Source organism: Zea mays, chromosome 5, assembly GCF_902167145.1.
Source record: "Zea mays cultivar B73 chromosome 5, Zm-B73-REFERENCE-NAM-5.0, whole genome shotgun sequence".
NCBI lineage: Eukaryota > Viridiplantae > Streptophyta > Magnoliopsida > Poales > Poaceae > Zea > Zea mays.
Genome location: NC_050100.1, coordinates 207,395,194 through 207,539,372, shown reverse-complemented (window position 1 = coordinate 207,539,372; position 144,179 = coordinate 207,395,194). Strand labels below are relative to the sequence as shown.

The following is a 144,179-nucleotide window of genomic DNA, read 5'->3' as shown; positions in this document are numbered from 1 at the left end:
AATGAAGCTATGCGAGAGCGAGTTTGAACACCCTTACTAATATCACCCACAATTTGATCAATCGGGTGATCCTTCACAATGGAATGATGAATTCTTGATACGGTTTGATAGTTGCTTGTTGAAGCATTGGGAGGAACCGTAGGTCTTGAAGTACCTTGATCATGAGTATCCAAGGTTTCATCGAGTTGTTGGCTTTGGTGATCTTCCTCATTTATAGTTGAGGATGAAGGAATAACAACTACACTATCTTCATCATCATCTTCCTTAGGTTTTATTTCACCAATGGCCATTGTTTTCATTGCATTTATCAATTGAGTTCCCCCAACATCATCGAGATTATCACTCTCATCTTGAGACCCATTTGTTTCATCAAATTCAACATCATATGCTTCCTCAATAATACCATGAGATTTGTTGAAGACTCTATAAGCCTTACTATTTGATGAATATCCAAGAAGAAAACCCTCATCACATTTCTTCTCAAATTTAGAAAGCCGGCTTCCCTTTCTCAAAATATAACATTTGCAACCAAATACCCTAAAATATGAGATATTTGGCTTTCTACCAATGAGCAATTCATATGGAGTTTTCTTCAAGAGTTTGTGACAATATAGTCTATTTGATGAATGACAAGCGGTATTTATTGCCTCGGCCCAATAAGAATTCGATATATTATATTCCGCTAACATAGACCTTGCCATATCAATAAGAGTTCTATTCTTTCTTTCAACAATACCGTTTTGTTCTGGGGTATATTTAGAAGAGAATTCATGTTTGATACCCTTGTCATCACAATATTGATCAATCCTTGCATTTTTGAATTCCGACCCATTATCACTTCTAACCTTTTTGATGTCGAAATCAAATTGATTTTGAGCCAATATAGCAAATGACTTGAATGTTTCAAACACATTGGATTTGTCTCGTAGAAAATAAACCCAAGTAAATCTTGAATAGTCATCCACAATCACAAGACAATAAGAATTACCACCAATACTTACAAAAGATGTGGGCCCAAATAAATCCATGTGAAGTAATTCCAAAGGTCGATGAGTGGACATTTGACTTTTATTTGGATGAGTATTTGCCACTTGCTTACCGGCTTGACAAGAGCTACACAATTTGTTCTTTTCAAACTTCACATCTTTCAAGCCTCGAACTAAGTCATGCTTGGTTAACCGATTGAGTTGCTTCATCCCAACATGACCAAGTCTTCTATGCCATAACCAACCTAGTGAAGCTTTTGAAAATAAGCAAGTTGTGAGCTTTGCCTCATTAGATGAGAAATCAACAAGATAAAGATTTTCATGTCTAAAACCTTTAAATTTAAGATTGCTACCGTCAACACTAGAGATAATAACATCTTCAACTGTGAAATTGCAACAAAATCCTAAATCACATAATTGAGCTACGGAAAGTAAATTAAAATTCAAAGACTCAACCAATAGCACATTTGATATAGAATGATCATTTGAAATAGCAATTTTACCCAAACCTTTAACCTTTCCTTTACGATTATCTCCAAATGTGATACTATCATAATTTGAGCAATCTTCCTCACTCATTTGGGTAAACATCTTCATATCCCCGGTCATGTGTTGAGTACATCCACTATCCAACACCCAATGATTCCCTCCCGCCTTGTAGTTTACCTACAAAAGGAAATCAATCTCTTTTAGGTACCCAAACTTGCTTGGGTCCTTGGATGTTAGTGACCAAGGTCTTTGGCACCCAAATAGCTTTCTTTTTGTTTCCAACAATTGAAGTACCAACAAATTTAGCATGAACACCTTTTGCATTATGAGAAAGAACATAACAATGCTCAAAACAAGTGGAGGATACATGTTTGAACTTGGGACAATTTTTCTTAACATGTCCCTTTTTGTGACACTTGTGACACACTTTGTCACATTCTTTCACAAACAATGTCTTTTGCTTTACAAAAGCATTCTTTCCTTTCTTGGGAACATATCCAAGACCTTCACGGTTAAGAGAACATCGTTGACTTCCCAATATGAAATCCAACTTCTTCTTACCACCATATGCCTTTTCTAGGTCATGAGTTAGAGTATTTATTTTATCCACTAACACTTCATTCTCAACAATAATTTTTGATTCATCAAGAGCAATATTATCATTGAGAGAAATTTTGCATTTATCACAAATAGAGTTAGTGGGTAGTGGTTCACTTGTAAGACTATCAAGTAAGTCACAAGTGACTCCAACATCCTTAGTGACCACCTCAACTTCATGCACAATAGAGGATTTTTGAGCATCCGCAAGCTTCTCACAATTTTCTTTGAGATCATTGTGAGAGATCTTGAGCTCCTCAAAAGACACTTGGAGGTTTTTATACAATTCCCTCAAGGCCTTAAATTTTTCTTTTTCTTTGTGCATGTAGTCATCGGCCTCACCTAACATTCTAACAAGATCATCATATGAATAGCCATCATCATCAACATCATCGATATCATCATCATCATTTATATCATTTAAATCGGTGATGATTTTTACCTTAGCATCTCCCTTTGCCATGAGGCAATGGGGGGATGAGAAGAGTGAGGGAGCTTCCTTGATGGCAATTCCGGCATTAAGCTTGGATGAGGTGTCATCATCATCGTCATCCGAGCTATCATCCGAGTCCCATTCAACTAAGTAGGCTTTGCCATCTTTCTTCTTGTTATAGTATTTCTTTTTCTTCTTGTCACTTTCATCTTTGCCCTTCTTCTTCTTGCTTGGACAATTCATGGCAATGTGACCGGGTTCCCCACACTCAAAACATTTTCTATCATTGAAAGCATTTCTTCTAGATGTTTGACCTCTTCTAGGTTGACCTCTTTTCATCTTCATGAATTTATTGAATTTCCTTACAAATAAAGCCATGTCACCATCACTCTCACTTTCATTTTCTTCATCATTGCTATCTTCCTTTTCAATTGCCTTTGAGGCCTTGGCTTTGAGAGCAATAGATTCATTTTTCACCTTCTTTGCCAAACTTAAAGCATCGGCTTGTGACTTCTTAAATATATCTTGAGTGAGAATTTCTCCCAATACTTCGGTTGGAGAGGTTGTAGATAGATCACTCCTTACTAGCATTGTCACAATAGTCTCATATTTCTCCGGAAGTGATCTAAGGAACTTGTGTGTGAAATCCACATCCGGAACATTAAAACCAAGTCCTTTGAGTTCATTTACAATCTCATTCAATCGATTGAACATATCGGATACACTCTCATCTTCTTTCATAATAAATTGCTCAAACTTCCCTTTGCACACATATAGTTTGGCACTCTTCACAATTGTAGTTCCTTCATGAATTTCCATTAGTTTTACCCAAATCTCATGAGCGGTTGTGAGATTCTTGATACGATTGAACTCATTTATATCAAGAGCATCATAAAAGACATTCATGGCTTGATCATTTGTGAGGATATTCTCATTATCACTAACGGATGGTTCATCTTCCTTCAATACAACAAATCCATCTCTGACAATTGGCCAAATTTTTCCACCCATTGCTCTAAGATGCATTGACATTCTTATTTTCCAATAATCATAATTGTTTCCATCAAAGTGCGGTGGCTTCCCTATGTGCACATTGTTGTTACTAGCCATTTTGTCCCACTCCGGGATGATTAGATCCACAAACAATGGAGTCCTCGGCTCCGATACCACTTGTAGGATCTAGGACACCGGCTAGAGGGGGGGTGAATAGACGGTTTTGACTAAAAACAACAATACTAAGTAAATTTAATCAATACAACAAGGGGAATAAATTTACTAGTGTCAATAAGTAAACAATGTATGAAAGACAACTACGGAGATTGAATACTTGAAGAACTATAAGCAAAACACTAATCAATTGCAAGGCAATAAGTAATGCTAGAAGAAATGGACACCGAAATTTATCCCGTGGTATCGGTGATTTGCCGATCACCCCTAATCCACGTTGAGGTGGACTTCAAGCTCTCACTTGCTCCTCTATCAAGACACGACTTGATCTTTGAGCCAAGTGGACAAGAAATCACTCAATACCTCGATTCCACTAATGTCACCTTTGCCGCTCCGGCGAGGTAGGCGCGAACCCCTCACAATCAACACCGCGGCTTCTCCACAATCTTCTTGGAGAGCTCGACGGAGACAATCACCCGAGCCGTCTAGGAGGCGGCAACCTCCAAGAGTAACAAGCCAACGACGCTTGCTCGGTGTACCACCTAGTGCCTCAAGAATCACCAAATGATGCAAATGCACTAGGAACCCTCAATCTCTCACTAGAATGCAACCTCAAGCAAAGAGTGTGAGAGAGTGAGTTGGAGGATCACAAATGAGCTCAATGTGTGCAAGGAATGGCCAAGACGGGACTCACACACGAGCTACCCTTCTATTTATAGGCCCCCATCTAAAACCAACCGTTATGCACAAAAGAGGGCAGTTCTACGCACGCGCGGACCGTCCGCGCCCTAGGGCCGGACGGTCCGCCGTACACCATAACGGCTATAATGACCGTTGGAACATGTCAGAGACGACTCAAAAGGTGGGTCCGGACAGTCCGCCCTTCAAGGTCGGACCGTCCGCGACCAGGCAATTTCAAACACCTGAGCCTCGGATCAAACGGAGTTAACACACGCGGACCGTCCGGCTATAAATCCCGGACCGTCCGCGACCTGAGACAGTACTGTCCGGACTGGTCTCCCGGACCGTCCGTAGTACAACTCAATAAAAACACACAGTCCCTGTCCAAAAACGAGATAGACACATGCGGACCGTCCGCCCCTCACAGGCGGACCGTCCGCCTATAATTCAGGGACTGACCCGAAGCCACCTTCCTCTGGTCAGGACTGCGGACGGTCCGGCCCTAAGGCCCGGACGGTCCGCAGTGCAATAGAACACAGTGCCAACACAAATGGTCAGACTTCGGACCCTCTGGAGGATCGCGGACGGTCCGCCCCCAAGGGCCGGACAGTCCGCGCGACCAAGACTTCTCAAATTTCAAACATGCTTTTGAATGAACTTTTAACTCACGAAATGAGAAGCGCTGTTAGTCCTCATGCAAATGCAACTACTTGATGCTCTATGAGGCACTAAGTTTTACACAGATCTAAGTCATTGACCCCTCTTAATAGTACGGCTATCTAGCCTACTAATCCGGTCAGGTATCTTCTCTAAACTCCTCAAGACCGGCAAAAGTAAAACCTATATTATACCTTTGCCTTCATCTGATCCACAACCAATGCGTATGACTCTTCAACATTTCCTGTTCTATGTGGTCCAACCCTGCATTCTTATTTCTCCAAGAATCGTTAGTCCACAAGTAGTTGTCATTAATTACCAAAACATTACTAAAGGGGCCTAGATGATTCACAACAAGCACTATGCACACATACATATAATTAGAAAGTCAACATAATTGGTATCATCCTGGTTCTTCTAAGGCCCTCGTGCAAATTATGAATATATGTATAAAGATTAATACTCCCTACGTTCTTTTTTATTTGTTGCATTTTAGTTCAAAAATAAACTAAACAACGATAAATATTCGAGAACGGAGGTAGTAATTCGAAAGAAACTATACATAAGATCCATAAAAGTATCGAACAACTCTAAAAATACATACCACTAGATAGATCTTGACTTTAGGAAAAACAATACAATTTGTTTCATATTTTTCTAAGTTAAGATGAATTTATTATAAATTTACAAATACCAGTTCAGATTTAATATTTTTCTAAAAAAATGCTGAATACATTATCGACGGTAAAATACCGAATAAATATGGTAATTTTTGGAAATGAACGGAAGAGACTCAAACTGTTTCCTTTTCGTTTCCTATTGTTTCTATCGATTTCATTTCCGTATTTTTGGCACCGTTCTTGTTTCCGTTTTAGCCCTAAATTTCGATAAAATTTCGAAAACAATTCCCGATAACCCAAAATATCATTTTTGGTTTCACCCCTACCAAACCAAAAGGGGACTTAAATGGTTTTGAGAGCTGCTAGGATAAGACATGCGATTTTGAAGTTCAAGGAGAAAAATGATATTTTAGAGGGATATAAAAGGGATTTCCCCCTAGACATTGAGTACAAATAGATGACCATAGTTTTTTAGATTACGCAGTACAGCACAAAAGTTCACAATATATGTACACTCACTTCAATAAACCCACGCTTGCAAATTCTACCCTTATGAGCACTTTCAAAGACTATCACCAAATTATAAAGACGGTATTAACAAACTCACCGTAGGCTAATTGGGACCCTCTCAATCCTGGCTTCTTGGGAATGGGCAAAACCAGTGAACCAAGTACTCTCAATCCTAGTTAGGAGTGGTAATAGATTGTGATCTAAATGCTTCTTCATAAAATGGTAGTGCCCTAAGTAAATTTTAGTTCAAAATGAATAGAAATAGGGCTCGATCCTTAAATCTTATAGTGTAAAATTTAGAGCCTCGTTGTCACCCCTAATCCTGGTTGGTGGTTGCTTGGGAATGGGCAATCAAACACTATGTACCTGCATTCACGTATATAGGCTAGGCTCAACCTGCATCTGGGCCTAGACCAGGCTCTCTGCCCATCCTAACAACCAATCACACAGATCATGATGGGTCTGTATGAATCGCTACGGATCCCATCATCGAAAAACCAATCAGTATCGATCATAATCGATCGGTAACGATCGTCCATTGACACATGACTTTTCTGATTGATTTGTACTATTTTAAATTTCAAAAATTTATTAAAATAATCCAAAAATAAAAAAACTAGAATCCTGGCTATAAATAGAAGAGGGTTTAAATTCATTCACATATTTCACACTTTAAATTTCTGTACCACCTCCTAGTCATCTCACCCTCGTTTCATTCGAGTACAATATTATTGAGATGTCTTTGTCGAGTTCTAACATTGAGATGACCGAATATAAGGTGATCGAGGTGCTACGACAAACTTTAATGGAGCAAGCGAGAGACCTTGCCTCCAAGTCTACCACAACGAGGAGTCGAAGGGCTCAGTGTCGGAGCTACATTGACCGAGGTTGTGAAGCAGGCGAAGGAGCCTATTCCTTCAAAACTTGGAGAGGTTAGGTACCCCTCTACTTCACTTTTAGAACTGATACACTCAAACATAACTATTTCTCCTCCCACCAGAAGTACACATTTTCCCTACGCATGCTTGTGTACGGCAGCATTGCTGACTCTATTGATGTATACATCAAAATAGGAAAAAGTTTTGTCTTAGATTTCCTCAAACTATTTTGAAGAGGTGGTTCAGTTGTCGTCCCATTATTGATAATCTCAAGTGGCTATTATCTAAGGGGGAGGAAAGGAGGTTTTCTTGTATGATATGGAGTATCGATTACTTGCATTGCAAGTGAAAGAACTGCTCCACTGGATGGAGAGAATAGTTTGTAAGGAGCGACATTGGATACCAGACCATCATGCTCGAGGCAGTTTCCTCATATGACTTGCGGATTTGGCATATCTTTTTTGGGTGGCATGGTCAAACAACGCCATCAACATGCTTAGTTAGTCATTGTTGTTCACTAACATGTTCAAAAGTGAAGCTTCAAATGTGAACTTCGCGGTGAATGGTCATGAGTGCAACTAAGAGTATTACCTTGTTGATGACATCTACCCTTGGTGACCGGTGTTTGTGAAGACCATTTCTCTCCCACATACTCTAAAGCAGCAGATATTTCTTGCATGCCAGATGGACACACAGAAGGATGTATAGGATGTTTGTGAAGACCATTCCTCGTACTGTAGCATGGCTGGCACGCTACAATACCTAAACATCACTACGCTAGATATTGCATATGTTGTGCAACAACTATGTCTGCACATGCACTCACCATGCGATTGCCACTCTTCCTTCCTCAAACGAGTTATGCACTACATCAAGGGCACAACCACATTCGGTGTTAAGCTCCATGCCCCAGCCTTACCGTCGATCACAACTTATAGCGACATCGATTGGGTCGGGTGCCCTAATACAAGGCACTCGACATCTGGCTTTTGTGTGTTCCTCAGGGATGCTCTCATGCCCCGGCCATTATTGAAGCGACAACCAACAGTCTCTAGGTCGAGTGCGAAGGTCGAGTATCGTGGGATCACCAATGTCTGACTACACAATTTTCTTAGTGAACTTCACTTCAATGTCCCTAAGGCGACCATCACATATTGTGATAATGTTTCTTCCATCTACTTGTCCTAAAACCATGTGCATCACCGAGGGGGCAAGCATATTGTATTGGACATCCATTTTGTTAGGGATAAAGATGCTCTAGAGGACATGCGTGCGCCGCACATTCCTAGTGCACGATGGTTTGCAGGCATCCTCATAAAAGGACTATCAATGATCCTATTCAATAACTTCCACAACAGTCTCGTTGTCATCTACTCAGTCGTCTAGACTAAGGGGTGTTAGCATGCACAACAATTTGGTTTCTTGAGACTAATTTTAGTTTCTAGATTTTATTTTATTGTAGTCTCTAAATTGACAAATACACAAACACCCCCTTAGCCACTCACCGCAACGGCCCGTTTAAGGCCCTATTTTAAACCTCTAGAGCTAAAAAATTGTTGGCTGGGTTGAAACAACTACCAACTAATAGCTATATGAGAAGTATAGCTAACAATAAACTGGTTCATTAGCTGATCCGTTTTAAACTTTTTAGCTAATTTTAGCTACTAACTATTAATTTTAGAGGTTTGGAAAAGGGCTAACACACTCCGCTCACGCTACGCCGCAGACTGCCAACGCTCGCCAGTATGCATAGCTCATCCTGTACATGTATAAATATTATACCATACGATTAATACAACGTGTGGTGATTCTTGATCTATCGAGTTCTCACTCTCTTCAAGAGGGATTTCAAGAAATTCCATTGCACGTTTTCCTGAGTTCTGCAATGACATTTCTATACCTCCTAGCTCGCCATATATCCCAACAGATGCGAAGGTTGTTACTCCCATTGAGTTCGGAGAGCTGTAGTTTTAGGACATCTGAATGCATAGATCGTTAAACTTTTGCTGCTTCCGCTGGTACACCAGCCCTCTCAGCAACAATCTGTTCATAGAGGTCTCTAATCTTCAGTCCAATGATGGTCTGGAAGAGACCTGTCCCGTTGTTGCTACCTGGGAAGTCTGCATGCTTTAGCATTTGTTGTGTCACCTCTCCGTAGAACTTGGTTGAAAGGTTGCTTAGATGGCTCTCCACGTAGATGAGCTCATCTAGTCTGTCGAATTGCCCATCCATCTCCAGAACAGATACCTGAAGACATCAAGCAAATGCTGACTCTGTAAAGCCTTTGGGTCAGGTAGAGACTGATCCAAACATATAGTTGGCCAGCCAAGCAAATTCTTCTTCACAAGTCTAAAAAGAGGTAACTGAGACTACTTGCTAGGACTTTTGCGCGAGGGATTGAAGTGGACAAATAGACAGATGGATTACCTCGTTTCCGAAGTAAGTGTCCGGGCCATAGGAAAATTTGATGCCAGGGTAAGAGCATGTGAGCTTTCTTCCACAAGGCACCCAGCTGATGGTCGATCCTTCGTCAAAGAGATAAACCGGGTTGAAGTTCTTCACCCCTTCTTTCATGATGAGCTTAACACGCAGCACCTTTCCTTCGTTGTCGTCGGGAATCAACTGGGTCGGCAGAACTTCAATCACAGCATCAGCATACTGCTTCTGCGGATCTGTCACACCAAGTAGCAAGTAGTAAGCTCTAACATGTCTCCATTTCTTGACTAGATATTTGATTGATTGATGTCGCATTTTGCTGTATATCCTAGGTTTATTGAGAAGCGGTTTTATACTGATTATAACATATATAGTTGGAAGAATGCCGTACCAATAAAGGCATCAAAATCTGGTTTCCTGGCCTCGATACTGGCCTTGATGCTTTCAAGGCTGTGCCCACGCTCTGCCATGTCCCGCTGCCAAAGCACCGGTAGTATTTTAGAGGATACTATACTAGAAAACAGCAGAAAGATCCCCTTCTTCACTGGCTCATGTGGAACAACAAACATAAAAGTGTTTCTGCTCAGCTGACCTGGATTTTCCATGCAAACTTAACTTCATCACTGATGTCCAAGTAGATACTGAAATCTAAGAGGTCCCTCACTCGCTCATCGAACCTGGTGTAAGAAAACAAAATCTTGTTACTTCCACTTGTTAGAGTTTATGCCGGGAAAGCTTATTGTCGCCATGTACCTGACAACTAATCAAATAGAGCCAAGTGTGGAAGAATTGACCGGGGTATATATGCAGTAGCGTAGTGAGTGGAACAAGGGCACACAGAGCGTGAGCTTACATTGGGTGCAGACCTTCAATGACGAAAATCTTTGGTGGCGCGATAAGCTCCGGAGGGTCGAGGAGGCCAGTGACATGGTTGTAGATGGGCTTCTCGACTGCCTGGCCTTCCTTGATCGCCTTCACCTGCTCATACATGAGATCAAAGTTGTTGGCCCTAGGGTCGAGGGCGGTCACACCTTTCTCCTTCCTGCCGTTCCTGTCCAGGGAATGGTAGTCGTCGAGGCATATCACTGTCGTGGTGTCACTGATGAGCGTGTTGGAGTCCGGGTTCCCGCCCTTGGGCGGCTCCGCGGCGCCACCGAAGACGCTGGTGAGCCGGCGCATGAAGGTGCTCTTGCCGCACCCTGAGTCTGCCGCCAGGCCAATCACCACCGGCTTGTCGACGGAGCACGAGACCTGGAAGCTCCTTGCCCCTCCGTGCCTCCTGCCGCCGCCGCTCCTCCTGTTGCTGGTGACGAAGATGACTTGCTTCTGCCTCAGACCTGCGTTCGAGACGGTCGTGCATGGGGAGCGCAGGGAGGTGGTAGTGTGCGCGCTGCAGATCGCCATCGTGTCTGCGTGCGCGTGCCGGCGTTTGTCTTCTTCCCACCAAGCCAAGCCTTGTGGTGGATGGGAGTGGCACTTGAAGAGAAGAAGAATAGGGAGAGTGGGATGGTGGATGTGGAGCTACAAGATAACAAGAACATGAGGACGAAATGCGGATGGCAATGATGTGGTGTCCCTATTTTTCACATTCTTTTTTTTCTTCTGATAATATCAAGGGCAGCTTGTAGTGAGCTGAAAATGAGTTCTCCATTCATTTGCAGCGAGTGTATTTTGTCAGTATTGAGTTTCTCCTTTCATTCATTCACCGCAACTCCGCGAATGTATTTTGTCAGTATTGAGTTCTTCCTTTCATTCATTAGCAGCGAGTGTATTTTGTCAGTATTGAGTTCTTCCTTTCATTCATTCGCATATAGATTGTATCTTGTCAGTATTGAATTCCTCCTTTCATTCATACGCAGCAAGCGTATTTTGTCAGTATTCCTCCAATCCTCCTCTGGACACTAAATTTTTCTTGTGAGAAAGCTTTAAGATTTTCACGACCATTCTTCCTGTTGATGCTTCTAACATGCCATGGCGAGGTTTCATATAGCGAGTTAAATGCGGCGTACAGTGGAAGTACGTATTTGAGATTTCCGTACTTGTCTGTATTTTTTGGCCTGGACCTCACTTGTGCTTTTTTTTATCCCATTGCTGATTAGCTGATGCCTGACTAGTGATGGCCAAGGACGCTCGAGGGAAAGCTTGGTTGAGGTTTCATGAATATAGATATGGTTTCACCACGTGGCGTCGCAAGGATGGCTGGCTGCAGATGAGGGAATGATGGGTAGGCTGGAGGCGCGAGACCTGGTAGGTCTTTGGGAGCATGGTGTTGATGATCGTGGTTCGTGGCCGTAACATGCAACGCTGCGCTGCGCACCATATGTATGTTCTTGGCCCCGGTTCCAATTCTAAAAGAGTTTTTTTAAAAAAACATTTCTAATTATTTAAAAATTATTTTTCAAAACTAACCAGGCGCTATACTATACCATACCGTATGGTGCGACTGACCTGTCATTGATTGCTAGGGTTTAAAGGGAAAATATATTTTGATAGAGATGTTAGGGATTTTAGGTAGGTCAAACACGATAAAAACTTTGGTTGAATGTAGTTGTATATGTGCTCTATATTTAGATTAGTTATTTAGTTGGAAAGTTGGCATATTTATGTTTAGGTTAATCTTGGTTAGTATCTTTGGTTTTTAGGTTTTAGTTTGTTAGTAATAATATTTAGTTTTAGATTTAGTTTTAGTTTTAGTTTGTTTGTTAATATAGGTTATATGTTCACATTAATTTAAAATGCTTAGTTTATTCTATAAGGCAAAGAGACTTGTTCTCTTAGAATTATCTATTTTGGTAGATGCAAGACATGTGGCACGAGTAGTAGTGAAAATAGGGTCATCATAAAGATTTATATTTAGACGTGTCTTGCAAGGATATATATATACCTATCTCTCGTGAGCTATCAATGACTAACTATGACTGTGTTGAGCTAGCCATGTGCCCCAATCGAGGCATTTAGTCACAAATGCTCATTGCTTCTATATATGCAAACATTTTAATGAGACAATTAGGTCTTAGCTGGTGGAATCCAAGGTTGATGTAACCTCTCTCCTCCCTTACACTATAAAAGGGATGAGCAGAGTAACATTTCAAAGGTTGAGCATGCTAAATCCAAATTCTAGTCGTGTAGACCAGGGGGTTCAGATGACACACGCTCTAGGGTAGAATCACTCTATGTTGGAGACTTGTTCTCAAATGCTATGAGTTAAGAACAAGACAACACAGAGAATGTTAAACGATAAAGTCCTTCGTCCTTTGAAGCATTATTTCCCTTAGGATATAACGATCTTCGGACGAAGGTTATGAAGGATGAACCTTCATCATCATAGCATACATGAAGGACGAAACATATGAAACATAAAAGATAGCATGAATAATCATATAACATCATCAATTTAACTTTATCATATCATCATAGAAAAATAGAAACAATATCGAATTACAAATGTACCTTCGGCTTGGAAGGAGATGAAAATACAAGTATGACGCAAAAGTAAATGCCAAGTCAGCGTGAACAGTACGGGAGTACTGTTCATCTATTTATAGACGTGGGACGCAGCCCATGTAAAATTACATTCATGTCCACTACATTTGCTAATGACTTATGGGGATCCGTCAAGGCCTAAGTAGTCTTTTCATCTTTAAGTCGGTTCCCCTTTCTGCCATCATGCCGAAGCTCCCCTGCGCATAGCTTCGGCTATACACCATCCTTCGTACAGCTTGGTGATCAGCCCGTCCTTCATCTCAATCCTCCTTCGTCTAACTTAAGCTTCGTCCTGATCGTACTTCATGTTCATAATCTGAGTACGAAGATACCTGTTCATACATTTCACTTGGAAAATATTGTCAAATCATGTTTTTGAGGACCTTCGGAGGACGAAGACCCCCAACAGTAGCCCCTCGCAATATTAATTTGTTAGTGATAAATTTAGATTGCGATATGGACGAAGGCCTTAAGCCGAAGGTCCGAAAAAACACCTTCCCTTTGCTAGAATAGCAACATTCACTGACAAGCGGGTCCTTCAATTTTCAACGCACTGGGCGTATAAATAAGATCATACCGCAAACTCATTTTGGTACGCACACTTGCCATCTGCCCCCGCTTACTCAATTTTAGCTCTTGCGCGCAAAAATTTACTGAGCTTTTAGTTTTGAAGCTTCGGCATTGAAAACAGTTGTTAGCATTTCCGAAGATGTCTGAAGACAAAAAGGCCGGTCCCGAGATGAAGCTGAGTCTCTCTGAAGAGAAGAACCTGGGGTTCCTTATAGCGATGGCGGAGACCAATACGGAAAAAATCACCAAGGAGATCCTGGAAGGCTTGTCTGAAGATACTGGTGACAGCGACAGTTACGATGTAGAAAGTGGTGGGGAAGAGTCCGAAGATCGGCCATGGCGGCCAAGTCACGCGGTTTTCGGAAAAACCACCATTAAGCAGAGTCATATTGATAATATGAGGGGGCGGTATTTTCGAGATATATCTATTGTGAGAGCTGATGCTGGAGAAAAAACTTCTCCTACCCCCGAAGAAGATGAAGTCGTAATCTTCCGAAGCTTTCTCAAGGCTGGGCTTCGATTCCCCCTAAGCAACTTTGTTGTTGAAGTTCTGAAAACATTTCAAATCTACCTTCATCAAATTACTCCCGAAGCTATCATAAGAATGGGGATGTTTGTCTGGGCTGCGAGAAGCCAAGGTTTAGAACCAAATGCCAAAAGCTTTTGCAACATTCATGAGTTGTTATATGAGACGAAACCCTGGGGGAAAGAACAATATCACAACAACTTTGGGTGCTACAGCTTCGTTGCCCGCTCCGGGTCAAGCTGCCCTGTGCCGACCTTTCGGAAGAGATGGCCCGGAGCCTGGATGACTGAATGGTTCTATGTAAAGAATGACCTAACAGCGCAAGAAGATGTCAAGAGTATCATTATGCGCCCCATCTGGCAACGCTTCGGACTTCGAAGGCCGAAGGTTAAAATGGATGAAGCATCCGAGGAATGCCAAAGAGCCTTCGGCGTAGTCTGCTCTTTTATTGGGACAAGGGACTTGATTCAAGAACATATTGCCTTCAGGGTGTGGCCACTTGCAGGAAAGTGGGAAATGCCGAAGGAGACCATCAAAGAGTCCGACGAAGGCGGACTGGTCAGACTAAAATACACATTCAAATACGGGGATAAATTTGTTGAACCTGATGACGACTGGTTGAAAAGCATTGAAACATTGAGTGACGAACTGCTTGGGGCATATTCGAAGGCCGAGAACACTGCATTATCAGCAGCCTTCGGAGGCCGAAAGAAGAAAAGACTCAACCGGGTTTTTGACGCAGTCGGGTTTGTCTACCCTGACTATCACTATCCGGTATTGGGTCGCAAAAGAAAGAATACTTCTCCTGCAACATAAACTACCATAAGTGCCACTAATGAGCCAGCGCCGCAAAGGAAAAAGATGAAGGTGCTCACCCACCGAGCACGCTTTATTGAGCCAGCCACAGTGCCAGAATTCATTGGTGAAGTTTCCTTGGCCTCTGAAGCTACGGAGCCAGCTCCAGTGCCGAAGATAGAAGAGAAATCTGAAGCGCCTTTAGCAGAGAAGGCGGAAAAACCGAGAATTGAAGGACAAAAAATATTGGAAATCTTAAGTCCTTCAGCAAATGTCGAAACAAGAAAAATCCAAAAGGGCCCATTGGTGACCCCAAAAAGAAAAAGAATGGTGAACGTACTAGATATCTTGGAGACAATTATGTCTTCAAGCACAACTCCAAAGAAGACTGTTGATCTTGCTGAAGCGTCTACTGAAGCTTCGAAGCAACAAGCTGAAGCTGAAGCTGAAGCTGAAGCTGAAGCTGAAGCTGGGCCATCAGAGCACACCAAGGAACAATCTTTGGAAACCGAAAAAACATCAGAACCAGTTTTGGTTGAGGAGATTGACACTGCCGCCCCCGAAGCTCCTGCCAGCACATGCGATTATATCATACGACATGCTTCGGGGAAAAAATTATCTGAAGAAGAGACTTATGAAGCCAATCACTATGCCAGAGAGTTAAAATATCCAAAGGGAGCAGTGGTGTTCAATGGGACAAATGAGGATGACTTCCTATATTGCCTCCCTGATAACAAAGAATTATCTGTCTGCCGGGAGATGGCTAGAAGTATGGGGTTCCCGAAGCTCGAAGCTGGATTATGTGCTATGACGAAGGAGGATCTCGCGGACAGTCTTGCGTATAACAGCCTAAAGGTATGGGAATTAGGCGTTTTGAAAAAATTTTACAATACGTAATTCATTCTTTTATTCTTATACCAAGTCTTTACATATAGGGTTTAATCTTAAGCAACACATTAAGAGCACAAAAGAGTGCCGAAGATGAGAGCTATGAAATTGCGTTCAACAACCTTCGGTCAGAAGTTATTAAACTGAGAAACGAAGCTCTGGAAAAGGATAAAATTCTGCTTACATTGGTAGACAAGGTAAAAAAGGACGAAGCTGCCTGAAAGATCCAGGCCGAAGCCCAAAAATGTGAGATTAAAGATCTTCAGAAACAGCTAGCTAGAGCTAAAGAGGAACGCGTGCTTGAAGAAACAAAACGAGAGCTTAGTGATCAGTTGGTTAATCATTTAGAGTTAAGTGCTCAGGAGCTTCGTGCATCCCAGAGGAAATGCTATGTTAAATCTATAGAATGCGTCAATAAGATAAAATCCAGTTTCGCCAGCGTTGGCGCATTTTCTAGTGAAGAAAATTTCTCCAGAGGCAAACCCGAAGGTCCATTGGAATGGATTAGTCATGAAGCAGAAGCTTTCGAGGAAATCCTGAGCAGCCACGGTGATATCTGCGCCTTCTCGGGCGCCAGAGGAGTTGCTACTGTTCTAGAGAAGAAAGGTTGTGATCATATTAAGCTGCTTGCGCAATCCGAAGCCACTTTATCCGCTGAAGATATTAAAGACCCGTCGACCGAAGCTAGCCAAGTTGGTGGAAAATTTTTCACCGACGTCTGGGACAATGGTGGCCGAGAAATGGCAGGAGAAATTATTCAAAGAAGTGAAAAGGGCATTCACGATGCTAAAGAAGTGGCTAAGGCTGCTGAAAAGAGGGCAGAGCCCGAAGGTCAGTTAGGTACTAATTAATAGTTTGTATCGTGTTGTAATTTTTATTTCAAACTTTGATCGTGGTTTGTGATAGTAATGCAAAAATATTCTCTTCCCTCAGAACCTGCTGGATCGTCTGCTGACCCTCACACAAAAGGGGATGACAAAATTAAACAAATGGCCGAAACTGTCGTGGATAAAGTTGTTGAACAGCTTCTAAATGAGGCTGCCGAAGTAGTATTAAGAGAAGACTAGGTGTTATTAGGAAAAACATTTGAAATGTGATCTATGTAATATTGTGTACATTTGAATGTAATATACAAGTCTCTTTTCATTATTCAATTCTTTACGATGCATGAAACTTTACATACGTACCGGTTTTAAGCCTTCGGCGAAAAAACACCTTCCCTTCTTTTCATGCTTCGTGAAGAAAAAATTTTATGCATCACAGCAATGTCCATAGTGCTCTGATGAAGAATGTCCAAGCTTCGTGAAAACATTCTCCGAAGCTATACTCCGAAGATGAAGATTGTGTCTCCTTGTGACTTAACACGATTTTCACTCTTTCAAAGCATACTTCCAAAGATCAATATTGTGTCCCCTTCTTGTGCCATATGCAACATGATGTATGATGCTTATGCTATGCAAAATGATGTGATGATGTCATGCTATGTAGATGACATTTGTTCCGAAAGATACATATCCCCACACAATATTTTTGTATCAGCGCTGACTTTTCGCTGTAAGCTCTGCATTCCCTTAGGAACGACTTTGGAGCTTCTTCACCTTTTACTTAGGCGGAATAAGCTCTGCATTCCCTTAGGAACGTCTTTGGAGCTTCTTCGCCTTTTACTTAGGCGGTATAAGCTCTGCATTCCCTTAGGAACGTCTTTGGAGCAAAAAACTTACACTGCGCTCCCTTTGGAACGGCTTTTTGTAACTTTAGCAACTTACTCTGCGTTCTTTAGAACGACTTTGTGTTACTTCGAAGGATTTTTAATAATTCGAAGGTCCTCCGCAAACTTTCAAGCTTCAGCAACTTAAGCCTTCGGAGAAAATAGATTTCCCTTATAACCAACCACAAAACTATTACATGAAAATCGAAATGTTCTTTATTATACAGAAAATAGAACTAAACGGAAAAAACTGCTATCAAGGTAGGATACTTGTCAATAAATGTGCTTTGACTCCGGCACGGTGCTGTTGACTGTACGAGCTTCAGACTGCTCTCTGAAGTCCCTTTGGTGTGGAGCATATTGGCTCCCTTCTGGCTGTTGGCCTTGTTGCAGCGGTGGTGGAGGCGGAGGTTGTTGCCAGGAAGCTTGAGGTTGACTTGCCAAAGCAACAGAAACTGCAGGGTGGTTACCTACGTATTCTGGGATGTAAGGCACATGGTACGAAGCAGTATGCATGACCTGCTTCGGCTGAGCTTGTTGTGCTGCAGCTTCGGCTATCTCCTTTTGCTTTTGGATGGTAACATGGCACATCCTGGTGGTATGGCCCTTGTTTTCACCGCAAAACAAGCAAAATATTCTCCTTGGTTGATCTCCAAATCTTCCGCCAAAGCCCCTGGCGCCTCTACCTCTTGGAGCTGGTGGCCGGAAGAAGCTTTGTTGTTGCCCCGAAGCCTGTGAGGAGGGCTGCGGCCTGTGCTGCTGACTCCCCTTATCATCACTTTGAGTAGAGTTATGGATGGACCTGACATGCCTCGGATAAAATCTTCCTCCGAAGCCCCTGGTCATCTCAGAAAATCTGAAAGCCTCCTCCCTTCTTTGGCGAAAATCATTGTTGGCACGAATGTACTCGTCCATCTTTTGGAGCAGCTTCTCCAGAGTCTGAGGAGGCTTCCTAGCAAAATATTGAGCTGCAGATCCAGGACGAAGCCCCTTGATCATGGCTTCGATGACAATTTCATTGGGCACCGTTGGTGCCTGCGCCCTCAAACGCAAGAACCTTCTGACATACGCCTGAAGGTATTCTTCATGATCCTGAGTGCACTGGAACAAAGCTTGAGCAGTGACCGGCTTCGTCTGAAAACCTTGGAAGCTGGTTAACAACATATCCTTCAGCTTCTGCCATGAAGTGATTGTTCCTGGTCGAAGGGAGGAATACCAGGTCTGAGCAACACTCCTGACAGCCATAACAAAAGATTTTGCCATGACTGCAGCATTGCCACCATACGAAGACACTGTTGCTTCGTAGCTCATCAAGAACTGCTTCGGGTCTGAATGACCGTCGAAGATGGGAAGTTGGGGTGGCTTATAGGACGGGGGCCAAGGTGTAGCCTGCAGTTCAGCGGACAAAGGAGAAGCATCATCAAAAACAAAATTTCCCTGATGGAAATTGTCATACCAGTCATCTTCGTTGACGAAGCCCTCCTGATGAAGGTCTTTCTGCTGAGGCCTTCGGTTCTGCTCATCGTGAGAAAGATGGCGAACTTCCTCAGAGGCTTCGTCTATCTGCCTTTGCAACTCAGCTAGTCGGGCCATCTTCTCCTTCTTCCTCTGCACCTGTTGATGTAGCATCTCCATATCCCTGATTTCTTGGTCTAGCTCATCCTCCTGAAGCGTCGGGCTGACGGCCTTCCTCTTCTGGCTTCGGGCCTCCCGAAGAGAGACAGTTTCCTGGTTAGGGTCCAGCGGTTGCAAAGCTGCAGCCCCAGTCGCTGAAGCTTTCTTCGGTGCCATAGCGAGGGTCTATGGCTTCCGAAGGTGTTCAAAAAACTCGAAGTGGAAGTGAGTTCACCGGAGGTGGGCGCCAATGTTGGAGACTTGTTCTCAAATGCTATGAGTTAAGAACAAGGCAACACAGAGAATGTTAAACGATAAAGTCCTTCGTCCTTTGAAGCATTATTTCCCTTAGGATATAACGATCTTCGGACGAAGGTTATGAAGGATGAACCTTCATCATCATAGCATACATGAAGGACGAAACATATGAAACATAAAAGATAGCATGAATAATCATATAACATCATCAATTTAACTTTATCATATCATCATAGAAAAATAGAAACAATATCGAATTACAAATGTACCTTCGGCTTGGAAGGAGATGAAAATACAAGTATGACGCAAAAGTAAATGCCAAGTCAGCGTGAACAGTACGGGAGTACTGTTCATCTATTTATAGACGTGGGACGCAGCCCATGTAAAATTACATTCATGTCCACTACATTTGCTAATGACTTATGGGGATCCGTCAAGGCCTAAGTAGTCTTTTCATCTTTAAGTCGGTTCCCCTTTCTGCCATCATGCCGAAGCTCCCCTGCGCATAGCTTCGGCTATACACCATCCTTCGTACAGCTTGGTGATCAGCCCGTCCTTCATCTCAATCCTCCTTCGTCTAACTTAAGCTTCGTCCTGATCGTACTTCATGTTCATAATCTGAGTACGAAGATACCTGTTCATACATTTCACTTGGAAAATATTGTCAAATCATGTTTTTGAGGACCTTCGGAGGACGAAGACCCCCAACACTCTATATAGAGGGCATGCATAAAGATGGATTAGGACCATTAAGCTAGAAATCCCCCATAACCAAAAGGAGAGAAAGTGAAAGTTGCCTAGAGGGGGGTGAATAGGCAAGATAAAACTTTTTCAACAAAAACTAGAAGCAAACTGGGTAAAACTGAATTGATCTCGAAATTCACCCAGTTAACTTTGGAAATGAGATGTTCTAAATGATCCACAGGGTTCAAAGTAGTAGATCTGAGAAGGGCACTTCTCAAAATCCACACACCAAAAGGTATAAACAAATCTTCCACGCAATGGTGAGAGAACGAAGAACACAAACAAACACAATGAGCAAGAACACAAGAGACACGAGATTTATCCCGAGGTTCGGTCACACCACTAAGGTGCCCTACTTCCTCGTTGAGGCGCCCACAAAGAGCCGGGTCTCTTTCAACCCTAATCCTCCCTTTGCCGACCACAAAGGTCAAGCCCACACAATAATCTTTGCTCAAACGAGCGGGTAATACAAACTTTCTTGTGGTCTTCCACAAGATTTGGAGACTCACAAGAGACACCTAGTCGTCTAGGAGCTAGAAGCTCCAAGAGTAATGAATCCACAAAGAACTCGATGTAGTACCAAAGCTCGAATCAAGAAGAGCAAGAGGGATTTAGAGATGAAGCACCAAAATCGCAGCTCTTCAATCTCACTCAAAGATTTCTCTCCAAAGATTTGAAATGGGAGAGGCAAGAGGTGTGTGAGAGAAAGTGGGAGGTGTTTCTCAGGTTAGGAATGGAGTCCAAGTCGTGCTCATCTATGGGAGAGAGGTAGGAGTGAGTATATATAGGTGGGGCTCCAAAACTAGCCATTTTTGACTTTTCTGCCCAAAAACCGGTTGAACCGGTTTTTCAAAAAGCTGCGCACAGCTTTTTGGCTGACACAGCAGAATGGCAGAAAAAAGTGAACAGTGCAAAAACCGGTTGAACCTGTTTTAAAACCGGTTGAACCTGTTTCCACCAGACAAAAACCGGTTGAGTGTTCGGCTGAACCAGTATTTTCAAAAAGGTGAACAGTGTAAAAAACCGGTTGAACCTGTTTTAAAACCGGTTGAACCTGTTTTTCCAAAAAGCAATTTTGGCCAAGATAGACTTAAAAAGGTTGTACTACATACTTTCACTAAGGATTAACAAGGGTAAAATGGAAGTTTTAGATCAAGGATTTTGAGCTTTAGTACCAACACCAACCTTCTTTTTGGATCCCCCTTGATAGTACGACGATTCCTATACTCAAGTTAAATAAAATATAATTAAGTAAACTCCTTGAGTCATTGGTGTCTCATGTGTGATTTCTCCATGGTGTTGCTTCATAAGGATCACTAACATCCTTGTCTCACCTTTTGAAGCAAACACAAATCGAGCCTGTGACTTGTGCCATTTCACCATACATGAGTTCAAATCATGGCTTCAAGTCACCTTACTGATGCATTAACATGTTGTAACTCTTTATAGCTGATTAGTACATCGACTTAGTGCAAGTACTATCTTCTTCACCTTAGCCATGGTACCTCGGTCTACAAGCCGTCGCTTGGCCTTCACCTTCGCTTAGTTCCTCGAAGCCCTTTCCTTGCTATCTTCACCCTATCAAGCCATTCTTGAGTCACATCCTATTGAGCATCCATTGAGAGAATCATTTCTTCAATATTGTGAACCTTGCTTGAATGTCATCTAGATATAACCGCTAAGATCAATCAAGCTCTAGTTTGATTCTCATATATTCATATATGGACTAATAGTAATATGGTCAAGCCAATTCACGATTCCTCATATCTTATTCACTTTGGCTTGACCAATCCTCTTAATCACTTCAACCTCTATTATGATCATATTTATGCATAGTGATTTCTCAGGACTTGTCCATATATTCAAACCAATATAGAGACCATATTATATCCATTTGCATTGTCTCACTGGTTATTTGACCTTGTGTTGAACCTTGTTCACTGATCAATATACACTATTCAAGTATGTTCATCATACTGAATTTCCTGTTCAACACTTAGCAAATTTGTTAGACCTTTAAATGTGTTGTTATCCAAATCACCAAAACTCACAAAAGGGATGAATGCACTTTCAATCTCCCCCTTTTTGGTGATTGATGACAACACATTTAAAGCTTACATAAGATTTGATAAATAAGATTTTGAATCCTATGATATAGTTTCCTCCCCCTAAATATGTGCATTTCAGAAAATACCAATTTTGTACTCAAATGCCAAAACCACATATTTGGGTCAAAGAGTGAAGACAACTTATATCATACTATTCATAGGGTGCTTTGTGTCATAAATAAACGTGATGCTCATGACATATTATGCACTCATCAATTTCCTTCATCTTATGTTTTACTTATGATTCAACCCCCCTTTTGTCAATTATTTCTCCCCCTTTTCAAAAGTCTTCTTACATTTAGTTACATAAGACTAAAGGTAAGCTTTAATGCACAATTTCTCCCCCTTTGTCATAAATCTCCAAAAAAATATAAAGAATATAAATGGTAGAAATTATGATTAATCAAGATTTGAACACACTATCATGAAAATGGTCCTTATATGGCACAAAGGTAATGGAGAAGTGTCATAAGTGATGTACCTTTGCGTTTTACCTTTTCAAAGGGGTGTTCCACACTTGTGTTGTATTTAGAGTTCATTTTGCAATCTCTTGTTGGCATAATTGTGACATAGGTCCAAGATATCAAATGAATATTGTCATACTAATTGAAAGATAAATCTTGATACCTGGAGTCTAGATGTCACCTAGCATTTTCTTATCATAACAAGAGGCAACATGAAAATTGCACATAATGAATTATACAACTAGTGATCATGTACGAAAAATATCAATTGAAAACCACCAATTGATACAATTTGATAGATAATCAGATCACTAATTGCATATTACACTAAGTTCTCCTCAAGTTTTAGTGCACACATATATATGAATTCAATTGATACCTGTTGAGAGTACTTATTTGCAACTTAAAGTACCATTGGCATAAAAGGAGTATCAATTGAACATAATCATGCAACATAAGAAACATGTGCACTATTTAATCAATTAAGTTCTAGACAGGAGAATCTATAAGCTATGCTACTTCAGATATTTGTAATCCAAAACGATGTGATACATATTTACCAATTTTAGATGATGTTGGAGTAGCATATACAAGAGAAACTCATTCTCTTATGAAATGTATAGAAGATACATTTATTGGAGCAAAGAATCTTTGATACCCATCAAAATTTGCAGTGGAAGCGATTGTCTTTGCCCGAAGATTCCTTTCTAATTTGAGACTACACACATAATAGACTTGAAAATGAAGTTAGTCTCAAAGATTCAAATTATAGACCATTCTCCCCCTAAATGTGTGCATACAAGTGATGAATACTTGTTTAGCTTATGCACTTGGACTTGTGAGGCCAGGGGATTAAGTTCTACAATTTGAACCTTGGTACAAATAAAGTATGAAAATGTGAAATTGTACCAATTGAAGAAATTACTCATAATCAAAAGGTATACTAATAGACATGATATGCAATATTTTAAGCCAAGATTCTTGAGAAGTTAGCATGTTTGACTCATATCTCACAAAGATGACTTAAGACTAACTTATGACATCACCACAAGGGGTATTAATCAAATATCTAGAGATTCTTTAATCGTCACCACAAGTACAACCTCATGGTGTGACTTAAGATATTGCATATACATGCACACACTAGCATGTAAGAGCCTAGATGCATAAATGTTATACAATAGTTCATGGAGTGACACACCTTTGTTCTACGCCACATGGTCTCCATTATAATCATGATTTTTCATCTTAGCTTTTGATAGGCTTGATTCTTTACAAAGCAAGATAGTTTTCATTGATGTCCATCAGTCTTCATCATGACTTGGATTGAGTCAATTTAGCATGCCAAAGAGAAACTTATCCTCTTCAAAAATCAACAGAAACTCATTCTCTTCAAAGAACTACACAAATTCACTAAAAGAAAATGTTAGTCTTTTAAGGACACAAGATATAGAATGAGCTCCCCTAAATGTATGCATCAAGTACTCGAATTACTTGTAACATGCACTTGATTCAATTAAGATTCTTAGAGGAGTTCATCATATATCTTGGTCAAGGCATAATATATTTGAAACAATTGAAATTATGCTAGAGAACACATATCGTTCCCCAATAGAACTAATCCATGGGGTGACATGTGGTAAATATTTGATCATTTCCTTGGAACCACTCATCCTCATTTGATGTTCTCCAAGGTGTGAGACTCATAATGAAGGATATCATATAAATATGTCACTACATCTTCATTATTTGGTTGACAAAAAGTGTAACTCCCTTCTTGAATCACTGTGATTTCTTTTCTCTTTATGATTTCATCCAACCAGGCGATCTTGAACTTCATTCATCTTGGCTTGGTTCAATCATACTTGATATGAGACCCATTGAAACTCAATGATTGAAACAACCAAGACTCTTATATCCGTAGATTTTGAATCCATCTTGAAAGCACTTGGAAGGACCTTATTGAAACACTTAGAAAAGAGAGCATTAGAAACACAAGGGAGGGTTTCACAAATGATGATCCTTATATACGGATGGCAAATGAATCATCATTATTGAAACCCAAACAGATAGACTAAATTCCTTTAAATAAGTGCACACATATAGTTGATGTCAAAGTTATATGCACTATTGAACATTTTATATTGCGAGAAATTTAACCTATTCTATGGTGCATCCCACTAAGGATAGAATATTACAACAACTGAAGGAGAGGAAGTTTTCATACCTTGGCCTCTTATAAACTCCATCTTACTTTAGTTGAATAGTATCCTTTAAGCTTGTGATTTATCCAATTTAATAATAAGCACCATCTCTCAACATAGATTTTCTATGGATAAACTCAACACAAGAGATGGCATTAGTAGCACAAGCACTAGTTTCTTATTTTGCAACCCTTTATATGTGGAAGGCAAGCGAGTTGCTAAAATAGAGAAACCTCATAATATGAACTAAATTTCCCTTGAGCCCTCATGCACAATATATTTTGAATGACATGGATAATATGCATGGTTATTCAATGAAGTCTAAAGGGTTGACTTAATCCATATTATGGTGAGTGTCTAATAAAGAAGAATCAAATCCAAATTAACTAGATAGAGAATACGTCACATATTTTTGGATTGTTCACCATATGATAATATTCATTCATCTTCCAATTGGACTTTTATTTCATAATCAACAACTGATGTATATCCTCAAGTGCTTCTTTTCCCTTAGTGGCTACACAAGTCACAAAAGAGATAAGATTTGAAAATAATATGCACTTAAGATTCAGTTGTTACCACCTTGCTACTATCTCCAAAGATGATTTATACATTCATTATCGAGCACCCAACTTGATCCATTGAAGGAGTGATCCTGCAAAACAAGTTTAAGCTACATATCTTGGTACCCAATTTGAATTGGGTCCTTTTGAGATTAGTAGTAAGAGCCTTGAGTACCCACACAATCCTTATTGTGGCCTTTCTCTTTGTGTAGGCACCCACATATACTTGACAACCATCTTACATGGTTTCAAGTCAGTATTTAATCACATAGATAAAAACTAGAGTTAAGAATAGGAGCCTTTTCTCCTTTTATTAATACATCATTGTGTTGCCTTCTTGATGATGAACCTACCTTGACTTTGGGTGCACCTAGCTTATCAAGGTTAGTCGCACAAGCATTCATATCATAAATACAAGTTATGCATGGAATTTACAACTTAGTGATCCAATTCAATGTGAAGCATATGGATATCAATTGAAGTAGATTTCTAACATATCAAAATATGGGTTTCCAAAATTTAGAGAGTATGGATCACTAATTGTACCTTTTACAGTTTAAAAATCATATCCATGTTAGTGCATATGTATGTCATGAATATCAACAAAAAGATTCTTATGCACTTTTAGATTTAACGATAAGGGAATTTTAAACTGCATCAAGAGTAGCTATTTAGAAAACAAAGATTACAATCCATATGAATGAGATACAAATTTACCATTTTGGATTGTCTTAGTATAGCTTACTCAAGGGAAACTTATTCTCTACGACACAAGATATATATAATGTGCTCCCACTAGATATGTGCATCAAGTATTTGAATGACTTATCAAATGCACTTTCAATTCAATGAAGATTCTCAAGAGGAGTACATTACATATATTGGTCAAGGCATGAAAAATTTGCAATGAATTAACTTATGCCTAAGAATACTTACCATCATATAGAATGTACCATTTGTTATACCAATTGAAAGGTCTTGCTATATGAGATGGTGTCATCTAAGTATTCTTCTTGTCTTCATTCGTGGAGACTTCCTTCTTTAGCTTGTTATCTCTTTTCCTTTTAAAACTAGTCAAAAAGCACTTTGAAAAGAGGTATTAGTAGTACAAGGAAGTATTTAATGAATGATGATATTTATATATGAATGGCAAATAAATCATCATTTATGAGGCATAAAGGCATAAATTAAATTCCTTCTAAGTTAATGCACATGGAGCAGTGAATTCACAATATGCACTAATTTACAAATTTAAGCCAAAAGGAATTTAACCTTCATATTGACATTCCTTTCCATAGAATATATTATTGCCAATTGAAAGAATGCCACTTGGAAGGAACTAGTATTGATCAACTACCAATTGAAGCAATTTGTTCCATACCTTTGCCTTGAGCATTCCTAATCTTTCTTTTAGGTGAAGATTAACCTTTAAAGCTTGTGATTTTACCAATTGAAAGAGCACAATCTCTACTTATGAATTTCCATGAAATATCTTAAAAGAGATTGTATTAGTAACACAAGCAATAGTTTCCTATTTAGCAACCTCTAGTATATGAATGACAAGAAGGTTACTAAAACAAGGAAACCTCATGATATGAACTAAATTACCCTTACAAGCATCATGCATAACATCAAATGTAAAAAAAGATGAAAGTAGCATGATTATTTAATTAAGTTTACATGGCAAGTTTAATTCATAACATGGTGAGTGATTAATGTAGAAGACTCAAAACCAATTTAAACAAGAATGAATACTTCACATAGTATTGGTTCAATCTTCTTTAAATGTTGAATGGCACACTCCATTTGGGAAACACATTCTCATGTTGTGAAACTACATAAATCACTTAGATAAAAACATTAGTCTCACAACTCTAGTCATATAGAGAATTTCCCTTTTGGTAAGTGCTTTAAGAATTTGAATTTCTTACTTAGCACTCTATTCATTTAAGAACATGGGATAATCCTCTTTATGTCTAGGTCATGGCAATAACACGATAATTAGTTTGAAATATGCCACAAGATACATATAATCAATTTAAAGCATGTAGATTGTCACAATATAAAAATATGAACTTGCAATCTACCATATAATTAGATCCTTTCCAAAGTAAGGTAAAATCTCTTAAGTTCATTCTCAAGTGCTTCATTTTTCCTATGTGGCTACAAAAGACACAAAAGAATATACCAATTAAAAGCAATGTGCACTTAAGAATTAATTGTTACCATCCTTTGGATATCACTTGGTTGTAGGCCTTTTGCTTGATTCCCACAAAGGTTAATCCTTATTCCCTACAACACAAGTTCTTGCTAGAGATGAATATGAAGTTAGTGATATAACAACTCAATTCATCTTTGGGTCAATCTTAAAGGATAGACAATGTAAGATTGATAGCTTGAGATAAGAATTGAGTTAAACCGCTCAAGCACCCCCAAAGCTTCATATCATCTCTGGGTACCTGCAAAACTTATTAAGTACATTTTGGTACCCATTTTTGGATGGGTCCACCAAGGTTAGATAATAAATACTTAGGCACCCAAATGGCCTTTGTGCTAGTTTTAGGTGAACTACTTACCTTTCTAGCACAAGTGTCATTTTTGGGTCTCCTAAGTGAATATGAATGAATTGACATGGTAGGCTTAGGATACTCACTCATGGGACAATCCTTGCATAGGTGTCCCTTTCTTCGGCAAGTGTAGCAAATCTGATTTTTAATTTTGCAAGACTCCTTCTTGCCTTGCTTCTTGTTTGCTACATGGTTAGTGGGCCTCTTTCTTTCTAAAGTTAAGCCACTATCCTTTGTGTAGGGACATGACTTAATCTCATGTCCCTTCACATGACATTGATAACACTTTCTAGCGCATCTTCTCTTATTTGGAAGAGTGACTTGTTTGTTACCTTGTGTGGAGCATGTGGAGGCGTGGTTGAGGCACTTGTCATGAGCTTTGGCTTTCTTCTCTTGATGTTTGCTCATGTCCTTCTTGGAAAGCTTGATATTCTTTTGAAGGGGTTTTGTGCATGCTACTATTGTCCCCTTCTCAAGCTTTTTCACCATACTATCACAGTTATCTTGAGAAGGTTGAGCATGACACTTTCCCTTCAATTGAATCAAGCTCCTTTTTAGCCTCTCATTTTCTTCCTTGAGCTCATTGTTTTCTTTTGCATAGGAAACATTACTTGTTCCTGAAAGTTTTAGCTCAATGGAAGATTGGCTTTCTTGAGAGCAACATTTGTTAGCACATGATAATATAGTTTCTGTTTGAGTACATGTGCATAAGTGAGGTTGGTATAATTTCAAATTAGTTAACACAACCTCATGAGCCATTTCTAACATGATATGTGAATCCATAAATTTATTATGAGAGCACACAAGCATATCATGTTTTTCTTGCAAAGCTAGATTTTCAATATTTAGCCTTTCTATCGTGTTTCTGAACATAACATTTTTATTTTCTAATTGAGCAATATATGATGAATGATTAACAACTTTAATTTGCTCAATTGAAATGTCTTCATACCTTTGGACCAAATCATCATGAGAGCACTTTAGCTTCTCATGCTCTTTGGTCAACTTCTCTAAGTCTTCGATTTTTCTAATGAGGAAGTCTTCTTGCTTATGAAGCATTTCTTTTTGTTCTTCCGCTCTTTTCATGAGTTTGAGCAAGCTCATCCGATGTTTCTTGCTTAGCTGAGCGAAGAATTGTTGAAGATCATCCTCATCTTCACTATCACTTTCTTGCTCCTCCTCATCCTCACTTTCGTTTTCACTGTCACTCCCATTAGCAATAAAGCACATATAAGAAGTGGATTTGAAAGCCGAACCTTGTGAAGAGGTGGATTCGTCGTTTGGTCTCCATCGATCATTTTCTTCTTCAATTTTGTTCTTCGCCTCATTTTCCTTCATTTTGAGGAACATCCTTTCGGTGATTCTCATGGCAAGATCTATTGCCCTAGGATCAACATCTGCAACAAAAGATGAAGTCGAGGCAACCTCAACTTTTTCAAGCTTAGAAGCACTTTCGTTTCTTAGTCCCCCCGACATGATCTTTCCTCACGCGGTTAAGCGTTAGAACGTGGATTAGGCTTTGATACCAATTGAAAGTTGCCTAGAGGGGGGGTGAATAGGCAAGATAAAACTTTTTCAACAAAAACTAGAAGCAAACTGGGTAAAACTGAATTGATCTCGAAATTCACCCAGTTAACTTTGGAAATGAGATGTTCTAAATGATCCACAGGGTTCAAAGTAGTAGATCTGAGAAGGGCACTTCTCAAAATCCACACACCAAAAGGTATAAACAAATCTTCCACGCAATGGTGAGAGAACGAAGAACACAAACAAACACAATGAGCAAGAACACAAGAGACACGAGATTTATCCCGAGGTTCGGTCACACCACTAAGGTGCCCTACTTCCTCGTTGAGGCGCCCACAAAGAGCCGGGTCTCTTTCAACCCTAATCCTCCCTTTGCTGACCACAAAGGTCAAGCCCACACAATAATCTATGCTCAAACGAGCGGGTAATACAAACTTTCTTGTGGTCTTCCACAAGATTTGGAGACTCACAAGAGACACCTAGTCGTCTAGGAGCTAGAAGCTCCAAGAGTAATGAATCCACAAAGAACTCGATGTAGTACCAAAGCTCGAATCAAGAAGAGCAAGAGGGATTTAGAGATGAAGCACCAAAATCGTAGCTCTTCAATCTCACTCAAAGATTTCTCTCCAAAGATTTGAAATGGGAGAGGCAAGAGGTGTGTGAGAGAAAGTGGGAGGTGTTTCTCAGGTTAGGAATGGAGTCCAAGTCGTGCTCATCTATGGGAGAGAGGTAGGAGTGAGTATATATAGGTGGGGCTCCAAAACTAGCCGTTTTTGACTTTTCTGCCCAAAAACCGGTTGAACCGGTCCCAAAACCGGTTGAACCGGTTTTTCAAAAAGCTGCGCACAGCTTTTTGGCTGACACAGCAGAATGGCAGAAAAAAGTGAACAATGCAAAAATCGGCTAAACCTGTTTTAAAACCGGTTGAACCTGTTTCCACCAGACAAAAACCGGTTGAGTGTCCGGCTGAACCAGTATTTTCAAAAAGGTGAACAGTGTAAAAAACCGGTTGAACCTGTTTTAAAACCGGTTGAACCTGTTTTTCCAAAAAGCAATTTTGGCCAAGATAGACTTAAAAAGGTTGTACTACATACTTTCACTAAGGATTAACAAGGGTAAAATGGAAGTTTTAGATCAAGGATTTTGAGCTTTAGTACCAACACCAACCTTCTTTTTGGATCCCCCTTGATAGTACGACGATTCCTATACTCAAGTTAAATAAAATATAATTAAGTAAACTCCTTGAGTCATTGGTGTCTCATGTGTGATTTCTCCATGGTGTTGCTTCATAAGGATCACTAACATCCTTGTCTCACCTTTTGAAGCAAACACAAATCGAGCCTGTGACTTGTGCCATTTCACCATATATGAGTTCAAATCATGGCTTCAAGTCACCTTACTGATGCATTAACATGTTGTAACTCTTTATAGCTGATTAGTACATCGACTTAATGCAAGTACTCTCTTCTTCACCTTAGCCATGGTACCTCGGTCTACAAGCCGTCGCTTGGCCTTCACCTTCGCTTAGTTCCTCGAAGCCCTTTCCTTGCTATCTTCACCCTATCAAGCCATTCTTGAGTCACATCCTATTGAGCATCCATTGAGAGAATCATTTCTTCAATATTGTGAACCTTGCTTGAATGTCATCTAGATATAACCGCTAAGATCAATCAAGCTCTAGTTTGATTCTCATATATTCATATATGGACTAATAGTAATATGGTCAAGCCAATTCACGATTCCTCATATCTTATTCACTTTGGCTTGACCAATCCTCTTAATCACTTCAACCTCTATTATGATCATATTTATGCATAGTGATTTCTCAGGACTTGTCCATATATTCAAACCAATATAGAGACCATATTATATCCATTTGCATTGTCTCACTGGTTATTTGACCTTGTGTTGAACCTTGTTCACTGATCAATATACACTATTCAAGTATGTTCATCATACTGAATTTCCTGTTCAACACTTAGCAAATTTGTTAGACCTTTAAATGTGTTGTTATCCAAATCACCAAAACTCACAAAAGGGATGAATGCACTTTTAGAAAGTGCTAGGAGGTCTTGATGCTCAACTATGTATGTGCTTGTAATCTACTTCACATTTGTGTTCATCAATCGATAAGTAGCAAGAGGATGTAGGGTATTACACACTACAGTCCAAACCTCTCCAACTACGCAGGTCTGGGCTTAGAGTTGTGCCTAGGTTTAGCATTACCACAGACTTGCACCCTACTCCCTCTTAAACTCTCTCTTTTTGTACTCTTTGTACATTGGTGCTGTTGTAAAATGACAACTACACATAGCTCTTTTTATATACTATCTTTAATTGGTATGTTTTCAATTGTTATCATTTGACTATCTAATATATGCTTAAATCCAAATTATAGATGGCTTACTCCTAATATCACCTATAAGTAATGCTCACATTCATGTGATATTATCTTTCAAAATGGTGTTTTGACCTTAAAAGCCTAAGTGCATGTCTTCTACAAGTATTCCAAACTTGTATGCATACTTTTAGGCGAGGTGGCTCCATAAGTTAGTATTTTTTAGACTAACACTCTATTTAAGCTTATATGTCTGTAGTAGTCTTATTGCAATGAAAATAGTCCTAGAGATAAGCACCATGCTTTAATTTTCAATTGGTATCATTTTTCAAAATGATATCATACAAACTGGTATCCAGACCAATTGGATCTATACATATTTTCTCTTTGAACTAGTTTCATTATGTTGTGTCTCAGTTGGCATATTTTTACATGCTTTCTCCATACATTATATAGTTTGAACTTTCTTATGCCTTACTTTTCTCGTTATGCATATGGTTTTGCCATCCATAATATGTATGCATACATGAAGCCCTCTAGAATGCATGTTGGATGATGGTCGTAGATTGAAGAGGTCTCTTGTGGCATCTATGGGAGGTAAACAAGGTACTCTGCCTTGGTGTCATCAAGGACATTAAATAGTGTAGGCTCCATCGGTTGAGTGTAGAATTGTTTCTTTTCCTTGTGGGACCCAAAAGTGGGTCCCAGGACAGTGTAGTTCTCGACCATAATTTGTCTAGCCACCTTTACGATAACTTTCTCCATGAAGTTGACCAACACCTCAGTTTGTTGTGCCAGAGCATGGTGTATGATGTAGTTCATCTCTTGGCGCAAGGTGGCAATGCGTTTGGTCGACAATGTCAATAGATTGATCTCCTCCAGTAGCAACTCCTAGTGTCTAGTGAGCCTAACGTTCCCGGAGCATGTCCAGGTGAAGCAAGCGAGCAACTTTTTAGTTGTAACAGTATCACATCTTTGGGGCTGAAGTCACCGAGCTATGGAGGTGCATCCTTGCCTGGTGGGTACTATTCTTCGTCCTAGATGATGACCTTCTCTTTTCCCAAGCGTGTCATGGTGGTGGTGTAGAGTTTATGAAGGTCGGAGATGTGTCGACATCGATCACTGATCTAGGGCCAATGTGGAGGTTGGCATAGTGGTCCCATTGGGCGTGCCAGAAATGTGTCATTGCAGGAACCTACTAGGGGTCACCTTGGTAGCCGACACACTAGGACCTAAGAGGTGCGCTTACTATCGTGGTCGTCCCTCCTAGCTGTGGCTCCATGTACGGGGGGTTCAAGGTGTGCCACATGGCGTAACCAGGAAGGGGGTGTTGGGTTAAGTGTACTGCTCTTTGAGTTTTAAATTTGCAAAAGATGAGAATTCTAAAACAAGGTCGATTTACAAAATCAAAAGCAAGGGGCGGCTTATATGGTCCAAACATGTTAAAATTGCTAATCACTTACATCCAACTTAGTTCTGAATTCAATTTGCATCTTATGAACTCATGTTGAATAACAAACTAGTGAGTTAGATTATTCATACTTGCTTTGGTTGTGTTGGCATCAATCACCAAAAAGGGGGAGATTGAAATGGAAATGTGTTATATGCCATTTTTATAGTGGTTTTGGGGTTTTATGACCAACACAACATTGTGATCTAACTAGTTTGCTAAGCGTATGAGTGTAGGTTCATAAGAATCAAATTGAAGGATTTAAAGCAATAGTTTGCTTAAACTTAGGCTAGAAAGGGAAAAACATGGATAAGATGGACTATGAGCAATCCAAGAGTTTGGATAAGTTATAAATGCCCTTAGGAACCTAATTAAGAACCTTAGAGAGTTTAGAAGTTCAGATTTTAGAAAAGGTGCATTTGGAGCCTAGTTTGAACAAAAACAAGATTCTAAGTTCACTACAACACATGTGACCTTCTATGATGAATATGCGATGACACTAGTGGGAATCGTCATTAGATCGCTCTGTTTATGACGATTTCAATGAGACATTTAAGTTTAATGACAAAAAATTAACCATCGTCATTAAACGGTCATAACTCATTCTAACATACTTTTGGTGACGATGATCCATGACAATATGGGTTTGTCATGAGAATAAATCGTCATATTTTGCTCTACATCAGACTTGTGACAATTGTATGACAAGCTCATTAATCATTGATATATGTGATAGAATATTTAAAATGAAATATTATATAATCGATGTAATGAGAGGTCCACCATCAAGGTTAAATGGGTTCTGCATGAGGTGCTTATTGATGTAACACATTAAATTACTTTTAAATTTTTTATCTATTTATATTAAAGTGCCTCTAGTATATAGCTAATCTATAGGATTTTGCCTCATATCACCTTGTTTTTTACCCCATAATATATTAACTTACCCACGATGAAAAATCTGTAGCACCTACCCATATGTTCAAGCCACTGTTTTATAGACGTGGAGAGGCAATGCCAACTTATTTACGTATCTTTTAATTCTTGACCCATCTAGCGTCTTTGACTAAGAGCCCACTTCAATTGAAGAGTATTCAATTGAGTCCTATTGTTTTTTTCGACAATAGTTGCATATATATATTGCATAATTTATGTCTATCAAGATTTTTATGATTTTCGATTCATCTCAAAAATAAATATAATGATGAAGAATAAATATAATATATAATATAAACGATGAAGAATAAATATAATAAATAATATAATGTCTAGATCCATATATGTCTAGACCCATACATGTCACGTTGAAATATATTTTGCCCAAAAAATCCCACATCGACCAGATCCATACACACGTGAGTTACAAATCAGTTTTGCCCAAATAAGTCCACGAGTCTCACAGCAGCCCGCCGGCTACGAGTCTACAGCAGCCCACCGACTACAACTCTCAGAACATCCATTTAGGTCCTAGGTATCCCGTCGGCTGAGTCCAGCAGGGTACAGACGCAACAACCAAACGCCGGAAACACACGTAGGAGCTTGAAGCCGTCGACGGCTGTTCTGGCGCTACCACTGTGGAAAGGTGTTTCCTGCCATACAAGAGAGAAGAAACATCAAAAGGTTTATAGATCATAAGTACCATCTGCCACCATGAAAAATGTCCTAGGTGTTACTCCTAATGGTTGTTACGATCCGTGATCCATCCATCTAGGTATAGGAACATAACTTGGCCTAATGTTTGGGCTGAAACCATTAACCTTACCATCCTTTTGATTGTTCTTCCAAGATTCTCCATCTTCGAAGTCTCCAAGATAGAGCACTCACCATCTTTTAGGATTAACCGTCAAGTTTTCTTCCCTTGCTGTTGATAGAGACAACCACATATTTAGTTTGAAATTTGTCCAGCCAAGGGGAACCAGTGTCTGCACAAGTTGACAGGTTAGTGACTAATATAGTACATGTTTTAGATTTCACATTAGTTTACAGGTTACACATAAAAACTTAACATGTTTCACAGACAGAACAATAGTTCAAAGGTTTCAGATTTCACACAGGACTCACATATTCACACCCAAGTTCACAGGTACACAGATTCATAGAATTTACACATAAGTTCACAGGTTTCTCTGATGTTCACTGGTACACACACAAAAGTTAACAGGTTTGACAGACTGAAAATTGGTTCAGTTCACACACAAGTTCAGAAAAGAAGCTTCAGTTCACACAAGTTCATAGGTTTCTGTGATGCTCACATGAGTAGCCCCTCACCAATACAGGTTTCACAGATTTAACACTGGTTTAGTTCACACACAATTTCACAAAACAAGCTTCAATTCACACAAGTTCATAGGTTTCCCTGATGGTCACAGTGAGCAGCCCCTCACCAATACAGGTTTCACAGACAGAACACTGGTTCAGTTCACACACAAGTTCACAAAACAAGCTTCAGTTCACACACCTATTTTGAAGAGCGGCTCTAGAGTGACCCATTTTGCCAATTTTGTCACTTGCAAATAAATCAAACGTGAGTCATAATTAAGTATTCATTCTGTTTTTGAGTACCATTTTAGTTATGTAAAAGGAGAAGAGAACATTGACCTACCATTCTAACAATGAACTATATGTATTTGTTTAACTAGAGCTACATATATCAAGTTTGCTAGTGTTGGTCATATTGTAGTGTCAAGTAATGGTTTTTAGGATTTTTTATTTGTTTCACCTGTAGTGTTTTATTATTTCAATGTACGATAGATGGACAGATCTTGGATCAATTCTAGGCTTTTCAGCAACAAGTATCTAGCCAGGGTGGATGAGTTCATGAAGTTTGTTGAAGAGCGGTTTCCTGATGTCACAGAGATCTTATGCCCATGTCGACAGTGCTTGAATCAAATTTCTAAACATAAATCACAAGTAGAGGATGACTTATATATTAATGGGATGGCGAGCACATACACAACATGGATACATCATGGAGAGCTACTATTGACAGGTAGATTACATGAAAATGTTGACCATCTAAATGAACCACCTAGTTTGAATGAGGATGCTAGTATGAATGAGTATGAACAAGATAACCCTGATGATAGATTACCAGAAATGGTGCATGAGTTATTCACATCTGAAGAAGGTATAGGGAAGTCCATGTTTGCAGTTGTGTTAGATGAGATGAAGCAGACACTTCACCCAGGTTCACCATTCATGAAATTTTCTTTTGTGGTTTGGTTACTGCATATCAAGTCATTTTATCGGATCAGCAATGTGGCATTCAATGCAATTTTGAAGTTATTATCATTGTCATTCCCACAATGTTGCCTTCCAACATCTTATAATGAAGCAAAAAAAACTTATTCGTGTATTAGGACTCAGATATGAGTTAATCCATGTGTGCCGAAATAATTGTGTTTTGTTTCGGAAGGATTATGCAAAAAAAGATGAATGCCCAATGTGTGGAGAATCTAGATGGAAAGATGGTGAAGGTATAAATAAGAGTCCTCAAAAGGTACTTCGGTATTTTCCTTTGATTCCTAGGTTGAAAAGGATGTTTTCCTCAAAAAAATATCTGAGGAGGCACAATGGCTTATTGAAGAGGAAGGTTATGGAAAATGAGCTCAACCATCTAGCGAATGGTAAGGCATGGAAGGACTTTGATAAGCAACATGGTTGGTTTGCAGAAGATCCTAGGAATATCAGGCTTGGGCTTGCAACAGATGGTTTCGATCAATTTGGGAAAATGAGCTCCTCTTATAGTATGTGGCCTATTTTTGTTATCCCATACAACTTTCCTCCATGGGTATGTGTCGAGCAATCAAACTTCATGATGTGTCTACTTATCCCTGGCAAAGAATGCCCAGGAAACGATTTTGATGTATTTTTAGATCCACTAATTGACGAGTTGCAAGATCTTTGGTTGGGTGTCAATACTATTGATGCAAGAGCTGGAAAAGAGTTTATTCTACATGCTGCAGTGCTATGGTGCATACATGATTATCCAGCGCTAAGCACATTGTCTGGTAGAGTCACCAGAGGGTATTATGCTTGTTTGCATTGTGACAAAAATCCATGCTCTAGGAGAATACGGAATAAGATTTGCTATATTGGGCATCGATGATTCCTTGAAAAGGATCATCCATGGAGAAAAAAAAGACTTTGATGGGAAAGTTGAAAACCGTGACAAGCCAGAAGCATTTAGTGAGGTTGAATTGAAGCAACAATTGGACAATGTCAAGGATGTTAGACCAGGAAAACATACTCAAAACAAGAAGAGAAAGCGGGATGCAAATGATGGCCAATGTTGGAAGAAAAGATCGTGTTTGTGGGATTTGCCTTACTGGACAGGGTTGAAGCTACAACATAACCTTGATGTGATGCACATCGAAAAAAATATATGTGAGTCAATTCTTGGTACATTACTAGGTATCCTGGGAAGTCGAAGGATAGTACCAATGCTAGGCTTGATATGGAAGACATGGGCATACGAAAATCTTTGCACTTGAAGCATGATGGAGATTCATATAGCGCTCCACCTGCTCCATACACAATGGATAAAAAGCAGAAGCTTGCTTTATATGACTTTCTAAGAAGTGTAAAGTTTCCAGATGGATATGCTTCTAACCTAGAAACATGTATTACAGCTGATGGTTGCAACCTCCAAGGGTTAAAAACTCATGATTGTCATATAATACTGCAATGCATTTTACCTGCCGCTCTTTGAGGAATCATGGATAATGACATGTACATAGCAATTGCTGAACTAGGTAAATTTGTTTAGCAATTATGTGCTAGGACATTGAAGTTAAATGTTTTGCATAGAATGAAATATGAAATCCCAATTGTTCTATGCAAGCTTGAGAAAATATTTCCTCCTGTATTTTTCGATGTCATGGTTCACTTGACTGTCCATTTACCTGATGAAGCTATCCTGAGAGGCCCAGTGCAATATGGTTGGATGTACCCCGTCGAAAGACGGTTATATACTTTAAAGCATTCTGTGAGGAACATGGCACGTCCTGAAGGCTCAATTGCTGAAGCATATGTTGCTAATGAATGCTTGACTGCTTGTTCACGGTATTTTGATGATCTCGACACACGACATAATTGGGAGGGTAGGAATAGAGAGCGTGTTGATATGAGCACGGGTGATTTATCCATTTTCCAACATGGAGTCGATTTACTCGGAGGGCATAGGATTACATACCAAGAAAAAATATATGAAAAGATGGTTTGGTATGTGTTAAACAATTGTCCGGAGGTTGAACAATATATAGAGTATGTCTTCATATCCACAATTTTGCTTCATTTGAATACAAACCTACTAATTTGATGTGCTAATTGTTTATTTAAAAATGCTTTCCAGGTTATACAGAAAGGAGCTACATAATGAAGGAAATCAAGATATTGAAAAAACCATTGAGAAACAATTTGGTACCTGGTTTAAGAACCATGTGAGTTGTTCTTGTATATTTTCTTAAACCATTTTTAGTGGTTGAAGTTGTTTTAACCATCTTGGGGAATTCTGTGTACAGATTGCAACTCTACGATTTGTGAATGGTAAAGATGTAAGTGGTGACCTATACGCTTTGTCATGTCAGCCAGATCTGTGAGTAAGAATATTTTCAGCATGTATTGTTGGTGGTGTAAGGTTCCACACTATTGAGCGTGAGAAAAATAGAAGGACGCAGAATAGTGGAGTTATGGTTGATGGCTCACATAATGGAGAAGATATTGAATTTTATGGTTGCTTGAAAGAAATAATTCAGCTGCAGTACAATGCAGACTCTAGCGGATATCGGTCAGTGGTTCTATTTCGGTGTGATTGGATTGATACGTGTAGTAACAGGGCAAGGATGAAAGATGATGGATTCTTTAGAAGCATCAACCATGCATGTATTTGGTACAAGGATGATCCTTTTATTCTATCCACGCAGGCGGCAAAGGTGTTTTACTTGGAAGATACCAAATATCGTGGAGACTGGTGAGTTGTTCAAAAATTCTCACATAGGCATTTGTGGAATGTGGATGAAATTTCAAGTGATGAAATATCAAAGGGTGTGGAACTGTCATACCAAGATGATGACTGTGTTGATTTTCATATTCAAGATTATGATGTCAATATGGACAGTGATGTGTTGGTCGGTGAAAATTCTTTTACTGTTCATGCAAGTATAGTTGAAGACCTTCAGAGACAAAGGGAGGATGAACCTGAAGATTTATTTGAAGACGAAGAAGATGAAACATTTCTGCAATATGCTAGTGATAATGAAGAGAGAACAATCCATAACGGCGAAGATGATGATAGCGATGATGAGTAGCATGATGAATAATCAGCACAGATTCCAACAAAACAATCTGGTTGCTACTGCTACTAAGTGGTCACTAACATTATCTAAAATTGCTTTCAGATCAGCCCATTTATTTCTATATTTTTTACCATTACTTAAGAGACCAATATAAGCAAAGTTTTTATAAAGGCCTAATAAATATAGGGGAAAATCTCTTTAGATGCTTGTGGTGATAGAATTTGCTTAAAATAGGCCTGCAACCAGTGAATCTAGAGAGAGCATATGCAGTTGTGTATGTAAATACTCATAATTGGATTTATGATACATATATGTCATATATATAAATATTCAACACATTCGACACTATCCATGTTTGACTTTGAATCCTATAAACAAATTGGATTTCTTATAAATATATCCATAGATATATAACCAACGCATTCAACACTATCTATATTTGACTTTGAATCCCAGAAACAAACGACTAGTGTTTGTGTATTTTGCTGGCAGCTACAAGTTAATGTGGTTATGCAAATGGCAGGAATTGAGACTAACCTATCCATCAAGGGTACCACTTCCATCAATACCCCGCCGCCTCCTCCACGGACGCTCCACCTGCGAACGTAAGAAGAAGCGCCCCAGGAACAGGAACCCAACTCTGAACGGTGACTCACCAGATCCAGTAACCTACAGTGCACCAATAGAAGGGTGAGCGGAGGTCCTTCGCGATGGACACCAAGGACGGGGGAGAGATGTCGAGTACCTTGAGCAACGCGTTACTAGGAGGAGGCGGGATGGCAGAGCGTGCTCACGAGAAAAGTGCGTGGAGATGGAACATGGCATGGTCTCGCTTGCGGCACCTAGCTAGATCCGAGTGCTCACCTCCTCAAGCGACGTGAACGTGGATGCAGCGCCAACAGGGGGTTTTGAGGGGGCGGTGGGGGGGACAGAAGTGCTTCTTGGTGAATGTGAGCGGAGATTGAGCGGCAAGGGCGCGCGACAGTGGATTTGGGGAACAACTTGCATCGGTCCAGTGAAGAAGAAGGTTCCTGAATCCTATAGGGGGCGGTGGGGGGACAGAAGTGCTTCTCGTTGACGTGTGGGCCAGCCACGGACAGCGGCTGTTTACTGTGTCTACTCTCCGATAGGTGTCATCTCGCGCCACTTTTTTAGGAAGAAAAACTAATGTGCTCTAGTTATTTTGCTAACGTATGGGGCATCTACAAAATGCAGACTGTTTAGCGCCTCAAAATTAATTTGTATTGGTTTTGGGATACATTATGCACTTTTCTATAATCTTCAGATTTTTTATGGCAAACAACTAAGACCAGATTAAGGCTCCACGCAAAGTTTCACTATTTTTTACCACCTTTGGTGTTGGGGAGCTTCGGCATCCGAAGGTCCTCAAAAACAGGATTTAACAGTATTTCTGGAGTACAATGTGTGAACAGGTATCTTCGGACTAAAGTCGGCACTGCTGTAGACCGGAATAATACGAAGGTTGATACAGAGCCGAAGGTGCGAGCAGGAAAGCTTCGGCGTGACAGCAAAGAGTGGAACCGACTTAAAGATGAAAAGGCTATTCAGACCTCGATAGACTACTACAGAATTATTATCAAATGTAAAGGGCATGTATGTAATTTTGTAAGGGCTGTGTCCCGTGCCAATAAATAGGTGAACAGTATCCCCGTACTGTTCACGCTGACTGGGCATTCACTTTTTGCGTCACGCTTGTATTGTCATCCTCTCTCGATTGAAGGTACACTTATAATTCAATAATATTTCTATTTATGCCTGATAATAATATATAATCGTTCATATTGTCTTTTATATCCTTTACATTTTTACCTTCGCCATCGTTTAATGATTTTATGAAGGTACGTCCTTCATAACCTTCGTCCGTAAATCATTATATCCTAAGGGAAATAATGCTTCGGAGGACGAAGGACTATAACGATTAACATTTTCTGTGTTGCCTTGTTCTTAACTCTTAGTACTTGAGAACAAGTCCCCAACATTTGGTATTTATTTATTTTTCTCGGATTGGAAAGTCATTAAATCATAGAAATCAATAAATAATCCGAGAAGGGAGATCTTCAGTGGAAGTAAATTTGCAGCGGTTAGAAGAAACAAATGCTACACTTTTGAAGAAGAAACAAACAAGAGTACGAAATATGGCTCAAATCGTGAAATCCTACTCCAATGATATGAATCTTAATGAGAGAGATGACCATCTGTGAACAATCTACAAACTAACTTTTGTATAATCCTTTTATTTTTTTATTGCAATCAACTACAACCAAATTAAGCCTCCATGCCAAGTTTCACTATTTTTTGACCACCTTTGGTATTTATTTATTTTTCTTGGATTGGAAAGTCATTTAAATCATAGAAATCAATAAATTATCCGAGAAGGGAGATCTTCAGCGGAAGTAAGTTTACACCGGTTAGAAGAACAAATGGTACAATTTTTAAGCAAAAAAAAACAAAATAATGAAATATAGCTCAAATCGTGAAATCCTACTTCAATGTTATGAATCTTAATGAGACAGATGACCATCTGAGAACAATCTACAAACTAACTTTTGTATAATCCTTTGATTTTTTTATTGCAAACAACTACAACCAAATTAAGGCTCCATGGCAAGTTTCACTATTTTTTTACCACCTTTGGTATTTATTTATTTTTCTCGGATTGGAAAGTCATTTAAATCATAGAAATCAATAAATTATCCGTGAAGTGGGATCTTCAGCAGAAGTAAGTTTGTTGCAGTTAGAAGAGGAAATGGTACACCTTTGAAGCAAAAAACAAACAAAAGTATTTACACCTTTGAAGCAAAAAACAAACAAATGGCTCAATTAGTGCACTGGTATGTCGCATCTTCTCACAATGCATGAGCGCTTAGGTTTGAATCCTCGATGTAGTGGCAAAATTATTTTTTTGATTAATTACAGAACCTTTTTTGCATTTTGTAAACGCGGAATCCGCACCCCACGACCACGACCAACATCTTTCTTATCTCCTTGGCACAAGATTATCTCCTCAACTTCCCCATACTACGCACCGACCTCCCCATACCACGGCGGCGGCGGCACTTCACCAGTTCACCTGCTAGGGCGACGGGACTTCACCAGTTCATCTGCACAAGAGGCGGCAGGACTCCACCTGCACGGGCGGCGGCGAGACGACTTCACCAGTTCTTCTGCACAGGCGGCGGCGGGGCTCCACTTGCACGTGTGGCAGCGGCGGCGGGGCACATCCTTTAGCAGATCCGAAGAAAACATGGCTCCAGGGAGGAAGGGAATACGAAGCACAAGACCAGCAGGTAAATTTCAATCGCTCTTGTACCCTAGGAAAATATGCAACTGGGAACGCTTGGTTGTTGGTGGCCAAACATTTTGAACAAGAGTTAAATGCTTGCAGCGTGGTATGATCCATGATTGGTACCCAAACCTGAGGTCGATACACTAAAGCTAGCTGATTCATCACCGTTGAGCTGCCCTAACGATACCATAGGCCAAGCCATTATCAAACCAGCAGTTGGTTACAGTAAAGGCATGTAAATTAATCTAACTAAATAGGTACAAAAATAGATGAAAAGAGTGCCCAATATAAAAAAACACAGGTTTAACAGAAATTCAGCATTGTTTTAACCTTACACTAGCTTGAATCAAAATAATCTTGTGAATGCCCAATACCTAATGAGGGAGAATAAGTATTAACAGTAATCTACAACCTCAGTGCCAAGTCATTTGTTTAGGGCTTCATTCCACATGTTTGCAGCATAAACTGGCTGCAATCTAGTCCACATTGACATAACCGCCATTACCTGTAAACATTGTTTGACGAAACTAGGGTGACATATAAATCATGCATACTCAATTCAAGCTTTCCAAAGATAGATAAGAATTACCAGGTTAGTATCAAGAGGAGGTGGATAATTATTGAAAGGGAAATGTGCCCTTGGGCCATTTCTAGTATAGTTTTGGTGATTAAGTGCCCAACACGTATTGAGTGAGCAATCTTATGCCAAATGATTGAAGAAATGCAAATCAACAAGAAGGTATGATTCTAGACTTAGTACATTGGTTTGTGTGTACTAATATATTTGTCTAAGTGCTGGAATCAGAGAAAAGAGAAAAAGGAAAAGTCTTAGCTGGAGCAGCCAAGACTCAACGCAGTCTCGCACACCGGACTGTCCGGTGGTGCACCGGACAGTGTCCGGTGCGCCAGGCCAGCCTCCGGTGAACAGGCCACTCTCGGGAACTGACAGCGGTGTACGACTATAATTCACCAGACTGTCCGGTGAGCCGTCTATGACGAAGTCGTCGCTCTCGGGAATCATTCAACGGCGTATGGCTAAAATTCACCGGACGGTCCGGTGAGGCACCGGACTGTCTGGTGAGCCAACGGTCGACTGCGCCAACGGTCGGCCGCGCAATCTGTGCGTGACGCGTGGCCGCGCCAATGGTCGGCAGGGGGCACCGGACTGTCCGGTGTGCACCGAACTGTCTGGTGCGCCAACGGCTCCATTTTTGCAATGGTCGACTGTGCTATTTTTCGAAAGAGATCTGCACCGGACCATGAACAGTGCCTGTCCGGTGGTGCACCGGACTGTCCAGTGTGCCACTAGACAGAAGGCAAGAATTGCCTTCCCAGATTGCTTCCAACGGCTCCTAGCTGCCTTGGGGCTATAAAAGGGACTCCTAGGCGCATGGAGGAGCACACCAAGCATACTTTGAACATTCTAAGACTCTCACACTCTGTCTCCACGCACTCGATTGACTTTCTTAGTGATTTGAGCTCCGTTCTAGTGGTGAACTTGTTGCATTTCATTTTAGCTCAAGTCTTGGCCTGTGTGTGTGCGTATTGCTGCGGATTTGTGTGTGTTGCTTCCCTTCCTTACTCTAGTGCTTTCACATTGATATTTGTTGTAAGGGCGAGAGACTCCAACTTGTGGAGATTCCTCGCAAACGGGAAAAGTGATACGAAAAAGGAATATCGTGGTATTCAAGTTGATCGTTGGATCACTTGAAAGGGGTTGAGTGCAACCCTCGTCCATTGGGACGCCACAACGTGGAGTAGGCAAGTTTTGTACTTGGCCGAACCACGGGATAAACCATTGTGTCCACTGTGTTGTTTTTCTCTGTGGTTTCTGTGTTTCACAAGTACTCCTCTCCAGCTACTTGATCCTATTGCACTAACACCTAATCAAGTTTTGTGGCTTCAAGTATTTGATTTTTATAGGATCACCTATTCACCCCCCCTCTAGGTGCTCTCAATTGGTATCGGAGCCGTTCTCTTCACAAAAGGGACTAATCGCCCGAAGAGATGGATCCTAAGGGAAAGGGGATGATGGTCAATGATAAGGAGAAGGAGTCCATCTTCAACGAGCCAAGGGACGACAAACCTACTGACTCTGGCTCGAGTCATAAGAAGAAGGACGGGAAGAAGAAGAGGCGTATCAAGAAGATCGTCTACTACGACAGCGACGAGTCCTCTTCTTCCCAAAGAGACGACGACTACGACGAGAAAAAGAAACTGGTCAACTCAAACTTTTCTTTTGATTATTCTCGTATTCCGTATAATTCCAATGCTCATTTGCTTTCTATTCCTCTTGGTAAACCTCCTCACTTTGATGGAGAGGACTACACTTTCTGGAGTCACAAAATGCGTAGTCACCTATTCTCTCTCCATCCTAGCATTTGAGAGATAGTAGAGAATGGAAAGCAATTTGATAGTACGGATAACCCAGTATTCATTAACGAACAAATTCATAAAAATGCACAAGCTACCACTGTTTTGTTAGCATCGTTGTGCAGGGATGAATACAACAAGGTGAGTGGCTTGGATAATGCCAAGCAAATCTGGGACACCCTCAAGATCTCGCATGAGGGGAACGATGCCACCATAATCACCAAGATAGAGTTGGTGGAGGGCGAGCTGGGAAGGTTCGCGATGATCAGGGGAGAGGAGCCAACGCAAGCGTACAACAGGCTCAAGACCCTGGTCAACAAAATCAGTTTCTATGGGAGCACGAGATGAACAGACCATGACGTCGTCCGACTTATGCTCAGGTCTTTTACTGTCATTGACCCTCATCTTGTGAATTCAATTCGTGAAAATCCTAGGTACACAAAGATGACGCCTGAGGAGATACTCGGAAAATTTGTAAGCGGGCGGATGATGATTAAAGAAGCCCGCTATGTGGATGATGCTCTCAATGGCCCAATGCCCATCTACGAGCCTCAACCCATCGCTCTCAAGGCAACAAGTAGCAGGGAGACACTACCTAGCAAGGTGGCGCAAGTTGAGGCGGTCGGGCTTAACGAGGAAGAAATGGCCCTCATCATCAAGCGCTTCAAGACGGCGCTAAAGGGTCACAAGGAGAATCCCAACAAGAGCAAGACGAAGGGAAAGCACTCCTGCTTTAAGTGTGGTAAGACTGGTCACTTTATTGCTAACTGTCTCGATAATGATAGTGACCAGGGACAAGAAAAAGGCGGGAAGAGGGAGAAAAAGAAGTCTTACAAGAAGGCAAAGGGTGAGGCTCACCTCGGCAAGGAGTGGGATTTGGATTGCTCTTCGTCCGACTCCGACGACGAAGGACTCGCCGCCTCGGCCTTCAACAAGTCGTCTCTCTTCCCCAACGAGCGTCACACCTGCCTCATGGCAAAGGAGAAGAAGGTAAGTGCTCGAAATACCTCTACGTGTGCTTCTTCTAGCGATGAAGAGTCTAGTGATGATGAGGTAGACTATTCTAGCTTGTTTAAAGGTCTAGATAGAATCAAGATAGAAAAAATCAATGAATTGATTGATGCTTTAAACGAAAAGAATAGACTTTTAGAAAAGCAATAGGATCTCTTATATGAAGAGCATGATAAATTTGTAAGTGTGCAAAAGTCTCTTGCTTTAGAGGTTAAGAGAAATGAAACGCTTTCTTGTGAATTATCTACTTGTCATGAAACTGTGTCTAACTTAAAGAGTATTAATGATGATTTAAATGCTAAGCTAGAAGTAGTAAATAAATCTAGTTCTTGTGTAGAGCACGTTGTGATTTGTAATAGGTGTAAGGATTTCAATGTTGATGCTTGTGTTGAGCACCTTACTTCTATTACAAAATTTAATGATGAAGTAGCAAGTCTTAATGCCCAACTTAAGACTTGCAAAAATGACTTTGATAAATTAAAATTTGCTAGGGATGCCTACACCGTTGGTAGACATCCCTCAATTAAGGATGGGCTTGGCTTTCGAAGGGAAGCCAAGAACTTAATAAGTCAAAGGGTTCCCATTCCCAACAAAGAGAAAGGGAAGGCCCCTATGGCTAGTAGTAGTCAAAAGAACCATGCTTTCATGTACCATGATAGAAAATATTCTAGGGATGTTCATTATAATAGGAATTATAATGCTTTTGACTCACATGCCATGATTGCTTCGAGTTCCAATTTTAATGGTAGGCCTAGGAGAAATATTGTGTCTCATGCTCCTAGGAAAGTTTGTAATAAACCTACCACTATTTTTCATACTTGCAACACTACATTTGTTCTTTCATGCAAAAATAAAAAGGTGGTTGCTAAAAAGATGGGGGCCAAATGCAAGGGAGACAAGACTTGCATTTGGGTCCCTAAGGCTATTGTTACTAACCTTGTAGGACCCAACAAGAGTTGGGTACCTAAAACCCAAGCCTAATTTGCCTTGCAGGTTTATGCATCCGGGGGCTCAAGCTGGATTATCGACAGCGGATGCACAAACCACATGACGGGGGAGAAGAAGATGTTCACCTCCTACGTCAAGAACAAAGATTCCCAAGATTCGATCATCTTTAGAGACGGGAATCAAGGCAAGGTTAAAGGACTAGGAAAGATAGTTATTTCATCCGAGCATTCCATATCCAATGTGTTCCTAGTTGAATCGCTCGGGTATAACTTGTTATCCGTTAGTCAACTATGTAATATGGGTTACAATTGCTTATTTACCAATGTAGATGTGTCTGTCTTTAGAAGGAGTGATAGTTCATTAGCTTTTAAGGGTGTACTAGACGACAAACTCTACTTAGTGGATTTTTCGAAAGAGGAGGCCGGTCTAGATGCATGCTTAATTGCTAAGACTAGCATGGGCTGGCTGTGGCATCGCCGTCTAGCACATGTTGGGATGAAGAACCTTCACAAACTTCTAAAGGGAGAACATGTGTTAGGTCTAACAAATGTGTTTTTTGAAAAAGATAGACCTTGTGCAGCTTGTCAAGCAGGTAAACAGGTGGGAAGCGCTCATCACAACAAGAATGTGATGACCGCATCAAGACCTCTGGAGCTACTGCATATGGACCTCTTCGGACCCGTCGCCTACCTTAGCATCGGGGGAAGTAAGTATGGTCTTGTTGTTGTTGATGATTTTTCCCGCTTCACTTAGGTATTCTTTTTGCAGGATAAATCAGAAACCCAAGGGACCCTCAAGCGCTTTCTAAGGCGAGCTCAAAACGAATTTGAGCTCAAGGTGAAAAAGATTAGAAGCGACAACGGGTCTGAGTTCAAGAACCTTCAAGTGGAGGAGTTTCTTGAGGAGGAAGGAATCAAGCACGAGTTCTCCGCTCCCTACACACCACAGCAAAATGGTGTAGTAGAGAGGAAGAACAGAACGCTTATAGACATGGCGAGGACGACGCTTGGAGAATTCAAGACGCCCGAGCGGTTTTGGTCGGAAGCTGTGAACACAACCTGCCACGCCATAAACTGAGTCTACCTTCATCGCCTCCTCAAGAAGACGTCGTATGAACTTCTAACCGGTAACAAACCCAACGTGTCTTATTTTCATGTATTTGGCAGTAAATGTTATATTCTAGTGAAGAAAGGTAGGAATTCAAAATTTGCTCCCAAAGCTGTAGAAGGGTTTTTACTAGGTTATGACTCAAATACAAAGGCGTATAGGGTCTTCAACAAATCATCGGGTTTGGTTGAAGTCTCTAGCGATGTTGTATTTGATGAAACTAATGGCTCTCCAAGAGAGCAAGTTGATCTTGATGATATAGATGAAGACGATGTTCCAATGGACGCAATTCGTACCATGGCGATTGGAGATGTGCGACCACAGGAACACTAAGTGCAAGATCAACCTTCTTCTTCAACAATGGTGCACCCCCAACTCAAGATGATGAACAGGTTCCTCAAGAGGAGGCGTGTGATCAAGGGGGAGCACAAGAAGACCAAGTTGAGGAGGAAGAAGCACCACGGGCCCCTCCAACTCAAGTTCGAGCAACGATTCAAAGGAATCATCCCGTCGACCAGATTTTGGGTGACATAAGCAAGGGAGTAACCACTCACTCTAGATTAGCTAATTTTTGTGAGCATTACTCTTTTGTCTCTTCTATTGAGCCTTTCAGGGTAGAAGAGGCCTTGCTAGATCCGGACTAGGTGTTGGCCATGCAGGAAGAGCTCAACAACTTCAAGCGAAATGAAGTTTGGACACTGGTGCCATGTCCCAAGAAAAACGTTGTGGGAACCAAGTGGGTGTTCCGTAACAAACAGGACGAGCACGGGGTGGTGACAAGGAACAAGGCTCGACTTGTGGCAAAAGGTTATGCCTGTAAGGAAAATGGACCCCAGGCCTTTTGGCTAATTGAGTTTTGGTGTTTGATGATTAACACAACCTATGGACTAATATGTTTGCTAGTGTTTATAATTATAGTTCACAGGATGCGAAGAGAACGGGACCAAGGCAATGAGGATGCAACACCTCAAAAGAAATCATAAAAAGATGCATAGGAGTCCAATACTCAAGAACAAAAGAAGCCCGAAGAAATCAGCGAAGAAACCCAAGAAGCGGGCTGTCAGCCAGCGCCTGGTGGCGCACCGGACAGTGCTGTCCGGTGTGCACCGGACTGTCCGGTGTGGCACCGGACAGTCTGCGCAGAGAGGCCACAGACAGGCGCTCTCTGGCTGTAGCACTGGTCTGTCTGGTGGAGCACCGGACAGTCGGCACCGGACTGTCCGGTGTGCACCGGACAGACGGCAACGGTCGGATCCAACGGTCGACTGCTATAGGCGCCAACGGTCGGCTGACGTGGCGTGCACCGGACACTGCACGGTGGTTGTCCGGTGGTGCACCGGACTGTCTGGTGCACCCGACGACAGAAAGTTGCAGCTTTCTGTCCAACGGCTAGTTTGGGGTTTGGAGGCTATAAATACCACCCCAACCGGCCATTCTCAAGTGTGGGAGCCCAAGCAACATACCAAGGCATATAGTGCACATTTCCAAGAGCTCATACACCCAAGTGCTTAATAGAATCACTCGGTGATTAGCGTAGGTGCTTTGCAAAGTACTTAGGTTAGTTAGACCGCTTTAGCGCTTGCTCTAGGTGAACCCTAGTTAGTTGAGTGAGTTTTGTAAAACCACACAACCCCTCGGCTCTTGCGTGAGTCGTTGTAATTGTACCGAGTGGGGCGAGAGTCTTGCGAGACCGTGACAACCGCGTTTGTGTCACGGCCGCCACCGTGTACCGGAGGGAACGAGGCCCGCGGCGTTTCAGCCGGAAGCTCGATAGTGGAGGCGGTGGGGAGCGTCCGAGAGGAGCTGGAAGCGGAGCACCACTTGTGCGTGGAGAAGGCCCACGGCTCTCTACGGAGTTACTCGACCGTGGTGCTTGGCCCTCGCGTGGGCTTCCCTTTGCGTAGGGGCACCAACGAGGATTAGTCGGGACCTTGCGTGGTTCCGGATACCTCGGTAAAAATACCGGCGTCATCCACGAGAGTTTGCTTCTCTACTTTGCTCTTTAAGTTTCCGCATTTACATTAAGCATTTAAGTTTCAATCTTGCTTTACATACTTATTTAGTGTAGATTGAAACTTAGCCTTTACGGTAGAGATAGCAACTGAAAGGGAAATAGGCTTTAAACCTTTTTCCTAAATGATTTTGGTGGTTGAATGTCCAACACAAACAATTGGACTAATTAGTTTGCTCTGGATTACATGTTCTACAGGTGCCAAAGATTCAACTCAAAAGCAATAAAAAGAACAAGACAAGGTTCAAAAGAAAGGAGCAAAGAGAAACCGAAGTGCTCCCTGGTATGGGGCACCGGACTGTCCGGTGTGCCACCGGACAGTGTCCGGTGCACCACCGGACCGTGTCCGGTGCACCAGGGAGGATTGCCTTCAAACTCTTCACCTTCGGGTTTCTCAGGCGCAGCCCACTATAATTCACCGGACTGTCCGGTGCACCACCGGACAGTGTCCGGTGCTCCAGAGTGAAGCGGCTCCGAACTGGCCAGCTTCGGGAAAGTGGGAGGTCGCTCCGCTAAAATTCACCGGACTGTCCGGTGTACACCGGACTGTCCGGTGTGCCAGCGGAGCAACGGTCATCTGCGCGCAACGGTCGACTCTGCAAAGTGTACAGTTGAATTCAGAGTGTCAGAGCAGAAGTCAGAGGGGCACCGGACTGTCCGGTGCTGCACCGGACTGTCCGGTGCCACATGAGGACAAAGCCTGCAACGGTCGACCAGCTCCAATCTCAACGGATAGGATGACGTGGCTGGCGCACCGGACATGTCCGGTGTGCACCGGACTGTCCGGTGCGCCCGTCGCCAGCAGCTTCTCCAACGGCTACAAAATTGGATGGTGGCTATAAATACCACCCCAACCGGCCACTTCAAGGTGTGGGAGTCCAAGCAACATTCCAAGTCATCTAGTTGACATACTCAAGCCCTCCCAACCACCTATATTCATTGATACATCCTATACACAAGATCTAGTCTACTACAACCAACACAAGTGCCACAAAAGAGAGAGCGAGCAATTGAGAGCTACTCAATTGAGTTTAGCCCTAGTGCCTTGTGAGATACATTGAGAGATAGAGTGTGCTTCATCCTTGTGTTCATTTGCGCGTGGAGTTTTGACTCTCATTCAAACTTCCTCCAAAGTGTTGGAGGCTTGTAAAAGCTAGCAAGAGACACCAAAGAGTGTGGTGGTCCTTGCGGGATCGAGAGTGATCCTTGAGAAGAAGAAGAGCTCACCGATCCTTGTGTGATCGGTGGAGAGAGGGAAAGGGTTGAAAAAGACCCGTCCTTGAGTGGACTCCTCAATGGGGACTAGGCCTTCGAGGGCCGAACCTCGGTAAAACAAATCACCCGTGTTCATTGTGTTTCTTGCTTGTGATTTGTTTGCTTTCCCTTCTCTAAGTTTTCTTGCGCCATTCTCCGCTAACATCTTTTGGTGTTGCTTCAAGTTTAATTCTCATTTGGTGGAGCAACCCTTCGCAAGAAAGAACCTTACTTATTGCTCTTCTCATCTAAGCCTTCTTGCTTCACTATCCATATATCTAGTAGTTGTATTGTTTATCAATTTCACATTATTTCATAGCAACTTTGGTTACAAGCAAAGGACTTAGTTCTTATACTCCGATAATCATATTTCTTGTTCTAACCACTAATCAAAGGATCTAGTTGGGGATAAAGTTTTAATCTACAGGCTTCGCCTATTCACCCCCCCTCTAGGCGACTTTCAATTGGTATCAGAGCTAGGCACTTCATCTTGAGTCTAACAACTCGAAGTGATGGCTCGGAGAAGATCCCAAAAGAACAAGAGGACCCAGGAGAACACAACTCGGAAGGAGGTAACTCTTGAGATTTTACTTGATGATTGTTCCAATTATGACTCATGGTCTACTAGTGTGATAAATGCTTTTAGAACCATAGATCCACGATTAGAACAAATTATAGACAAGAGTATTTTTCCCTCTAGTTTCAATGGAGAAATTAATTCCGAGGAAGATCAAAGATGTTATCGCTTAAACTATCTAGCTTTTGACATCTTAACTAATTCTCTTAGCAAAGAAGATTATCATGCCTTCATATCAAACTATGACGAATCCATCCATGATGCGCATGATATTTGGACTAGAATTAGAAGCAAATTTGATGAGTCCAAACATGATAGTTCATTTTGTGCTCCTACTTCCTTTGGTATTTGTGATACTAACCCTTGCAAGGAAGAAGAAGAAAATGAACGATGGAGACCAAACGATGAATCCACCTCTCCAAAAGGTTTGTCTTCCCATTTCGATTCCCACATGTGTTGTGTGGCTAATGCAAATGATAGCGGAAGGACAAATGAGGATGAGGAGGAAGAAAGAAGCTTCTTGCATCTCTACGCTCGCCTAAGCCAAGAAGATAAGGCGGTCATGCTCAAACTTCTAGAAAGAGCAAGAGAGCAAAGCGAAGCTCGTCAAAGGCTAGAAGATGCTCTCTCCATGAAAATGCTACACTTTGACGAGTTGACTAAAGAACATGAGGAGCTAAAGTGCTCTCACGTTGATTTGGTCCAAAGGTATGAAATTGTTTCAATTGAGCATGATAACTCTTTACATTGTATCGCTCAATTAGTAAATAGGAATGCCTTGCTTAAGGATCAAGTAGAAAAGCTAAAAGTTGAAAATCTAGCTTTTCAAGAAAAATATGATATGCTTCTATGTTCTCATAAAAATCTTATGGATGATCATATCATATTAAACATTGCTCATGAGGTTGTGATAGAAAACTTAAAATCCCAACAACCTCACTCGTGCACATGGGTTCAAATTGATACTATATTACCATGTGCTAATGCTTGTTGTTTATCGACAAGCAAATCTTCCTTTGAGCTAGAATTTGCAGGAACAAATGAGGATTCATATCAAAAGCTCAAAGAAGAAAATGAGAGGCTAAAGAAGAACTTGACACAACTAAAAGGGAAATGCATTGCCCAACCTTCTCAAGATAACCGTGATCACATGGTGAAGAAGCTTGAGACGGGAACAACCGTGGCATGCAATACATCCCTTGAAGAAAACGTCAAGGATTTGAGGATTTCCAAGAGGAAGAAACAAAAGATGAAATTCAACACCTCCGCCAAAAGCCTCAACCACGCCTCCACAAAAGGTAACATTCAAGGTAATGATCAAGCCACACTTCACATTAAGAGGTGTAGTGAATGCTTTGAAGAGGGGCACTTGATTAAGTCATGTCCCTACATTAAAAATGGCTTGATTATTAACAAGGATGATAGACTTTGTTTTAAATGCTCCAAGAAGGGACACTTGCTTAGATCTTGTCCCCATTTGAAACAAAAAGGCATAGGGTTAGAAAAGAAAGTTTTTACTAACCATGTAGCAGGCAACAAACAAGCAAAGAAGAAAACTTCAAATCTTGAAAAACGCCTATGCTACACATGCCGGAAGAAGGGACATCAATGCAAAGATTGTCCCATTGGTAAAAATCCCACTCCTAACTTGTCATTTGATTCATATATAACTAGGCAACCCAAGATTGTAACTTATGCTAGAAAGGTAACGAGTTTACCAAGCGCTAGCACAAAGGACACTTGGGTTCCTAGATCTTTGTTTACTAACCTTAACAGACCCATCAAGCGATGGGTACCAAAATGTGCTTGACAAGCTTTGTAGGAGAAGGAGATGGTATGAAGCCTTGGGGTGCTTGAGGGAGTTAATTCAATTCTTATCAACTCAAGCTATCAATCTTCAAATGATCTACATATTCAAGATTGACCCAAGGTTACTTCAATTTATTGTATCCAAAACCCATATCATCTCGGGGAAGATATTGATGTTGTAGGAATTGAAGAATCATCATGTGCGGAAAATCAAGGCCTACAACATGGAGGACTGTCAAAGGATGGTAACACTTATGCTTTTAAGTGCAAGTATCTTAAATTATCATTTTTTTTGTGTCTTGTGTAGTCACATAGAAAAAGGAAGCACTTAAGATGTTTTTAAATTTATGTCACCATTCTTTGAAGAAATTCTTCCCATATGGTAGATTGCATGTTCCTCATTTCTATATTATGACAATCTACATGCTTTAAAATTGTTGCTATTTCCCATGGCAAGGTTTACACTAATTATTCTATTATTGCCTTGTTCTAGATATAGAGAGATATTTCATATTCTTAAAAGAATAAAGTGTCATGTAAGGAATTCAAATACTTAGGACACTTGTAAAAGGAAAATTCTTTCTATAGCTAGAAAAGTGAGACTAATGTTTTTATCTAAGTAATTTAAGTAGTCTCACTTATAGGAATAAATTTCTCTTTGGGGATGCGTAATTTATCATGTCAAGAAAAATCAATCCAATAATTTATGTTGTATATTGCTTAAATTGGATATGATTCTTCTTCATTTATCGCTCTCCATGTTATGGATTAGATTTATTCCCATAGTATCAAGAATTTAACCATGCTTGTTTTATGAGTTAAAACTTAGCATACTTATTGGAATAATCTAGTTCATATTATAAAGTTTCCATGCTTTAGTAATCCACTTTTCATTCCTTATCAAAATGATTACAAAAAGGGAAACTAGTGCTTGTGCTGCTTTTAACATTTCTCTTGAGTCTACTTATGAAAATCTACAAGAGAGTAAGTGCAAGGTTAAAGCCACAAGCCTCAAAGGGCACTCTTCACCAAAAAGGAAGAAAGGTAAAAGCAAAGGTATGGGAACTCATCTCTTTAATATAGTTCCCTTCAATGGTTATTCTCTCTAAATTATCATTCTTGAAGCATAGATTCTTTGGAGTACTAAATTTGTCTTGATGTGCATTCAATCACATTCTCATAAATGCACTTATCCATTAGAATCTATTTCATACCTTTGCTATAAATGTTCTCATATTGACTTGCTTTTAAGTAATAATTAATAAAATTCAATATGAAGAAGCAAAATCCTATGTTTGATCAAATAGTTAAATAGTGCATATTCCTTTTTAGTAATAAGCACAAATGTTAAGGATTTTACTTCTTGTCTGTGTGACTTGTGGATGATGAATCATGTATGTTAATTATCTAAATTAATCATCTTTCATCATATACTCCCTTGCGCTATTAACATCTTTCTTGAGTATTTTCAATAAAGCTTGGAAGGAAAAAGAGACAACTACAAAGGGAGGACACTCAAATGAAAAAGGAAGAACATCAAGGACAATAACACCTACTTGGACAATAAGGTCTTCACAACAATCGATGGTGTGGTTGTGAATGCATCAAAATCAATTCTTTCAATTTCTTGATGCATATCTTTAGGGGGAGTTCATTCTTATATTTTGATTATGTTGAGACTATTGCTTTATCTTAGTAATTTCATATAGTCTCTTGCATGAGAATAGTGTTTCTCATGAAGTTTGCTACTACACATCAATCCATCTTGTTAAAATAATGTTGCTTTTATCAAGGATTGTTGCTCTCATTACTAAAGTAGCATGCTTAATGGATTCTCCTATTTTAAGCTTAATTCCTATATGTTACTCTCTTGATCGCATCCATTGTTTGTTTGATCATAGAATAACATCAAATGACACTTAGTGCCTCATATTCTTTCCAATCGATACCTCTCTTGATATGCACTAAGTTAAAAGGAGAATTCATGATTCATTTATACAATTTGTGATCCACTTAATATATGTTAACCATGACTTAGAAAAGGATCACTAGTTGTAAGAACTCTCTCTTGTGCAAAATATTTTCACACATTGTCATTGAGCATAGGTCTTAAGCAAACAAGACTAAGGACAAAAGCACAATGAAGAGAGCGTCTACAAGTAAAGGTACAAAACGGGTAAAACTTATTCCTATCATTCACATATGTACCTAAAATCTTCCTCTTATATACACTCTTTGCATATCTTGTATAAAAGGAAGAGAAAGCATGTCCTTTGCATTTATCCCTGCTTCATACCTAGTTTAACCTCTTAAAATTTCACTCATGCATTATTGCATCTTTGCTAAAACTAGATGAAGTGGTTCTATTGTCAAAGAGCTTAAAGCTTAACCTTGTAACGAGGATAAGCTACCTTTGTTCCAAAGGTGGATGATCCTTAAGTCTCTTTGAAATCTTTAAAGGAAAATGCTTAAAATGTTTGCAACATGCTTTCATAAGTGCATAAACTGTCTTGAGCATCACACATATACTATGACACAATGCACTTCACTTTCTCTATGATATAGACTTGTTCTCATTAACCTAATTATGTGCACTTGGCATTTAAGGCCAAAATATGTATTCCTCTCAAGGCACATATTTAGGGGGAGAAATCTATATTATATAGAACTATGATCATGCTTAATTGACATATCTCTTGATCATATCTCTTTCATTTTGGTACAAATGCATATATCCTATTATTCACGTACCATGACTACGACTAATATGTTTCCAAGTATATTACTATGCTAAGTCGTAGATTGAAAGGGAAATGGAGTCTTCGGCGAAGACAAGGCTTCCACTCAACTCTATTGGTATTATCTACCCTTCGCCATCACTCCTTACTATCTCTCCACATTGGTATAATCTTTCACTCATATATTATTTACCAAAGGGGAAGACAACTTATAGGTTGGGCTCTGATGACTCCGTTTTTGGCGATTCATGCCAAAGGGGGAGAGAGTATTAGCCCAAAGCAAAAGGACCGCACCACCACCCTCCCTAATTTTAAAATGAGTTCAATTGAAAATTTCAAATTGGTATCTTATTGTGTTCAAAAGGGGGAGAAAGTAGTATTTCAAAAATCAATATCTTAAAACCCTCTTGAACTCTAAAGAGGAGGATTTAATCTAGGGGGAGTTTTGTTTAGTCAAAGGAAAAGCATTTGAAACAGGGGGAAAAATTTCCAAATCTTATGATTCATTTACCTTTGACTATTTACAAAAGACTTTGAAAAAGAATTTCCAAAACATTTGCAAAAACAAAACTTGAGGTGCAAGCATGGTCCAAAATGTCAAAAACAAAGAAAAGCATCCATGCATATTTTATGAAATAAATATTGGTTTAATTCCAAGCAATCTTTGCACCTATCCTATGCAAACTAGTTCAATTATTCTCTTATATATTTGCTTTGGTTTGTGTTGGCATCAATCACCAAAAAGGGGGAGATTGAAAGGGAAATAGGCTTTAAACCTTTTTCCTAAATGATTTTGGTGGTTGAATGTCCAACACAAACAATTGGACTAATTAGTTTGCTCTAGATTACATGTTCTACAGGTGCCAAAGATTCAACTCAAAACCAATAAAAAGAACAAGACAAGGTTCAAAAGAAAGGAGCAAAGAGAAACCGAAGTGCTCCCTGGTATGGGGCACCGGACTGTCCGGTGTGCCACCGGACAGTGTCCGGTGCACCACCGGACCGTGTCCGGTGCACCAGGGAGGATTGCCTTCAAACTCTTCACCTTCGGGTTTCTCAGGCGCAGCCCACTATAATTCACCGGACTGTCCGGTGCACCACCGGACAGTGTCCGGTGCTCCAGAGTGAAGCGGCTCCGAACTGGCTAGCTTCGGGAAAGTGGGAGGTCGCTCCGCTAAAATTCACCGGACTGTCCGGTGTACACCGGACTGTCCGGTGTGCCAGCGGAGCAACGGTCATCTGCGCGCAACGGTCGACTCTGCAAAGTGTACAGTTGAATTCAGAGTGTCAGAGCAGAAGTCAGAGGGGCACCGGACTGTCCGGTGCTGCACCGGACTGTCCGGTGCCACATGAGGACAAAGCCTGCAACGGTCGACCAGCTCCAATCTCAACGGATAGGATGACGTGGCTGGCGCACCGGACATGTCCGGTGTGCACCGGACTGTCCGGTGCGCCCGTCGCCAGCAGCTTCTCCAACGGCTACAAAATTGGATGGTGGCTATAAATACCACCCCAACCGGCCACTTCAAGGTGTGGGAGTCCAAGCAACATTCCAAGTCATCTAGTTGACATACTCAAGCCCTCCCAACCACCTATATTCATTGATACATCCTATACACAAGATCTAGTCTACTACAACCAACACAAGTGCCACAAAAGAGAGAGCGAGCAATTGAGAGCTACTCAATTGAGTTTAGCCCTAGTGCCTTGTGAGATACATTGAGAGATAGAGTGTGCTTCATCCTTGTGTTCATTTGCGCGTGGAGTTTTGACTCTCATTCAAACTTCCTCCAAAGTGTTGGAGGCTTGTAAAAGCTAGCAAGAGACACCAAAGAGTGTGGTGGTCCTTGCGGGATCGAGAGTGATCCTTGAGAAGAAGAAGAGCTCACCGATCCTTGTGTGATCGGTGGAGAGAGGGAAAGGGTTGAAAAAGACCCGTCCTTGAGTGGACTCCTCAACGGGGACTAGGCCTTCGAGGGCCGAACCTCGGTAAAACAAATCACCCGTGTTCATTGTGTTTCTTGCTTGTGATTTGTTTGCTTTCCCTTCTCTAAGTTTTCTTGCGCCATTCTCCGCTAACATCTTTTGGTGTTGCTTCAAGTTTAATTCTCATTTGGTGGAGCAACCCTTCGCAAGAAAGAACCTTACTTATTGCTCTTCTCATCTAAGCCTTCTTGCTTCACTATCCATATATCTAGTAGTTGTATTGTTTATCAATTTCGCATTATTTCATAGCAACTTTGGTTACAAGCAAAGGACTTAGTTCTTATACTCCGATAATCATATTTCTTGTTCTAACCACTAATCAAAGGATCTAGTTGGGGATAAAGTTTTAATCTACAGGCTTCGCCTATTCACCCCCCCCTCTAGGCGACTTTCAGCAACACTTAGACAAAACCTAGTTTGCACCTTCTAGTTTGATTACTTGCATAGGTTTTGCTCTAGGGATTTAATTGTGGCCTAGTTTATATAACACCCTGATTTTCGCCGCTAGGAAAATCTTGTTTTATTCCACAATCATCTTAATATATTAATTTTACACGTCTGATGTTAGTAAACACGTGACTAGGCAAACTATTTACAAGTATTTCACCTCCTTTCTCACTAGCCATAAATTAATCCATCTCAAGTACTAACGTCAACACTCCACTCCAATGCAACTTTTGCACAAGGATCCCATCTTCGTAACATTACACTTGCTAGCAAACTATCTCCTCTTCCCAGGAGCAACACACGCCTTGACACAGTGATTCCAGAAGATAAGCTAGCTATCTGTTTCTTGCCTCGGAAGCCTCTCGAGCCAGCCGTACCTCACAATAACTCACAGTCAACTGGTAGTAGCACCTACTCACCATTACTGACACCCCGACGACGAGGACACGCATCCATGGCAAGAAGCTTTCGTGTGGGAACTGCAAGCTGTCTTCTACCTCCCCTGACCAGAACCAATACACGCACACGCCATGATGCTGGTCTGGGAGTTGAGACCACGTTGTCGAGCTGAGAAGACCTGAAACGACGCATCAAGCAGTGAAAGCAGTAGCCCGGCAAGCCCCTGCGCGCTCAGCCTAATCGAAGACCAGCCACTCACCTCAATCACCACCGAAGTCGTGCCCAGCTCCGTGCAAGTTGCCGACCAGCCTCGGGAAGACACCACCACACTGTGCCGGGTCGCCGCGCACAGTCGTCGGCCGAGATTTTTCTCAGGCGAACCGCCTTTCCCCGTCTATAAAGCGAGCCCGACGCCGCACCGTGATGCCTCGCACCTCCTCAGCTCGCTGTCGTGCACCACAACCCGAGCTGAGCCCGTCTTCTTCTCCCTAGCCGAAGAACCAGCTACCTTCGATCTCCCCAACGAAGACCGTGACCGTCGATTCGAGTGGCAGGTGAGCACCTCCTCAATGCCAATCGCCTCCCTTCAGACTTGATTGAGCCCTTCTTCCACATTCTAGAGCCATCCGTGAGCTTCGGTCAACCATGGCCATGGCGCCGAGCAGCAGCCCCCCTGTGCTTCTCCCGAAATCTTTCACTCCAGAGAGATGCGCTGTGGTCTGAGGGTCATTTTCCCCCACTCCCTGCCCTCTCCATCGCCCTCCCGAGAAGCTGATTTGAGCCTTGAGCTCGGCCATGGTAGCTGCCAGGGAAAGGTTGTGAGCTCTTTGTGTCTGTGTTCCTAACAGAGACCACCTCTGGTGATTAAAGAAATAAATCCCAAGTCCCCTCACGACAAGACCCAATACCAAGCCACCCCATGCCAAAACGTCAGCAGCCCATGTGACCCAATCTGACATCAGTTACTAATTATTTTCGTAATTAATTTATTCACTAAACTTGTAAAATCAATAACTTACACATAGTAACTCCGCTTAACCCGATTCTTTTTCCTAAATTCATCTAAAAACAAACTCTATTTAATACAACTATATTTGTGTAATGTATTGATATGTGTTTGCTCGTATGATTATTTAAAATATAACCGATTCCAGAAGAGAACCCGGAGGAGCCGAGAGAACAGGAAGACGCCGCCGCCGACGTGTACCTGAGCGAAGGCAAGTCTCATCGACCTCTTACTTTGATCATGATTGCTCCTAAGTGAGGTTAAATTTAAAACTTGCTAGACATAGGAATGGCATGAGACGACACACTGAGAGACTGAGAGAAACCATTGGTTGAAGACATGTTACATATTGATGATTTGTCATACTGCATATTATCTTGATAATTGATGAAACTGGAATGAGACTGAGACTAGGGCAGTGTGGAATGCGTTGGTGCATGCGCTACCGTGGTGGTAGACATGCGGTCGAGCTCTGTCGTGGTGACATCTCGGGTTGGATGGTTTTGGTTGGTTACTGCCCTAGTGATGAACCGTGAACTGAGTATTGTGGTGCCATCTCACCTAACCTTTTTCTAGTATGACCACACGTGCTTGGATGGGGAAGCCTTAGCCTAATCCCACTGGCCAGCCTGGTAGTCGTGCCGAGGTGGATATGACTTGGGGTGACCTGTGTGGTCATGACCCGGGGGTTTGTGGGCGGCTAGGCGAGGTTGTGCCACGGCTGGGTGTCGGCTAATGTCGAATGATCCGTTCCCGGACGGTGACGTGCGTGTGGGTAAAGCGTACACCTCTGCAGAGTTTATATAATTCCATTCGAATGGTATAGACGGGTTACGGTGTGGACACCACCAGTGAATGAGCCACCTGGTTATATGAGACAACTGATGATGATGATAAGGACATTAGTTTACCTTCAGTAATGCATTTGTTAATTGCATTGTTGTCGTTTGATCATTGCATGATAAACTATAACTCCCTCCCTGTAAGGGCGAGGTGGGACTTGCTGAGTACTTTTGTACTCACCCCTTGTTGACTTGATGCAGAGGATCCAGATTTTGTGCCTGAGGACTGCGAGTAGTGTTCGTGCCCTACACCTGAGCTAGAAGTGGTACCGTTGCCCTAGAAGCCACCAGGACCGACGAGGAGATCACCCTAGCTTTTATATGTTGTACTATCGTGTTTCTGGTCTATATTGTAATATTAATCGAACGTTCTTAGTAAAGCTATGTATGACTATGGTACCACTGTTGTAGTGTATTTTCGCCAGAGACTGTTTTCTGGTGCTTAATACATGTTTAGCTCGGTCGGTTAGACCTGGGCGCTTCAAGTGGTATCAGAGGCATGCTTGGCTTTAGGACACGAACCGGTAGCCAAAGTTGACCGTAGGAGCCTAGGATGGTCTATCCTTGATAACCCATTACTCCTTGATAAACTGCATCCTTGTTATGCTAACTTTATCCTTATTAGTCAGATGGCGGATGACTGGACAACCACCTACTGCATCAATGAAGATGGATTCCCCCAAGGTGCTTTATGCCGCCACCTTGCTGAAAGCATCTAGGCTCCTGGTTGGTTTTAGTGATTAATGACAACGTAATATTATATGTGACTAACGTGTGTTTTGCAGAGACAAATGGTAAGTTAGGTCGCATGACAGGTAGAAATACTACAACCGTGAAAACAATCCCAGAGATAAGAACTCGAAGCGACGGCTAAAACAACGGAACAAAAGGTGAAGGTCTACGGAGTCCGAGTGTCAAGGAGATGTGGACACTCGCGATTTAGTTAGGTCTTTTATTCTCTTTTAGCCGTACTATAAAGAGGGGTTGTCGATGAGTAGTTTGACCAAGAGAGTTCTAGTGTAGTGTTGGTGCACAATCACACTCATATACAGTGCTAGGTGTCACTCTAGAACTCACACCCAAGTTAGAGCGAAAACCGATTTGAAAATCAGCTGAAAAACAAGACTTAGTGTTTCTGGCTTTGGGGCACCGGACTGTCCGGTGTGCACCGGACTGTCCGGTGCACCCACTGCCAGGTGGGGCCAGGCTGGTCCACGGCAGTGTTTTTACCTTCCCAGAAACCCGAGAGCGCAGAGTTTGAAGTTGAATTTTAGTGGCACACCGGACACCGCACCGGACTGTCCGGTGTGCACCGGACAGTGAACTGTTCACTGTCCGGTGCGCCATGAGTCCAACGGCTAGCTGTCAGAACTAGCCGTTGGAAGTGACCGTTGGCGCACCGGTGGCGCACCGTTGGCGCACCGGTGGTGCACCGGACTGTCCGGTGCGCCATCGCGCAGCACATTGCCTGTAACGGCTAGTTGGTGGGTGAGGGCTATTTATACCCCCTCCACCCACCATATTCAATGTCTTGCACTCCACATTTATTCCAGCACCTTGGTAGAGTATTGCAAGCACCAAAAGCCTAGTGAGGAGATTAGAAAATCATAATCCGCGCTTGTTCCTCATTAGCGCGAGTGAGAGCCACCTAGAGCACACACCACTTGCATTAGGCTTCTCTTGGTCAAGCGAAAGTCTATGGCTTGTTACTCTTGGTGATCGGCATCACCTAGACGGCTTGGTGGCGTTGGGAGCTCGGTGATCACCGTGAAGATCTTGTTGGTGACCCGACTCAAGTTTGTAAGCGGTCTCGAGGGATCCACCGCGCCGGAGTGGCAAAGGATCATCTCGTAGTGAGCACTTGGTTCTTGCGAGGACCAAGGGGGAGCGATACCCTTGCGCGGGTGCTCCAACGAGGACTAGTGGAGAGTGCCGACTCTTCGATACCTCGGGAAAAATTGGAGGAGTCTTCTAAACTTTGCTTTACATTCCGCACTTAATTCAAGCACTTTACATTGTGTATTTGTTTAGCAAGTATTTGAAGTATTATCTTAGCTTTGTTACATTTCTAGTATTATTTGCTTAGTGCTAGTTGTTGGGGTGAAGTTGGGCTCTTGTTTAGCTCTTGCTTAGGTTTTAATTAGTGTTGATTTTTAGAAAAGCCCAATTCACCCCCCCTCTTGGGCATCGTGATCCTTTCAATTGGTATCAGAGGCTTGTTGCTCATAGATTAGCTTAACCGCTAGAGTTACGATGTCCGGTGGGGATGGACCTCCTCCCGTTTTTGATGGTGACGATTTTCCTTATTGGAAAATTCGTATGGAAGCATACTTAGAGGCTATAGACATCGGTGTCTATAAAGCCGCCACACAAGGGTTCCCCGAACCTAGAGACGCCACAAATCTTGTAGGTGATGAGTTCAATTATGAGAAATGGAATGCTAAGGCCAAAAACACCCTTTTTAGAGGCCTTTGCAAAGATGTGTTCAATAGAGTAAGGAATCATAAAAATGCTCATGATTTGTGGATAGACATTTGTGCTCTACACGAAGGAACTAGAAGTGAACGTGAGGAAAGATATCACATAGCCATGCAAAAGTTAAATACTTTTGAAATGCTTACTAATGAAAATGCAAATGCTATGTACTCACGACTTAATATTCTTGTAGAGGAAGTCAATGGATTGGGGCTTACTCAAATCTCACAACCGGATGTTGTGAGGAAGATTCTCAGTGTCCTCCCAATAGACAAATATGGACACATTGTCACTGTGCTACATCAAATGGATCTTTCGGTTACCACACCTACACAAATTTTGGGAAAGATAAATGCCCATGAAATGTACATGCACATCAACGACAAAGAAGAATCATCTTCCAAAAGAAAGGATTTGGCTCTCAAAGCAAATCATGAAAGAAAAGGAAAAGCAAAAATACAAGTTGAGGAAGAATCCTCAAGTGATGATGACCTTGATGCAAACATTGCCTTGATGGTAAGGAAGACCACCAAGATGTTGAAGAAGCTAAATAGAGAAGGCATCAAATTTGATTCAAGGAAGAAGAAGTTCTTTTCCAACAAAAGAAAGCCCATTTCTGAGATGGACTGCTACAACTGTGGTGAGCTTGGTCATCTTGCTCATCAATGCAACAAGCCCAAGAAGAACAAGTTCAAGGGCAAGAAAGAAGATGACAGCGATGATGAAAAGAAGGAAAAGAAATTCTTCAAGAGGAAGGATGGAAAGCAAAAGAGGTTTCACAAAAAGAAGAATGGAAAGGCATATATTGTCGGCGACTGGCTCACCGACATCGAATCATCAAGTGGGTCTTCTTCAAGTGAAGAAGAAAATGATGAAAAGGTTGCTGCCATCGCCGGGGACTTCTCTTCACCACCACCATCGCCATCATCCACTTCTCACCTATGCCTCATGGCTAGGGGTGAACGGAAGGTACAAAATGATATTAATATTGATGATGATAGTGATAGTGATAGTGATGAAGAATTTGCTTCACCTTCATATGATGAGTTAGCTGACTTACTTAAAGAATATACTCAAATCATTAGAAAGTCAAAAGCTAAATGTGATAGGTTGAAAAATGAAAATGAATCTTTAAATGCCAAGTATGACATAGTTATAAAGGCTAGTGATGAAATAAAAGAAGAAAATAAAACTATGTCATCAACTGTAAATGAGCTCACAAACTCCCTAAAAGATGCTAAGGAAAAATATGACAAATTAAATGAAGCTAATAGGGAGTTGCAAAATAGACTAGTAAAGATCAAGGAAGACTATACTCAAATTAAATTTGATCATGACAATCTTCTTGTTGAAAATGAACTTTTATCTTGCAAAACACATGAGGCTATTAACCCTGTTGTTAAGCTTGATGTAGCAACCTCATGTGATGACTTGATTCAAGAAGAGCAAACTAGTCTACATGCTGAATTGACTGAAAAAGTTGAAGTCCTGACTTTAGACAACCAAAAATTGAAGAATTACTTGACTGATGCAACTACTAGAGGAAAAGTTGCTATTGAGAACAATGATTTCAACAATGAGTTGGCAGTGGATAATCAAAGGCTTAAGAATGAAGTCAAGAAACTAAAAAGTGAAAATGAACATCTTGCAACAAGTGTGCAAAAGTTCAACAAGGGTCAATACCTCCAAAATGAGCTGCTTATGAACACTGTTATGAAAAATAACAAGAGTGGTATTGGATACAATGCTTTTGTGCAAAAGAAAGCTATCACTCAATACAAGCCAAAGCAGACTCACAAGCCTATCAAATGCTTTGAGTGTGGAAATGAAGGCCATTTTGCCCACAACTGCAAAGCTAAACCACCAACTCCCTTGCCTAAGCACTCAAGACCATTTGCTTTCAATGCTCACTATGTTCTAAGAAAGGTTGCAAATGGAAAGATTAAGGTTACATTCCTAGGTCCACCAAATAAGAGTAGACCTAGACAAATCTAGGTGGCAAAGTCCTTAATTGAGAGAGTCACTAGTCCTATGCAATATAGGGCTCTCAAAACTCAAGCTTGAATTGTCTGTGAATGTAGGTGAACTACAAGACCGGTGGGAGCCATTGGGTTATTGACAGTGGATGCACACAACATATGACAGGCAACCCACGGATGTTCACCTCATTAGATGAGAATGTTGATGGTCAAGATAAAATCACATTTGGAGACAACTCAAAAGGAAAAGTGCAAGGACTTGGCAAGGTGGCAATCTCGAATGACTTATCAATATCAAATGTTCTCTTAGTTGCACCTTTGAGCTTCAATTTATTATCAGTGGGACAACTCTGTGATCTTGGACTTCAATGCTTATTCACTCCATCAGAGGTTATTGTAACAAAAATGGATGATGAATCAATGGTATTCAAGGGATTTAGATACAACAACCTCTACTTAGTGGATTTCACTTCAGAAGATGCAGACTTAAGAACTTGCCTCTTCACCAAAGCTTCTCTTGGTTGGCTTTGGCATAGGAGGCTTGCACATGTTGGGATGAGCACACTCAAGAAGGTATTAAAGAAAGATATGGTTAGAGGATTAAAGGATGTGGTATTTGAAAAAGACAAGCCATGCAGTGCATGTCAAGCTGGAAAGCAGGTTGCTAATACACATCCCACTAAAGCTTTCATGTCAACATCAAGGCCACTGGAACTTCTTCACATGGATTTATTTGGACCTACAAATTATGTCAGTGCCGGTGGCAACCTCTACTGTCTAGTGATTGTTGATGACTTCTCAAGATACACTTGGGTGTTCTTTCTCCATGACAAATCTGAAGTTGCATCTATATTCAAAAAGTTTGCCAAGAAAGCACAAAATGAATTTGACTGCAAGATTAAGAAGATTAGAAGTGACAATGGCAAAGAATTTGACAACACCAACATTCATGAGTACTGTGATGAAATTGGGATCAAGCATGAAGTATCTGCCACATATACACCTCAACAAAATGGAGTTGTTGAAAGGAAAAATAGGACCTTGATCACTCTTGCAAGAACAATGATTGATGAGTATAACACACCGGAGAGGTTTTGGGCCGAAGCTGTCAACACTGCTTGCTATGCATCAAACAGGCTATTTCCTCACCGGCTACTTGCGAAGACTCCTTATGAACTGCTAAATGGGAAAAAGCCAGACGTCTCTTTCTTCCGGGTGTTTGGGTGCAAATGCTACATCTACAAAAAACGCCATCATCTAGGGAAGTTTCAAAGACGTTGTGATATTGGTTTTCTTTTGGGTTATTCATTAAAGTCCAAAGCATATCGAGTATTCAACCATGCCACTGGCGTGGTAGAAGAAACATATGATGTGGAATTTGATGAGACTAATGGCTCCCAAGGAGCACTTGAAAATCTTGATGATGTAGGTGATGAGCCACTTAGGGAAGCAATGAAGAACATGCCTATTGGAGCTATCAAACCAAAAGAAGATGAAGAAGAAGTGCAAATCATTGACAGGCCTTCTTCATCAATTGTACCACAAGATGATGAAAAAGATGAGAGGCATGCAAATGAAGATACATTTGTCTCTCATGAACAAGCAAGGGTACAAGCCGAAGATGTTGATGCTCCAGGATCTTCTTCCCAAGTGGTTGAAAGGAGGAACTCATCACTACTTCAAGCTCATCCTCAAAACCAAATCATCGGGAGTCCTTCACAAGGGGTTATTACTCGATCACATAAACATGCTAATTTTATTGAACATCACTCTTTTGTTTCTTGTGTTGAGCCTACTTGTATAGATGAGGCGCTACAGGATCCGGACTGGGTGAATGCCATGCATGAAGAACTTAACAACTTCACCCGTAACGAAGTTTGGACCCTGGAGAAACCCCCACAAGATGCAAGAATCATTGGAACAAAGTGGGTGTTCAGAAACAAACAAGATGATCAAGGTGTGATTGTAAGAAACAAGGCAAGACTTGTCGCAAAGGGATTCTCTCAAGTTGAAGGCTTAGATTTTGGAGAGACCTTTGCACCGGTTGCTCGACTGGAAGCCATCCGTATCCTACTTGCATATGCATCATGCTATGATATAAAACTTTATCAAATGGATGTAAAAAGTGCATTTTTAAATGGCTTCATAAATGAACTTGTATATGTTGAGCAACCGCCTGGATTTGAAGACCCTAGATATCCTAACCATGCTTACAGGTTGTCCAAGGCGCTATATGGGCTAAAGCAAGCTCCAAGGGCTTGGTATGAGCGTCTTCGCGACTTCCTCATCGAAAAGGGCTTCAAAATCGGGACCGTCGACACAACTCTCTTCACAAAGAAACATAACGGTGATATTTTCATTTGTCAAGTATATGTTGATGATATAATCTTTGGCTCGACAAATGACTATCATTGCAAGGAATTTGGTGAGTTGATGTCGAAGGAGTTCGAGATGTCAATGATTGGTGAGCTAACATACTTCCTCGGCTTTCAAGTCAAGCAAATGAAAGATGGTAACTTTCTCTCTCAAGAGAAGTATACCAAAGACTTGTTGAAAAGATTCAACATGGAGAAGTGCAAACCAATCAAGACCCCCATGCCTACAAATGGACATCTCGACTTAGATGAGGGAGGTAACCCGGTTAATCAAACTCTCTACCGTTCTATGATTGGTAGTTTATTATACCTTACCGCATCTAGGCCCGATATTATGTTTAGTGTCTGCATGTGTGCTAGATTTCAATCTAATCCTAAGAAAGCTCATCTTCGCGCTGTTAAGAGAATTCTTAGGTATCTCAAGCACACCACAAGCGTTGGCCTGTGGTATCCCAAAGGAGCTACTTTTGATTTAATTGGCTATTCCGATTCGGATTATGCCGGTTGCAAGATTGATAGGAAAAGTACTTCTGGGGGATGCCATCTGCTTGGTAGATCACTAGTTTCATGGACATCCAAAAAGCAAAATAGTGTTGCCTTGTCAACTGCCGAAGCGGAATACATTGCCGCAGGTGCTTGTTGCACACAGATTTTATATATGAAGCAAACTCTTCTATACTATGGCGTAGTTCTAGAAAAAGTACCTTTGTTGTGTGATAATGAGAGTGCTGTTAAAATTGCTAATAATCCTGTACAACACTCTCGCACTAAGCACATTGATATCCGTCATCACTTCCTTAGAGATCATGTTGCTAAAGGAGATATCATTTTAGAAGGAGTGAGGTCGGAAGATCAATTAGCGGATATTTTCACTAAGCCACTTGATAAGACCCGCTTTTGCATGTTGAGGAATGAACTAAATATCCTTGATCTCAGAAATTTTATGTGAAATGTCAAATGGTGTTGTCACTTGCATTGCATATTTAAATTCCTTGTATTGCATCTAGGACTTGTCTAACCTAGTTGAGATAACCGCCAATAAAGCGAGTGAAAAAGCTTAACTCGGGTCAAACCTGACAAGTCTTAGTTTTTAAGCTTTTAGCACTTAAATTCTTACTTTTCATGCAATTATTGGTTCTTGAAATATGCATGAGGTACTGCACTTAGGGGGAGTATTCAAAACTCAAATCACTCTTGAAAACCCCTAGTGCAAGCACAAATGCAAATTTCACCATTTGCCTATTTTCTCTAAAAATTATCTAGCCTATGGCAAAATATTTTGAAAAGTATATGAGGGTGCCAATACCTATCCCAACAAGTGTTATTTTGTGTGATTATAAGTTGGGATTTGGTTTGGTTAGGAGTTAGATAGAAAAATTTAAAATTTTCCAAACTCCCCTCTGTCTGGGCTCACCGGACAGTCCGGTGTGCACCGGACACTGCACTGTGCAATGTCCGGTGCACCGGCAGCCGCGCGCAAAATTCCTTTTCCTGTGCGCTGTCCGGTGGATCACCGGACAGCTACTGTGCGCTGTCCGGTGTGCACCGGACAGGCACTGTAGACTGTCCGGTGTGCCCATCTCGCGTTTTAAAAAACGGCCCCCAGCCCGACCGGGCCAGAAGCCTTCTTTTTCCCAGCCAGCGCCCGCGAGCTCTCTGTCTCTGGCGATTTTCCAGCGCCCGCCGGCGACCTTCTCTCACCGGCGGTCACCATCTCCGGCCACCATCTCCGGCGACCTCGTCCCCCTCCTCGGTGAGCAGCTCTTGCTCACTCCCTCAGTTCTTCTCTGTTCTTTGTGGGCAGTGAAGCTCTTCCCTCTCTCCCTTTGTGATAAACTCAAATTTCTGTGAAATCCTTTGCATCCAGTTGGTGGATTGTGTTCCCCTGTCCCTATTTCATATCCCTGCAGGTCCTTGGCTCCTTCAAGAGGGTATTCCTACCTCAAATGGCTATATTCCTAAAACCCTAGCTCCCCGCACACCACGTGTTCGATGAAATGCCCAAACCAGCCAAACTTGCTCCAATTGAACCCAAATTTTTCAGGCACTTTCACCACACTTCCAGTAACCTACTTGCCAAATTTCACGCCAATCCGAGATCTCAGGCTTAAATTTCACCAAAATTCCCGTTTTGCGCGATCGTTTCCGAGCCGAGTGCCCAAAACCCTATTTCTTCGCCTAAATTCAAACCAAGCACACACTTCACTCATATTGACCTATATAAACTCATTCGTGAAGTATCGGCTCAATCCCATATCGTTTTGTGCCTCAATTCGAATTCCAATCATCCTATGTCACTATTTGTCTGTCAAACGCCGTTTTCACGTCGTTTGACTTCTTGATCGTCCCGTCTCGTGCCATATCTCTCTGTGTATGTATTAATTCACATTTCATATGCTTATGACTATGTGACTAATACGTGCTCACCTCTTCTGTCATTTCAGTGACCTTGTGTGACCGTGTGCCGTCTCCCGTCCTGCCTGGGTCGTCACCATTCGTGTGAGCTTTCCACGTAGACATCTCACTCTTTGCTAAATCTATCGATCACTTTTGCTCTGTGCTTAGTCTCTCTATCTCATTTGCAGACATTAGTTCAGGATGCCGCGCACGAAGAATGTGTCGGCGTCAGGGGGTGGCGATGACGAGGACCCTCGTCGCCCCTTCAGGCAGGTGAAGGGCAAGACTGTCTATTTGGAGCAGCAGGAAGGCCGCAAGAAGCGGCGTTCGGACAGAGAGGCTCGTGCAGCAGCAGCAGCTGCAGCAGCCGCTGCACAGGCAGCACTTGGAGATCAGCCGGATGTTCCATCAGATCAGATCGCTTTCCGTGCTCGTCGTCTCGCCTCCCGGTCTCGCTCCTCCACTCACACCTCCGCTTCCACTCCGCCACCCACTCTGCCTGCTCCAGTCACTCCTATTGCTCCATCCACCTCCACCGCCATACCCCCTACCAGCACTACGCCAGCTTCCACTGCTATCCCTGCTCCCGCTCCCGCTTCTGCTCCACCTGTCCCTCCACCTCGCTTCCGGGAGCGTGATGAGACTGAGGTCCGTCCACTGGTTTCGGATCCTCGTCTGTTTGACCTTCAGCGTGCTACTGCAGCCCGGGTACGTCGCTTCCGGTACGTACCCATGGAGTCTTGGCTGCCAGCTCAGAGAGACCCAGCAGCAGGAGTTCTTTTCAGCACACGGATTCAGGAGTCATTCTTCAGGGCTCAGATGTCTGCTCAGATTGCGCTACGAGTGCACCGCCTATTGGATCTTCCAGCCTTCTTGCTAGCAGCCGGTGCTGAGTCTGAGGCGCATCTCACCTATTTGCCAGGCCTTCTGTCCTTTCTGGCTATCAGCGGCAGATATGTTGAGGAGTGGGTCCGCGTCTTCTACGCCTCTGTTTGGATTGACCCGGATCATCATTGGATGAGGTTCCGCTTTGAGCGCGAGGATGTCACGATCACTGCCAGTCTGATCAGACAGCTATTTGGATTCCCTGAGTCGACGACTCGCCTTCACAGCCTCTGCTACGGCACTTCAGATCCTCCTCGTCGCCCTCACGGCGGTATAGCTCCAGGGACAGCTCACGTCGCGGCTCTGTTCCGCCCGCCTTTCACAGATGGGTCGTGACGTTCTCCAGCAGACTTTACTACTGCAGCGAAGTACTTATATGAGCTCGTCAGACGGACACTCCTGCCTAGGATGGGCTACAGGGAGGCTACCACTCATATTCAGCTTTGGCTCCTTGGTGCCCTGGTATCCCACTGATGTTGTGGACTTCCTGATCTGTGAGATTGAGGACACAGTTCTGGATGGGATTCATGCTCGTCGGCAGCTACCCTATGCTCACTACTTGTGCCACATCTTTGCACAGCTGATTCAGCCACCTCGATTTCAGAGCACCCTTGAGGCCTCACGCCTTGTGTTTGGATCTTATCATCCTGCTCCTGAGATTCCAGTGCCCGCTTATGCTCCTGTGTTTGACACTCAGGCCGAGGATGCAGCACTTCGACAGTTTGACACCCAGGGTACAGCAGCTGATGATGATGATGATGATGATGATGATTTTGGGATTCCTCCTCCGCCTCCGCCTCCTATGCCTCCACGCTCACATGATCATGAGGCTGGGAGCTCTGGTGCTGCCCCTGCTACTCCTCAGGCTATGGACCCTGCTCTTGCTTCGATTCTCCAGACTCTCACTCAGCAGCAGGCTCACCTGGCAGCCGAGCAGGCCCGTTTATCCGATAGGATGCTCTCAATGTTTCAGAACATGCAGGACAGGCAGGATGCACTTCAGCAGCAGCTTATTCAGGATAGGGCAGAGAATAGGGCATTCATGGCCCTCATGCTTCAGCATTCTGGTATCTCAGCACCTCCGGTTCAGTCTGCTCCGCCTTCTTCGCTTCACGCTCCTGTGGTGCCTTCGATCTTGTCTGCACCCCCTGCTGGTACCTCTCCGCTCCGGCCGGTCACCTTGGCGTTCACTTCTCCGGTTCTCAGCTCTGTCTGCCCGCAGCCGCCAGTGCCACCAGCATCTGCTGTTACCACTACCGCTGTGGCAGTATCTGTGACCGCTTCTATTCCGGTAGCTCCTGCAGCGCTGCCTGCGTCCGAGTCAGTACCAGCTCCAGCTTCTACCGCAGATCCTGGATCCGAGACTGACTCTGACCCTCCATCGGCGTTCGCTCTGCTACCTCGACCTCGACCAGATGCGCCCCCGCCGCCTCCTCCTGCTTCAGATGTTTAGGTTCGGGTCCCTTTTGGTGTTTGACGCCAAAGGGGGAGAGATATGAGTTGTGAGAGCTAGGGGGAGTTAGAGAGTTAGTAGAGAGTCAGTGTCCTTTTGATGTAATATTTGTGCCTGCTACTCTCTGTACTAGCTTGATGTTTTTGGCTCACAAACTCGTCATATACTCTCGTTGCTTATGGTTGACTGTGTGTATTACGTTTTCACCTTATATCATATCACCAGTCTTCTAGCTCTTGTTTCATTAATTTACTTTCTCTTTTATATGAACAAGAATCTTATGATGTGTATGCGCTCACTCTTATTATTATGGTACACATTCTTTCTGTCAAAGATTACTGAGTATAACTAATCATTCTTTCTATTGACAGAATCTTCAAAACAAACTACTCTCACAAAACTTGTAGGGTTGTCATCAATCACCAAAAAGGGGGAGATTGAAAGCATCTAGGCCCCTGGTTGGTTTTAGTGATTAATGACAACGTAATATTATATGTGACTAACGTGTGTTTTGCAGAGACAAATGGTAAGTTAGGTCGCATGACAGGTAGAAATACTACAACCGTGAAAACAATCCCAGAGATAAGAACTCGAAGCGACGGCTAAAACGACGGAACAAAAGGTGAAGGTCTACGGAGTCCGAGTGTCAAGGAGATGTGGACACTCGCGATTTAGTTAGGTCTTTTATTCTCTTTTAGCCGTACTATAAAGAGGGGTTGTCGATGAGTAGTTTGACCAAGAGAGTTCTAGTGTAGTGTTGGTGCACAATCACACTCATATACAGTGCTAGGTGTCACTCTAGAACTCACACCCAAGTTAGAGCGAAAACCGATTTGAAAATCAGCTGAAAAACAAGACTTAGTGTTTCTGGCTTTGGGGCACCGGACTGTCCGGTGTGCACCGGACTGTCCGGTGCACCCACTGCCAGGTGGGGCCAGGCTGGTCCACAGCAGTGTTCTTACCTTCCCAGAAACCCGAGAGCGCAGAGTTTGAAGTTGAATTTTAGTGGCACACCGGACACCGCACCGGACTGTCCGGTGTGCACCGGACAGTGAACTGTTCACTGTCCGGTGCGCCATGAGTCCAACGCTAGCTGTCAGAACTAGCCGTTGGAAGTGACCGGTGGCGCACCGGACTGTCCGGTGCGCCATCGCGCAGCACATTGCCTGTAACGGCTAGTTGGTGGGTGAGGGCTATTTATACCCCCTCCACCCACCATATTCAATGTCTTGCACTCCACATTTATTCCAGCACCTTGGTAGAGTATTGCAAGCACCAAAAGCCTAGTGAGGAGATTAGAAAATCATAATCCGCGCTTGTTCCTCATTAGCGCGAGTGAGAGCCACCTAGAGCACACACCACTTGCATTAGGCTTCTCTTGGTCAAGCGAAAGTCTATGGCTTGTTACTCTTGGTGATCGGCATCACCTAGACGGCTTGGTGGCGTTGGGAGCTCGGTGATCACCGTGAAGATCTTGTTGGTGACCCGACTCAAGTTTGTAAGCGGTCTCGAGGGATCCACCGCGCCGGAGTGGCAAAGGATCATCTCGTAGTGAGCACTTGGTTCTTGCGAGGACCAAGGGGGAGCGATACCCTTGCGCGGGTGCTCCAACGAGGACTAGTGGAGAGTGCCGACTCTTCGATACCTCGGGAAAAATTGGAGGAGTCTTCTAAACTTTGCTTTACATTCCGCACTTAATTCAAGCACTTTACATTGTGTATTTGTTTAGCAAGTATTTGAAGTATTATCTTAGCTTTGTTACATTTCTAGTATTATTTGCTTAGTGCTAGTTGTTGGGGTGAAGTTGGGCTCTTGTTTAGCTCTTGCTTAGGTTTTAATTAGTGTTGATTTTTAGAAAAGCCCAATTCACCCCCCCCCCTCTTGGGCATCGTGATCCTTTCACTTGCGACTGGGTATTCCGGAACGCCCAGAGTATGTCGGTCGCGAGTTCATGGAGCATGGCACCGAGAGCTGTGAAGTCACCGTGCATATTGACGCCAGTGACAAGTTCTTAGAGATGCAACCCTGGAGTGTCACTGCCACTGGAGCTCGTATGTCTGACACCATCCAGCTTGCAGCTCGTAAAGTGTTGCGGTACCTTTGCCATATGTTTGAATGGCACCTGGGTTCCACTCCCATGAAGTACTTTCCTCCGCTGGATCGTAACCGTCCTGCTTGGGCGGCAAGGATCCGCAACCTGGATAGCAACGCAGGAACTGAGAAGGACCCCACAATTGTCGCTATGTCTGGCTATTTGCTTAGCCTTGACGATTTGTGCGACCAACTGCATCAGCGTGTGAGAGACCTCATCCAGCGCGCCGAGAAAGCGGAGTCCCATTGGCGTAGGGCTAAGCTGGACTTAGCTCAAGCTGAAGCCCGAGCAGCGGAAGCTGAAAGCCGCTTTGCTGCAGCTGAAGAGAACCTTAGGGAGCAGGCAGACCGCCATAGTCAGCTCCTTAGGGGTGTCTACCTTGTGGACTGTGCCAAGCGCAAGGAACGCCATCCCAGGACTGGTACTGAGCCGCATATCCTAGAGGGAATCCCACTGTACTCCTTGTCCCAACCACGCAGAAGAATTGGTGAATCGGTACCACCCACACCTTCCGTGTCACCCCGTGAGGCTAAAGACAAAGATCCCGAAGACCGTGCCGTAGGAACCAGTAGTCAAGTTGTTTCGGCCGACCCTTAAAAGTTGAGCCACGTTATTGTAATCCGTTGTACCATGTATCCCTGTTCGAATGAATGCTTGTATGGTGCTTGAATGAATTGCTTGTGTGCATTGTGTGGTATTATATATTATAAAAATATACCCCAGTAGGCTACTAGGAGAATCACCTAATCTTGTCTTTTCGCATAGAGCGAAGATGTCTCGTCGTTCGAGCCGAGTCCATGGACTCAATGCTCTGGAAGATGGGGAAGATGTCAACCAGGGAAACCTAGGCGCTCAGAACGCAGCCGCCGAAGCACCAGCAATTGGACACCTACCGCCACTGCCTCCCCGTGCCCCAGCACCCATTGATCTGGCAGCCATGTTGCAGCAGCAGAACCAACTCCTTCAAGCCCTTGTCACAACCCTCACAGCTCAAGCTCAAGGAAACCTTGGCAACAATAGACTTGCAGTGCATCACAATGGCAATGGGAGCAAGATTGCAGATTTCAACCGCATGCAGCCACCCAAGTTTGGAGGATCAGACAATCCAATTGAGGCAGATGATTGGCTGCGTGAAATAGAGATGAAGTTTGAAGTAGTTCATGCGGTTGACAGAGACAAGGTCTTGCTTGCAGTGCAGCAACTAAGGGGACCAGCCCTTGCTTGGTGGCACAGCTATCGGGAGATCAATGGGAATGCCAATGAGATGGTATGGGCTGAATTTGTCAGGATCTTTAGAGAGCAGCACATCCCCAGCAGTGTGATGAAGTTGAAGAAGGATGAGTTCAGGAAGCTTCGTCAGGGTGGCATGACCGTAACTGAGTATCTGCATAAGTTCACGGAGTTGTCACGTTATGCACCTGAGGACATCAATGACGACGATAAGAATCAAGAAGCTTTTCTTGGGGGTCTTAACCCAGAAATCAGAACCCTGGTTGAAGCCACCACCCATAGTGACTTTAATACCATGGTTAACAGGGTTATCACCACTGAGAGAAATAGGAAGGCAGAACTTAGTGAGCGCAAACGTCGGTTTGAGAGCAAGAAGCCCCATCAGGCAGAAAAGTTTCAGAAGACTCAGTTTCCACCCCACCCTGGACAAAGGAGCCAGGGTGCCTTCTCATTTAAGGCGCACCCCGGTTCTTTTCAGAAGCCATCTCAGTCAGCTCCAGTTATGAAGACCCAGAGTAACTTCCGCACCTAGCAGTCTGGTGGAAGTCAGTTGACCAATGTGAGGACTTGTTTCCACTGCCGTGAAGCCGGACACTACAAGGCCAATTGTCCTTACCTCAGCCAGCCCGCTCCTTCTGTCTTCTCCAACTCTGTTCAAGGACCAAAGCAGCAGACTGGAGCCAACCGTGCAGCATCAGCTAAGAGTCAGCAACAGTCCTTTGGCAAGGCAAAAGTAAATCATGTGTATGCTGAAGAAGCGGAGGATGCACCAGGAGTGATTCTCGGTGAGTTCCTGGTCCAATCAACTCTAGCCTCAGTGCTTTTTGATTCTGGAGCATCACATTCCTTCATATCCTCACACTTTGTGGAAAAGCATGACATACCTACTATAGCCCTTAAGAGGCCATTATTGACCCATTCTCCTGGGGGTCATATTCCTTGTCACATAGGTGTCATAGAAATCCCCATAAACCTGAGTGGGGTAGTATTCCTCGCTAACCTAGTGGTCCTTGCTTCCAAAGGAATAGATGTCATACTTGGTATGGATTGGCTCACCAAGCACCTAGGAACCATAGCTTGTGCCGAGAAAGCAGTGACAATCACCAACCACCAAGGGATAACAGTCACCTGCCTAATCAAACCTAGCCTTCCAGACTCCATGGTAAACCACATCCAAGCCGAATCTCCTGAAGATGTGCCAGTAGTCTAAGAGTTTGTAGATGTGTTCCCAGATGAATTACCTGGCATGCCTCCAGAAAGAGATGTAGAGTTCACCATTGACCTAGTTCCTGGAACTAAGCCCATAGCAAAGAATGCATATCGGTTAGCAGCCCCAGAGCTTGCTGAGTTGAAGAAGCAGCTTGAAGAACTTCAGCAGAAGGGATTCATCAGACCTGCTGCTTCACCCTGGGGAGCCCCAGTGCTCTTCGTGAAAAAGAAGGATGGAAGTATGAGACTTTGTGTGGACTACCGAGACCTGAATGCAGTCACCATCAAGAACAAGTACCCTCTACCCCGGATTGATGACCTGTTTGATCAGCTGAAGGGAGCTAAGTTCTTCTCCAAGATTGATCTCAGGTCAGGTTATCATCAGCTCAGAGTTTGTCAAGAAGACATCCCGAAGACAGCTTTTAGAACCCGTTATGGTCAGTATGAGTTCACAGTGGTGCCTTTTGGACTAACTAATGCTCCTGCCTTTTTCATGACCCTCATGAATAAGGTGTTTATGGAAGAGTTGGATCGGTTTGTCGTCATCTTCATTGACGACATACTGGTCTACTCTAAGAGTGTCGAGGAGCATGGACAACACCTCAGAGTTGTGTTGGGGAAGCTTAGGAAGCACCAGTTGTACGCCAAGTTCAGCAAGTGTGAGTTCTGGTTGCAGAAAGTCAGTTTTCTGGGTCATGTCTTAACAGCTGAAGGTGTTGAAGTAGATCCTGAAAAGGTCAAAGCCGTGTCAGAGTGGAAGCAACCAACCTCAGCCTTGGAGATTAGGAGTTTCTTGGGATTAGCCGGCTATTACCGAAGATTCATCGAGGGATTCTCTAAGGTAGCCAGGCCTATGACCGAGTTACTCCGGAAGGACAAGAAGTTTGTGTGGTCAGAAGCTTGTGAAAGAAGTTTTCAAGAGCTGAAGAGAAGACTAACTTCTGCCCCAGTGCTAGTCTTGCCAGATAATCAGAAGAGTTTTATCATATACTATGACGCATCAAGACAAGGTTTGGGTTGTGTCCTCATGCAAGAAGGAAGAGTTGTAGCCTATGCTTCAAGGCAGTTAAGGACACATGAGCAGAATTACCCCACCCATGACTTGGAGTTAGCGGCAGTCGTGCATGCCCTCAAGATTTGGAGACATTATCTGATCAGGAACAAGTGTGAAATTTACACGGATCACAAGAGCCTTAAGTACATTTTTACTCAGTCAGACCTCAACCTTAGGCAAAGAAGATGGTTGGAACTGATCAAGGACTATGATCTGGAGATTCACTACCATCCAGGAAAGGCTAATGTGGTGGCTGATGCGCTCAGTCGTAAGGCGTATTGTCATCATTTAGTGACCCAAGCCCCAGAGCTAAGTGAGGAAATGAGGAACTTGAACCTAAGGGTTGTACGCCACTCTTGCAACTACAACCTTAATATTCGACCCGTCCTGGATGACCAGATCAAAGAAGCCAAGATGGAAGATAGAAGATTGGTAGAGCTTAAGAATCGCAGCAGTGAAGGCAAAGCCCCAGAATTCAGAGTAGATAAAGATGGAGTTATGTGGTTCAAGAAGAGGTTATGTGTGCCTAAGCAAGGTCATTTCCGAAAGACCATTCTAGATGAAGCACATAACTCAATTTATTCTATTCACCCAGGCACCACCAAGATGTACTTGGATCTCAAGGAGAAGTATTGGTGGATTGGTATGAAGGGTGATATCGCTCGCTTCGTTGCCTAGTGTGATGTATGCAAAAGGGTCAAAGCGGAGCACCAGAAGCCCAGTGGATTACTTCAGCCCTTGCCAATTCCCGTGTGGAAGTGGGATGAAGTCAGTATGGATTTCATCACCGGTCTACCAAGAACTAAGAATGGTCATGACTCAATTTGGGTGATTGTTGACAGACTCACTAAAGTGGCACACTTCATCCCAGTACATACCACCTATGGAGGTGATAAATATGCCAAGTTATACATTGATCGCATCGTGAGGTTGCATGGAGTCCCAAAGAGGATTGTGTCAGATCGAGGCACCCAATTCACTTCTAGGTTCTGGGAGAAGTTACATGAAGCCCTTGGCACCAAGTTGGATTTCAGTTCAGCCTATCATCCTCAGACAGATGGCCAGACTGAAAGAGTTAATCAGATCCTTGAAGACATGCTAAGAGCCTGTGTTCTTACTTATGGTAAAGATTGGGAAGAAAGTTTGCCTTATGCAGAGTTCTCGTATAACAACAACTACCAGTCAAGCCTGAAGATGACGCCGTTTGAAGCCCTCTACGGAAGGAAGTGTCGCACACCTCTGATGTGGTCTGAAGTTGGTGACCGAACTGTTGAAGGCCCAGACTTTATTAAGAAGGCAGAAGACAAGGTAGCAGAGATCAGAGATAATCTAAAGGTAGCTCAATCACGCCAAAAAAGTTATGCTGATAAGAGAAGGCGTGCCCTCAGCTTTGAAGTTGGAGACTATGTGTACCTTAAAGTTTCCCCAATTCGTGGCACACGCAGATTCCAGGTGCGTGGGAAGTTGGCCCCACGTTACATTGGACCTTTTCCGATAATCAAGAAAGTGGGAGTCGTAGCCTACAAGCTTCAATTGCCAGCAGACATGTCAGATGTGCATGATGTGTTCCACGTGTCCCAACTCAGGAAATGTCTGCGAATGCCAGAAGAACAAGTGACCCCAGAGACGATCGATCTGCAAGATGATCTTAGATATCAGGAGGTGCCAGTGAAGATTTTGGATACTCAGACTAGAAGGACCCGCAACTCAGAAGTCAGAATCTATCGAGTTCAGTGGAGCAGGCATTCTGAAGCAGAAGCAACGTGGGAGAGAGAAGACGTGTTACGAGCCGAGTTCCCAGGTCTCTTTAGTAATTAGCTGAATCTCGAGGACGAGATTTGACCTAAGTGGGGTAGGTTTGTAACACCCTGATTTTCGCCGCTAGGAAAATTTTGTTTTATTCCACAATCATCTTAATATATTAATTTTACACGTCTGATGTTAGTAAACACGTGACTAGGCAAACTATTTACAAGTATTTCACCTCCTTTCTCACTAGCCATAAATTAATCCATCTCAAGTACTAAGGTCAACACTCCACTCCAATGCAACTTTTGCACAAGGATCCCATCTTCGTAACATTACACTTGCTAGCAAACTATCTCCTCTTCCTAGGAGCAACACACGCCTTGACACAGTGATTCCAGAAGATAAGCTAGCTATCTGTTTCTTGCCTCGGAAGCCTCTCGAGCCAGTCGTACCTCACAATAACTCACAGTCAACTGGTAGTAGCACCTACTCACCATTACTGACACCCAGACGACGAGGACACGCATCAATGGCAAGAAGCTTTCGTGTGGGAACTGCAAGCTGTCTTCTACCTCCCCTGACCAGAACCAATACACGCACACGCCATGATGCTGGTCTGGGAGTTGAGACCACGTTGTCGAGCTGAGAAGACCTGAAACGACGCATCAAGCAGTGAAAGCAGTAGCCCGGCAAGCCCCTGCACGCTCAGCCTAATCGAAGACCAGCCACTCACCTCAATCACCACCGAAGTCGTGCCCAGCTCCGTGCAAGTTGCCGACCAGCCTCGGGAAGACACCACCACACTGTGTCGGGTCGCCGCGCACAGTCGTCGGCCGAGATTTTTCTCAGGCGAACCGCCTTTCCCCGTCTATAAAGCGAGCCCGACGCCGCACCGTGATGCCTCGCACCTCCTCAGCTCGCTGTCGTGCACCACAACCCGAGCTGAGCCGGTCTTCTTCTCCCTAGCCGAAGAACCAGCTACCTTCGATCTCCCCAACGAAGACCGTGACCGTCGATTCGAGTGGCAGGTGAGCACCTCCTCAACGCCAATCACCTCCCTTCAGACTTGATTGAGCCCTTCTTCCACCTTCTAGAGCCATCCGTGAGCTTCGGTCAACCATGGCCATGGCGCCGAGCAGCAGCCCCCCTGTGCTTCTCCCGAAATCTTCCACTCCAGAGAGATGCGATGTGGTCTGAGGGTCATTTTCCCCCACTCCCTGCCCTCTCCATCGCCCTCCCGAGAAGCTGATTTGAGCCTTGAGCTCAGCCATGGTAGCTGCCAGGGAAAGGTCGTGAGCTCTTTGTGTCTGTGTTCCTAACAGAGACCACCTCTGGTGATTAAAGAAATAAATCCCAAGTCCCCTCACGACAAGACCCAATACCAAGCCACCCCATGCCAAAACGTCAGCAGCCCATGTGACCCAATCTGACATCAGTTACTAATTATTTTCGTAATTAATTTATTCACTGAACTTGTAAAATCAATAACTTACACATAGTAACTCCGCTTAACCCGATTCTTTTTCCTAAATTCATCTAAAAACAAACTCTATTTAATACAACTATATTTGTGTAATGTATTGATATGTGTTTGCTCGTATGATTATTTAAAATAGAACCGATTCCAGAAGAGAACCCGGAGGAGCCGAGAGAACAGGAAGACGCCGCCGCCGACGCGTACCTGAGCGAAGGCAAGTCTCATCGACCTCTTACTTTGATCATGATTGCTCCTAAGTGAGGTTAAATTTAAAACTTGCTAGACATAGGAATGGCATGAGACGACACACTGAGAGACTGAGAGAAACCATTGGTTGAAGCCATGTTACATATTGATGATTTGTCATACTGCATATTATCTTGATAATTGATGAAACTGGAATGAGACTGAGACCAGGGCAGTGTGGAATGCGTTGGTGCATGCGCTACCGTGGTGGTAGACATGCGGTCGAGCTCTGTCGTGGTGACATCTCGGGTTGGATGGTTTTGGTTGGTTACTGCCCTAGTGATGAACCGTGAACCGAGTATTGTGGTGCCATCTCACCTAACCTTTTTCTAGTACGACCACACGTGCTTGGATGGGGAAGCCTTAGCCTAATCCCACTGGCCTGCCTGGTAGTCGCGCCGAGGTGGATATGACTTGGGGTGACCTGTGTGGTCATGACCCGGGGGTTTGTGGGCGGCTAGGCGAGGTTGTGCCACGGCTGGGTGTCGGCTAATGTCGAATGATCCGTTCCCGGACGGTGACGTGCGTGTGGGTAAAGCGTACACCTCTGCAGAGTTTATATAATTCCATTCGAATGGTATAGACGGGTTACGGTGTGGACACCACCAGTGAATGAGCTACCTGGTTATATGAGACAACTGATGATGATGATAAGGACATTAGTTTACCTTCAGTAATGCATTTGTTAATTGCATTGTTGTCGTTTGATCATTGCATGATAAACTGTAACTCCCTCCCTGTAAGGGCGAGGTGGGACTTGCTGAGTACTTTTGTACTCACCCCTTGTTGACTTGATGCAGAGGATCCAGATTTTGTGCCCGAGGACTGCGAGTAGTGTTCGTGCCCTACACCTGAGCTAGAAGTGGTACCGTTGCCCTAGAAGCCACCATGACCGACGAGGAGATCACCCTAGCTTTTATATGTTGTACTATCGCGTTTCTGGTCTATATTGTAATATTAATCGAACGTTCTTAGTAAAGCTATGTATGACTATGGTACCACTGTTGTAGTGTATTTTCGCCAGAGACTGTTTTCTGGTGCTTAATACATGTTTAGCTCGGTCGGTTAGACCTGGGCGCTTCAGTTTAGTAAAAGTTTTAGAAGTCCTAATTCACCCCCCCCCCTCTTAGGCGTCACCCGTTTCCTACAAGTGGTATCGGAGCCCGGTTTGGCTCATTTGAAACGCTTTAGCTTCACCGCTAAAAGAGCCGACGCTTTTTAGAGGAAGAGATGGATACCCATAGGCCACCACACTTCGACGGCACTAACTTCCCATATTATAGTGCTAGAATGGCTTGTTACCTAGAAGCCGTTGATCTAGGTGTTTGGAGAGTCACTCGTGACGGGATGAAACCCCTCAAGAATCCCGAGAAACCCACCACGAGTGAGGAAAAAGAAATTCATTTAAATGCTAGAGCCAAAAATTGCTTGTATAAATCTCTTAGCATGGATATTTTTAATCAAGTATTTACCTTGAAAACTGCTAATGAGATTTGGCTAAAATTGCATGAGCTCCATGACGGCACATCCAATGTCCGTGAGCAAAAACATTGCCTAGTCTTAAATAAGTATAATTCTTTTGCTATGAAAGATGATGAGCTTGTTAGAGACATGTATTCTCGTTTGAATCTAATTATCAATGAGCTCAATTCGATTGGCATTAATAAGCTAGGTGATGTGGACATTGTGAGGAAGATTATCTCCCTGCTACCACAACAAAGATATGGGAGCATCATCACCATCCTTCACAATATGGAGGACTTGAGCAACATGACCCCGACCATTGTGATTGGGAAAATCGCGGCCTTTGAGATGTCGCGAAAAATGAGTCGGGGAGAGGAGCCAACTCCCTCAAGGCCATATGCTTTTGCATGTGATGAAAGGAAGGGCAAAAAGAAGGCTCCCACTCCAAGTTCCTCAAGTGAAGAAGAGGAAGAAGAAGAAAGTGATGATGATGAAGATAATCAACCATGCACATCATCCTCCGAGGACGAAGAAACAATCCGACGCGTCGAAAAGGTAATGAGGATGATCCGCAAGATTAATCTAATGGGTGTGCCCCTGCAGGTCGAGGATCTTCTCTTTAACATTGACAGGAAAAAGCAAAGGAAGAGAGGATGCTTCGCATGTGAGGAGAAGGGCCACTTCAGGGACAACTGTCCAAATATGGCCAAACCCAAAAAGGAGAGGAGCAAAGGCAAGGCCTAACAAGTGTTAGAACTTGGGATGATTCTTCAAGTGAAGATGAACCTTCAAGGACGCGCAGCCACCGATCCTCATCACGCTCATCACGGTCATCACACAAATGCCTTATGGCAAGAGGTAACTCAAGCATTCCATCCTCTAGTGATGAAAGTAGTAGTGATGATGAAGGTGAGGGAAAGCCCTCTCTAGATGAGCTTGCGGAAGCCGTACAATTTTTCCAGGATGTTTGCACTAAGCAAAAAGCTCAACTTAAAACTTTGAAAAATAAGTTGGTTAGCTCTCAAAATGATTACAAAGGTTTGCTAGAAAAATTTGAAACTTTTGCAAACCTAAATAGTGAGCTATCAACTAAAATTGAGCTATTAGAATCTAGTGCTCCATCCACTGTTACCGATGATAGTCTTATTAAAAAGAATGAAAAACTTAAGGCTAAGCTAGCTAGCTCCCAAGAAGCTATTGAAAATTTGCTAGAGAAAATGGAAATTCTTAGCATACACAATAATGAGCTAACTGCTAAGCTAGAAAACATTGGTAGCATCCCAGCAGCATCTTTAATTGAAATACCTGAAATAATTAAGAAAGATGCATCTACTTCCTGCTTTGATTTAATTGATGATTCTAACCCCTACAACCAAGTCGTTGTTGAGAATATTGTTGTAGAGACATGTTCGGATGAGGTTGCAAAGGAAAATGAACAATTAAAGCAAGAAGTGGCTCGTCTTGGCAAGGCTTTGTATGACAAGAAAGGCAAAGCCAAACAAATCCGACCTCCACAGGATAACACCACTACGGGAGTGAACAAGCCTATGGAGGGAGAAATTGTGATTTGTAGGCTATGCCACAAGGAAGGCCACAAGTCTTTCCAATGCAAGGCGATGACCGGGGATAAACAAAGGCAAAAGCTCAAGCAAAAGGCATCAAGCAAAATCTTCAACACCTACATAAAAAAGGTAGACAAAAAGGTTGCTACACCATATTTAATCAAGAAGAAAAAGAATGGAAAGGTGATAGCAATCAAGGCCAACAAGCAAGCCAACAAAGGAAAGGGGGCCAAACGCATCTGGGTGCCAAAGGAAATAATTTCAACCATGAAAAGCACCAAGAAGGTTTGGATCCCGAAAGGGAAGTGAGTGGACCAAAGGTCAGCGGGAAATTTGGAGACTTGGCAAAGCTAGGATGTATATCATGGGATACATCATATTGGATCAAGTTTATTGCCAAGTGGGTTAGTGAAAATTTTGGACCCAAATTTCCCACCCATGACTAAGGTAACTAGTTTTATTGTATTTCTTGTTTTTAGATATGCGTATCTATTTACCTTTTGTCTAGTTTACCTTTCTTGCCTAGTATTACATTTGTTATTTACTCATGTTTAAAATCATGCATACTAGGTAAATCACATGGTAGGATTGCTTGCTTTCAATTCATATACTTAAGCAAACCTACATGGTTTAAAATGTTTAGTTAAAGCACGACACATAGCCTTTTATATCAATCCATAGTAAATGATGCATCAACTGAAAATTTTGATTTCTACAAGTTGTATCATTTAACTTATATGTGCTAAAGTTCGGATTATGGATAATTTTCCCTTCTTGATATCAAATCAAAGTGCAAGTCTCCTACAAGTATTCAAAACTTGTATGCACACCTTCAGGGGGAGGTTACTCTATAATCTAATACTTTAAGACTAACACCTTTTCAAGTCTATTTTATGTGATAGTCTCATTGTAAGGAAAATAAGGTCCCCGGAGAAAGACAAGAATCTTCCACTGCAAAATCTCCAAGAACTCTCATGTCTCTCAAGCTCGCCATTGACCTTCCATTGGTATCTTTTGAGACTACATCTAGTATCATTTACATGTCTTCTCCAAAATTTGATTAGACTATATTTCATATCATATGCTTCCTTGTTGCTAAAAATGCATAAGTTCTTAACTCATATTCTGTTACCTATGCATAAGGGAAGTTAGTCTTTTTAAATCATGTCTTGCACCTTTAATTTTCACATGCTTTTTCCTAAGTAGAGGATCTCTGTCAGGGGGAGTATTTCTTCATCTCTAAAAAGGGGGAGAAACTTCTTTCTAAAGAGAACACTCATTTAGGGGTTGTAATCCTTTCAACTGGTATCATTCATGTGGTTTAATTTAATATCCTTCTAGTGGTATCATTTGATAAAATTCTTGATGAGGGCAAGCGTTTATTTACTTCCTACATGCTTTTAGTGTCTTCCTTTTCGGTGGTTGATGCCAAAGGGAGAGAAGTTTAAGGACCAAAGCAATGAAAACTATATCAAACACCAAACACCACCAATTTAAAATTTATATCTACAAATAGTTTTTTAAGTGGTTTTGGTTTTTTGGTCCAAAAATAGGAAGTAAGTGAATTATGGAGTTAGGGGGAGGCTTAAGTCCATAATATCACATTGTGGGGACAATCATGCATCTTAGCAAGTAGATTGCATATTTTAATTCAAATACTTGTATTATTTGCTTGCTTTGGTTGTGTTGTCATCAATCACCAAAAAGGGGGAGATTGTAAGGAAAATGGACCCCAGGCCTTTTGGCTAATTGAGTTTTGGTGTTTGATGATTAACACAACCTGTGGACTAATATGTTTGCTAGTGTTTATAATTATAGTTCACAGGATGCGAAGAGAATTGGACCAAGGCAATGAGGATGCAACACCTCAAAAGAAGTCATAAAAAGATGCATAGGAGTCTAATACTCAAGAACAAAAGAAGCTTGAAGAAATCAGCGAAGAAACCCAAGAAGCGGGCTGTCAGCCAGCGCCTGGTGGCGCACCGGACAGTGCTGTCCGGTGTGCACCGGACAGTCTGCGCAGAGAGGCCACAGACAGGCGCTCTCTAGCTGTAGCACCGGTCTGCCCGGTGAAGCACCGGACAGTCGGCACCGGACTGTCCGGTGTGCACCGGACAGACGGCAACGGTCGGATCCAACGGTCGACTGCTGCAGGCGCCAACGGTCGGCTGACGTGGCGTGCACCGAACACTGCATGGTGGCTGTCCAGTGATGCACCGGACTGTCCGGTGCACCCGACAACAGAAAGTTGCAGCTTTCTGTCCAACGGCTAGTTTGGGGTTTGGAGGCTATAAATACCACCCCAACCGGCCATTCTCAAGTGTGGGAGCCCAAGCAACATACCAAGGCATATAGTGCACATTTCCAAGAGCTCATACACCCAAGTGATTAATAGAATCACTCGGTGATTAGCGTAGGTGCTTTGCGAAGTACTTAGGTTAGTTAGACCGCTTTAGCGCTTGCTCTAGGTGAACCCTAGTTAGTTGAGTGAGTTTTGTAAAACCACACAACCCCTCGGCTCTTGCGTGAGTCGTTGTAATTGTACCGAGTGGGGCGAGAGTCTTGCGAGACCGTGACAACCGCGTTTGTGTCACGGCCGCCACCGTGTACTGGAGGGAACGAGGCTCGCGGTGTTTCAGCCGGAAGCTCGATAGTGGAAGCGGCGGGGAGCGTCCGAGAGGAGCCGGAAGCGGAGCACCACTTGTGCGTGGAGAAGGCCCGCTGCTCTCTACGGAGTTACTCGACCGTGGTGCTTGGCCCTCGCGTGGGCTTCCCTTTGCGTAGGGGCACCAACGAGGATTAGTCGGGACCTTGCGTGGTTCCGGATACCTCGGTAAAAATACCGGCGTCATCCACGAGAGTTTGCTTCTCTACTTTGCTCTTTAAGTTTCCGCATTTACATTAAGCATTTAAGTTTCAATCTTGCTTTACATACTTATTTAGTGTAGATTGAAACTTAGCCTTTGCGGTAGAGATAGCAACACTTAGACAAAACCTAGTTTGCACCTTATAGTTTGATTACTTGCATAGGTTTTGCTCTAGGGATTTAATTGTGGCCTAGTTTAGTAAAAGTTTTAGAAGTCCTAATTCACCCCCCCCCCTCTTAGGCATCACCCGTTTCCTACAATGCCCAAGTCACAGGTTTGGACTTTGAGGAGACTTTTGCTCCTGTGGCTAGGCTAGAGTCGATTCGCATTTTGTTAGCCTATGTCGCTCACCATTCTTTCAGGTTGTTCCAAATGGACATGAAGAGCGCTTTCCTCAACGGGCCAATCAAGGAGGAGGTGTACGTGGAGCAACCCCCTGGCTTTGAGGATGAACGGTACCCCGACCACGTATTTAAGCTCTCTAAGGCGCTCTATGGACTTAAGCAAGCCCCAAGAGCATGGTATGAATGCCTTAGAGACTTTCTAATTGCTAATGCTTTCAAGGTTGGGAAAGCCGATCCAACTCTTTTCACTAAGACTTGTGATGGTGACCTATTTGTATGCCAAATTTATGTCGATGACATAATATTTGGTTCTACTAACCAAAAGTCTTGTGAAGAGTTTAGCAGGGTGATGACACAGAAATTCGAGATGTCGATGATGGGCGAGTTGAACTACTTCCTTGGGTTTCAAGTGAAGCAACTCAAGGACGACACCTTCATCTCTCAAACGAAGTACACGCAAGACTTGCTCAAGCGGTTTGGGATGAAGGACGCCAAGCCCGCAAAGACTCCAATGGGAACCGACAGACATGTCGACCTCAACAAAGGAGGTAAGTCCGTTGATCAAAAGGCATACCGGTCTATGATAGGGTCTTTACTTTATTTATGTGCTAGTAGACCGGATATTATGCTTAGCATATGCATGTGTGCTAGATTTCAATCCGACCCAAGGGAGTGTCACCTTGTGGCCGTTAAGCGAATTCTTAGATATTTAGTTGCTACGCCTTGCTTCGGGATCTGGTATCCAAAGGGGTCTACCTTTGACTTGATTGGATACTCAGATTCTGACTATGCTGGATGTAAGGTTGATAGGAAGAGTACATCAGGGACGTGCCAATTCCTAGGAAGGTCCCTGGTGTCTTGGAGTTCTAAGAAACAAACTTCTGTTGCCCTATCCACCGCTGAGGCCGAGTATGTTGCTGCAGGACAGTGTTGCGCGCAACTACTTTGGATGAGGCAAACCCTCCGGGACTTTGGCTACAATCTGAGCAAAGTCCCACTCCTATGTGACAATGAGAGTGCAATCCGTATGGCGGATAATCCTATTGAACACAGCCGCACAAAGCACATAGACATCCGTCATCACTTTTTGAGAGACCACCAGCAAAAGGGAGATATCGAAGTGTTTTATGTTAGCATCGAGAACCAGCTAGCCGATATCTTTACCAAGCCTTTAGATGAGAAGACCTTTTGCAGGCTGCGTAGTGAGCTAAATGTCTTAGATTCGCGTAACTTGGATTGATCTAGAGCATACATGTGTTTTATGCCTTTGATCATGTTCTTTTATGCATATTATTGTTTATCTATGGTGCTCAAGTTGTGCAAGGGATCCCCGGACCTCACAAGTCCATGTGTGAATGATGCACATATTTAGGGGGAGAAATGCTACAACTTGACCCTTTGAGACTAACCGTGTGCTTGAGTTTTCTTAATTTAGTCTCAAAGGTGGATTGAAAGGAAAAAGGTGAACTTGGACCATGCAAGACTTCCACTGCACTCCGATGAGAGGGTAATTTACTCCAAGTTCATCTCCATGTTCTTATTGCCTTTTTACTCTTAATTGAAGATTTTGGTGAGGCAATGGGGTTTAAGGGCCAATAATGATCCCGTTTTGGTGCTTAATGCCAAAGGGGGGGAAATTAAGGCCAAAGCAAATGGATCAGCTACCACTTGAGAATTTTGAAAATAGTAGAGGTAGAACTTTTGTTTTGACAAAATACTCTTATGTGCAAAATTTGGCCTCTTGTGGGGAGAATGTAGGATTATGGGAAAAAGGGGGAGTTTTTGGCTCTTGATCAATTGTTCTCATGGAATACCTCTCTTTATGCCTAAACAAGTGTGTTTGACTTAGAGATAGGAAATTGAGGTTGATTTCAAAAACAAACCAAGTGGTGGCAAAGAATGATCCAAATATGCCAAATTTGAATCAAAAACAATTCTTGTTCTCAATTGCTTTGATGTTGCACTTCTTCTAGTTGCTTTTTGATGTGTTGGCATGAATCACTAAAAAGGGGGAGATTGAAAGGGAAATGTGCCCTTGGGCCATTTCTAGTATAGTTTTGGTGATTAAGTGCCCAACTCGTATTGAGTGAGCAATCTTGTGCCAAATGATTGAAGAAATGCAAATCAACAAGAAGGTATGATTCTAGACTTAGTACATTGGTTTTTGTGTACTAATATATTTGTCTAAGTGCTGGAATCAGAGAAAAGAGAAAAAGGAAAAGTCTTAGCTGGAGCAGCCAAGACTCAGCGCAGTCTGGCACACCGGACTGTCCGGTGGTGCACCGGACAGTGTCTAGTGCGCCAGGCCAGCCTTCGGTGAACAGGCCACTCTCGGAAACTGACGGTGGTGTACGGCTATAATTCATCGGACTGTCCAGTGGTGCACCGGACTGTCCGGTGACCCGTCTGCGGCGAAGTCGTCGCTCTCGGGAATCGTTCAACGGCGTACGGCTAAAATTCACCGGACGGTCTGGTGAGGCACCAGACTGTCTGGTGAGCCAACGGTCGACTGCGCCAACGGTCGGCCGCGCAATCTGCACGCGACGCGTGGCCGCGCCAACAGTCGGCAGGGGGCACCGGACTGTCCGGTGCGCCAACGGCTCCATTTTTGCAATGGTCCACTGTGCTATTTTTGGAAGGAGATCTGCACCGGACCATGAACAGTGCATGTCCGGTGGTGCACCGGACTGTCCGGTGCGCCACCCGACAGAAGGCAAGAATTACCTTCCCAGATTGCTTCCAACGGCTCCTAGCTGCCTTGGGGCTATAAAAGGGACCCCTATGCGCATGGAGGAGCACACCAAGCATACTTTGAACATTCTAAGACTCTCACACTCCGTCTCCATGCACTCGATTGACTTTCTTAGTGATTTGAGCTTCGTTCTAGTGGTGAACTTGTTACATTCCATTTGAGCTCAAGTCTTGGCCTGTGTGTGTGTGTATTCCTGCAAATTTGTGTGTGTTGCTTCCCTCCCTTACTCTAGTGCTTTCACATTGATATTTGTTGTAAGGGCGAGAGACTCCAACTTGTGGAGATTCCTCGCAAACGGGAAAAGTGATACGAAAAAGGAATACCGTGGTATTCAAGTTGATCGTTGGATCACTTGAAAGGGGTTGAGTGCAACCCTCGTCCATTGGGACGCCACAACATGGAGTAGGCAAGTTTTGTACTTGGCCGAACCACGGGATAAACTATTGTGTCCACTGTGTTGTTTTTCTCTGTGGTTTCTGTGTTTCACAAGTACTCCTCTCCAGCTACTTGATCCTATTGCACTAACACCTAATCAAGTTTTGTGGCTTCAAGTATTTGATTTTTATAGGATCACCTATTCACCCCCCCCTCTAGGTGCTCTCAATTATCTCCTATTGTATCAATCTAGCTAAATATCATGTTATGGTGAGCTATCATTACTTCAAGCAGTCTATGGGAAGACCATCAATCAGCCTGCAAAACAGTAGATGTGCAGCCTATCTCTTCAAAACTAAGCATCTGATTGTTTGGTGTTATGTCAGTTTACCTATAGCTGTCTAAAATTTTTTCTGGACACCTCTCAGATTCTATCCTCTAAACTTTAGAGTTCAACGCTTTAGAATTGTCTACTGGCTCGAACCCTCAAATATGAGGTGCACTAAACTGTAGAAGTAATTTTAGACCACATATTAAACCACTTGCATTAAGCTTTAGCAGTTTAGCTATAAATTTTGGAGCTCGAAAGTTAAGAAAAAAGAGAGATCCAAATTACCTACTTTCAGCACACACACGAGTGGGAGGGGGATTAATCGATGGATTTCTAAGCAAGCCGGGGTGCGAGTGGAATGGATCTGATGCATTGCAACTGAGGATGCCTTCTCACTGTCCCTCACTCGCTCTTCATTCTCTCCTTATGGCCTCCTGTTATAGTAGTACCACACCATATTACATGCTTTCAGCACACGCACGCTAGTGTTAAACACTTAGCGATTTATGGTTGTAGCAGATTTCTGATTTATTGTTGTGTTGTAGCAGATTAATTTACAACTAAACTGAAGCCAAAAACATAAGTGTGTGGTCTCACTTTAGCCAACAAGAACAGATTATAACCACTGATTAAATCCTTATCATTTATTAGTGAGCACTATTACTTGATTAACATTAGCAAAACATTCAATTAACATTAGCAAAACATTCATCCGGTAGACAACATTGAGACTATTACTTGATTAAGAAAAGCATAAAGGTGTGTATCTAATCTTCAAGATTGTTTACCTAGTTCAAAGGTGGTTTCTTTGTACTAATACAATATCTAGTGATCATTCCATCCATTTTCAAATTGGGATTTCATCCCTTCTTTTCTAATGGTTTTTCAGTTTTCTTTTTTGCTATTGTGCTCTTGTGGGTCAGTACATGCATTTGACTTTGATTTTTCAGAGTTATTTATTATTTATGAAATCATGTCATTAATTTACAAAAATCACTCCTACTGACTATGAGAAACAGAGGGCAGAGAATGTGATGAGGAATAATCAGATGTTCCAATGACTTGGGATTAATCAGTTACGCACAATGATGACTGCCACAAGAGCAAGGAGCAAATATGATGGTCCTCAAGAATCAGGGTCTTTGTTTGACGGCGAGGACAGTGAAGGCTCTGAGCAAGAGGAAGTAAACAAGTTTCTAATTCATCTATTTGTTTCCTCATGTTATATATCATTACACATGCATTTGCAAATAAATTGATATGCATGATTAGTGTATTATACCTATAGGATTCCCATGTTGCAAAAGGTGTACATGGCCACAACTCCACTCATGTTGCTGACAAAACTACGCAAGGAACACGAGGATCTAAGAGGGTTGTGGCCCCTGATGTTCCTGGACAAGAAATTAGATTCACTAGGCAAAGGAGTGCTGCCATAAACCAACAATCCTCCTTAAGCCTAACTACTACTACACATGCTAGTTCACGAGCCACCAAAAACCAAGCATCCACATAGAACTTGACTACCGCAACACATTTCACTTCAAGTGTTGCCACTGAGCAAGATTACACCGAAGGCCTGAATACTGTTGCACAACCTACTTCTCCCATACAAGCTGAGGTCAATGACCACAATAGAGATGAAGGCAAGTGATTATTTGATATTCAATCAGTGTATCAACTTATCTTCAATTTCTAAAATAAATTAATCTATCAACCTCATGATCTGTAGTAGCTATCTAGAATGCCTGTGTAGGTGACAGATGCAACTAATGCTTGGTTTTTTATTATTGGGTTGTTAAACATAGAACAAGGATAGAGCAATGAAGTTGTATATTTGTCCAGATATTACTGTATGTTCTGCTCTGTCTAGGGAAAATGCTTAGATGCACCAAACCCATATGATCTTTACCATTCACTAGATTTTTCCTTGCTAGTTTGAAAATTTAATATCTTTTTGCCTTTTATGATGTTAATCACCAGAATTTGTACCAAGGCAACGAAGTAGCGGCAAACAACTTGAATCCTTGAGCAGAGGGTTAGGCACTAAGATTCCAATCCAAGTCTCTGATGGAAAGCGAAGGCCAGAACCACCTATTCAGGCTGCAAAGTTTGCATCGGAGGGTGGGATCATACTGAGGCAACACATTCCAATATTTCCGCACTGGAAGGAGTACAAGAAGCAAGAGAACAAGGGTAAAATTATAGACTACATTGGGAAGCTTGTTGTAAGTCATTTTCCCTCACTTGTTTAGTTACAGTTCATTGTCCTTTTCAATTGAGTATCATAGAGTCGCCACTTCTTTGCTAGGGTCAATTCACCATGGATGTTGACAGTAATTCAGTAAAAGATGCATGTGTTGATATGCTAAAGGGTGGACAACGCCAAATGAGGTATAGGCTGAAAAAAGTACTTCACTGGAGTTCCTGCAAATCAAGTGAGGATTACATCACCTGTTTCATGTACGATTGATGATCAATGGAGAGAGTTGGTACAAATGTGGTCTAGCCCAAACCACAAGGTATTTGCGATCAAACTCCACTTTTCCCTCTATATAAATAATATTTTTATTTATGAAGTGTTTGGAATGCAACTTTTCTTTTTCTTGGGAAAATTGTTCTTTGTTAGCACTATTTGAGAACCTAGTGGTTGATTCCACCTCCAATAGCTCAGTAACCATTTAGTTGTGGCCTGTATTGATCATTATCAGAGCCTCTTGCATTTTACCTCATTTAGGACATGAGAACACTACTTTGCTACAAAATGAGTAGTTTTGCTTGCTGTTGGTAAAGGTGTTGCTTAATGTTCTTCCATGAAATGAATGTGTTGCTTGCTATCATGCTGTAAGAAATGAAACATCAAGAATTCTGATGCTAGCAGCAAGCAACATGATTTCTGAAAATTTTTATTGGCAAGAACAGCAAGCAGCAACTAGTTCATTTTCAACAGCAAGCAGTTCACTTTCAAGCACACCAAAAATTGTTTTCTGGTCAGCAACAAGCAGCAACCAGTTCAGTTTGAACAACAAATTGTTGAACAACTGTTTCAGTTTCAACCTGTTTTCTGTCTTACTCGCTGAAAGAACAACAACCAAGCAACCATTTCAGTGTCTTATATGAGTTGACAGACTTATTATTTACCTTCACTCAATATTTATGTAACCCAAGACAAAATTATTGAAGTGTCATATATGCTTTTCAATGTCCATATTATCCTCTAAAAGTATTTTGTTCTTGTTCTGGATTTATGATGAAAAGATAACTCCTACAATTATGAAAATATGTTTCAAGCTGCACTCGATTTATGACTAAAGTTGATTGTATATTCATAAACATAATCTATTAATTTATCATCGCTATTTGTCTACCTTACAATTGTATTTTACATATAGAACAATTGTGTGAAGAACAAACTTAATCGTGAGAAGGTGCAATTTCCACAGTGCACAGGATCTCAATCATACATTGCAAAAGCTTATGTAGTGGTAAGAAACTAATTGTGTTATGTTTGGAGGAACTTGTTGCTTCTCACAATCTTGGTTATTGTATAAATGGCTACTGGTACCAATACAATCGCTTCAATGCAGTGTGTATTTATAGCATTGTTCCTAGTTCCTGGTTCATGTTTTTTAGCGTATACACATGGATGAAGCACATTATCCTATTCATGGCATTGTCCACTGTTGTGTGCCAATTGTCTTCCAACATGTTCACTTGTTATTTTTTGGAAGCAATTGCATCCTACTGCTGCATTGCAGTAACATAAGGCCAACAACAGCTGCGCTGCAACAATAGTAGGCAAACATCACTTGATGTATTATTGTTGATAGCTGATGTATAATTTTGCTTAACAACTGATGTATTAGTAGCTAAGAATTTAGACTTGATAGTTGTATTAGTAGTTGATGTATACTTTTGCTATCATTTAATTACTTTTGCTATAATAAGCTTATGTTTTGATCTTCATGTTGATCAAATTATTGCACTCAAATTAATATGTTTTCATCTCCATGCTGATCAAATTTATTTGACTTCATTTCAAAGACAAGAAAAATATAAAGATGTCGAACCTAGTGCAATTGATCTTTTCAAGGAGATGCATTGTAGCAAGAAAAAAGGATTTAGTGAAGTTGTTCAGAAAGCTATAGTAAGTACATGTTTTTCTCTTTTTTACTACTTTCCACTATGTAGTTTTAATACTTATGCTAGGGTGATATGGAAGCAATGGTGGCAACACCAGTAGAAGATGGACAGCTTGCAAAGCCTGCAACAGAAGTTGTTTCTAATGTTCTGCCTGGTTCAAGTAAATTTCTTCACAATGCTGGCCTTTTGCCCTCCTCCAAGAGAAGCAACACAGGGACTATTTCAGCAAGAATGCAAGAACTTTAGTCTCAATTGGACAATGAGAGGCGAGAAAAGATGGACTTCGAGAAGATATGGATACCTTAAAGGCCAAGTCAGAATCATCTGAGGCAACCATTGCTAATCAATCAACTGAGATTGCAGATTTAAAGAAGTCCTTAGCAGAAAATAGCATCCTACTTCGACAGATATTAAGTATTAGTCGTGATCAGGTGAATCCTTAAGCATGCTTGCTAAGATGCTAGTGTCAACCATCCTGAAGACACATCTCACAAAATTGTGGACCTCCTTTTATCCTTATGTTTGCTATATGGAACTGCAACTTACAATCTACTATATGTGTTCTCTTACTATAGAGTTTTAGTACATGTTTGGTTAAAGAATTATGAACAATGTTCTTTAGTGTGTTTTTGCTTGAAATATATGGATGTTGCAAAAAGTTGTGACTTTGGATGAATGTGAAATATATGCATTATCTTTTGGATGGTTGTAGGCATCAATGTATTTAGTGATGAACCAAAATATCATAATATGATTGCCATGTCATCGACCATACAAGTGTTTTGTGACAAAACATTGCGTCATAATTTATTTGACACGTCATCTACCACGCCATGATGAAATTTATTGTCACAAAGTTATTGCCACATCAGCATCCACGTAAGCTTATTTATGACGCATATATCCATCATAAAATATTGCCACGTCACCTACCATGTCATATCGCCACGTGGCAACCGGTCCAGTGCTACACTTAATGACGTTTTCCCCCTCATCTATGACGATGTGGAGCGTCATAGATTTAATGACGAAAATGTGTGGTCATCATTAAGTCTGTGATGTTTCTTAACCATTCGTCATAGAAGGTGATTTAACATGGCGCTTCTGTGATGACAGTGTTTTTGTCATAAAGTCGTCACAACCACTTACGTTATGACAAAAATACGATTGTTTGTGACGTAATCTAAATGTCATAGAAGGTCACATGTGTTGTAGTGGTTGTAGATTTGAAAAGGTCAAGAATTATGGCTTAGACTAGTTGGACAGACTATATATATAAGTTTGTTTGTCATAGGATTGCTCTTAAGGACAGTTGAATCAAATTGAAGAAAGGCCATTTTGGACTTCATTCTAGCAGGTCTGCGACGCACCGAACTAGTTTGGTGGCGAAACATGCGAGATGCATAGTGAAGGTAGACTTCGGCTTGAGTGGTTTAGTGCAACAGACTAGTCCAGTGGTGCTCCAGACCACTTACGCAAAGAGAGCTTCAACAGGGCTTCGGTGGCCTGGTGCACCGGACCACTTACGCAGATTAGTGTGTTCTTGAAGAGCCATAGCACTTGGCGCATTGGACCAGTCCAGTGTGCATCGAACCCATTGAGTTCAATGGCTAATTCCTTCTCAAATAGCTACTCTAACAGTTACATGATGTGGCAGCTGATGTCGCGAGGTCCGATGGTGCACTGGACTAATGTGATGCCATCTAACATGGCAGCTTTTCGTTGATTGCATAGGCTAGTAGGAGGTCTGGTGGTGGACCAAACCTATACGACAGAGGTTTGGTGTACCTAAGGCAGCTGCTAGTTTTGGAATTTCACCTAACGGCGAATTGAGGGCTTTTGGGCTATAAATAGACCCTCAACCGGCCAAGACTTATAACAAGCGTTGTGATTTCATTCCTAAACACTAGTGCAATACATCCAAGTAATTCCAATGATATCCAAGCGCTACATTTGAGAAGTGCCTAGAGATAGTCTTTCTAGATAGAGAAGGTTAGTGTGATTATGTGATCCACATTTGTGGTGTTGTATTGTGCTCTCGGAGTTGTGATCTTGCTCTTGTGTTGGTGTTCTCCGTTGTAAAGGCTTGCAAGAGGTTCCGAGCTATGAAGTGCCTTGTGGAGACTTTGTCTTTCTCATCAGAAGATCCAAGGACTCAAATCTTGATCATCGAAATTGCTTGAGAGGGTTGAAAGTGACCATGTACTTAGGGACACCTCAATGACGATGTAGGTTCTTTGGAACTAAACTCTAATAAATCAAATTGACATGTCGTTGTGTGTGTTTGATTTCTCTTGCGAGTTGTTCTTCTCTCTCTCTCCCTCTCCAAGTTCTATTGCTTGGATTTTGATTCAAAACATTAAGTGTTCCTTCCAAGTCTATTCTGCAATCATTTGAGCACACTTTACAAGAACTTCTCTCTCCCTATTACTTTGATTCTATTCTCTCTCGCTCTAACCACTAATTTGGGACCTAGTTTGTTTTTAAGTGTTGTAATTTCATGTGTCACTTATTCACCCCCTCTAGATGACTATCAGTAATCATGCATTGAAAGTGATTGACGACGAAAGTAAACCTATCTAAAGCATGCTTAAGACGGTTGCTTACTCTAAAGCGATGCAGGCTACATGTATGGCCAAGAAGGGAGCAGCGGGCTAGAGGAGCATTGTTACTACCCACATCGTTGACCAAATCTAGGGCTAGATAAACAATAAACAGTCTATAGGAACATCCCAGATCCAATCTACTGCATGTATCATATCAGTAACCCTAGAAAAATTCGTCACTGAGAACTGTTGAGCATGCACACGAACATGGATCAGAACCTCCAAAGACGTCCAACCGGAGTAAACAACGAGACTAAACATGTAAGATATGGTGCTAGACGCTTATCAGACTTTTGAGTTGCCACGTGCACATGTGTAGCTAGCATGTCGTAGGATGTAGCAACCAATAAAGGGATACACATGTGGCAATGTAAAATCAATCTAATAGCATGAAGCATAAGAGTAAATGTATAGATTGAAAATGCATATGATAACTAGCAAATCTTACCAACAACAATACTTAGTACAAGATCTACCGAGGTAAGATGGTGACATCATACCATCCTAACACGATCGGAGACCACATCAGGGCGACATGTCACTTACCTTGGAAAACCCTTGAAGAAAGAGTGACAATACATCGAGAGGATGAGAAGCACCCGCTGCTTATGAACGAATGGCTTCATTCTTTATTCATGAGCATATATGTTACAATATATAGCCTTATGGGCTAAAGCGATAGGCACTTCCTAATTTACATTTACATCTTAGGGGGTGTTTGGTTTCTAGGGACTAATGTTTAGTCCCTAGATTTTATTCTATTTTAGTTCCAAAATTACCAAATATAGAAACTAAAACTTTATTTTAGTTTCTATATTTAGCAATTTATACACTAAAAAGGAATAAAATGAAGGGACTAAATATTAGTCTCTAGAAATCAAACACCCCCTTAATCTATTGCTTATTCTCGGTAAAAAAAACCTATTTCTATATTACATGTTTATTTTCTCTATGGCCAAATACTTCTTCGTGGAACCCTTCGACCGCAACAGCAGTGTGAGCCCGATTTAGGTTTGGCCAAAAAGGCATTTTAGATTCAGCTAGAATTAGGTGTCAACGTACCGTTAGAGGTCACTAGGTCAGCACTAATGGCAGTGTCGTATAGAGAACCAAATTTACATCTAGTGTTAAATAGGGAAATTTTATATTTTGAGAGCCAAAAATAAACCATAATCTTTACTAGTGTCAAATAAAATATTTGTCTCCTTGTTTAAGGCACCAACAGAAGTGCATACAATGTGCAGCCTTGGTAGCAAACAAAAGTGCATACAAAGCACAATTTGTATATGAGCAAAGAATTGGGGTTAAAAACAGATCAGTCGAGAGAGACGCTACAATATAGTCGTATTTACCCTCCACCATGCAAACCGAAAATTATACATATAGTCGTACTTACCCTCCACAATGCAAACGGAAAAATATACGTTGTCCTAACATACAAAACCACATGGCAATCAGATGAGATGGTAGTTGGTTGACTATTGCAAGTGCTTCCATAGCCTACTTGTGCCCTCTGAAGTACATGTATACTTTCTGCATGCACCAAACGAAACAATATCAACCCAGTGTGGATACCAGACAAACCAAGTTCTTCAAAACATGTTGACATTTTAAACAAAAGGCAACACCATTCACATAGGGCTTGTTTGGGAGTAAGAGTAAGGGATTCTAGCCCCCTCAATCCTCTACATTACTCTTGCTTCCAAACAAGACCTTACTGACACCTGATGTGACATCCTTGCCCAAGCTCTTTATTTTTTTACAACATATGTATCTGTTCAATTATGTACAATTGTATAGACCCTTATTAAAACAAATACTATGAAGACAAATTAACATAGAAACTGCAAAGACAATGACTAGGAATAGACATGCTGACACAGAAACGCAAAGCCGCTATAGGAACTTATGAACCATCCAAACATTGCAAATGAAAAAAAAACTCAAAAAATCACAGATGTTGAAATTTCAACTGTATTGATACTCTAATTTTCAAAATTTAAAAGAAATTCATTTTGTTGAGAACTATGCATAGATTTGGATAGGCTAGAAACCTAGAGCAAAATGTTGTCACAGATAATAAACAGGATATTTATTCTATAAAAGTTTATCAGGTAACAGCTGATATTTGAAAGGTACTAAGACTAAGAGTTTAAAATTCAAACATTTCCAGTTGTTGTTGTTCCATGCGAAACTATATTAATCCCAAAGGGGCATAAAAAACAGAACACATACAATACAACTCATTGTAAATGGTCACCATGATTGAATATACCCATGTACGTGCATCAGGTACCAAGAGATAACAGAAAGGATTTGCCTAATAACATGAAAATTCAGAAATAAAAGGAAACTGTGTAGGAGGGAAGGGATAGAATGGAATGGCAAACATGAAAAATGGATAAGCTACAGACCTGAAGAACCCATATGCTCACAAGTGTCTCCAAGCAAAACAAGGCAAATCCGACAAAGTAAAAGATCTGAAGGGTAAAAAAAATACATGTTAGATTTTCAAACCTTTTACCTTCTGTAATGAAATTTTTTGCAGACAAAGTATAAAAATCCTTGAACAAAACAAATGCAGTTGCACTTTTTATATATACAAGCTGAGAAAAGATTAAAATTTTATAGAGGTTCTCACCCCAACTATTGCATGATCAGAAAAGGTGTCGATCGCTGCCAGTATACCCCTGATGACAAACAAAGTATCTCTCTTAGAGCAAGATGAACAAACCAAAAACCTTGTGAATCTTGCATAAGTACAGTGAGATGGATAATCCATCAGAATAGTAAGCATTAAGAAAGGGAATAAAGGTTAAGCAGATAATAGACCCGGTCCTGTTTGGCAATTGGCACAGCTTGTCCCTCGGTTTCTTCACAGGCTAAGCAGAAGCTATGCCAAGAGGCAGGATTTGCTAAATCTTATCAATAAACAGAAACCAAGAGTGAACTGAATAAGCACAATCTGTTTTTTTATACAAAAAAAAAAGATTCTGCAAAATCACAAGCTGTGCCAAACAGGGCCTCAGGTGCTGCTAATTGGCATTATATAAGAGTGAGCAAGCACAAATACTGCTAGTGGCGATTATGGATAGGATCAAAAAGATGATGGTTGATGAAAATTCTTTATTCAATCTGTAAGGAAGCTTACGTTAATGATTTTCCACGGAATACAACTGCAGGAGCAATGGCAGCAAATATGCAAAAACCAATATGGAGCTGTGCAGAACCAAAAACACAAGGTAATTAAAGGTCCATAGCATTTCAATGTCAAGAATGCATAAGTCATGCCTTGATCTAAAAATTACCAGGTAACAAAGGAAAAACCATCCAAAGCTGAAAGCACTGTCAGTTCTGTTAAACATGTTGGCAGAGAATTAGTACAAACCCACTGCTAATGCCAGAAAACACAAAGCAGAAGGTCTATCAAGTCATTTGAAGCTAAACACGTCTTGCAAAACATGCATCCTACTTTACTTCAGTAGGACCAGACGCCAAAGTATCGATACTGTTCTATCACCTACTAAAAATGTTACACATTTTCAGTTGAGAGGAAATGAAATACATAATGTTAGCATTATGACATAGTGTATATTAATCAATATTTATGGCACGAAGCATCAACCAATAGGCATATACCTCATTGCTCGGTACAGAGGTCTATACCACATCAAGTAGGACAAAGGGATGCCAAGCATACCATAGATGGTAGCCAGGAAAAATAGTTTAGAATCTGCAAGCATAAAAATATTCATGATTTAGAGGTTTGCTGGGCTAAAAGACATGGCCGTGCAATAGAAATGAACACTTGTCTGTATCTAAACTGCAGGTCAAGTACAATAGGTGTAGTAAATGCAGAGGCGCAAGGAGCAACAGCAGGTATGAAGTGTACAAACTAGCTGCAATGAAATGCTGAGCTTACCTCCCCCTCTGATCCAACAGACTATGACAGCAATAAAATTCCAAAAGAGGCAAAGCACAATACCTGTACATCATTGCAATAAACAAACATGTTCAGTGAGATGGTAGGTACAACTGTACAACTATGCAAAGTCCTGAAAACACTAATAAATATATAAATCCAAGTATTTAGGAATGCAGGTGTACCAAGCCAGCTCGCAAACGCAAGATACTGCAACTTCTGAGCGTTTGCTGGTATCTCATTGGCAATATCATGGTGGATGATTGGGAAGAAAGGCGGCCAGTTCTTGTCCTCCATGGGCACCCCAGCTACGACATCAAGTTACAATAAGGCAACAACAAGAGACTCAATTCACTGTTCCATGATAACCTGAAAGAAAACCATTTAGCTACGCTCAGGAAGCATACCGCTCTTGAGAGCTTCCTCCCTCCTCCTGATATCCTTGACCCCCGAAAATTCCACCAAAGGATAGAATATTCAGTCAACATCCATGTCATGAATTAATTAATAGTGAGAATCCAAGGGAGCTTCAAAGCAAGCACGCATACCGACTCCCTCCTCCTGAGATCTGACTCCCACTGAGACAGCTCCTTCGCCTTGCCCTTCGAATCCTTCATCCCGAAACAGAGCCACATTACCACGCACGCTACGTCGCTCCCTCGAACACTAAGCAAGCAACGGGTAGTAAAGAGAAGGAGGAGGAGCCTCTCTTACGTTCATGGTGTCCAGAGGGATGTCGGTGGTCGCATCGCCCCTGCCGCCGCCGAACCCCGCGGGCTCCGTCGGCCGGAACCCGTACTGCGGCTTGACGCCTCCGCCACGCGCTCCTCCGCCTCCATTCTGCACAGCACCAAATCAGCACCTCATTAGCACGCTCCAGAAACCTAACGCCCGAGATCTCTCATCTGAGATCTGTCGGGACCCCCGAGCCAAATCCACGCAGAATGTGTGTGTTGGGTTGGTTGGTTGGTTGGGGGACTGGAGAAGGAGAGAGCAGAGCAGACAGCAGGAAACAGAGCGGTCAGGCGTTACCGAGAAGGGGTTCTCGTCGGCGCCCTCGTCGAAGGGGTTGGGATCGTGGTGCATGCTCGCTGCCGTGAACAGCTCGACCTCGGCTTCTGGCGGAGCAGCGAACAGGTTTACCTTGATCGGTGTTCGGTGGGATGTGGTCGTTGGCGCGAGGAGACTGAAGAGGGAAGAAGGTAGAGTGGGCGGGTCAGGCGTGGTGGAGTGGAGTGGAGTGGAGTGGACTGACCGAGACCGACTACCGGAGTCGCTTCCGGTTTTGAGTACTCTACACTCTCCTCTGAAAAAAAAAATCTATCATCTACATTTCCTTCCCCTTTCTCCATATTTAATCCTCTATACGTAAATATTTATATTAAAAATATATTTTTACTTTTACTTTTTATATATGTAAATATACTCTCAAATAATTTATACATATTTCGTCTTTACTAAATATATTATTTAAAGTATTAAAATATATAGAGAAGAGAAGAGAACCTTTAAATATAAAGGACAAAGGAACATATCACTACATGACGGTTTATTTGCAATGACTTAAGGTTGGTTGATAAAAGTGTCTTCAGCGACCTATGATTCGTCGCTAAAGACCTTTAGTGACCTATAAAGATGGTTGTTGTAAGTGTCGTCGCTAAAGGCTTTAGCGACCGATATCTTTTTAGCAATTGACCGTCCATTGCTGATATTGTACATTTAGCGACCAATGATAGGTTGCTATATTATACATTTAGCAACCAATAGTGAGCTGTTGTATGGTACATTTAGTAACCAACAGAAAGTTGCCTAACTGACAAAAATCTCTAGCGACCAATGAGTAGAGGCTTGTGTTGCGGAGATGAGTGGTCGATGGCGACCTAGCGCATGGAGGGAAGCTTGAGAGTGGAGAGCAACGAGAGGGAGAGGCGGCAAAGAGTACTCGACGACGATGCACAAGAGGGAGGATGGGAATGGGGAACAGAGGTGAACCCTAGCGCAAGGAATTGGTGCACGATTGTTTTCCTTGGCAAAATTGAATGACGTCTGTTGGGGTATGCTTCGTAGCCGAAGATCCTAAAGAAAGGAAACACCTTCGGAAGATCTCCCCAGAAGCAGCGCCGAAGCTGTCACATATAAAGCTTCGGCACAATGGCAGATCTCATGACGAAAGAGTGAACCGACATAAAGATGAAATGACTTAAAAGCCCATGATGTTCTATGTCATTATTGTAGTTAACTGTAAAGGGCATATTCGTAATTATACATAGGCTGCGCCATGTGCCTATAAATAGGTTAACAGTACCCCTGTACTGTTCACGCAATCTTGTAATCGCTGACATATTACTCTGGAATTATCACTTTCTGCCAAGACGAAGGTATAAATATAATGAGATATGTTAATAATATTATTTGTTATTTATGTTTAACATATCTCTTTCTAATGTTTTATAATTTATACTTCATTTTACATTATTTTATAAGTTTGATCACGAAGGTAAGACCTTCGTGATACTCTGATCATGGCCTTCATCCGAAGTTCATTAAATCCTCGGGGAGATAATGCTTCAGCGGATGAAGGACATTAACATTTAATATTTTATGTTGTCTTGTTCTTAATTTATAGCATTTGAGAACAAGTCCCCAACATTGGCGCCCACCGTGGGGCTCGAACCCACGACCACAAGGTTAAGAGCCTTGTGCTCTAACTCACTTACACTTTTTGAGCTAATGGCTTCACTCAACAACCAAGCTGGAGCTGCTTCGGCTACAAAGCTGGTGCTCCCGATAACAGGCGGTTCATGCTCAGAGCCGGCCAACAAGAAGCAGAAGAAGGAGGCATAGAGAATGGTACAGCATGTCGGGGTGCAGGGACCCTTCATCAAGTCAAGATGGTCTCACATCCGAATTACCTTCTCCCAAGAGGACCTTCAGCTCAAGGATTACCCTCACAATGATGCTATGGTTATTTCTTGTGTTACCAAAGGATTTCTGGTCCATAATATTCTGGTCGATACAGGCAGTGCAGCGGATATTATATTTGTTAAAGCCTTCAGACAGATGCAAGAGCCAGAGGATAAGATTCATGATACTACACACCCTCTTTGTGGCTTCGGAGGAAGACAGATTGTAGCGCTTGGCAAGATCACGATGCCAGTCACCTTCGGATTCGTCAACAACACAAGGACTGAACAAATTGTGTTTGATATTTGAAAGGGAAATGTGCCCTTGGGCCATTTCTAAGTATTTTGGTGATTGAGTGCCAACACAAGTGCTTAAGTATAAATCTATGTCAATTGATGGACAAAGTGCAAATCAAGTCTAAAGGTATGTTTCTAGACTTAGTACATTGTTTTGAGAACTAATGTATTGTGTCTAAGTGCTGGAAATAGGGGAAATCAATTTGGAGATGACTTGGCTTGTTCAGCCAAAGTCTGCTCAGTCTGGGTGCACCGGACAGTGTCCGGTGGTGCACCGGACAGTGTCCGGTGCGCCAGGCTGGCTCTGGCGAACTTGATGCTCTCGGGACTTCGACGGCGGTGTACGACTATAAATCACCGGACTGTCCGGTGGTGCACCGGACTGTCCGGTGAGCCAACGGTCGGCCGCGCGATCCGCGCAGGACACGTGGCCGAGCCAACGGCTAGAAGGGGGCACCGGACTGTCTGGTGTGCACCGGATAGTGTCCGGTGCGCCAACGGCTCTGAATCTTCAACGGTCGGCTTCGCCAAATAAGGAAAGAGATCTGCACCGGACAGTGTCCGGTGGTGCACCGGACTGTCGGTGCGCCAGGCGACAGAAGGCAAGAATTGCCTTCCTGGAATGCTCTCAACGGCTCCTAGCTGCCTTGGGGCTATAAAAGGGACCCCTAGGCGCATGGAGGAGAACACCAAGCATCCTTTGAGCATTGTTGATCACTCACACTTCATTCTTGTGCACTTGTTCGACATTCTTAGTGATTTGAGCTCCGTTCTAGTGAGAACCTCGTGATATTCTTTTGAGCTCAAGTCTGGGTCTTGTGTGTGCGTATTTGCTGTGATTTTGTGTCTTGTGTGCGTTGCTCATCCCTCCCTTACTCTGTGCTTCTTTGTGAACATCAAAGTGTAAGGGCGAGAGGCTCCAAGTTGTGGAGATTCCTCGCGAACGGGATATAGTAAGCAAAGCAAAACACCGTGGTATTCAAGTGGGTCTTTGGACCGCTTGAGAGGGGTTGATTGCAACCCTCGTCCGTTGGGACGCCACAACGTGGAGTAGGCAAGTGTTGGACTTGGCCGAACCACGGGATAAACCACTGTGCCATCTCTGTGTTGATCTCTTGTGGTTATTGTGTTTTTCTAAGACTCCTCTCTAGCCACTTGGCTTAATTGTGCTAACCCCTAATCAAGCTTTGTGGATTAAGTTTCAAGTTTTTACAGGATCACCTATTCACCCCCCCTCTAGGTGCTCTCAATTGGTATCGGAGTCGTTCACTTCACGAAGGGACTAATCGCCTGAAGAGATAGATCCTAAGGGCAAGGGGATGGTGATCAATGATAAGGAGGAGTCCTTCATCAACGAGCCGAAAGATGACAAGCCTACTGACTCGGGCTCGGGCCACAAAAGAAAAGACGGGAAGAAGAAGAAAACAAGGCGCATCAAGGAGATAGTCTACTACGACAGCGACGAATCTTCCTCTTCCCAAAAGGATGACGACAACAACTACGAGAAAAAGAAGACGGTCAATTCTAACTTTTCTTTTGATTACTCTCGTATTCCACAAAGTACCAATGCTCATTTACTCTCCATTCCACTCGGTAAACCTCCTCACTTTGATGGAGAGGACTACGGATTTTGGAGTCACAAAATGTGTAGTCACTTGTTCTCTCTCCATCCAAGCATATGGGAGATAGTAGAGAGTGGAATAAAATTTGATAGTACTGATAGTCCTATGTTCATTAATGAGCAAATTCACAAAAATGCACAAGCTACTACTGTTCTTCTAACTTCATTGTGCAGGGACGAATACCATAAGGTGAGCGGCTTGGATAACGCCAAGCAGATTTGGGACACCCTCAAGATCTCACATGAGGGGAACGACGTCACCATGCTCACCAAGATGGAGTTGGTGGAGGGCGAACTTGGGAGATTCGCGATGATCAGGGGCGAGGAGCCAACCCAAACGTACAACCGGCTCAAGACCCTCGTCAACAAAATAAGGAGCTACGGAAGCACGCGATGGACGGACCACGACGTCGTCCGCCTAATGCTAAGGTCTTTTACCGTCCTTGATCCACATCTTGTGAACAATATTCGTGAGAATCCTAGGTACACCAAGATGACGCCTGAGGAGATACTTGGGAAGTTTGTAAGCGGGCGGATGATGATCAAGGAGGCAAGATACGTCGACAATGCATTGAATGGTCCAATCCATGAGCCTCAAGTCATTGCGCTCAAGGCATCGAGTAGCAAAAAGGCGCTACCTAGCAAGGTGGCGCAAGTTGAGGCGGCGGGGCTAAATGAGGAAGAGATGGCCCTCATCATTAAGCGCTTCAAGACGGCGCTAAAGGGACGCAAGGAGCATCCCAAAAAGAACAAGACGAAGGGGAAGCGCTCATGCTTCAAATGTGGTAAGATTGGTCATTTTATCGCTAATTGTCCCGATAATGAGAGTGACCAGGAACAAGGGAACAAGAGGGAAAAGAATAAAGCTTACAAGAAGGCTAAGGGCGAGGCACACCTTGGCAAGAAGTGGGACTCGGATTGTTCATCGTCCGACTCCGACAACGAAGGACTCGCCGCCACCGCCTTCAACAAATCGGCCCTCTTCCCCAACGAGCGTCACACATGCCTCATGGCGAAGGAGAAGAAGGTATGTACTCGGAATACTACTTATGCTTCTTCAAGTGATGATGATGAAATAGACTATTCTAGTTTATTTAAAGGTTTAGATAGAAATAAAATTGATAAGATCAATGAATTGATTGATGCTTTAAATGATAAGAATAGGTTATTAGAAAAACAAGAGGATCTTTTGTATGAAGAACATGATAAGTTTGTAGAGGCACAAAATCCCTTGCTTTAGAAGTTAAACGGAATGAAATGCTTTCTTGTGAACTATCTACATGCCATGACTCTATTTCTAGCTTAAAGAGCATAAATGATAATTTGAATGCTAAGTTAGAAATAGCTAATAAATCAACATCTTGTGTAGAACATGTTGCAATTTGCAATAGGTGTAAAGATTTTAATGTTGATGCTTGTAGTGAACACCTAGTTTCAATTTCTAAATTGAATGATGAAGTGGCTAGTCTTAATGCCCAACTTAAGACTAGCAAGAGTGAATTTGACAAAATAAAATTTGCAAGGGATGCCTACACGATTGGTAGACACCCCTCAATTAAGGATGGTCTTGGCTTCAAGAGGGAAGTCAAGAACTTAACAAGCCATAAGGTTTTCATCTCCGCCAAGGAGAAAGGGAAGGCCCCTATGGCTAATAGTGCTCAAAAGAATCATGCATTTATTTATAGGAAATTTTCTAGAAATATTCATGATAGGAGTTGTAATGCTTATGAGTCAAATGCAATGTTTGCTTCAAGTTCTTCCTATATGCATGGTAGAGACATGTCTAGGAGAAATGTTGCTCATGTTCCTAGGAGGATTAATGAACCTTCTACAATTTATCATGCTTGCAATGCTTCCTTTGCAATTTGTAGAAAGGATAGAAAGGTGATTGCTAGGAAATTAGGGGCAAAATGCAAGGGAGATAAAACTTGCATTTGGGTCCCTAAGGATATTGTCACTAACCTTGTAGGACCCAACAAGAGTTGGGTACCTAAGACCCAAGCCTAAATTTGCCTTGCAGGTTTATGCATCCGGGGGATCAAGCTGGATTATCGACAGCGGATGCACAAACCACATGACGGGGGAGAAGAAGATGTTCACCTCCTACGTCAAGAACAAAGATTCCCAAGACTCAATCATTTTCGGTGACAGGAATCAAGGCAAGGTAAAAGGGTTAGGAAAAATAGCAATTTCATCCGAGCACTCTATTTCCAATGTGTTTTTAGTTGAGTCGCTTGGATATAACTTGTTGTCTATGAGTCAGCTTTGCAATATGGGATATAATTGCTTATTCACAAATGTAGATGTGTCTGTCTTTAGAAGAAGTGATGGTTCATTAGCTTTTAAGGGTGTATTAGACGGTAAACTCTATTTAGTTGATTTTGCAAAAGAGGAGGCCGGTCTAGATGCATGCTTAATTGCTAAGACTAGCATGGGCTGGCTGTGGCACCGCCGTTTAGCTCATGTGGGGATGAAGAACCTTCACAAGCTTCTAAAGGGAGAACACGTGATAGGTCTAACTAATGTAACTTTCGAAAAAGATAGACCTTGTGCAGCTTGTCAAGCAGGTAAACAGGTGGGAAGCTCTCATCATACCAAAAATGTGATGACCACATTAAGACCTTTGGAGATGCTTCATATGGACCTCTTCGGACACGTCGCCTATCTAAGCATAGGAGGAAGTAAGTATGGTCTTGTTATAGTTGATGATTTTTCCCGCTTCACTTAGGTATTCTTTTTGTAGGATAAATCTAAAACCCAAGGGACCCTCAAGCGCTTCCTAAGGAGAGCTCAAAATGAGTTTGAGCTCAAGGTGAAGAAGATAAGGAGCGACAACGGGTCCGAGTTCAAGAACCTTCAAGTGGAGGAGTACCTTGAGGAGGAAGGGATCAAGCACGAGTTCTCCGCTCCCTACACACCACAGCAAAATGGTGTGGTAGAGAGGAAGAACAGGACGCTCATAGACATGGCGAGGACGATGCTTGGAGAGTTCAAGACCCCCGAGCGGTTTTGGTCGGAAGCCGTGAACACGGCTTGCCACGCCATCAACCGGGTCTACCTTCACCGCCTCCTCAAGAAGACTTCGTATGAGCTTCTAACCGGTAACAAACCCAATGTGTCTTACTTTCGTGTATTTGGGAGCAAATGCTATATTCTAGTGAAGAAAGGTAGAAATTCTAAGTTTGCTCCCAAAGTTGTAGAAGGGTTTTTGTTAGGTTATGACTCAAATACAAAGGTGTATAGAGTCTTCAACAAATCATCGGGTTTGGTTGAAGTCTCTAGCGACGTTGTATTTGATGAGACTAATGGCTCTCCAAGAGAGCAAGTTGTTGATCTTGATGATGTAGATGGAGACGTTCCAACGGCCGCAATACGCACCATGGCGATTGGCGATGTGCGACCACAGGAACTCGAGGAGCAAGATCAACCCTCTTCCTCAACAATGGTGCATCCCCCAACTCAAGATGATGAACAAGTTCATCAAGGGGAGGCGTGTGATCAAGGGGAGCACAAGATGATCATGTGATGGAGGAAGAGGCACAACCGGCACCTCCAACCCAAGTTCGAGCAACGATTCAAAGGAATCATCCCATCGACCAAATTTTGGGTGACATTAGCAAGGGAGTAACTACTCGTTCTAGATTAGTTAATTTTTATGAGCATTACTACTTTGTCTCTTCTATTGAGCCTTTCAGGGTAGAAGAGGCCTTGCTAGATCCGGACTGGGTGTTGGCCATGCAGGAGGAGCTCAATAATTTCAAGAGAAATGAAGTTTGGACACTGGTGCCTCGTCCCAAGCAAAATGTTGTGGGAACCAAGTGGGTGTTCCGCAACAAACAAGACGAGCACGGGGTGGTGACAAGGAACAAGGCTCGACTTGTGGCAAAAGGTTATGCCCAAGTCGCAGGTTTGGACTTTGAGGAGACTTTTGCTCCTGTGGCTAGGCTAGAATCCATTCGTATTTTGCTAGCATATGCCGCTCACCATTCTTTCAGGTTGTTCCAAATGGATGTGAAGAGCGCTTTCCTCAACGGGTGAGAGCACCTAGAGGGGGGGGTGAATAGGTGATCCTGTAAAACTTAAACTTATAGCCACAAAAACTTGGTTAATCGTTAGCACAATAATTACCAAGTGGCTAGAGAGGAGCCAAAACACAATAACCACAAGAAATCAATCACAGAGATGACACGGTGGTTATCCCGTGGTTTGGCCAAGTACAAAACTTGCCTACTCCACGTTGTGGCGTCCCAACGGACGAGAGTTGCACTCAACTCCTCTCAAGTGATCCAATGATCAACTTGAATACCACGGTGTTCTTCTTTACTTTGATCTTTTCCCGTTTGCGAGGAATCTCCACAACTTGGAGTCTCTCGCCCTTACAATTGAATTTCACAAAGAAGCACGGAGTAAGGGAGGGAAGCAACACACACAAATCCACAGCAATATGCGCACACACACGGCCAAGAATCGAGCTCAAAAGACTATCTCAAAGTTCTCACTAGAACTGAGCTCGAATCAATGAGAATGACAAACGAATGCGCAAAGACTGAGTGTGGATGATCAAGAATGCTCTAAGGTTGCTTGTGTGTCTCCTCCATGCGCCTAGGGGTCCCTTTTATAGCCCCAAGGCAGCTAGGAGCCGTTGAGAGCAAATCTGGAAGGTCATCCTTGCCTTCTGTCGTCGGGTGCACCGGACAGTCCGGTGCACACCGGACACTGTCCGGTGCCCGATCTCCTTCCAAAAATGGTGCAGCCGACCGTTGCAGATCTGGGAGCCGTTGGCGCACCGGACATGTCCGGTGCCCCCTTCCGACCGTTGGCCCGGCCACGTGTCGCGCGCAGATTCCGCTGCCGACCGTTGGCTCGGCCGACCGTTGGCTCACCGGACAGTCCGGTGTACACCAGACAGTCCGGTGAATTTTAGCCGTACGCCGTCGGCGAATTCCCGAGAGCGGCCTCTTCACGCCGAGTCAGCCTGGCGCACCGGACACTGTCCGGTGCACCAGACTCAGCAGATTCTTGGCTGCTCGAGCCAAGACATTTCCAATTGGATTTTTCCTGTTTTCAGCACTTAGACACAATACATTAGTCCATAAAACAATGTACTAAGTCTGAGAAACATACCTTTATCCTTGATTTGTACTTTGTCCACCTTTTTACACTTAGGCACTAGTGTTGGACACTAAATCACCAAAACACTTAGAAATGGCCCAAAGGCACATTTCCCTTTCAATCTCCCCCTTTTTGGTGATTTATGCCAACACAACATAAAGCAAGTAGAACAAGTACAAAATCAAATCAAATAAGAACTCAAAATTGTTTTGATTCAATTTGACATATATGGATCACTCTATGCCACCACTTGGTTTGTTTTTGCAAATCCAACTCAAAATTTCTATCTCTAAGTCAAACACACATGTTGAAGCATAAAGAGTCATTCCAAAAGAGATTGATCAAAGATTTCAAAAACTCCCCCTATTTCCCATAATCGACACTTCTCCCCACAAGAAGCCAATTTTTGACAAAAGAGACAACAAATGAGTTTTGACAAACCAAAAGCTCTACAAATGAGTTTTGACAAACCAAAAGCTCTACTCTACTATTTTCAAATCTCTCAAGTGGTAGCTGATCCATTTATTGCTTTGGCCTTTATTTTCTCCCCCTTTGGCATCAAACACCAAAACGGGATCAATCTTGGCCTTTTAACCCCATTGCCTCACCAAAATCTTCAATTAAGAGCAAATGGCAATAAGAGTTCATGAGATGAACTTGGAATAAGTTACCCTCTCATCGGAGTGCAGTGAAAGTCTTTCATGGTCCAAGTCCACCTTTTCCCTTTCAATTCTCCTTCGAGACTAAATCAAGCAAACTCAAGCATATGGTTAGTCTCAAAGGGTCAAGTTGTAACACAACTCCCCCTCAAAATGTGCATCACTTACACAAGGACTTGTTAGGTCCAGGGAATGTTTGTACAACTTGAGCACCATAATAAGCAACAAAATGCAGAATGAACATGATCAAAAGCATAAACACATATATGCTACAATTCAATCCAAGTTCCGCGAATCTAAGACATTTAGCTCACTACGCAGCCTGCAAAAGGTCTTCTCATCTAGAGGCTTGGTAAAGATATCGGCTAGCTGGTTCTCGGTGCTAACATGAAACACTTCGATATCTCCCTTTTGCTGGTGGTCTCTCAAAAAGTGATGCCGGATGTCTATGTGCTTTGTGCGGCTGTGCTCAACAGGATTTTCCGCCATGCGGATAGCACTCTCATTATCACATAGGAGTGGGACTTTGCTCAGATTGTAGCCAAAGTCCCTGAGGGTTTGTCTCATCCAAAGTAGTTGCGTGCAAGACTGTCCTGCGGCAACATACTCGGCCTCAGCGGTGGATAGGGCAACGGAAGTTTGTTTCTTAGAGTTCCACGACACCAGGGACCTTCCTAAGAATTGGCACGTCCCCGATGTACTCTTCCTATCGACCTTACATCCAGCATAGTCGGAGTCTGAATATCCAATCAAGTCAAAGGTAGACCCCTTTGGATACCAGAGCCCGAAGCAAGGCGTAGCAACGAAATATCTAAGGATTCGCTTCACTGCCACTAAGTGACACTCCTTAGGATCGGATTGAAATCTAGCACACATGCATACGCTAAGCATAATGTCTGGTCTACTAGCACATAAATAAAGTAATGAACCTATCATTGACCGGTATGCCTTTTGATCAACGGACTTACCTCCTTTGTTGAGGTCGGTGTGTCCGTCGGTTCCCATCGGAGTCTTTGCGGGCTTGGCGTCTTTCATCCCAAACCGCTTCAGCAGGTCTTGCGTGTACTTCGTTTGAGAGATGAAGGTGCCGTCCTTGAGTTGCTTCACTTGGAACCCAAGGAAGTAGTTCAACTCGCCCATCATTGACATCTCGAATTTCTGCGTCATCACCCTGCTAAACTCTTCACAAGACTTTTTATTAGTAGAACCAAATATTATGTCATCGACATAAATTTGGCACACAAACAAATCACCATCACAAGTCTTAGTGAAAAGAGTTGGATCGGCTTTCCCAACCTTGAAAGCATTAGCAATTAAGAAATCTCTAAGGCATTCATACCATGCTCTTGGGGCTTGCTTAAGTCCATAGAGCGCCTTAGAAAGCTTACACACGTGGTCGGGGTACCGTTCATCCTCGAAGCCAGGGGGTTGCTCCACGTACACCTCCTCCTTTATTGGCCCATTGAGGAAAGCGCTCTTCACATCCATTTGGAACAACCTGAAAGAATGGTGAGCGGCATATGCTAGCAAGATACGAATGGACTCTAGCCTAGCCACAGGAGCAAAAGTCTCCTCAAAGTCCAAACCTGCGACTTGGGCATAACCTTTTGCCACAAGTCGAGCCTTGTTCCTCGTCACCACTCCGTGCTCGTCTTGTTTGTTGCGGAACACCCACTTGGTTCCCACAACATTTTGCTTAGGACGAGGCACCAGTGTCCAAACTTCATTGCGCTTGAAGTTGTTGAGTTCCTCCTGCATGGCCAATACCCAATCTGGATCTAGCAAGGCCTCCTCTACCCTGAAAGGCTCAATAGAAGAGACAAAGGAGTAATGTTCACAAAAATTAACTAATCGAGACCGAGTAGTTACTCCCTTGCTAATATCACCCAGAATTTGGTCGACGGGATGATCCCTTTGAATCACCGCTCGAACTTGGGTTGGAGGTGCCGGTTCTGCTTCTTCCTCCATCACATGATCATCTTGTGCTCCCCCTTGATCACACGCCTCCTGTTGATGAACCTGTTCATCGTCTTGAGTTGGGGAATGCACCATAGTTGAGGAAGAAGGTTGATCTTGTTCCTGTGGTCGCACCTCACCAATCGCCATGGTTCGTATAGCGGGCGTCGGAACATCTTCTTCATCTACATCATCACAATCAACAACTTGCTCTCTTGGAGAGCCATTAGTCTCATCAAATACAACGTCGCTAGAGACTTCAACCAAACCCGATGATTTGTTGAAGACTCTATACGCCTTTGTATTTGAGTCATAACCTAACAAAAACCCTTCTACAGCTTTGGGAGCAAACTTAGAATTTCTACCCTTCTTTACTAGAATGTAGCACTTGCTCCCAAATACACGAAAGTAAGATACATTGGGTTTGTTACCGGTTAGTAGCTCATATGAGGTCTTCTTGAGGAGGCGATGAAGGTAGACCCTGTTGATGGTGTGGCAAGCTGTGTTCACGGCTTCCGACCAAAAGCACTCGGGGGTCTTGAATTCTCCTAGCATCGTTCTCGCCATATCAATGAGCGTCCTGTTCTTCCTCTCTACCACACCATTTTGTTGTGGTGTGTAGGGAGCGGAGAACTCGTGCTTGATCCCTTCCTCCTCAAGGAACTCCTTTACTTGAAGGTTCTTGAACTCGGACCCGTTGTCGCTCCTTATCTTCTTCACCTTGAGCTCAAACTCATTTTGAGCTCTCCTGAGGAAGCGCTTGAGGGTCCCTTGGGTTTCAGACTTATCCTGCAAAAAGAACACCCAAGTGAAGCGGGAAAAGTCATCAACAATAACTAGACCATACTTACTTCCCCCTAAGCTCAGATAGGCGACTGGTCCGAAGAGGTCCATATGCAGCAGCTCCAGAGGTCTTGAGGTGGTCATCACATTCTTGCTGTGATGTGCTCCTCCCACTTGTTTACCTGCTTGACAAGCTGCACAAGGTCTATCTTTTTCGAATTGCACGTTAGTCAAACCTATCACGTGTTCTCTCTTTAGAAGCTTGTGAAGGTTCTTCATCCCCGCATGTGCTAAGCGGCGATGCCACAGCCAGCCCATGCTAGTCTTAGCTATTAAGCATGCATCTAGACCGGCATCTTCTTTTGCAAAATCAACTAAATAAAGTTTGTCGTCTAATACACCCTTAAAAGCTAGTGAACCATCACTTCTTCTAAAGACAGACACATCTACATTTGTAAATAGACAGTTATATCCCATATTGCATAATTGACTAACCGATAGCAAATTATATCCAAGAGACTCTACTAAAAACACATTAGAGATAGAGTGCTCATTAGAAATTGCAATTTTACCTAACCCTTTTACCTTGCCTTGATTCCCATCACCGAATATAATTGAATCTTGGGAATCCTTATTCTTGACGTAGGAGGTGAACATCTTCTTCTCCCCCGTCATATGGTTTGTGCATCCGCTGTCAATAATCCAGCTTGAACCCCTGGATGCATAAACCTGCAAAGCAAATTTAGGCTTGGGTCTTAGGTACCCAACTCATGTTGGGTCCTACAAGGTTAGTGCAAATATCCTTAGGGACCCAAATGCAAGTTTTGTCTCCCTTGCATTTTGCCCCTAACTTCCTAGCAACTATTTTCCTATCCTTTCTACAAATAGCAAAGGAAGCATTTAAAGCACAATAAATTGTAGAAGGTTCATTCACTACTTTCCTAGGAGCATGAATAATATTCTTTCTAGGCACATGATGAGTAGCATTTCTCCTAGACATATTTCTACCATGCATATAGGAAGAACTAGACGCAAACATGGCATGAGAGTCAAAATCATCATAAGCATTATAATTCCTATAAGCATTTCTAGTTTGTCTCCTATCATGATACATAAAAGCATGGTTCTTTTGCACACTACTAGCCATAGGGGCCTTCCCTTTCTCTTTGGCGGGAATGGGAGCCTTATGGCTTGTTAAGTTCTTGGCTTCTCTCTTGAAGCCAAGTCCATCCTTAATTGAGGGGTGTCTACCAACCGTGTAGGCATCCCTAGCAAATTTTAGTTTTTCAAAATCACTTTTGCTAGTCTTAAGTTGGGCATTAAGACTAGCTACCTCTTCATTTAATTTAGAAATGCAAGCTAGGTGTTCACTATAAGCATCAAGGTTAATATCTTTACACCTAGTGCACGTTATAGCATTTTCTACACAAGAGGTAGATTTACTAGCAATCTCTAACTTAGCATTCATATCATCATTAATGCTCCTTAATTTAGAAATTGTCTCATGGCAAGAAGATAATTCACAAGAAAGCATTTCATTTCTTTTAACTTCTAGAGCATGAGATCTTTGAGCTTCTACAAATTTATCATGCTCTTCATACAATAAATCCTCTTGTTTCTCTAAGAGTTTATCCTTCTCATTCAATGCATCAATCAATTCATTGATTTTATCAATTTTATTTCTATCCAATCCCTTGAACAAGCTAGAGTAGTCTATTTCCTCATCGCTAGATTCATCATCACTAGAGGAATCATAAGTAGTACCGTCTCGAGTACATACCTTCTTCTCCTTTGCCATGAGGCATGTGTGACGCTCGTTTGGGAAGAGGGATGACTTGTTGAAGGCGGTGGCGGCGAGTCCTTCATTGTCAGAGTCGGAGGAGGAACAATCCGAGTCCCACTCCTTTCCTAGATGTGCCTCGCCCTTGGCCTTCTTGTAATTTTTCTTCTTTTCCCTCTTGCTCTCGTGTTCCTGGTCACTTTCATTTTCGGGACAGTTAGCAATAAAATGACCAATCTTACCGCATTTGAAGCATGAGCGCTTCCCCTTTGTCTTGGTCTTGCTTGGCTGCCCCTTGTGACCCTTTAGCACCGACTTGAAGCGTTTGATGATGAGAGCCATCTCTTCATCATTAAGTCCGGTCGCCTCAATTTGTGCCACCTTGCTAGGTAGCGCCTCCTTGCTTCTTGTTGCTTTGAGAGCAAGAGGTTGCGGCTCGTTGATCGGTCCATTCAAGGCGTCGTCCACGTATCTTGCTTCCTTAATCATCATTCGCCCGCTGACGAATTTTCCTAGGACTTCTTCGGGCGACATTTTGGTGTACCTGGGATTCTCACGAATATTATTCACCAAATGAGGATCAAGAATGGTAAAGGACCTTAGTAATAGTCGGACGACGTCATGGTCCGTCCATCGCGTGCTTCCATAGCTCCTTATTTTGTTGATAAGGGTCTTGAGCCGGTTGTATGTTTGGGTTGGCTCCTCGCCCCTTATCATCGCAAACCTTCCAAGCTCGCCCTCCACCAACTCCATTTTAGTGAGCATGGTGATGTCGTTCCCCTCATGAGAAATCTTGAGGGTGTCCCATATCTGCTTGGCATTGTCCAAGTCGCTCACCTTATTGTACTCGTCCCTGCACAAAGAGGCTAGCAACACAGTAGTAGCTTGTGCATTTTTATGAATCTGTTCATTAACAAACATAGGGCTATCCGAGCTATCAAATTTCATTCCATTCTCTACAATTTCCCATATGCTTGGATGGAGAGAGAATAAATGACTACGCATTTTGTGACTCCAAAATCCGTAGTCCTCCCCATCAAAGTGTGGAGGTTTGCCAAGAGGAATGGAAAGCAAATGCGAATTCGAATTATGTGGAATACGAGAATAATCAAACGAAAAGTTCGAATTGACCGTCTTCCTGTAGTCGTTGTCGTCGTCCTTTTGGGAAGAAGAGGATTCGTCGTTGTCGTAGTAGACGATCTCCTTGATGCGCCTTGTCTTCTTCTTCTTCCCATCTTTGCGCTTGTGGCTTGAGCCCAAGTCGGTAGACTTGTCATTCTTCGGCTCGTTGAAGATAGACTCCTTCTCGTTGTTGTCGACCACCATCCCCTTTCCCTTAGGATCCATCTCTTCGGGCGATTAGTCCCTTCTTGAAGAGAACGGCTCCGATACCAATTGAGAGCACCTAGAGGGGGGGTGAATAGGTGATCCTGTAAAACTTAAACTTATAGCCACAAAAACTTGGTTAATCGTTAGCACAATAATTGCCAAGTGGCTAGAGAGGAGCCAAAACACAATAACCACAAGAAATCAATCACAGAGATGACACAGTGGTTATCCCGTGGTTCGGCCAAGTACAAAACTTGCCTACTCCACGTTGTGGCGTCCCAACGGACGAGAGTTGCACTCAACTCCTCTCAAGTGATCCAATGATCAACTTGAATACCACGGTGTTCTTCTTTACTTTGATCTTTTCCCGTTTGCGAGGAATCTCCACAACTTGGAGTCTCTCGCCCTTACAATTGAATTTCACAAAGAAGCACGGAGTAAGGGAGGGAAGCAACACACACAAATCCACAGCAATATGCGCACACACACGGCCAAGAATCGAGCTCAAAAGACTATCTCAAAGTTCTCACTAGAACTGAGCTCGAATCAATGAGAATGACAAACGAATGCGCAAAGACTGAGTGTGGATGATCAAGAATGCTCTAAGGTTGCTTGTGTGTCTCCTCCATGCGCCTAGGGGTCCCTTTTATAGCCCCAAGGCAGCTAGGAGCCGTTGAGAGCAAATCTGGAAGGCCATCCTTGCCTTCTGTCGTCGGGTGCACCGGACACTGTCCGGTGCCCGATCTCCTTCCAAAAATGGCGCAGCCGACCGTTGCAGATCTAGGAGCCGTTGGCGCACCGGACATGTCCGGTGCACACCGGACAGTCCGGTGCCCCCTTCCGACCGTTGGCCCGGCCACGTGTCGCGCGTAGATTCCGCTGCCGACCGTTGGCTCGGCCGACCGTTGGCTCACCGGACAGTCCGGTGTACACCGGACGGTCTAGTGAATTTTAGCCGTACGCCGTCGGCGAATTCCCGAGAGCGGCCTCTTCACGCCGAGTCAGCCTGGCGCACCGGACACTGTCCGGTGCACCACCGGACAGTCCGGTGCCCCAGACTCAGCAGATTCTTGGCTGCTCGAGCCAAGACATTTCCAATTGGATTTTTCCTGTTTTCAGCACTTAGACACAATACATTAGTCCATAAAACAATGTACTAAGTCTGAGAAACATACCTTTATCCTTGATTTGTACTTTGTCCACCTTTTTACACTTAGGCACTAGTGTTGGACACTAAATCACCAAAACACTTAGAAATGGCCCAAAGGCACATTTCCCTTTCAATGGGCCAATCAAGGAGGAGGTGTACGTGGAGCAACCCCCTGGCTTCGAGGACGAACGGTACCCTGACCACGTATTTAAGCTCTCTAAGGCGCTCTATGGACTTAAGAAAGCCCCAAGAGCATGGTATGAATGCCTTAGAGACTTTTTAATTGCTAATGCTTTCAAGGTTGGGAAAGCCGATCCAACTTTATTCACTAAGACTTGTGATGGTGACTTATTTGTGTGCCAAATTTATGTCGATGACATAATATTTGGTTCTACTAACCAAAAGTCTTGTGAAGAGTTTAGCAGGGTAATGACTCAAAAGTTTGAGATGTCGATGATGGGCGAGTTGAACTACTTCCTTGGGTTCCAAGTGAAGCAACTCAAGGACGGCACCTTCATCTCCCAAACGAAGTACACGCAAGACTTGCTAAAGCGGTTTGGGATGAAGGACGCCAAGCCCGCAAAGACTCCGATGGGAACTGACGGACACGTCGACCTCAATAAAGGAGGTAAGTCCGTTGATCAAAAAGCATACCGGTCTATGATAGGTTCTTGCTTTATTTATGTGCTAGTAGACCGGATATTATGCTTAGTGTATGCATGTGTGCTAGATTTCAATCCGATCCAAGGGAGTGTCACTTAGTGGCTGTGAAGCGAATTCTTAGATATTTAGTCGCTACGCCTTGCTTCAGGATCTGGTATCCAAAGGGGTCTACCTTTGACTTAATTGGATATTCAGACTCCGATTATGCTGGATGTAAGGTCGATAGGAAGAGTACATCAGGGACGTGCCAATTCTTAGGAAGGTCTCTGGTGTCATGGAGTTCTAAGAAACAAACTTCCGTTGCCCTATCCACCGCCGAGGCCAAGTACGTTGTCGCAGGACAGTGTTGCGCGCAACTACTTTGAATGAGGCAAACCCTCCGGGACTTTGGCTACAATCTGAGCAAAGTCCCACTCCTATGTGACAATGAGAGTGCTATCCGCATAGCGGATAATCCTGTTGAGCACAGCCGCACAAAGCACATTGACATCTGGCATCACTTTTTGAGAGACCACCAGCAAAAGGGAGATATCGAAGTGTTCTATATTAGCACCGAGAACCAGCTAGCCGTTATCTTTACCAAGCCTTTAGATGAAAAGACCTTTTGCAGGCTGCGTAGTGAGCTAAATGTCTTAGATTCGTGGAACTTGGATTGATTTGTAGCATACATGTGTTTATGCCTTTGATCATGTTCCTTATGCATTTTGTTGTTTACTTATGGTGCTCAAGTTGTACAAACACTCCCCGGACCTCGCAAGTCCTTTTGCAAGTGATGCACATATTTAGGGGGAGATGTGCTACAACTTGACCCTTTGAGACTAATCGTGTGCTTGAGTTTGCTTGATTTAGTCTCAAAGGTGGATTGAAAGGGAAAGGTGGACTTGGACCATGCAAGACTTCCACTGCACTCCGATGAGAAGGTAACTTACTCCAAGTCCATCTCAATATCCTTATTGCCTTGGTACTCTTATTTGAAGATTTTGGTGAGGCAATGGGGTTTAAGGGCCAAGATTGATCCCGTTTTGGTGCTTAATGCCAAAGGGGGAGAAAATAAGGCCAAAGCAAGAAATGGATCAGCTACCACTTGAGAATTTTGAAAACAGTAGAATAGAGCTTTTTGTTTTGTCAAAATCCTCTTATTGTCTCTCTTTGTCAAAAGTTGGTCTCTTGTGGGGAGAATGTTTGATTATGGGAAAAAGGGGGAGTTTTTGAAATCTTTGATCAATTTCTCTTGGAACAACTCTCTTTATGTCTCTACAATTGTGTTTGAATTAGAGATAGGAGATTGAGGTTGATTTGCAAAAACAAAACCAAGTGGTGGCAAAGAATGATCCAAATATGCCAAATTTGATTCAAAACAAATGTGTGTTCCTATTTGCATTGATGTTGCACTCATTTCAGTTGCCTTATGTTGTGTTGGCATAAATCACCAAAAAGGGGGAGATTGAAAGGGAAATGTGCCCTTGGGCCATTTCTAAGTATTTTGGTGATTGAGTGCCAATACAAGTGCTTAAGTATAAATCTATGCCAATTGATGGACAAAGTGCAAATCAAGTCTAAAGGTATGTTTCTAGACTTAGTATATTGTTTTGAGAACTAATGTATTGTGTCTAAGTGCTGGAAACAGGGGAAATCAATTTGGAGATGACTTGGCTTGTTCAGCCAAAGTCTGCTCAGTCTGGGTGCACCGGACTGTCCGGTGGTGCACCGGACAGTGTCCGGTGCGCCAGGCTGGCTCTGGCGAACTTGCTGCTCTCGGGACTTCGACGGCAGTGTACGGCTATAAATCACCGGACTGTCTGGTGGTGCACCGGACTGTCCGGTGAGCCAACGGTCGGCCGGGCCGACGGTCGGCCGCGCGATCCACGCAGGACACGTGGCCGAGCCAACGGCTAGAAGGGGGCACCGGACTGTCCGGTGTGCACCGGACAGTGTCCGGTGCGCCAACGGCTCTGAATCTTCAACGGTCGGCTTCGCCAAATAAGGAAAGAGATCCGCACCGGACAGTGTCCGGTGGTGCACCGGACTGTCCGGTGCGCCAGGCGACAGAAGGCAAGAATTGCCTTCCTGGAATGCTCTCAACGGCTCCTAGCTGCCTTAGGGCTATAAAAGGGACCCCTAGGCGCATGGAGGAGAACACCAAGCATCCTTTGAGCATTGTTGATCACTCACACTTCATTCTTGCGCACTTGTTCGACATTCTTAGTGATTTGAGCTCCGTTCTAGTGAGAACCTCGTGATATTCTTTTGAGCTCAAGTCTGGGTCTTGTGTGTGCGTATTTGCTGTGATTTTGTGTCTTGTGTGCGTTGCTCATCCCTCCCTTACTCTGTGCTTCTTTGTGAACATCAAAGTGTAAGGGCGAGAGGCTCCAAGTTGTGGAGATTCCTCGGGAACGGGATATAGTAAGCAAAGCAAAACACCGTGGTATTCAAGTGGGTCTTTGGACCGCTTGAGAGGGGTTGATTGCAACCCTCGTCCGTTGGGACGCCACAACGTGGAGTAGGCAAGTGTTGGACTTGGCCGAACCACGGGATAAACCACTGTGCCATCTCTGTGTTGATCTCTTGTGGTTATTGTGTTTTGCTAAGACTCCTCTCTAGCCACTTGGCTTAATTGTGCTAACCCCTAATCAAGCTTTGTGGATTAAGTTTCAAGATTTTACAGGATCACCTATTCACCCCCCTAGGTGCTCTCAATATTGTCGACATGGAGTACCCCTACAATGCAATCATTGGTCATGGGACACTCAATGCTTTTGAAGCAATTCTTCATCCAGCATATCTTTGCATGAAGATACCTTCGGATCAAGGACCTATTGCTATCCATGGAAGTCAGGAAGCTGCAAGAAAGGCCGAAGGAAACTGGACAGATTCAAAAGCAATCCATAATATAGATGGAGCTGAAGCTTGTGAGCAGTACAAGTATAGAAGGGAGAAGGCTGCTTCGGCGATCAGCCGAAGCCCATGCTCTTATGTGAAGATATAGCAGAGCAGAAGGTGTTGCTGGGATCTCCATTGTCTAAGGAACAGGAGAAAAACCTAACAAGGTTTCTGTTCAACAACAAAGATGTTTTTGCATGGTCCGCCAACGATCTATGTGGTGTTAACAGGGATGTCATTGAACACTCGCTCAGTGTTGATCCATCCTTCAGACCCAAAAAGCAGAGGCTTCGGAAGATGTCTAATGACAAAGCCGAAGGTGCTCGGAATGAAGTGAAAAGACTTCTCGGTGCTAGAGTCATCAGAGAAGTAAAATATCCAGAATGGCTAGCTAACACTGTTATGGTGAAGAAGGCCAATGGTAAATGGAGGATGTGCATTGATTTTACTGATCTCAATAAGGCTTGTCCGAAGGATGAATTTCCATTACCAAGGATAGATTCTCTAGTAGACGCAGCAGCTTCGTCAGAACTCATGAGTCTGCTAGATTGTTATTCAGGCTACCATCAAATCTGGATGAAGAAGGAAGATGAGCCAAAAACCAGCTTCATAACCCCCAGTGGAACATATTGTTACCTTCAGATGCCTGAGGGGCTCAAGAATGCTGGAGGAAGCTTCAGCAGAATGACAGCTAAAGTCCTTCATTCTCAGATAGGCAGAAATGTGCTAACATATGTTGATGATATCATAGTAAAAAGCACGAAGCAAGAAAATCACATTGCCGATCTGCAGGAAACATTTGCTAACTTTAGGCAAGCTGGCCTGAAGTTGAATCCAGAAAAAATGTGTCTTTGGAGTAAAGAAGGGAAAATTCCTTGGTTGCTTGGTTTCGACAAAGGGAATCGAAGCTAATCCGAATAAAATCGAAGGTATTCTTCGGATGGAACCGCCAAGCACAAAGAAGGGGGCCCAACGGCTGACAGGGAGACTGGCATCCTTGAACAGATTCATATCTAGATCAGCAGAGAGGAATTTACCATTCTTCGAAGTGCTGAAGTCAGCCGAAGTCTTTCAATGGGGACCAGCTCAGCAAAGAGCCTTCGAAGAGCTGAAGCAGTATCTGATAGACCTAACGATGCTAACTCCACCTACGCCAGGGGCTCCTCTGCTGTTGTATGTGGCAGCTTCGCACTCTGCAGTAAGTGCAGCACTTGTCCAGGAGAAGCTTGAAGGACAAACTAAAAAGCAAGCTCCAGTATATTTTGTTTCCGAAGTCCTCAGTTTATCAAAGAAAAATTATACAGAGTTGGAGAAGGTGCTATATGCTGTCTTAATGGCCTCCAGGAAGCTTCGTCACTACTTTCAAGCATTTCATATAATTGTTCCTTCATCACATCCTTTGAAGGATATTATGAGAAACAGAGAAGCTACTGGAAGGATTGGAAAGTGGGCTGCGGAACTCAACGAGTTCACCATTGACTATGTACATAGATCCTCGATTCAGTCTCAGGCGTTAGCAGACTTCATCGCTGACTGGACGCCAGGGGCTCAGGACGAAGAAGCAAGTAAAGATACCGAAGCCTGGACAGTGTTCTGCGACGGTTCCTGGGGAACCTTCGGGGCAGGCGCAGCTGCTGTTTTAGTTGCACCTTCCAAAGTCAGAACATGTTATGCAGTGAAACTTGATTTCAGCTGCACAAATAATATTGCTGAGTACGAAGCACTTCTATTGGGGCTTTGGAAATTAAGAGCAATGGGAATAAGAAGGGCTATTTTGAAAACCGATTCTCAAGTTATTGCTGGTCACGTGGACAAAAGCAGCAAGGCACGAGATCCGAAGCTTGAAAAATATCTGGATGCAGTTCGAAGGTTGGAAGCTTCTTTCGAAGGCTTTTCTGTCAAGAATATTCCAAGGGGTGAAAATGAACATGCAGATTTGTTAGCCAAATCAGCGGCTCAGGGACTCCCTATACCTTCGGAGGTATTCTTCGAAACAATAAAGGCACCTTCGGTTGAACTTATGGAAAGAGCTATACTTAACATTTCTCCAGTACATAGTGAGGATTGGAGAACTGAAATCATATCCTTCCTCCAAGGCAACTGTCTCTCTGATGACGAAGTTTATAACAAGAGAATGGAAGCAAGGACAAGACCATATGTAATAATAGAAGGGGAATTGTATAAATATGGGGTTTGTTCACCACTCCTCAAATGTTTATCAAGAACCGAAGGTATTGAATTGATGGAGGAGATACACGCAGGTCTGTGTGGATCCCACATCGAATCTAGGCCCTTGCTGGGAAAAGTCTTTTGTCAAGGATTTTATTGGCCGAAGGCAGCTTCGGATGCAGCAGAATTAGTTCAAAAATGTGAAGGCTATCAAAAATGTGCAAGGGATCATAAACAACCCTCATCTCTGACTCAGTTAATACAGCCCACTTGGTCGTTGCAAAGGTGGGGCCTTGATTTGCTAGGTCCACTTCCACCAGCATAAGGAAATTTAAGATATGTTGTGGTGGCGGTAGAATATTTTTCCAAATGGATTGAAGCGAAGCCTTTAGCCACAATAACCTTAGTCACTGTTCAGAAGTTTTTCTGGCAAAATATTGTTTGTCGCTTCGGAGTGCCGAAGGCCATTACTGTGGACAACGGAACACAGTTTGATGCCGAAGCTTTCAAAGAGTTCTGTGAGCAAATTGGCACGAAGATTCATTTTGCATCAGTCAGGCATCCGGAGTCAAATGGACTTGTTGAAAGAGCTAATGGCATAATAATGATGGGAATAATGAAGTTAATCTTCAATCAGCCCAGGGAAAGTGGCCAGATGAATTGATCAAAGTGGTGTGGAGCCACAATACAACAATGTCAAGGTCAACATGCTTTTCACCATTCAAATTACTATTTGGTGACGAAGCAATAACTCCGGAAGAAGCTAAAGCAGGATCAATAAGAACAGTGGCTTCAGCAGAAGATGAAGCTAATTATTCTGTGGAAAAAGATGCTCTAGAAGGGATCAGGCTTCAGGCTGTGGAGAATATCAATAAATATCAAGCCGAAACAATAAAATGGCGGGACAGAAAAGTTCGATTAAAGAATATCAGGCCAGGACACTTGGTACTTCGGAGGGTTGCCAACCCAGATACAGTAGGCAAGCTACAATTGAAATGGGAAGGACCTTTCCTGGTAGTATCTTCGTCAAGACCCGGTTCCTACAGATTGAAGGATATGGACGGCAACGATATTCCTAGACCTTGGAATGCGGATGAGCTTCGGCGATATTATGTATAGCTTGATGTAATCTTTTTATTTTTTCCTATGGCACCCTTTTCCTTTCCGAAGGGGGAGAAAGGTTTTTAATGGGGCCATAGCTTGTAATTTCCCTTTTTCTTATTACAGCTCTACAAGAGCAGTATCCCCCAAAGATGTAAATGTAAAAACTGAGCTCGCACAATCGAGTGCAAAGAAAAAAGAAGAAACAGGGAGAAGCTCGAAAGACGTCCCTAAGGGGATGCAGAGCATGACGAAGCTACAAAAAGTCGTTCCTAAGGGAGCGCAGCGTAAGTTTTCTGCTCAAAAATCGTTCCTAAGAGAATGCAGAGCTTACAGCGAAAAGTCAACGTTGATTCCACCGAAATATAAGGCGAAGCGCGAAAAGTCAACGCGATACCGCCGAAATAGAAGGCGAAGAAGTTCAAAAGACGTTCCTAAGGGAATGCAGAACTTACAGCGAAAAGTCAGCGCTGATACACCGAAAAATAAACGGTGAAGCCGAAAAATAAACGGCAAAGAGACTTTGTTTATTCCTAAGGGAATGAAGGCTTTGGTTGTTGCTTCGTATATGTGTTTGGACATTCATTTGCACGGTACATTACATCATAACATTTGCATTCATAAACATTCATTTAGACATACGTAGGATCATCATTATCATAACACAAGCAGTTGCTTCGGCTCTAAAGATCAGGCTTCGGCAAAAGAGAAAAAGAAGCAGTTTTTATGCTTCGCTGTGTACGAAAAGAAGGGAAGGTGTTTTTCGCCTTCGGCTCAAAAATACTAATTTCGTTCACACCAAAGCACTTCATACATTTATGGGAAGGTAGGGATATATTACAAGGTACGGCCAAAGTTCATCAAGTAAAATTTAATTACATTTACAAAAGTTACTACAAAAAGTTTTTTGAGCTTTTTCTACAGTCATCAGTTCAAGCTTCATCAGTACTCATCAAGCTTTAGCTTCAGCATAGTCATCCATTAAAGCTTCGGCATCATTAACTCTTCAAGCTTCGGCTTCGGCTTCGTCATCCTACACGAGTTAAAGCATTGTAAGCAAAATTCAAGTTCGAAGGAAGAGGTAAGCACAAGGTATGATTTTGCCTTCTAAATTCTCGATTATAACCTCGTGTTTTTTGTCTTCCAAGTCTTGTTGCATTTTTAAAGCTTTGCTCAGCAGCATACTCTGTATATAAACAACATTCGTTAGAAAACATCTTCGTTATTACAAACGATAAAAAGATTAAGAAAAGTTGTTTACCTTGAAATTAGAATAAAACAAACTACCGACGATGTGCTGTCGTCGGTAGCGGCTGATGTCTGTTTCAAGCTTCGGGAAACCGATACTCTTTGATAGAGTACCGATAACCTTCGCTCCGGTTTGATCCCGGATACAGCCCAGCTTTTCATCATCGATACCACCGAAGAGAAATGCCCCCAGCCGATACCCGCAAGATATGGCATACTCTTTTAACTCTTCTTTTTCGGCCTTGGTCAGCTCTTGCCCAACTAGGTTTTGAAAAATAAAAATTTCGTCTTCCGAAGTGTTTTCGGCTATTTCCTTCTTTTTCTCGGACTCTGGGGCCAAAGTCTCTTCGGTAGCTGCTGCAGCTTCTTCTGCGGCCATGTCTAGCAGTATTTTATCAATATTTGCAATGGTGGTTTCTAACTCTGTATCTTCGGCTATGGCAGCTTCGGCAGCTATAGCCTCCGAAGGTGTAGCTTCGGTAGCCGGTATGTCCTCAATAACTGGCGCCTTCGGAGCTAAAGCTCTTGGTGGTGTCTTTTCAATGACTTCCGTCACTGTAATAATTCTTTGCTTTTTTGGCCTAGCTGCCTTCTCCATTTTTGCGGGCTCCTTGTCCTTCTAAAAAAGCTTCATCAGATGTGACCCTAATGGACTCAGCTTGACAGGCAAGGATTCAGTCATTACCTTTAAAATTTCCTCCACGGCGAGGGAAGAAGGTGATGCAGCAATTTCTTCTTCTTCGTCAATCGCCTTTTGCTTCGGAGCCGAAATTTTTCTCTTCCTCGAAGCAATTGTTTTTCGCTTGGGTTTTGGTTTTTTCTTCTTTTTCAATTGATCTTCATCATCTTTAGTCAGAGCATCAGCCACTCTCTTCCTTTTTTGCCCTTCGGCACCCTTATCTAGCCGCTCGTAGTCGGGATATTCAAAGTCAACAGCATCCATTACTCGGTTCAGTCTTCGCTTCGGACGGGTGCCGAAGGCTGCAGTCATCAACTGATCTTCTTTTCGAGAGTAATTGCCGAGTATCTCATTGCACATCACTTCGATCGTATCCAGCCATTCTTGGCAAGGCACTTTGAAATGTCTCTTGAATTTGTAATGATAAGGCAACCGAACAAGCTCCCCTTCCTTCTTTTTTCCTTCAAGCTTCGTGAAAGTCGCCTAGAGGGGGGTGAATAGGGCGAAACTGAAATTTACAAATATAATCACAACTACAAGCCGGGTTAGCGTTAGAAATAATAAAGAGTCCGAGAGAGAGGGCGCAAAACAAATCGCAAGCGAATGAAGAGTGTGACACGCGGATTTGTTTTACCGAGGTTCGGTTCTCGCAAACCTACTCCCCGTTGAGGTGATCACAAAGACCGGGTCTCTTTCAACCCTTTCCCTCTCTTAAACGGTCCCTCGGACCGAGTGAGCTTCTCTTCTCAAATCAAACCGGGAACAAAACTTCCCTGCAAGGACCACCACACAATTGGTGTCTCTTGCCTCGATTACAATGGAGTTTAGATCACAAGAACAAGTGAGAAAGAAAGAAGCAATCCAAGCGCAAGAGCTCAAAAGAACACGACAAATCTCTCTCGCTAATCGCTATAGCCTTGTGTGGAATTGGAGAGGATTTGATCACTTGAGTGTGTCTTGTATTGAATGCCTAGCTCTTGTAAGTGGTTGAGAGGTGGAAAACTTGGGCTCTGGCGCGCATTTAATGCGCCTGCAGGTGACCGTTGGCGCCGAAGTAGCCGTTGCCCCGCAGTTACACCGGACAGTCCGGTGTACACCGGACATGTCCGGTGAATTATAGCGGAGTAGCCGTTGCGAATTCCCGAAGCTGGCGAGTTCAGAGTCGCTTCATTCCTGGAGCACCGGACACTGTCCGGTGTACACCGGACACTGTCCCGAAGGCGAGGAGTTCAGCGCGGAGTCCCCTGGTGCACCGGACACTGTCCGGTGGCACACCGGACAGTCCGGTGCGCCCGACCAGGGTTCCTTCGGTTGTCCCTTTGCTCCTTTGTTGAACCCTTTTCTTGGTCTTTTTATTGGCCTTTTGTGAACCTTTGGCACTTGTATGACTTATAGACTAGAGCAAACTAGTTAGTCCAATTATTTGTGTTGGGCAATTCAACCACCAAAATCAATTTAGGAAATAGGTGTAAGCCTAATTCCCTTTCAATCTCCCCCTTTTTGGTGATTGATGCCAACACAAACCAAAGCAAGTATAGAAGTGCATAATTGAACTAGTTTGCAAAATGTAGGTGCAAAGGTTATTAGAATTGAGCCAATAAATATCACTTATTAGATATGCATGGATTGTTTCTTTATTTTTAACATTTTGGACCACGCTTGCACCACATGTTTTGTTTTTGCAAATTCCTTTTGTAAATCCTTTTCAAAGTCCTTTTGCAAATAGTCAAAGGTAAATGAGTAAGATTTTGCGAAGCATTTTCAAGATTTGAAATTTTCTCCCCTTGTTTCAAATGCTTTTCCTTTGACTAAACAAAACTCCCCCTCAAATAAATTCTCCTCTTAGTGTTCAAGAGGGTTTTAAGATATCAATTTTGAAAATACTACTTACTCCCCCTTTTGAACACAATAAGATACCAATTTGAAATTCACCAATTGAAAATCATTTTAAAATTAGGGTGGTGGTGGTGCGGTCCTTTTGCTTTGGGCTCATAATTTCTCCCCCTTTGGCATGAATCGCCAAAAATGGATACTTTGAGTGAGATATAAGCCCTTTGATAACTACTTTCTCCCCTTTGGCAAATAAAAACATATGAGTGAAGATGATACCAAAGATGGAGAGATGCTCGGAGTGACGGCGAAGGATGAGTGATAGAGTGGAGTGGAAGCCTTTGTTTTCGCCGAAGACTCCAATTCCCTTTCAATATACCTATGACTTGGTTTGAAATACACTTGAAAACACATTAGTCATAGCATATATAAAAGAGACATGATCAAAGGTATATTTATGAGCTATGTGTGCAAATTAGCAAAAGAAATTCCTAGAATCAAGAATATTGAGCTCATGCCTAAGTTTGGTAAAAGTTCGTTCATCTAGTGGCTTGGTAAAGATATCGGCTAATTGATCTTTAGTATTAATGTATGCAATCTCGATATCCCCCTTTTGTTGGTGATCCCTAAGAAAATGATACTGAATGGCTATGTGTTTAGTGCGGCTATGCTCAATGGGATTATCCGCCATGCGGATTGCACTCTCATTATCACATAGAAGAGGAACTTTGGTTAATTTGTAACCATAGTCCCGCAGGGTTTGCCTCATCCAAAGTAATTGCGCGCAACAGTGGCCTGCGGCAATGTACTCGGCTTCGGCGGTCGAAAGAGCCACAGAATTTTGCTTCTTTGAAGCCCATGACACCAAGGACCTTCCTAAGAACTGGCAAGTCCCCGATGTGCTCTTTCTATTAATCTTGCACCCCGCCCAATCGGCATCCGAATAACCAATTAAATCAAATGTGGATCCCCGAGGGTACCAAAGTCCAAACTTAGGAGTATAAGCCAAATATCTCAAGATTCGTTTTACGGCCGTAAGGTGAGATTCCTTAGGGTCGGATTGGAATCTTGCACACATGCATACGGAAAGCATAATATCCGGTCGAGATGCACATAAATAGAGTAATGAACCTATCATCGACCGGTATACCTTTTGATCCACGGACTTACCTCCTGTGTCGAGGTCGAGATGCCCATTTGTTCCCATGGGAGTCTTGATGGGCTTGGCATCCTTCATCCCAAACTTGTTTAGAATATCTTGAGTGTACTTTGTTTGGCAAATGAAGGTTCCCTCTTGGAGTTGCTTTACTTGAAATCCTAAGAAATACTTCAACTCCCCCATCATCGACATCTCGAATTTTTGTGTCATGATCCTACTAAATTCCTCACATGTAGATTCGTTAGTAGACCCAAATATAATATCATCAACATAAATTTGGCATACAAACAAATAATTGTCAAGAGTTTTAGTGAATAAAGTAGGATCGGACTTGCCGACTTTGAATCCATTAGCAATAAGGAAATCTCTAAGGCATTCATACCATGCTCTTGGGGCTTGCTTGAGCCCATAAAGCGCCTTAGAGAGCCTATAGACATGTTTAGGATACTCACTGTCTTCAAAGCCGGGAGGTTGCTCAACATAGACCTCTTCCTTGATTGGTCCATTGAGGAAGGCACTCTTCACGTCCATTTGATAAAGCTTGAAGCCATGGTAAGTAGCATAGGCTAATAATATACGAATTGACTCAAGCCTAGCCACGGGTGCATAGGTTTCACCGAAATCCAAACCTTCGACTTGGGAATATCCCTTGGCCACAAGTCGAGCTTTGTTCCTTGTCACCACACCATGCTCATCCTGCTTGTTGCGGAAGACCCACTTGGTTCCTACAACATTTTGGTTAGGACGTGGAACTAAATGCCCTACCACATTCCTAGTGAAGTTGTTGAGCTCCTCTTGCATCGCCATCAACCAATCCGAATCTTGGAGTGCTTCCTCTACCCTGTGTGGCTCAATAGAGGAAACAAAAGAGTAATGCTCACAAAAATGTGCAACACGAGATCGAGTAGTTACCCCCTTATGAATATCGCCGAGGATGGTGTCGACGGGGTGATCTTGTTGAATTGCTTGGTGGACTCTTGGGTGTGGCGGTCTTGGCTCTTCATCCTCCTTGTCTTGATCATTTGCATCTCCCCCTTGATCATTGCCGTCATCTTGAGGTGGTTCATCATTTTGATTTTCTCCTTCATCAACTTGAGCCTCGTCCTCATTTTGAGTTGGTGGAGATGCTTGCGTGGAGGAGGATGGTTGATCTTGTGCATGTGGAGGCTCTTCGGATTCCTTAGGGCACATATCCCCAATGGACATGTTCCTTAGCGTGATGCACGGAGCCTGTTCTTCACCTATCTCATCAAGATCAACTTGCTCTACTTGAGAGCCGTTAGTTTCATCAAACACAACGTCACAAGAAACTTCAACAAGTCCTGAGGACTTGTTAAAGACTCTATATGCCCTTGTGTTTGAGTCATATCCTAGTAAAAAGCCTTCTATAGTTTTAGGAGCAAATTTAGATTTTCTACCTCTTTTAATAAAAATAAAGCATTTGCTACCAAAAACTCTAAAATATGAAATATTGGGCTTTTTACCGGTTAGGAGTTCATAGGATGTCTTCTTGAGGATTCGGTGAAGATATAACCGGTTGATGGCGTAGCAGGCGGTGTTGACTGCTTCGGCCCAAAACCGATCCGATGTCTTGTACTCATCAAGCATGGTTCTTGTCATGTCCAATAGAGTTCGATTCTTCCTCTCCACTACACCATTTTGTTGTGGGGTGTAGGGAGAAGAGAACTCATGCTTGATGCCCTCCTCCTCAAGGAAGCCTTCAATTTGTGAATTCTTGAACTCCGTCCCGTTGTCGCTTCTAATTTTCTTGATCCTTAGGCCGAACTCATTTTGAGCTCGTCTCAAGAATCCCTTTAAGGTCTCTTGGGTTTGTGATTTTTCCTGCAAAAAGAACACCCAAGTGAAGCGAGAATAATCATCCACAATAACTAGACAATACTTACTCCCGCCGATGCTTATGTAAGCGATCGGGCCGAATAGATCCATGTGTAGGAGCTCCAGTGGCCTGTCAGTCGTCATGATGTTCTTGTGTGGATGGTGAACACCAACTTGCTTCCCGGCTTGGCATGCGCTACAAATCCTGTCTTTCTCAAAATGAACATCTGTTAGTCCTAAAATGTGCTCTCCCTTTAGAAGCTTATGAAGATTCTTCATTCCAACATGGGCTAGTCGGCGGTGCCAGAGCCAACCCATGTTAGTCTTAGCAATTAAGCAAGTGTCGAGTTCAGCTCTATCAAAATCTACCAAGTATAGCTGACCCTCTAACACTCCCTTAAAGGCTATTGAATCATCACTTCTTCTAAAGACAGTGACACCTACATCAGTAAAGAGACAGTTGTAGCCCATTTGACATAACTGAGATACGAAAAGCAAATTGTAATCTAATGAATCAACAAAAAAACATTGGAAAAGGAATGGTCAGGAGATATAGCAATTTTACCCAAACCTTTGACCAAACCTTGATTTCCATCCCCGAATGTGATAGCTCATTGGGGATCTTGGTTTTTCTCGTAGGAGGAGAACATCTTCTTCTCCCCCGTCATGTGGTTTGTGCACCCGCTATCGATGATCCAACTTGAGCCCCCGGATGCATAAACCTACAAAACAAGTTTAGTTCTTGACTTTAGGTACCCAAACGGTTTTGGGTCCTTTGGCATTAGAAACAAGAACTTTGGGTACCCAAACACAAGTCTTTGACCCCTTGTGTTTGCCCCCAACAAACTTGGCAACTATCTTGCCGGATTTGTTAGTTAAAACATATGATGCATCAAAAGTTTTAAATGAAATGTCATAATCATTTGATGCACTAGGAGTTTTCTTCTTAGGCAACTTAGCACGGGTTGGTTGCCTAGAGCTAGATGTCTCACCCTTATACATAAAAGCATGATTAGGGCCAGAGTGAGACTTCCTAGAATGAATTCTCCTAATTTTGCTCTCAGGATAGCCGGCAGGGTACAAAATGTAGCCCTCGTTATCCTGAGGCATGGGAGCCTTGCCCTTAACAAAATTAGACAATCTTTTAGGAGGGGCACTAAGTTTGACATTGTCTCCCCTTTGGAAGCCAATGCCATCCTTGATGCCAGGGCGTCTCCCATTATAGAGCATACTTCTAGCAAATTTAAACTTTTCATTTTCTAAGTTATGCTCGGCAATTTTAGCATCTAATTTTGCTATATGATCATTTTGTTGTTTAATTAAAGCCATGTGATCATGAATAGCATCAACATTAATATCTCTACATCTAGTGCAAATGAAACATGCTCAATGGTAGATGTAGAGGGTTTGCAAGAATTAAGTTCAACAATCTTAGCACGCAAAATATCATTGTTATCTCTAAGATTGGAAATTGTAACATTGCAAACATCTAATTCTTTAGCCTTAGCACTTAATTTTTCATTTTCAATCCTAAGGCTAGCAAGAGAGGTGTTTAATTCTTCAATCTTAGCAAGCAAATCATCATTATCATTTCTAAGATTAGGAATTGAAACATCACAAACATGTGAATCAACCTTAGCAATTAATCTAGCATTTTCATTTCTAAGGTTGTCAATAGTCTCATGGCAAGTGCTTAGCTCACTAGACAATTTTTCATATTTTTCAACTTGTAGAGCATAAGCATTTTTTACCTTAACATGCTTTTTGTTCTCCTTAATAAGGAAGTCCTCTTGAGAGTCCAAGAGATCATCCTTCTCATGAATAGCACTAATCAATTCATTTAATTTTTCTTTTTGTTGCATGTTTAGGTCGGCAAAAAGAATGCGCAAGTTATCCTCTTCATTACTAGCATCATCCTCGTCACTAGAGGTTTCATATTTAGTGGAGGATCTTGATTTTACCTTCTTCTTTTTGCCCTCCTTGGCCATGAGGCACTTGTGGCCGACGTTGGGGAAGAGAAGTCCCTTGGTGACGGCGATGTTGGCGGCGTCCTCGTCGGAGGAGGAGTCGGTGGAGCTCTCGTCGGAGTCCCACTCGCGGCATACGTGGGCATCGCCGCCCTTCTTCTTGTAGTGTCTCTTCTTCTCCTTTCTTCTCCCCTTCTTGTCGTCGCCCCTGTCACTATCACTAGATAATGGACATTTAGCAATAAAATGACCGGGCTTACCACATTTGTAGCATACTTTCTTGGAGCGGGGTTTGTAGTCTTTCCCCCTCCTTTGCTTGAGGATTTGGCGGAAGCTCTTGATGATGAGCGTCATCTCCTCGTTGTCGAGCTTGGAGGCGTCGATGGGTGTTCGACTTGGAGTAGCCTCCTCCTTCTTTTCTTTCGTCGCCTTGAATGCGACCGGTTGTGCTTCGGACGTGGAGGGGCCGTCAAGCTCGTTGATCTTCTTTGAGCCTTTGATCATCAACTCAAAGCTCACAAAATTACCTATAACTTCCTCGGGGGTCATTTGTGTATATCTAGGATTGCCACGAATTAATTGAACTTGAGTAGGGTTAAGGAAAACAAGTGATCTAAGAATAACCTTAACCACTTCGTGGTCATCCCATTTTTTGCTCCCGAGGTTGCGCACTTGGTTCACCAAGGTTTTGAGCCGGTTGTACATGTCTTGTGGCTCCTCCCCTTGGCGAAGACGAAAGCGACCGAGCTCCCCCTCGATCGTTTCCCGTTTGGTGATCTTGGTCACCTCATCTCCTTCGTGCGCGGTTTTTAGCACGTCCCAAATCTCCTTGGCGCTCTTCAACCCTTGCACCTTGTTATACTCCTCTCGACTTAGAGAGGTGAGGAGTATAGTGGTGGCTTGGGAGTTGAAGTGCTCGATTTGGGCCACTTCGTCCTCATCATAATCTTCATCCCCTACGGATGGTACCTGTACACCAAACTCAACAACATCCCATATACTTTTGTGGAGTGAGGTTAGGTGATATCGCATCATATCACTCCACCTAGCATAATCTTCACCATCAAATGTTGGTGGTTTGCCTAATGGGACAGAAAGTAAAGGTGTATGTTTAGGAATGCGAGGGTAGCGTAGGGGGATCTTACTATACTTCTTGCGCTCTTGGCGCTTAGAAGTGACGGACGGCGCGTCGGAGCCGGAGGTCGACGTTGATGAAGTGTCGGTCTCGTAGTAGACCACTTTCCTCATCCTCTTGTGCTTGTCGCCTCTCCGATGCGACTTGTGGGAAGAGGATTTCTTCTCCTTCCCCTTCCCTTTGTTGGAGGAGTTTTTCTTCTCCTTCCTCTTGTTGCGAGACTCTTCCGATGAAGTCGACCCATGGCTTATAGTGGGCTTGTCGCCGGTCTCAATCTCCTTCTTGGCGGGATCTCCCGACATCACTTCGAGCGGTTAGGCTCTAATGAAGCACCAGCCTCTGATACCAATTGAAAGTCGCCTAGAGGGGGGGTGAATAGGGCGAAACTGAAATTTACAAATATAATCACAACTACAAGCCGGGTTAGCGTTAGAAATAATAAAGAGTCCGAGAGAGAGGGCGCAAAACAAATCGCAAGCGAATGAAGAGTGTGACACGCGGATTTGTTTTACCGAGGTTCGGTTCTCGCAAACCTACTCCCCGTTGAGGTGGTCACAAAGACCGGGTCTCTTTCAACCCTTTCCCTCTCTCAAACGGTCCCTCGGACCGAGTGAGCTTCTCTTCTCAAATCAAACCGGGAACAAAACTTCCCCGCAAGGACCACCACACAATTGGTGTCTCTTGCCTTGATTACAATGGAGTTTAGATCACAAGAACAAGTGAGAAAGAAAGAAGCAATCCAAGCGCAAGAGCTCAAAAGAACACGGCAAATCTCTCTCGCTAATCGCTATAGCCTTGTGTGGAATTGGAGAGGATTTGATCACTTGAGTGTGTCTTGTATTGAATGCCTAGCTCTTGTAAGTGGTTGAGAGGTGGAAAACTTGGATGACTTGAATGTGGGGTGGTTGGGGTATTTATAGCCCCAACCACCAAACTAGCCGTTTGGGTGCAGGCTGTTTGTCGCATGGTACACCGGACAGTCCGGTGCACCAGCCACGTCACCCGAACGTTAGGGTTCTGACCGTTGGAGTTCTGAAGCTGGGCCCGCCTGGATGTCAGGTGGCGCACCGAACATGCACTGTAGAGTGTCCGGTGCGCCTGTTCGCGCGTGCCTGACTTCTGCGCGCTTTGGCGCGCATTTAATGCGCCTGCAGGTGACCGTTGGCGCCGAAGTAGCCATTGCCCCGCAGTTACACCGGACAGTCTGGTGTACACCGGACATGTCCGGTGAATTATAACGGAGCAGCCGTTGCGAATTCCCGAAGCTGGCGAGTTCAGAGTCGCTTCATTCCTGGAGCACCGAACACTGTCCGGTGTACACCGGACAGTCCGGTGAATTATAGCGGAGCGACTCTGCGTTTTCTCGAAGGCGAGGAGTTCAGCGCGGAGTCCCCTGGTGCACCGGACACTGTTCGGTGGCACACCGGACAGTCCGGTGCGCCCGACCAGGGTTCCTTCGGTTGTCCCTTTGCTCCTTTGTTGAACCCTTTTCTTGGTCTTTTTATTGGCCTTTTGTGAGCCTTTGGCACCTGTATGACTTATAGACTAGAGCAAACTAGTTAGTCCAATTATTTGTGTTGGGCAATTCAACCACCAAAATCAATTTAGGAAATAGGTGTAAGCCTAATTCCCTTTCACTTCGGCATGGCCCACTCTTTCATAGTTGGGAACACTCTGAAGGCCAAAAATTCTTGCACTAAGTCCCTAGTGCCGATGTGCTCTGTAATAACTCTAAATTCAGCTAGAGCAATTTGGGTTGGACCTTTTGGTGTCATGTTGCACTGGGGTATGGTCTCTTCGAAGACCAATTCCAACGGACTCTGGACCAATTTCTCCTTATCTTCGTCAACTTTGACGTAAAACCATTCAGATTTCCAGCCAGCTGGCCACTTGCTACGGTAACTGATCACAGGAAACTTTTTAGTCTTGCGGTAGGCAAAATTGTAGCAGCCAAAGTTTTCATGTAACCCATCTGCTCTAGCCTTGGTCTGGTAATGAAGCTCGTGCACTCGGAAAAAGCCTTCGGCAAATGGTTCCACCCCTTGGCTTCGGAGGGCCCAAATATAAACGCTAAGCCTAACGATAGCGTTAGGAGTTAGCTGATGAAAGGTAGATCCCAAACTTCTTCAGCACATCAGCAATCATCTTGTTCAAAGGGAATCTTAAACCAGCCTTAAAGAAACTTTTGAAGACCACTACTTCATCTTTTCCTGGCTTCGGAGTAGTTTCTTCCCCTCCAAAGCGAATCAGCTCTTTCTTCGCTTCACTAAAATAGCCCAACTTCACCATCTTAGGAAAATCACCTTCAGAGATAGTAGATTTTCCGAAATCCAGGTGGTTGGGTTTACTCGGCACTGCACTGTTGTAATCATCTTTGGAATCAGTCTCCTCAACATCAGTCTGCTCTGTTTCAGCGGCAGGTGCATCCTCCGATGTTACTAACCCAGACCGCTTCATCGCTTCGGAAATGGGAACAGTCTCAGTAGCTTCGGTTTCATCTCCTTCACGATCAACCCTGGCAGTGGAGCGCACCCTCGCCATTTGATTATGAATTTTTTGAAATTTTTTGTTTTTTGACTTTTTTTATTTTTCTGAAGCTCTTCCTCTTGTGATGAAGCAGAATCAAAAGCGGCGCTTCGTTCGAACACGATGATCAAGCTTCGGCTTTGGTTAAATTTTTGGCAGCAAAACAGTGCAATAGCAATGAATATTGTGGTAACTTCACACCTACCCGTCTGTTTATATAGTGTCGCAGGTGGGAAGGTGAATCGTCAAGGTCTTCCACACCGGGTAAACAGCCACCCGCACTCACTGAACAGTGGGCCACAGGGTCCAGGAAGGTGAATCGCTAGGGCACGCGCAACTGCTGCAAGATGGGGCCACCTCGCGCGCGGATTATTTTAATCGTTTCTCATCAACGAGCTCAGGAAAGGTATTTTTCGGATCTTCGGTATCCCGAAGCCTAGAAGACTTTTTCACGGATCAAGCTTGTTACGACAAACGATCTAGCACCACGAAGGGGCTACTGTTGGGGGTATGCTTCGTAGCCGAAGATCCTAAAGAAAGGAAACACCTTCGGAAGATCTCCCCAGAAGCAGCGCCGAAGCTGTCACATATAAAGCTTCGGCACAATGGCAGATCTCATGACGAAGGGACGAACCGACTTAAAGATGAAATGACTTAAAAGCCCATGATGTTTTGTGTCATTATTATAGTTAACTGTAAAGGGCATATTCGTAATTATACATAGGCTGCGCCCTGTGCCTATAAATAGGTGAACAATACCCCTGTACTGTTCACACAATCTTGTAATCGCTGACATATTACTCTAGAATTATCACTTTCTGCCAAGACGAAGGTATAAATATAATGAGATATGTTAATAATGTTATTTGTTATTTATGTTTAACATATCTCTTTCTAACGTTTTATAATTTATACTTCATTTTACATTATTTTATAAGTTTGATCACGAAGGTAAGACCTTCGTGATACTCTGATCATGGCCTTCATCCGAAGTTCATTAAATCCTCGAGGAGATAATGCTTCAGCGGACGAAGGACATTAACATTTAATATTTTATGTTGCCTTGTTCTTAATTTATAGCATTTGAGAACAAGTCCCCAACAACGTCGTTTAGCGACCAATAGTTGGATGACAGTCTACCTCTATAGCGACCCATTGTAAGACGTTAAACTTATAGATTTTTAGTGACCAACCGACTATGGCTATAAACGTATTTAGTGACCAAACATCAATCTCTAACATTTAGCAACCAACAATTGGTGTCTAATAAGGATCACTAAAAATCAGTCGTCGTGTAATGTATACTCTATATTTAGAGTATAATTTAGAGGATGTTGCTAAAAGAATAGAGTAGGAATATATCCCCTAAATATATGGTTCAAGATCCTTTATAGGTCCTTGTTGGATATATCCTGAGCATGCAGCCTGCACCCCGATGGCCAGGTCCGAAGTATAGTTTTTTTAGAAAATTAGTTTAGCACTATTTCTTAACTTTCATGCAAAAATGACTCTCATCGAGAAATGTCACTCGTTGTTGCATTTCTTTCCAAATCATAGCACCTTACCTAGTTGGCCATATTTTCCTTTTTTAATCTTAAATTGACTTAGAAAATGACATTCCTACCCTTACAAGCAGTTGTAGTTCTAGATGAATTTCATACTTATTTGGAGTCTATTGTTGCATAAGGATCAAAATCAGAGTTGCTTATCTATTTAGATGAACCAAATGTGCCTACCAATGGTAAAAATTTCATGTAGCTCCCCTATTGGCAACAACATGTCCATATGTTTTTAGTAGTCTCTAGTATGGCAAAGAGATTTTTAGTTATCCTAGCAAGTAGTGTATCGTCAGAGTCAACTATTAGTACTAGAGGAAGGGTGGTCGTTGATTATCAGAGTTATTGAAGTGGGCAGTTCAACTTGTAGTGAGAAGAACATGGTTGAGATTTCAGGTTGCTCTCAACAAGTTGAATTGCAGTAGGGCCATCCACCATAGAAGAACATGGTTGAGGTGGGCTAGATACAAGTTGAACTACCCACTTCAACCGCAGTAGTGTTGAGACAAAATAAGTGATTTGAAGCAAGGATTGTGAGCTTTAGTACCAACACCGTTACTCATTTGTGGATCCCTCTTGACAGTACGACGGTTACTCTTTTAGAATCTTGAGTGTTGGGCACATCTTGAATGAGCCTCGAATCATTTTTGAGATGTAATTCGCTTCTCCCTGATATATCTCCTTGTAATGTTGCTTAATTCCACATAGGCACTTGTTGCTCTTTTGACATGATTGAAAATCACTTCTTATGGCATTGCAAACAAAACACATGTTTCATGTAAACTTGTTAGAACTTTTATTTTTCACTCTATCACAAAAATCCTCAAAAGGTTGATTGGACTTACAGTAGGTACTTCGGTGCATCATAGTTCCAACATCAACGAGATTGGACTAAGATGGAGAATGAAAGGCTTGTAAGTACAAGTATATCTTTATGAATTCCACACTTTTTATAAGTGAAAAATATTTTGTGAGTTCGTACATTTATAGGTGCACACATGGGCAATGCACTCTGTTGACCCCATTGAGGGCAATGACAAAAAATTGTTGGTCTTTTAGGGCCAAACAACAACCACGTCCAACACCACATTTACCTCCTCGCCATCGTACCGTCAAACAGCTTAAGGAATAAGTGGTCCACGAGCAACCAAAAAAGTCACCATCTTTACACAGTATCTACAACCACTTATCTGTGGTCCGACCAAGTGAACCAGATGACGTTATACTGCTACAAGCAACAAAGAAGTGATTTCGTAATAGGACCGGTGAAATTGAATTTAGGCTAGACTACTAGAGCATATGTGGCGTGCTCTTCGTCATCAACAAAAGTGGTGTGTGTGGTATGGTGACTCCGACTACGGCGATGGAAGCAACGATCTCGCCTCACGTGGAAGGCGATTATAGCTCTACATCGTCCGATAGTGTCTAACCACCATGCCCTATTGATGGTGAGAGGGCAAGAGCCTACACAAGGATAAAGGACACAAGGATAAGGGCCATCAATAGGCAACAACGAGTCCCCGGCCAGAAGACCATAGTGAAGTAGATCTGCAAGGCTAGTGAGAAGATAAATTATGCAAAATTATAGGAGCAGTTCACCAAGTAGCTAGATTAAAGCACCAACTACATAGATAAAGACATGAAAAAGAATTAACATGTTGATCATAAAAAAATGCCAAACAATTAATTAAAAATAGAAGACGAAGAAAATAAGAAAGAAGTTGAAGAGGATGACGATAATGAGTATATTTATTTTTATGAACTATATAGTTTTATTTTTTTAACTTTTGGTATAAGTACTTTGTTTGAATTATGAATTTTTTTAATTATGTGCTCAGTGATCTTTTTCTCTAAGCAAAAGGTCGTTTTTCGTTTTAAATATGAATGACGATAAAAGTTATGCACGTTGTGTTGATAAATTGGGCGTGTTTGGTTCGGCTTTTTTCTGACCAGCTTTTCTGAAAAGCTGGCTGTGGGGAAAAGCTGGCTGTTGGGAAAAGCTGGTGGGTAGAATTTAGGTGTTTGGTTCGCCAGCTGTGCAGAAAAGCTGTTCTTGAGAATCTACGTGTTTGGATAATGAGATTCTCATATTGCAGATTCTGTTCGAACAACCGGTAAAATGAAACTCATAACGAACAAAAATCATTACACAATAATTAGTGGAGTTGATTACATCATAAGTACCGTTACATTGACATACTTAACTACGACACTAATGCATTAGCAATTGCATCTCGAAAAGCACTCATGTCTAACTCATCAGATGTACTACTACTACTCTCACTTAAAGGTACATGATGACTGATGCTATTAGTTCCTAGTTCATCAAAGTCTCTATCGTGTAGAGCACTCTCTCTAATGAAGTTATGCAATGTCATACAAGCAATAATTATCTTGGATTGTTTGGTAAGCGAAAAAGAAGGGAGACTTAATAGAACTCTCCACTTCATTTTAAGCACCCCAAACGATCGCTCTATAACATTGCGTAGCGAAGAGTGTGCATAGTTGAATACTTCTTTGCTCCCAATAGGTTGCCTCGCATTTTTCCATTCAGAAATGTGGTACTTCTGACCCTTATACGGTGCAAGGTAGCCCTTTCTATTTGGATAGCCTGAATCGACAAGATAGTATTTACCTGCACAAACATGAAATAAAAAATTTAAATACGTAAGCCATTAATTAATAGCCTATGACAACAAAAATACAACATATTTACATACCTTCTGGTGGCTGGGGGAACCTGTCCGCATAAGTTATCAAAGTATCTTGTAATACTCTAGTGTCATGTACGGATCCTGGTCATCCTGTGACAACAAATGTGAACCTCATATCGAAGTCACAAACGGCCATTACATTCTGCGATGTGTAACCGTGTCGTCCAATATATTTGGCTTGCTCCGAGGCCGGGACTGCCGCTGCAAAGTGACAACCATCAATTGCTCCTATGCAATCCTTGAAGTGTGGCCAAAATCTCGCCTCTCGCAAACGAGGATGAATCTCGATGAAATTTGGGTCTTTGGGCTTAATTATGTCAGATGACATCCTAAACAGGGCATCAAGGACTTCACTAAACTTGCGACTAATTGTTTCCAAGGAGTGACCAAACTTATTCCTTATCTGCCTAAATGACTGTGGACCCCCACATGCCCACAAGAAAATGGCAACAACTTCCATAGTACTAACACCCCAGCTTGGAAGCAGACCATAATTGTCCACTAATGTGTCATGCAATCGTCTAAAAACTGTTCGTCGCATGCGAAACATATCGAAACAGTCGTTACTATTCTCCAACGTTCTCTCCACCCATTGAATACCAGTTTCAACCAATGTTCTTCTAGGACCCTGACTGAAATGCCTGCCCCAAATGTCGACAGCATATAGAGCAACAAGCAATTCACCATCTGTGTCATCCATGTCATCATCATCAGATGTGTGTGCATAAGGGTCACACATCTGCATGCACACAAAAAACAGGCAGAAA

At 42.7% G+C, this 144,179-nt stretch overlaps 2 protein-coding genes, 1 long non-coding RNA gene and 1 pseudogene across 3 annotated transcripts; 1 reads left to right on the top strand and 3 right to left on the bottom strand.

Moving 5' to 3' along the window:
• Positions 1-8,770: 8,770 nt before the first annotated feature.
• LOC100282845 (Phosphoribulokinase) lies at positions 8,771-11,039 on the bottom strand. Its single transcript, NM_001155751.1, has 5 exons — positions 10,308-11,039; positions 10,047-10,131; positions 9,846-9,930; positions 9,446-9,690; positions 8,771-9,265 (listed from the first exon to the last, which is right to left on the bottom strand). Exons 1-5 carry the CDS (start codon positions 10,856-10,858, stop codon positions 9,014-9,016), a joined length of 1,218 nt encoding a protein of 405 aa, NP_001149223.1. The 5' UTR covers positions 10,859-11,039; the 3' UTR covers positions 8,771-9,013.
• Positions 11,040-34,498: 23,459 nt separating this feature from the next.
• LOC103627586 (uncharacterized) lies at positions 34,499-40,649 on the bottom strand. The gene is made up of 4 exons (XR_002262075.3): positions 40,303-40,649; positions 40,095-40,226; positions 35,024-35,122; positions 34,499-34,850 (listed from the first exon to the last, which is right to left on the bottom strand). It is a non-coding gene; the product is annotated as an uncharacterized lncRNA (long non-coding RNA).
• Positions 40,650-42,822: 2,173 nt separating this feature from the next.
• On the top strand, positions 42,823-96,369 carry LOC109939592 (uncharacterized; annotated as a pseudogene).
• Positions 96,370-99,617: 3,248 nt separating this feature from the next.
• On the bottom strand, positions 99,618-103,599 carry LOC100283828 (SC3 protein). The gene is made up of 12 exons (NM_001156726.2): positions 103,392-103,599; positions 103,074-103,199; positions 102,908-102,970; positions 102,767-102,800; positions 102,545-102,667; positions 102,360-102,422; positions 102,077-102,170; positions 101,746-101,791; positions 101,589-101,656; positions 101,079-101,127; positions 100,852-100,917; positions 99,618-99,970 (listed from the first exon to the last, which is right to left on the bottom strand). Exons 1-12 carry the CDS (start codon positions 103,443-103,445, stop codon positions 99,938-99,940), a joined length of 819 nt encoding a protein of 272 aa, NP_001150198.1. The 5' UTR covers positions 103,446-103,599; the 3' UTR covers positions 99,618-99,937.
• Between the last annotated feature and the right edge of the window lie 40,580 nt (positions 103,600-144,179).

What these genes read in the sequence shown, in the direction of transcription:
- LOC100282845 (NM_001155751.1), bottom strand. Translation starts at nt 10,858, where the DNA reads ATGGCGATCTGCAGCGCGCACACTACCACCTCCCTGCGCTCCCCATGC. An exon ending in ATTGAAGGTCTGCACCCAAT is followed by an intron (nt 10,132 to 10,307) that starts GTAAGCTCACGC and finishes TTCTTACACCAG; the next exon opens with GTTCGATGAGCGAGTGAGGG. An exon ending in ACACTTACTTCGGAAACGAG is followed by an intron (nt 9,266 to 9,445) that starts GTAATCCATCTG and finishes TGATGTCTTCAG; the next exon opens with GTATCTGTTCTGGAGATGGA.
- LOC100283828 (NM_001156726.2), bottom strand. Translation starts at nt 103,445, where the DNA reads ATGCACCACGATCCCAACCCCTTCGACGAGGGCGCCGACGAGAACCCC. An exon ending in TCCCTCTGGACACCATGAAC is followed by an intron (nt 102,971 to 103,073) that starts GTAAGAGAGGCT and finishes TTCGGGATGAAG; the next exon opens with GATTCGAAGGGCAAGGCGAA. An exon ending in TTCCGTGGAAAATCATTAAC is followed by an intron (nt 101,128 to 101,588) that starts GTAAGCTTCCTT and finishes GTTTGTCATCAG; the next exon opens with GGGTATACTGGCAGCGATCG.